The 118069-nt window shown below is 41.9% G+C and overlaps 1 protein-coding gene across 8 annotated transcripts; it reads right to left on the reverse strand.

Moving 5' to 3' along the window:
• Positions 1-1344: 1344 nt before the first annotated feature.
• On the reverse strand, positions 1345-117768 carry col23a1a (collagen type XXIII alpha 1 chain a). Of its 8 annotated transcripts, none has more exons than XM_044040303.1 (33): positions 117068-117768; positions 116380-116449; positions 31360-31404; positions 28422-28429; positions 27326-27352; positions 21941-21967; positions 21829-21855; positions 20398-20424; positions 19429-19455; positions 14570-14644; positions 12905-13021; positions 11482-11508; positions 11297-11323; positions 11144-11197; positions 10990-11049; positions 10864-10908; positions 10685-10762; positions 10510-10533; positions 8454-8498; positions 8313-8357; positions 7459-7539; positions 7320-7373; positions 7046-7120; positions 6935-6961; positions 6174-6233; positions 6012-6083; positions 5893-5919; positions 5707-5760; positions 5441-5527; positions 5145-5255; positions 4833-4871; positions 4203-4211; positions 1345-3598 (listed from the first exon to the last, which is right to left on the reverse strand). In XM_044040303.1, exons 1-33 carry the CDS (start codon positions 117344-117346, stop codon positions 3548-3550), a joined length of 1881 nt encoding a protein of 626 aa, XP_043896238.1. In that variant the 5' UTR covers positions 117347-117768; the 3' UTR covers positions 1345-3547. The 8 variants fall into 8 exon arrangements, with proteins under 8 accessions (XP_043896238.1, XP_043896240.1, XP_043896242.1 ...); XM_044040305.1 differs by lacking the exon at positions 14570-14644 and adding an exon at positions 15004-15063 and having other exon boundaries at positions 117068-117767; XM_044040307.1 differs by lacking the exon at positions 27326-27352.
• Between the last annotated feature and the right edge of the window lie 301 nt (positions 117769-118069).

The raw sequence follows: 118069 nt of genomic DNA on the forward strand, positions 1-118069 counted from the left end.
GGTATCAGGCACGTCATTTTCCATTACTATAATACCTCCTCCACATGGGTGGGGTCATCATAGCACAGCTGCACGAAACTGCCGTGACGTCATTTTATACGTGACACAAACACACAGCAAACTAGTGACGAGCAAAGCAGTGGTTTTGGTCTAACTGAATCATTAGAATCAGTTCATTAAATAGATATGGCTGAGCGGGTTGTGATTCGGCACACAATCGCCAGCTTCTTGTGAGGGACGTCGGGCTCATGACTCTTCCAGTTACAACACTCTCTGACCAATCAGTGGCCGGCAGTCTGATTTCACATTTTAGTATCGGTTAAGTTCGTTTGGAACCTCGCCACAGCAGGTACTAAAAAAGCACCAGGTGCTATCCCTAATGGAAAAGCAAAAAACAAACCGAGTCGAGCCGAGTCGTGGTAGAACTGTATAGTGGAAAAGCGCAATTTCTATATGAAGATGAATAAAACAAAATAGGAGAAAGAGTGAGAGATTGAATGAGAGGAGAGAGTTGTAACAGAGTGTTTACATTCCTTCTTTTATGCGAAGGCCACCACAATCCCCTTATGTGCTTGTGAAAATTTGTTGCACTCTGCAGCTTCACTGTTAGACGTCACTAATTCTTACACATGGACCTTTAGAATGTGCTGGCAGAGGTACACACGCTCCAATCACCAGCTCCATTGATTTGTGGTTGTTTCAGAGACATTTGAATGCACACATGCAGTATTGTGCAATGACATGGTATGTTTCAATCTCAAACAAAGAATTCTAGAGGATCTTACAGACTTTACTGAGCCAGTGTCTTCAATCAGTCATGTAGAAATGTTTTCATTAGACGTTTTATAAACAGGCACATATGTGACAAATAATTTAAAAATCTACCCCACATAGATGGAAATTATTTTGTTTTTTGTCAAAGGTTTTAGTTTCTTGTTTGTGAAAGGTCCTCTGTTCCTGTAACACAATAAGACATGTGATAGCATCTTAGCTGCATCCATAGACACACAGAGAGAGAGAGATGGTTAATAATGTAAAATCAACACATTTTTATTTGTCCAGTGCTTTGTTTTTTTTTTATAAAAAGCAGTCTGCAATAGACAGGAGTTAGTTCTACTGTAGTGTTTAGGCCTTATGATGTAGTTTATGCTGCTTTGTTCATATATGAGTCTTTATTGTTGTTATTTTAACTCAACAACGTTAATTTCCCTTGATTTTTAAAAAAAATTTTTTTTTTAAGTTATTCCATCCATTCTATTATGTCAATGCAATTTTTGAATATGCAGTATAGTAAAGGAAGGAAATGCATGTCTTGTGTGAACTGATAAATCAATGACACAAATATAATTGTACACGATTACATATGATTTAATGGACAAGAAACCATGAAACCAGAGTTTATTTCGAGCTACATGTTTAGTTAACCAGATTTCAAGTTATACATATTTTGACATTAATTACAAAAATAGCTTAATTCTTTTACAACCAAAAACACAACTGAAAAACATTCTCACAAAGTCAAGCTAATACTGTTATCTATGTTATTCCAAAACGCCAAGCTGGATTCAGATACTTTGCCATTTATTGACTTTGTTACACTTTAAAACCACTTCTGATAGGACCTGTGAAAAGAAGAAAGGTGACAGAGAACCATCAGCTTCCTGTAAAATAATGCCAAGCCTTGTGCGATTCGCGGTTAAACCATTCTTCTTTCAAGAACAATACAAAACCCCAACAATAAACAAACTAACATCGCACTCGCCATGGTTCACAAATAAAGTTTGTCAGCTATTCTGTCATAGCTCAATGATATGCAACTCATTTATTCTTTTTTGTTTCATAGAAAACTCTTCGAGAATCCAGCTTTATAAACATAGTATTGTAGAGGTTCAATGGGATTAACTGCATATAATGAAGTGATCTTTCTTACGAAACCATACTCAAGTTAAACAAAAAAAAGGAGCAGGTTCTTACACCAAAGTTTATCCAACTGGGACTTGTTTTGTCAAATGACAACTACATAGCATTAGTAAAGTTATCATGTATCATTTTAGACTTGAAAATGAACAGGAGCTGAGCCAGTTTACATTCAAATGACAAAATTAGCCAATGTATCATGTTTCCTATAGATTTTACTTTTACATGACCCTTTGAACAAATGCACCAAATTGCAATAGGTAAATTATTCCAGTTTTACTTTGTTTTCCTTCTGACAAATCATCAGTCCTTCATGCTAACGTGACCAAAAAGTGCAACCAATATCAATGTAGGATCATATAGATGATCATTAAGAAAATAAAGATTCCCGCTGAAGTAAATTTAATTTCTTCACTTGTCAACAGAGTGAAATAATGATTCTACATACATTAACATGAAATTATTCATGGGTCTGATTCTGCTGAACTGTTTGCATAATGTGTGAACAGTAGAGTTTATTTTGTTAAAGGTTTTTTTAAGCATTTAAGCCCCAAGAAATTATTCAACCTGAAAAAAGGGATTTAGAAAGAATAAATCTGTATAAGAATAAAAATGTTTTATAAACGGAGGTGTACTGCAGAATTAAAAGGAATAATTACCACAGAAAAAAAACAAATAGTTGTTGTTTCAAATGTCATACTTCTTTCTGTTAGTCCTTCAGTCCAAATGACTAATATTGGTTCAAACAAAAACACGCATTTAAGTCAGCAGCAAGAACTTACAATGTGAAAACAGACGAGAGTAATTAAACATGTCTTCATCTGTGATTAAAAGTTAACGTTCAGTCACGCTGGAAAATATTAAGAAAATTATACGATAAACAATAATTGTTCTAAAGCCGTCTAAAACAGAAACAATCTAAAGTTGGAGCTGATTGGCTCCCTGGTTGAAACACTGATTTAACACAAATACTGTGAATGGTTCCTTCAAATCCAGCCTTGAAGTTTTCACTATCTACAGTATATATTCTGCAAGCATGCCAATTCACAGGAATGCAAAAAATGTAGGTTGACAAAATCAGATAAGAATATAACAGTGTGGAACAAAATAACACACAAGTCACCACTGCCGTAAGTGTGAGCCACAAAAAAGGTCCTCTGAGTGGCTTGTTCAAATGGAAAGACTGATAAGGACTGCTGACTGCAAATGAGAAAGAAGCTGCTGTCACTTCATCTTTCTTTTTCGGGGACTCACGACATACACGTTTTCAAGATGCTAAACAGCGCTTTGCCTTGTTAGGATTATGCATGTAAATAGTGAAAACCTTCACAAAAGAGCCACATGAGAGATCAACCATATCTGTGCAGTAAATCCTTCCTTATGTGCCCGTGACATCATTGACCAAGCTAATGCACAACATTATCATTCAATGTGTGTGTCTTCTCTCCCCAAGTGAATGTGGAATCACAGTGTTCTCTGTTGCCCCCTCCTGGAGAGTTTCCGTAACAGGATGTGAGTGTTCAGTATAACACAGAAGAATGACTTGGCTCTTCTGCTTCATTTAGGCCAATTTGCCCCTCCCACTCTCTGCCTGTCAATGTGTCCTTTCCCCAACAGGCCCCACACCCCTTCAGGGTTGAGAGAGACGCTTGCGTTTGAGCTTCTGCTTCGCCATGTCCTCCTTTCAGAAAAATACAGAGGGGAGAAGAAAAAGTACTGTCCCACACTTCTGCCAGAGATCTGTCCATCCATCCACAAGACAGAGTGAGTGTGCACACCATCATTCCAAACAGCCTTCATGATTACCCTCAGGCAGCGAGTCAAACTTTGTTAGTAAGGCACTCTTCATGCCAATGCTGTCACCTGGACTGTCCTTCAAAATAAGAGTCCCACTGCCAGTTCAGTTTGTTGTCTTCAAAAGCGGGGGGCGCATCCACAACAATTCTGAGTCTCTATTTTTTTTTTTTTTTTGAGTTTTCATAATACTGTAGAATCAAAAATGTCCTTGTTAAAAAAATTCTCAATATATTATATAAAAGTTTTTATAAAAAGGGGGGCAAAGGGAGTGGGGCTGCTGTTTGTTGTAGTATTCAGTTGCAATATATATCAGATCAATATGTACAGATTCGATGCCACTGGTTAGTCATCACTGCAAAAGAAGAATAGCAGGGAGTGTTTATTAGTGCAAAATTCAAACATAAACCATCTTTGACACATTCAGCATGGATTAGACAAGCTTTGGTGTGCCTCACAATTACGGAGCTCACACATGGAAATATACTTACAAAATGTCCCTGTGTCAAATCAGAGCCAAGCAATGAGTTAAATCCATGTGAAATAATCTCTGTGTATCATCCGATACAAGTTCACTTCTGTCTCTTAAAGTGTTAGTTCAGGTTTTTCAAAATCGGAGTTACTCATGCATAGTCATTGCACATAGACAGTGTTCAGTGCACTGCCCAACATTATTTATGCATTGTTTTGTTTTGAACAAATGAACAGCTGTAGAAAACTGTACATTACAGTACAGTAACAATATGGTAATAATGTGCTAATCTGAGTTTGTCTTCTGAGTTTGTGGTAATACATTAAGGACGCTGCTATCATGCACCTTCCAGAAAATCCTTCATTCCCTCTATCAATCAATTTATTGAGTGATTGATTTTAATAGCTTGAGTACCTTTTTACTATACGTCAAAATTAGACAGCCCTCAATATTGTAAACCACTGTTTTGTTTTCAGTTGGGCCGTCTTAAACACTTTTCTCTCTTTTCCCTGTTCGCATCTCCTACAATAAAACTGACTTTGTTTAGGTACCTTATACATCCCCACTTAAAATATCCCACACTATCCCTTTAATAATAATAATTGCAACATTTGTTCACAATTTGCTTGTTAAAAATGTAAACACTCACCTTATGCCAGCAACCTGGTATTGGCAGACCATCTTGTCCCTGCAAAAAGGAAAATAATGTGAAAAACATGTAGATCTGCAGGCTTAAATATCAGTGAGACCTGAAGTAATACCTTAACTGTGCATCCCCTTATTAGAAGACTGCTAATATTTTACAAAATTATGCAAAATGGGTCAGACAAACCTCTCAAAACTACATTGTTTATCACCTTATTGTGTTTGAGAGACAGAAATGCAGGAAGAAAAGCAAAAAGAGCAGTAGTAGATGCACAAACAATGATCAGAAAGGAGAAAGGAGGTAGAGATACTATACCACTGGACAGGGGGCCTCAGGGCCAGAAGGAGGAAGAGGAGGAGGAGGAGGAGGAGCCGGAAGGGAAGAAAGCTCTGCCTCCACAGACAGACCTTTAGTTTTGTCACAACCCTGTCAGCAATAGCCAGTCACACATTCACATCATTGAGGAAGAGCGTCAGAAGACAGCATTGAAACATGATAAGAAAAGTGCAGAGAGGGAAAAAAGCAAGGAAATATTAAAGAGACAGACAAAGTGCTAATGAGTAAATGAGTTGCAGTTGTCCAGCAGGTGAAGATGTGTGTGTGTGACGTACCACAGGGCAAGGCTGGTCCAAACCTGGAGGACCCTGCTCTCCCTTCTGGCCCTTAAGACCTCTCTTTCCCACTGCTCCCCTGTCACCCTGGGAATTGGGTAGAAGACAGTTAGTTAGTTATTTACAACTATTTTTAGTTACTCATTTTACTTACTTATTTTTCGTTTTTGTCTTGTTTAGCCTTATTTATCACTCTTTTATTTGCTATGCTGTCAGTGTCCCTTTACAGATTTTACATATTGAGGACATGGTAGATGTGTGCCAACCTTCTCTCCTCTCTCTCCTCGGTCGCCTTTCTCTCCCATCAGACCTGGGAAACCCTGGATGTATAATCACAAATGAGTGAGAAGGTGGTTTATAATTAATATGGGATGCAGGGTCATAAAGTTCATGTAAAAAATGACAAATAAAATGAATTAAATGAGAATGATCTTGTCGTTGAGAAAACTCACATCTAGTCCAGGCTCCCCTGGTCTGCCCTGCAAACACAAGTTAACACATGTCATTTTTACAAGACAACAATGACAAAAAGATGTGGTTAACACATTTATGGAGATGATCGTGTTCTTACTTTTTCTCCCTTGGCTCCTGGAAGTCCCACTAAACCTGGAGATCCAGTTAGACCCTGCTGGCCATCTAGTCCCTGTTGTTAGGTACATTTATCATCACTGTATCATGTCTGGATATCTCGTGTTTTATTACAGAATGGTAATAAAGGACCAGTGTCACTTACCCTGAGTCCATGTGTACCAGCTTCCCCCTTCTCTCCCTTTATCCCAAATCCAGGCTCACCCTGCATCAGAACACAAAGACAATGAATACCAGACAACACGTCATAGACGTCACCGCACAGACTGCACCACATGTAAGGACCTGTAGTTAATTACAATAATTGTAATAATAACAACAATGATTTTCATTCATATCTTTACTCATATTTAATCCCTGACAGAAGATGCAATATGCATCTTCCTTTTCTTGTGTTTGGAGATAGTTTGGTCAAAAACTCATCGTTTTGGTTCATACTGTCTCTGTGATTGTATACATTGTAGTTATAGTTATTTGAATAAATCTTTATTTAATTTTTTTTTTTTTTACATGCTTTATGCTCAGTTTCTTCGAGTGTTTGTGTGTCTTCGTTTCTTTTGGTGTGTTTCTATAGCAGTTATAGTGCCACATACAGGCCTGGCATATGTTCTACAGCATTTAGAGTCATTTTTGAGGGAGACTTGAGTCTACATACTGTAGACACTCAAGAGTTTTTTCATTTAGGGCTGCTACAGTCTGAATTAGACAAGACAAAAGCATGTATAATGGTTTTCAGCATATTCGTACAGTATCTCAAAGCTTCTTGTGTGATGTGCTTTGACAGCTAACCAGAAGAAGGCAGTAATTGGTCAATAATACTCTGGTTTCCAATCACATGAATTTCTCTTTTGCTAGGAGCAGAAAAAACAATACAGTGCATCACTTCAAGAAGCAACTTAGGCTTACCTTAGGACCAGGCATCCCATGAAGCCCCTGCAACGCATTTTATGCTGTGAGTACATGATGATGACATCAAACAACTCGTAAACTTAAGATTCAGATACTGTTGGCACTCACCATGGATCCAGGTGACCCAGGAACTCCTGGTGGTCCTGGTGGACCAGGTGGTCCTGGTTGTGAAATCATCTGAACCTGAGAACCATTGGAATTATAGGAGTCAAACAGAAGTGTCATGAGCAGAGATTATTTAACTAGTTAAAGGACATACAGTATGACTGTCCACCACTTTAACCACAATATTTTAAAGCTGTGTATTCACTCATCAGCGACATTGTCATTTAAGTTGATGACTGTGTGTGTGTGTGTGTGTGTGTTCATGTCTTTCACTGACCAGGTTGTCATCCAGTCTGCAGTCGCCTTTTTCTCCTTTCTGTCCATCAATACCCTGACCCCAAAAAAGCAAGATGATCTTACAGTTGTAACTTTTCTGTTTGTATATGGAAAAAAACTTGTTTGCTAGCAAAACTTACAGAAGGCCCAGAAAGCCCCATCTCTCCCTTCTCCCCTCTCTCACCAGGTGATCCTGTCTCACCAAGATCACCTTTAGGACCCTGGAGGTGAAGAATGAAAGGGGCTACATGTTAGACATGAATAATATTAAGAAATTACATGACCATAATGTGTCACCAGAGATTAAGGAAACATATTCAACTGAAATTCTGATTTCACTGATAAAAGGTGCAGCCAGCACATTCACAAAATACAATTGCCTTTGTGGGCAAACACGGTTTATGGTTTGGTTTTGAGTTTTGGTTTATTTCGCCACCTACCGCCAACCACCCAATTATGTAGCTTGGAGAATTTTAAGGAGAACATTAAAAGCCTCAGTACCCCTCTCAAAAACGGCAACGAGAGGAAGTTGAAGACCAGTATCAGGATGGATCATTTTCTCCAGGTCGGAGGAGCAAAATGTGAACTTTAGCTCATGTTAGTTAACGCTCTCTCTCTTATGCACTTACTGGTGAATATTTAACCAATAAAACTCTTATTCTAATTGTTTTCACAGCTTGTTATTGTTGCCTAGTCATCTCCTCTCATCGTGTGATATTTATCTGCTGCTGTGACTCTGTTGCTGCTTTATAGCGGACACAGATTTCATTTTCAATTGCTGCTTGCTGCTGACGCAATCAATGTTTTGAATCATAATTGCAGAAAACACTAAAGGTCACTGTAGTTTACATACATCACCTATAAGAGTGAATCTCATGTTTAGAATAGAGAGGATAAGTAAAAGGTGGTACATAGTTCTCAAATCAAATCAACATAAAATGCTGAAATATGGCATTTAATCAGACTGTGGTGTCATTTCTGCTCGCAGTCATACCTTATCCCCATCAACTCCTGCTGGACCAGGTAAACCGAGCTCACCCTGGAAGAAGACAGACTTGGTGATACAGTCTTACTGTATAAAACAATACTATGAGCTAATGAAAGTAGAACTGGTAGGAGGTTCAGAGTTCCTTACCTTTTCCCCTGGAGGGCCTGGGACTCCAGGTGGTCCAGGTGGGCCCTGGAGAAAGGCAGACAGAGGAGCGGAATGAACAACTTTGCAATATGTCTCTTCTTACATGGAATTAAAATCTACAGCAACTATCCTAATACCTGCAATGGTATATTTTGGCCAGTAGGATGCAATAGAAACACAGCATTGCCATGTCATCACCTTTAATTGATGCTGCTATGTTCACCAGCATCCCTCTAAATGTGTGTCATGTGGTGCTGGCCAGGTAGCTTTTTGTTTTGAAAAATGTTGACTCTTTTGTCAGCTGATGAAAGCTATAAGACTGAGATCAAATGGTAAATATGTGGGTTGGAAAACAAAAACCTGACCTGAATCTGAAGTACTGATTCATTGTTACTGCAAAGTACAGATTAAAGCCACTTTAACTCTGTCTGTCATTTTCAGGACCCTCACATTGTATATACAGCATGTGACTGTTTACAGAGACTCACAGGCTTTCACCATAAGGCCTGAACTGGTGCCAACACAACACAATACAAGATTGATGGATTTCACAGTGCAGGTCTGACAGTAAACAAAGCTCATGACGTCTTTTGTTTTGTTTGTCGGTTTTCTGATGGCAACCAACTTGAAGCAATTTTATCTTAGTGAGATTGTAAATAGTGCTAGATGTTGTCCGTGCTACACAATTGCATGGCATCATTTTCCATTCTGTTGATGCAGGATGTGTTAGAGAACATGACTCTGGTTGAAAAATAACAAAGTGTCTCCCATGCTCTTAAATCACATTTCTTTATCCCCACACATCCATAATGCTACACTCTTCCCTGTGAACGTCTGAAAGCCATCTTGAACTAATAAATAGGGAAACTATGTTGTCTACCCGGGGTGTGCATGATGATTCTCTCTCTCTCTCTCTCTCTCTTCTTGGTTCTCCATTAAAGCCGCAGAAATCAAAACATATTTACAAGAAACGACTTGATCCAGGATATTCCATCATTGGAAAGTCAAGACTACTCAAGTAAATAATTATACTAAAGCTGTCAAATGAATAAAAGTAACAAACAACCAGTTTCAGCGTGGTTTTAAATCATCAATATCACCACAGATTAAACAAATCCAGCTTTTCACACAAACAAAGGCTCATGATAGAAGCTGGGTGGCCATTAGACTTTCACCGAGCTACACATATAGTGCATATAGTGTGTGCATATCATTTGACGTCAAATGATTCACAGTGGCAAACGGCTTCTGATAAAATATCAGGTTTTGTGTTTTCACTGACTCTTTTGTAACTATCTCACACTGCTGTGTACAGTGTTGCATGCAGGAGCCCGTTTTTCAATCAGGTCCAAGGAGACCTGGCCCAAAGTGGTTTTTAATCAAATACACACTCCACTGCAGAGATAGCCATCTGTTAGCATGTAGCACTGTACATGGTGGAATCAAAGGGTCTTGTGTATGAAGAGACGCGTGTGAACTGTGGCAACTGTGAGGGGGGTTCCTGTCCATCCAGTGCTTTCCAAAGCGTTTCCCTTGTGCAACATCTGAGTGATGTGGAGCTGCACAAATATATGGACAAACTACACCATGCTGTCCTACAGTGACTCACAGCCATGTATTTTCCATGAGGCTCACTGGACCCATAGCATGAAAACACACTCCAGAACAATGCAATACAGCCTGTTGACTTTTCTGCATGATTAAGCATGCGTCTTTGGGCTACACGTTATCTGATAGAATAGAACAGCTGTACCGTATTTGCTAGGGCTGTACATTTTGTCCCAATTGAATACACGAGAGAGTATGGTGGACGAGGAAACGAAGCACATTCAGTTATGCTCTTCAGATGTGGCCTTGAGAATGATATCCAATACATGTGAAGTCTACAAAATAACGCATAGATCCACAGGTTGAAGCAGGTGGGATGAGGAGCAGATACACATGTTGTGCGCATAAGCAACTCAGTGAGGGTCTAAGGATTATTATCATCATTATTATTATCATATGCATTAGTTACTGATCACACCACCAAAAGCGTGCAGAAACAACAGATTACCGAAACGCTGATGGTGTTGATGGCCTGTCAGGAAGAAATGATATCATGTTGAGTTATGAAGTTCGTTGAAAGGGAAAACGAACAAGCAAATCAGATCCCTAACATGAGATACAGTAATGAACTCCTGAGGCATACACTATTAATCTGGTCCCGCTGACACTTTGATATTACTCACCTGGAAAGCATCTAGCAGTTTCCCATTGAAGTCAATGATGTCTGAGGAACCCGCTGTGCCTTTTTCACCAGGATAACCCTGGAGAAGGAGAGAGAAAAAAATGATTTAACTGTGTTTGAACATTTCTAATACATGTGGTCAATAGACAATGAAGAGAGGTAAGTGGGTAATACACGTACCATGTGTCCCTGTGGTCCTTGCTCTCCTACCTCCCCTTTGTCACCCTGTGTGATGCAAAAATGCAGTTTTATATTCTATATTTATTACTTTCAAGAAATATAATTAAAAAGTAGTGAATATCTAACCTTTAATCCTGGGAGTCCATCCATACCTCTGGCTCCCTTTTCTGCTGTACCTGGCTCACCCTTTATCAACACACAATAAATATTCAAGGTCAGAGACAATATTTAAAAATCTGAGTTTGAGACATAATGGCAAATGAGTCAAGACCCTCTGTACCTTTGTACCGGGGGGACCCTGTGGCCCTGGGTAACCTGGCTCACCATCTTCTCCCTGTCAGTTCATAAATATCAAAAAGTCAAACTCAGACACCTTTTTTGTTTTAGTTTGACAAGAAGGTTGATGAGAAAATGTTATCACAAATCATCTTACCGGCTTCCCAGGCAATCCTTGTGCTCCCTGAGAGACAACAATATATTTGGTTATCGTGATTATCCAGCTGAATACATATCACCATCAAAGACTTAGAATAATATTCAGAGAGTAAAAAAAAAAATAAATAAACAGCTTGGGATCGATTTTAAATGTAAATGACTTGATGTTTTAACTACACTCACCTCAATACCATCACGTCCTGGAAAACCCTGAGGAGGACAGAGCAGAAACATGGTTTTAGTCGCATCTTACTTTCCACCAAAAGGTAAACACCACTGTGGCCACTAGATGTCAGTGTAAGATGAAGAATGTCCACTCCACAGACGAGCCTTATATCAATTCAGAGCATAATTATGCAAACGTGTGATTATTGATGGGAAAAAAAATCTTAAATTGAGAAAGTGTTCACTGAAGGAACTGACGAGTATCAACATCATGTGAATCATATTTCTTCACTCAGATTTCAGCCGAGTAGAGCAACTATAATTGATGTTTGACAGCACTATTAACATCCCAAATGAGGAATCATCTCCAATGAGTACTGTTCTTATCCCACATTCTTTTTTCAGATGCACATTTCCACTTACAACAGTTTCACATAGCTACACATCCGAGTGAAACTGTAGCTGCTGTTGCTTTACTTCTTTCCACTTCACAGACATAAATGACAAGGGTTCATGGACACCCATGCTGGCAGGCTTGCTCACTTTCTCCCACTCAGCCTTTCAAACATTCAGACATCTGTCCACAACATGGAGCAGCTCTTAGCACCGCACTCACTTGTTTGGCTGTCTTTGGGTTTTGCAATGCTTTTAATCGACTTTGAGAGTACATATGAAATTGTCTTGGTTACATGACAAGCCACTCTTTTTGACCCGTCTGTTTTTAGTGATTTTCACTGCTGTGCTGACTTTCTCACTCTCAGATCGACCACAGTGAAACCAACATTTTTCACTCGAATGTCTTTGCCGTTTTGTGCCAGTTGAGGGCAACTGAGCTTTCATTCCTTCACTTGGATAAACACAAAATACCTTCACAGTCTACTTCCTTCTCGTCCATCTTATGACCACAGATTTATGCTGCCATTGCATATGAACTAACCTCTGGGAAGCAAATTAAATTTTTGAGAAACACAAACTGCCTCAGGCAAGAAGCACAACTATTGTTTGGTGAGGTTGGCATGCTGCCGACGAACTCACCACAGCGCCATATCTGTTTCAGGGGTGCACTGCGACACAGTGGTGGTAGGAGGGTGGGAGAATGAGGGGCGTGTTGGAGAACTTTGTGGCCACTGTCTTACACAAAACAGATGAGGCCAGGAGCAGAGTTGCTATTCTGGGAGTTTTTAGGTAAGCCACAGCTCACTGGCAAACCCGGAAGAATGAGAAAATGGGTTCAATGCAATTTACTGCATAGATTATTTTCCCATTTGATATGTGTGTATAAACATGAATGCTCTGAGAAACATAATATGAGATAAAATCACACCCTGTGGTTGAATCTTACCAGGTCAACACATTTGGAGTGACACAGCCACTGATGACTGAGGTGTTTTCAGTGACACTGAGGGGGTGTATTGTTTGATGCCTGAGGAAAAGCTCTTACCGGCTCCCCAGAAGGGCCACGGGGTCCGTCCTTGCCTGTGTTCCCAGGGGGGCCTCGGGGGCCAGGAGGGCCCGGAGGACCGGGAGGACCTGCAGGTCCAGCTTGGCCCTGGTCACCCTTATGGAAAAAAAAAAAGCCAAAGAATGAGAAATAGAAATATAACATGTGTATAAACAAACAAACAAATGATTATCTGTCACACACACACACACACACACACACAGGTGGATGAATCTCAGGCAGAATCTCTAACCAAAGACAATTATCATGGGTGTCAAAATGTCTCTGTTTCAAACATTTTCACTTTGAGATATAGCAGATATACTAAGCATGTCCTTGTTGTCTGCAGTCATTGGCGTTTGTCCACTTGGGGGCAGCAGAAACCAACTGCAACACTGAAATATTTTCATCTTTTAAGCTGAGGCAGCAAAGTTGACTGTCTATCACTGTCTATTTAGGCTACTTACTGAGCTCATAGGGAGTATCAGCATCGTGTTATTTTCATGTCCTCCCAAAGTCCTTTTTTTTTCCTCTGGTCCCCACAAACTCCTGAGGGAAATGCATGTCCTCTACCAGTTAACTGCTCAGCAGCTGCTATATCTGCCATTTTGTGCTGTAACTGTTGTTATTGTTGCAGCTTCTTTTCTCTGAAAACATTCTGCTGTGGTGTAGTGAGAGTTAACCAAAACAGTAAACTTTGCAGGCTGAAAATCAAAACAATGAGCTGAAAGATGCCAAAAAAGCTCCACAGAAATGAAGGGAACCACATGTGGGCGGTGACTCTTTGTTTGTTTATCACTATAGATCGACCGGTCAGCGCATATGGATTGCAAAAGTGACAGTACAGGGAGACTGTCGGGAGGAGTGTAACAGGCCAATGGCAGCAGTCATCTTCTGCACGGTGAGCCTGAGTGACGTTGAGTCATAAACTGTAGCACAGCCATGCAAACAAACAGACTCTCACTATGAGACATTATTAATTAAAAACAACCTCATCTGTTAAACTGAGAGGTTTCTTTCATCCTCATGCTTCATAGAACAACAAATGACCTGTCACCTCACATTTAAGAACCTTTCATCACTGGATTTACATGTTAATGGGGGACATGTCTCTTCCCGATGACTTCCACCTCCGTGTTTTTGCCAAATAAAAACCATTAGCACACTTGAAGCCCTTTTACCACTAAAGCAGATGGAGGACTGGTGTTTTCTCTGCAGTCATGTGATGATAATTCGTCTATATCCTCTCATCTTTGCTGATATGTGATGCATTATGATTTGTTTTTGGTTGTAGCCAAAAAAATGGTGCAGCAAGTCCTTTCAGAAAAATGACATTACCACGGTCTTATAGCACACTAAACAGGCCAGAACACAACTGTCACCAACAAAGGTCTACTCAGTAATAAGAAGCACTTGTTTCTCCTTTGATTCAGTTTGAGATGCATGTGGTGCATCCTCCCTACATCGTTCTTTGAATGGTCTAAAGCGTTTGACTTTGCCACCGGAGATGTGCATACAATCAAAACATTAAACATAGCATGCACAGACATGAGGAAATTATATAAAAAGAAACCCCATCCGACATGCAGTTTAAGAAAGGTGAAGATGTGGTGCATGGGTAAGAGGAAGTGTTAAAAATTCACACATGCCTTAGTTGTGGTCTACCTTCAGAAAGCGTCTCTGAAAGCTGTTGGACTGCTCTCCAGAGAGAAAGCCATGGTCATACCGGGGATAGACCATCTAAGTTGGAAGAGGTGCAGCAAACACAAAAAGAAAGGCAGGACAGAAGGAATGACCATGTGGAGACGGAGAAAGAGTGACGCACATGGAGAGGGTGAAATAAAAAGAGAGAGAATAAAGATCAATGAGTGAGGAAATCAGAAATCCACTTTTAACTGAGAGCGCCCAGAAGGAAGGGAGACAAATTCTGTGATTAAAAACAGAGACGTGAGTTGAGCAGCCTGTAAGGCAATAGAGGATGCTGAAGAAGAATGGTTTGGCTCCTCTATCCACAGGCAGAGTGACAGATCAGCAGCTTGACAGAGAGCGGGAGCTGCTGGGAGGATAACACAAGAGAAAGATCGCGTGGGGGGACAAACCTTGACGGTGAGAATCTGATTACTGTGCAGACCTGCATATGTGCTGTAGTTAGGGGGACCCTGAAGGGAAGAGTGACATGGTAACAGGTGAGCAAATTTAAAACTGAAGATTTAATGTATAGAACAAAACACATCATCTGCAACCGTGAGACCTTTGCTCTTTAAAAAAAAAACCCACACTCTTTCATTCATACATGGATTTAACTGTGTGTGTTTTCCGCGTTACGTCTTCATCCTACGTTTTGCGGGTGATTTTAACAGAGATGCCTCGGCTCTTTCCAGCTGACAGACAGTAAGTGTAGTGTTTGTCTGTCAAGCTGAAATGAGCAGAGTTCGTTTGCTGCCAGAGAGCTGGGCCGAGCCCTGTGCTGCTTCTCTGGTTGAGTTACCTCCAAAAACACATGGAAGGACAGAGACGAGTGCATGAGGGTGGGTAAGGGACAACGCAGAGGGGAGAGAAAGAAGGAGAGATGCGAGCTTCCTGCTCATGAGGTTTCCGTTAACAGGCTGCGGTGAACGCTGGATAGCTGGGGTTTTTCCGACGCCGCAAATGCCCCTCCTCCTCTCGTTGCCTATACACTCTTCTCTGCCTACTGTCACATTCACTGATTCACACTGTTCTCACCATGGAGACCACATACATATATGCTTCTTAAACGTATCAAAAAACAATAGGCCGTCTCACAATGGGCTTCCGCTCTACCTCATCCTCATCAGACCTCAGGCTGACATTCACCCTCAGAACCTTCACAAACCATGGTCTTTTTGTAGCGGCTCTAGGAGGAGATTTGGCTGGGGATGAAACTCCCATCACGGCTTGTCTTTCAACAAAGCCTCGAGGCAAACCTAAATATGCTCTGTATGGATTTGACAGTATGGAGCCTGGGAAAAATGGCTACCAGCTTTACAGCTTTCAATAAACGTTGAAGATTTTATACTATAAATGGGCTTTTATCACATGTTTTCGGTTGTTGTGTAACATCTGATGGGTGTTTTAATAACCGTGTTATCCTGTGGCACTAAAGATGATGAATTGCCAGGAAGTCACAGGTTGACAGAGATTCATAGCCACTTCCTGTTTTCACATGTATTCTGTTATGCGCTTGTAGAGTTCAAAGGTGAAACAGCGCACAATGTAGAAGATCAAGGCAAAGCGACGGCTGAGCCCTGCGGATGATACATTCAGCCCCCTATGGTCAATCATCTATCTCCTCAGCCTCAGAGGACCTGTAGCAATTTGATTCATGGCTGTCAAAACACATTCAGAGACCAGCAATGTTTCATTTGCTAAAATCTAAATTTGCCAAATCTATGAAAGCTATCCTTGGGCCAAAGTCATTTATGACTTCAGTAGTTTTAGGAGCAGCAAGGTTTTGTTTTGAACCAAACCGACGTCTCTAAGTGATACTCGGAGGTTTTGGGGCTGCAAATCAAGCCAAAGAAATCAACACTGCCAAATCCTGGTCCAAGTGCAATATTTACCATTTGGAAGAACTTTAAAATGCAGAATGCCAAAATAATTTAATTCTTCTAAATCTTGAAGCAAAGGCATAGAAAGCAACTGGATCATGCCTTGATGGGAATCAGGAATTCCTGTAATGTTTCTGAACCGCATCATTAAGTATTGTTCTGCTGAGCAGTCCTGTCAAATTCACACCCCATTTATGTTCTGCTATAAAACAATAGCTACTCGGTTTTAGTCCAAGACAATCCAACACACTCTGTTGTGCCAATCCCAAGCTCAGTCTCTCGGGAAGATTTATGACAACACATCTATTTCTAATTATTATTTTAAATATCTTTTAATACTGAATGCTAGGACAATCAGTGAGTGTGTGTAAACCTGTTTGGAGGAACATCTGTAGTTTTGTACGGTATATTATGTCTGTTGTCAATCATCAATCATCAGCAAATCCAATTCTCTCTTCAATCAATGTGGCTCTATACCAAATTAGATTAAGTTCACAACCAAGCAAGAAAATAATTTGGTAGACAAACTAATTTGCATAATTTGGACCAATTATTACCATGCAGGGAAGTTTGCATGTTCTCTGGTGTTTGTGTTTATGTGTGGTTTTCTTCACAGTCCAGAGGCATGAGTTAGGTTCATTGGAGACTCATTCACACCTACTGACCGCAGATGTGGACATAAGTGTGAATGATTGACCCTGTGATAGACTGGAAACCTGTCTATGGTCTATTTTACATCTCACCCACTGTCAGCCGGTATTGAATCAAATATTGATGGTATTGAGGGAGGAACTAATGTTTATTTTTACTGTATTTCTTTGTTTATTATAGCGAAAAACGAAAAATGCTCACATCCTAAAACGGTGCCACCGGTGTCAGATGTTTGCACAGATCACCTCAGTAGTTCTTCACCAAGAATTTTGATCTTGACGTTATACTTTCGACATAATAAAGCTAGAAAAACATTCAGGATTTATGGGGTACATGACTTCTTTGAAGGATCCAAGCCATCTACCATGCAAAGCACAGGGGGCTTATTTTTTAAACCACAGTGAATGAAGCAGGAGATAATTACATAGATCATGGTGGCTGGATTCATATCACATGAAAAGACAACACTGACAACATGGACCAGATGCAGGGTGAAGTTAGCCTGTGATGTTAAAAAAATAGTTCGGTGGGGAAGAGATGGCAGTTTTGGCACGGCCCCAACGTTTGGGTTTTGATGGTGAGGGTTTAAGTATTTCCATCGTTCTTTAATATCATCATTTCTCATCTCTGGCTTTGGAGATGTGGGCAACTCAAACCTCATCACAAGAGCAGGACTATGTTGTTGGTGCAGTTGCTGGGGAAGTCATTCAGCCGTTCCTTCAGGATAAACACACTGCACATTTGAATGAGTGAAAAACAGGCCTCAAGTGCTAACGGGTAATTTGCACAGACTATAACCTGTGTTTGATCATGTTCGTCCACCCACATCCATCAGTACAGTAATAAGCAAAGGATGAGTCCATTTCAGATTTCACAAAACGTTTCAAAACATTGTAATGTCTGTCTTCCTGGAAAAATGTCTTCATATTTGGTTAGATGCTCTGTTACTTTGCCCTGGCTTGCAATAAATCTCACGATCTGTCGTTTCAATGTGAAACTGGCAAACTGGCTTAATGTGTTGACATGTGTTTCCTCTGCCTGAAGTCAATTATTTCAATTAATGTCATTAATTAATGATTTTATTGTCACGTCTGTGCATTATTCAGCCCTTGCTTTTACCTCCACATCAAAACTGACTATAACAATGCTTCACACGCCTTAATCACTGTCGCTAATAGACTAAAAAAAACAAAAAGGAGAAATCTTTCTGTTCACAGTTGTCCAGTTATTAATCCGCTGATTGCTGCATTCACACTTGCCTACAAGCTTTTACAACAACAGCATCAAACATACAAGAGACAGTGAATAATTCTCTCCAGGCAGGCCTTTAACCAGTGGCCCAGAGGAGCAGTTATTTAATCAAATTATTTAAAAAATCTGTCTAAACGAGATACAGAAAAACTGTTTTTCTGTATGTCTAGACTATTGTTACAGTGTCTTTGTGGGTCTTAGCTGAAAAAGAAAAAAAGGAAAAAAGAAAATCAAAGATACAGCTGCAGCTCATCCTGACTGCTGCTGCCACAGTCCTCACTGACACCAAGAAAAGTGGAGCACATTACATTGGTCTTTAAATCACTGCGCTGGTTTCCTGTGTGTGTCAAAGGACACTCTACTGTCTATAAAAGTCTGTATGTTCATGGGCCTTAATATATCTCTGATGTGCATTTGCTCTGGGAAGCAGCTAAACCTTTCAGGTCATTTGGGAAAGGTTTACTTTGATTCAACAATGGAAACTTCCTAAATGGCCATGGTCTGCAACGTATGTCAGCTCATTTTAAAAACACTTAAAACACAGTTGTGAACAGTGTCAGCAATGTCTTATCAACCCCACTACCCATTTGTGTCTATATATTATCCTCAATTCAATTCAGTTGCCTTGTTAATATTGTCTTTTAAATGCTGGATTCCTAATGTCTTCACCATTGGAGCATTTACCTTGTATTTAAATAGTGCAGTTTAAATAAACATCCTTTATTGATCTTTTGTACACACACATGTTAAATATTTAAATGTTCTGTTTGGATGTTTACCTCCTTTTTTTTAATCTTTTCACGTCCGCGAGAGGCGGCTAAATGATAGATAAGTTATACCGAGAGTTATTCTGTCAACACAGGATGTAAAGACACTGAAAACACTTCTCAACTTGTTTTTTCGTGTTGAGAAATGGTGAAAATGTAAGGAGAGGAGCTTGAGAAAGAGGGGTAGAAGTGGAAGGAAAGTTGGAGTCAAAGCAAAGTGAAACATACTGCATCTTCAAAGCATCTCATTTAACCTTTCCAGACAAAGACAGCATACAGGACTTACCCGTGGCCCAATGTCTCCTTGGTCACCCTGAGAGAAAAAGAAGCAAAAGTAAAAATTGTCAGCACTTATTAGCTCTGTATATTCACACAAGAAGAGTCATGTAACATAAAACTGCTACTGTAGAACCAATGTGTCAGACAGACTTAAAAACTAATACTTGTATATATGGAAAGGAAGCAGCTTAAAGGTCATCTGTCCTCAAACCAGCTCAGGATGTTGACATTTACTGTGTAAATCATCTGATAGGCCACAATTGGAATCATCTGCCGGGATGTGATTGGTTTAGTGAAAGCGGGAGCGCACGTGCTGGGGATTGTTGCTTCTCTGATGAGGATTTGGAGTTCCCGTTCTCATCACAGCCCTGTAACATGATTACATGAAGGGAGCCAATTTTCCAAACCTCAGCATCATTCGTCATTTGTGATCCTTGCTCATCAGCCTCATCAGAGTCCTGCTCTGACAGATGCTGTTTACTGCAGTTGTATTGTTCTTGTGGTCGTGCTTATCTGGACGAAGTTTCGCACGAGTGCATAAACGTCCACATGCGCACACACACACAGACACGTGAAGTTTCTCATCACTGTGAGCACAAATGATCCTATGCACAGATCTGCAGGAGCTTTGCCAGCTCTTGTAGCTCGTTCGGTCGCTTCCATCCTTGGCTGGGTGGAGGTTCAGAGAGCGGGAAAACATCTGGCTATCATTGAGTCCTGCGGAAGGCCTGTAAACCTGTTTAGTGCTTTGACGTGAGAATGTGTGGAGACATATGAGCTCCTACATAACTACATGTAATCTATGGCTCGTTTGATGGGCCTGCAGTGAAAACGTGAATGTGGGAGGGCGATGGAGAGAACACCTGTGTGGTTCTGTGTGTGTGTGCCCTCTATCTAAATCCCTGTGCTTGTGAGACCACATCCATACAGACCGCTGACTTGTCTTGCATAGTTAGTGAAATAAGCATAAGCATACCTTTTCTCCCTTGGGTCCGGCGGGTCCCTGTGGGAGGAGAGGAGAAAATCGGAAGCAGTTGGTCAAGATAAATCACTTATCGCATGAACACAATAGTTCAATAAATCATCATCGGGCACCCAGCAGGGAGTATTTGACCAAACAGAAGGGAAAAGGATGTAATACCACTTAATGCAGCCACGCCATTGAGACTGCTCAATCAAAAGTCACTTTTGTCTGAGTGTATCTCCCAATAAGTGCATATGGCATGAGCCCACAATGGAAATCTCTTTCAATATTTCTCTTTTAGAGATAAAAACTTAAACTGAAAGGGCAAGTTTCCTTTGTGTCTCCACTAATCTCCCTCTCAGATGGACTAAAAACATGGGGCCTCAAAACAGGCCTCTGCACCTATTTAATATTGGATCGCTGGACATTGTCTCATGGACATCACGCCTGCAGGTGAGCTAATTCCTGCCAGTGTGGGTTCAATGTGCCCTCATACATCTCTGCATCTACTTGTTTCACTCTGTCCACTGCTGACAAGTGGCAAATGGACGGCAACTGTGGCCCACTGTGACTGTGACAGAGAGACAGAAGGAGAAAACAGTGTGGAAACCATCTCTGATCTCAGCCACAGAGCCTCTAAAAGTGAAAAGAGTGGGCAGATTTGACCTCTTACAGCCTTCTTGTCAGTCATACAGTTGCTACACTGTGCTCTTCAGTATAATAAAACAATAACAAATAGAAAACCCCTGTTTTTATCTCCCCCCCAACATCCCCTGAGCACTTGGGCGACTGAAAACCTGCAGTGTTTTTTTTACTGCACACTCTTGATAATTGAGAGAATCCTCTTAAAGGACTGACCCAGCGTGACGTCTACTTAAGCAGGAAACAACAGGTCTAATGGTGTTTGGAAAGAAGCTAGTCAAACAGCTCTCATTATGCTGTGAGGAGTTTACATTTCAGCAGATGACTCGTCGCTCTCTCATCAGGAAAAGAAACAGGCTAAAGGAGAGGGTGAGGGTGCTATAATGGCTTTTTAAAGAGCCTCTGTTGACGCTTATAAACTCTATTCTCACTGGTGTGTAACCCATTCGCTCGGCTTGCTGCTTTCCATGCTACACCTGGGTGTGTGTGGGCGGGGTTTCAGGGGAAAGTTGATGGATGGGACTCAGAGGTGAAGTGTAAGGGGATTTCAGCGCTCTGCTCAGTTGAACCATGACTCCGTAATGGCCTTGAGCCCTGGGTTGAGTTAAAGGTAGGGTGGGAGATCATTTTCTGGAGCATTTTTTTACTGTACTACTTAAAGCAGTGTTTTTCAACCACTGCGCCAAGATATAGCAAACTGTCGCCTCTTTTACAAATCAAATAACTGCACAGTTTCCCCTCATAGACAATCCCTGAGTTGTTTGAGTGTGATTAGAAAGACAACAGGCGTGTGAGGGGTACCTGGCTTCCTTTAGGACCCGGTAAACCCTGAGAGCAGAGAAACAGAATTAAAATCAAATTAGAATCAGTAACTTAAAGCATGTTTTACACAAGTGTGGATGGGAATACTTACTGGTTTTCCATCCAAGCCCAGAGGACCCTGTCAGAGAAGAGAAATACATTTTAGGCAGATAAGGAGAAATTATGAAAAGAAAAAAAAAAGAGGAAAAGTTAGGAGCCATGCAAACACAAAATCATGGATAGAATTTTCGGGGAACACTTGCCAAGAAACATGAGGAGTCCAATACATGTCTAATGTCTACATAAGTCTTAGAAAGACATGTACATGAATATATCTGCAAACGTTTCCCTTAATGACTGGCTTCAAAACATCAGGATAAACAACATAATGAAGACATTGTTTCCTTTAATTTAATCCTTCTGAAAAAGATCCCAAACTATCACAAAGCAGCTGTTATTTTTGTGTAATGCATATCTGTCTCTTGTCTCTTTTATCTCTTAGGAGACAATGTAAGTGATCTTAGGTTGGCAAAAAGTGAAGTGGTTAGGAGTTAAGTGGAAAACAAATCTACTCTAAGAGAAAGGCTTACAACAGAGTAGAAGCAGATGCAATTACTGGAAAGTGAAGAAGATAAAAGATAAAAGGTAGAAAATGGAAAACTGTCCTGCCCCATTTAACTGTATCTCTGTGTGTGTGTGTGTGTGTGTGTGTGTACATTTTGTCACGGTTAGACTTAGGTTTAGGTCGGGGATAAGTTAAGGGTTGGACTTCATTTAATTGTGATAGTTAAGGGCATGGGGCTAGGGAATGCATTGTCTCTATGAGTGTTCTCACTAAGTTAGCTGTACAAACATGTGTGTGTGTGTGGCTCAGACTCTGAGATGTTCCCAGCTGGTTGTCGTTTATAATCGTTTTCAGATTCTCAGCTTGGTGTCCGACGCGATAGGCTGTGGGTGGATTTAGTCCAGCTGTATTAATCTGCCACACAACCTTTGTGTTGATGAGACAATCCAACAGGCAGTTACGCAGCTCAGCCGTGCGCTGAAACAGCAGTGGAGCTTTGACACTTTGTTTCCCTCAAGGAAAACCGCCGCCGATCAGTCACTGAACTTCCTCCGAGGAGTGACACTCAGCTCAAAGGCTCAAACCTTCAGATCTTAAACATTAAAGAGCGGCTCCTTCTTGGATCAAACTTTCCAAAAACACTTAAATGTGATGTATGTGGTGAAGGCTAATGGTGACTCCCTTCCTAATGGCCACACTCCGTGTTACGTTAACAGTTTTCACAGAGTCCCTTTGCTCAGCCCTTCCACTCCTGGTGGCTCTGCAGACTGGAAGCCAACATTTACACTCGTCGTCTCTGGCCTTGGATGGCTTACATAACATACTGTAAGCTTTTCTCTTCTCCAGCTCCCTGTTTTTACCAGACCCATGGGTAGAATAACTGTCCTGGGGTCCTGTGGTGGCAACCTACCACAGTGTCATCACTGCCTTCTTTGTTGGACGAACAGTAGGCACATACGGATGAAAGGAAGCGGAGAAAACGAAGACAGGGAGCTGCTTTCATTTAGAGTGCATGTGACCGATTACTTAAGTCCAATAACAGGCCAGCATGACTATAAACTCTCATCACAAACTGCAGCGTTCAGTCTGTATGAAAGAGATTTGTAAAAATAAAGACAAATCCTTTGAGGCCCTTGATGTCTTTTTGATTAAGAGCCTCTTGTGAAACTGGCAGTCGGTGGCTGAGACCAGACGGACAAACGACTGGGACAAATCGGACGGCAATAATTTCACCACCAAAGTCTAAGGCTGAGACAAGTGTTGAGATTAATGCTCTATATTTCTTTCACTGGATGCTAGAACATACTTGACAGGTGGTAGTTTCACCACTCTATTAAATGCAGCACATTGTATCCATCGAGTAATGTATGCACATACGGTACGAGGCTCAGAATAAGCCCCAGTGAAATATCCTCGCCATGTTACTGGACGTATGCGCTGCTATACAGTGGATATGCATCTGGGAACATTTATCAGGGCTCATCAGGATGAGTCGGCAAGGTGAACATAGTGGGGTCAGTGGCTGCTGCCGAGTCTTAAATGGAGCAAAAAAAGAAGAAGAAAAAGACTGATTCATGGCTGCTAACAAGGCGCACAGTGGCCTGTGAACTGTAGGAAACACTACTGAGTGTGTCTGTGTCTGTGTGTGTGCGCATGTGTTTATGTTACCTCTCCCACACTTGTCAGGACCAGTAGCAGAGCTGAACTATTTGGGAGAAATATCTATTTCTGAAGCTATTTGATGCAATTTCCGTTCATTGTGTAGATTAACATTGTGATGGAGCATCACCACACATCAACCTTAAAAACTACTCTGTATTCTATAAAGATATGTTTTTTGTTTTTTTTCTAATAGTGTTTTGATTTGGGAATGATCGATTGTTCAGCCCTGAACTAGAAAACATAATACAAAACTGACTCCATGTTGACAGTACTCACTTGCTGGTATCCAATATGGAATAAAACAGGTCCCAGAAAGACTTTGGTTACCTGGAGCAATAAGTCAATATCAAGGCAGTCCAGGAAGTTCTATTAAGGTTAATAAGTTGCATTAAATGATATGAGCCTTAAATCAGCAACAGCGGAAACTGTCGCTGAAACCAGGGGCAAAATGGGCCAGTGGGGTTGATATGAACAAATATGTATTTAAATAAATGACAGATTTTGATGTGTGGCCGTAACTATATTCTGGTAGTTTCTTTCATTTTGAAACAAAATAAAAATAAATAAAAAAGGAGGTAGAAAACAAAGCCTTTGCTACAATCCCTGCATCTCATACCAGAAACTAATGATGGAAGGAAAGAAATGTGGAGATTAATGTTAAGAAAATGTGAGGAAACAGGGCAGAGATTCCCACCTCAAGTGTGTGTGTGTGTGTGTGTGTGTGTATTTAGTGTATAACACTAAAAAAAGAGGATGTGACTCAGAATTCCCACCAATTAGATGGGGTTTAAACATATTTTTTGGAAAATAACTTGTCCTGCAGGAGGGCATATGTCTCTGTCTGTGTTCATGTATGTGTGAGTATGTGCGTGCTGACACAAGTGTGTGTGTGTGTCTCTTAATCTGGGGTGAGACGCGCCTTCATAGTTTTTATTGTGTTCCCTATGGTGCAAACCGGTAATTAACCTGCAGGCTGTAACTGTTGAGGATGTAAGTCTTGTGTCTGCAAGTTGAGGCAGACGTCTCAGCTCGATGCAGACATTAGGCTGAATATGCACAATTATGGGATGTCAAAATGGAGCAGGCAACGATTGTGGCTGCTCTTTTAGGAAGCCTTGCCTCTTTCATGGATCTACTTTCCGTCCATTTCCTCCCCTTTAGTGATCCATAACACTCTTTTGAATTTGATTCACTACCTATTTACCCGTTGCCACGGGGACATTCGTCTACCCCATGTCAGCACTGCACAAGTAGTGATACATAACTTTTTGGAAAAAAACCCAGTGGCTGCATCGGCAGAACCAGAGAGCAGAATAAAGCATACCAGAGTACAGTGTGATTTGGGACAGAAAATTACTGACATGTTGTTTGGTGACTGTCTGGCTTTAATCTGTGCTCAGCAGCCTGGAAGGCTGAACAATGGTGGGCATGGTCTGTCGCAGACTGGCACTCTCGTATAAACACGCGAGTGGCTGGGCACGCTGGAGATGCATATGAATGAGAACCAACTGGTGTGTGTGGGTGTGTGTTTACCCCGGTGCACTTTTCTGTCAGTCCGTCTCACTGTGATTGTTTGACAGTGGGAAGGTTCTTTTCTGAAACCGAAACCCCTTACCGGTGATTTATGAGAGGAAGAGGTTACATGAGGAGAGAAAACATACATCAGTGTGTGCACACACACACACACACACACACACACTAGTGTTGTGCTTCGAATGCTTACAAACCATGTCATTAACACGTGTTCCCATATAAGTGGTGTTTCTGTTGAAGTGGGCTGCTGCATGTATTAGTCTGATGAGACATTTGTGCCACACACAGTCAAAGAGATGGACATGAACCGTTGGAAAGAGTTCATACATACCTGCACACAGACACACAAAAAAGGAGGATTGACCTACGATGCTGCTAAATGAAACAATGTGCTGACTTTGTAAAGTGCGTGTTATTAATCTACTGTCGTTTCACTGTACATGCAGATTCCCATGTCAACATAAAAGTACATATGCATCATAACAGGAAGCTCTGCCTCTCACACTAAACGCTTACACAAAACAGAGCCCTGTTGTCTAATTCCTGAAATTATAGTACTATTGAGATTGATTTATTCATGCTAACTAGACAAAGAGGGATTACCTAGATTATCTAGCTTTAAAGATGAAAAAAGAGGAAGACATCATTGTATTGCACAGATGTTGTGCAGTTTAACAGCCTTTGGCATGTCTATGAATAGAGTGACAAAGTCACAAGCAAACAAATGCAAATATGGACGGACTTCTCTGTGCACTCCACCTGTGTGTAATTAGCAGCAGGCATTTCCCGTTAGGAGGCCTGTGCTGTGCCAGGCAGACTGGGAATCTGACTGGGAGAGAGCCCCATGGGGAATGAACTTCCCAAAAATTCCCGATAAGACAGAAAAACACACATCAACACAGCCATTACGATGCAATGGAACACAACACCGGGACGCTACTGTGGGTTGCAAAGATGCCTGCAGACAGCACTTAACCAGGGATGGAGGACCTCACAGTTACATGTAACACATGCACACACACACACACACACACACAGATGTAGATGCTCAGCTGCTCATTCAGCCTGAACTCTATAGGGGAATACGGACATGTCTGTGTGTGTATAACCTCATGAGTCTCTAACAATGTATACATAACAAATGAGCTTTTTTTAAAAAAAAGCATAAATACACTCAGCCACTAGAGGCCACTGTATCTCTTGATAACACCAGAACAGGCTCTCAGAACAGTAGTTATTCAAAATATTGAACACAATTCAAAAGCTTGTGATTTGTGGATGTATGTTTAACATTACCATGGTGGTTTGCACTCACTGATGATATCTGAACAGGGTTGCACCTGAATGTTTATTGCTTTTCATGTCTCATTTTCTTATGTGCGCCATATGTTCCATTTCACCATTTTCTGCCCCAAGTCAGTAGGTTGTCATATTTCAAACTGCCAAGGGGGAAATAAAAACACCTTGATACTCATGTTCCCACTGTAGACAGTCTCTCCCTGTTTGTCTTTGAATACCGTAATGGGGCAGGTTACATTACTGATGAAGAACAAGTGTAGAGGGTCGCTGAAAGAGGCAAGAAAGCAGGCAGTGATTTGATTAAAGGAAAAAAGAGAGAGAAGAAAAAAGTAGGTCCAATGAATCGATGAGAAAAGTTTGAAAAAAAGAATGAAGGGAGAATAGGATCATGATTTGGTGAATTGTAGAGTGACAGGATAAATAACAAATCAAATTTACCGGGTATCCATCCCGTCCAACCTTGCCCTGGTGAGGTTAGAGATTGAAGCATGAAGCAGTGAGACAGGTTAGAACAGAAACCAACAGATTTACATAAATGCTGCATTTAAATCACGTGGCTGGGTCATCATGTGACCATATACACTTTAATCTACTCTAGGAGATGATAATGATGTTACGGACATTAGACATTTTAAAGAATTAACCTTTGACAGTTAAAAGTTACTTGAGCCTTATCTCCATTTTGTCTTTTTACAAAAAAGACATTGATCTTGGGGAATCTTGACAACTTCCTGCAAAGGTAACTGACTGTACTGACAGATTTAAAATTTGCAGAGCAGCGAGTGACTTGTTTCCGACACATTCTCATTTACTTTATGGGCTGTAGGGTTTTGGACATGTCCAGGAAAGAAGAAATTATGCATTATTTCATGGATTTTTAGTGTAAAACAGCTGCACAGGCAGTTTCGTTCCATAAAACACAATGTCGGCCGGACACACAGTTTGATTCGGATGTTTCCAAAAAGTGTTCCAGCGTGTTTCAGTTCTGCCTCTGTGTAGCTGATCTTTGCCATGTGTGGACAAAAATCTAACGCAAAATCTAAATCACAAAACACGGGAAGCTCATAGCTATTCCAATTACAACAATGTGAATTATGAACCTGAAGGCAACAGCTGTCTCCACATAATTTGTATATGAGTGTGTGTGTGTGTGTGTGTGTGTGTGTGTGTTTTATCTGCTGTGCTTGTGTCAAGATGAGTTATAGTCTTAGAGAGTTGAATAACATGCTACTAACATGTTAGAAATCCCTGACCATCACCATGACACACACACGCACAGATACAGACACAGACGCACACACGCACAGACACGCTCTTCCTTTGGTGGTCCATTTATTGCTTCGTGTTCTGTGGACGCACATGTGCGAATGTGTCTGTGATATCTGTGTTTTAATGCTGTGAGAGTCAACATTGAACATTCGCCGTGTTTTCATACATGTTTGTTGTCAAAGGAAAGGAGCTGCGACTGCTTTGCGTCCACTATTTGATTTTAGTGCATTTGGATACTACCTGGATGAGACGGAACTGTACTTACGGGCGGTCCTGCAACAGAAGAAGAGAAATGAGACGTTAGAAAATAAACTGAGTACATCTCCGCTGACACATGAAACAAAGCATGTGCTAGTTACGGTAACCTCTGGTTTGTACGGCAATCAATTCCTCGGAAAAGTGGTGTGCAACAAAAAACTGCACATGCAATGCGGTTTGTTAGATGATGACTGTAATTAACCACCTAAATATGTTACAGAACAAGCTCATTAGAGCCGCTGCCAATTGAGTTTGTGGTCAACATGTTATGATAAACAGGCCTCTGTATAACGGGCCCATGTTTTGCATTAGGATATACAGTAAAGTCACGTCAAGACTTTTGTTTCTGAAGATATGAGTGTATTAGATGAAGGACAGACAGGGAGTGAAAAGGTCGGGTGTGTTGGCAAACTGTGCCCTTTCAAAAAAAAGCTGTCTCAGAGGTTTCTCTGAGGCAGTCTTTCAGATCTGATTGAAATCCTCTGATGTTGAGCCTCGACAGCAAAAAGTACATTCTGCTTCTCATACTTTGCCTAACCAAAAACAACAGTAATGATCAAAGGACTCTCCTCATTCTTAGTGGTCTTGGTTTTAATGGAATATTCTTATTTTAAAAAAGCTCTCTTGAATATGCAAAGCTAAAGGCAATAACAAACAACTTAAGGTCCCACAAAGTGAAATCGCTATTAATCTTTTATTTTTTTATTTTTATTTTTTTATTAATGATTGGTTTGTATTTTTCTGGTCCAAATTTTAAACTTATCATGATGCTAATTTATGTGATTGTTTGTATCTAAATCTAGCCCTGTAGCACAGACAGTGGAGTGATGCCACCACCGCAGTTCTGGTCCGGCACAACTCATCAGCATGAATGCAGCACTAAACATCTACATAAACTTAACAAGATTGAAAGCAGACTCCCTGGAGGCGAATGTGGGATATTTGTGGAGGTTTGTTTGTTTCTATTCAAAGACACAGAAAATCCTCCACCACTGAAGTCAAAGTAAAAAGCATTTCTTGGACAACGGGGAGTGGGGAGGGGGGGAGAGGGATGAAAAAGGGAAGGTGCTTGGAGTGAGAAGGTGTAAGGGAAAGGAGAGCAGAGGGGTGCTGGGCTTTATGAGGCATGGAGACCAAGTCAATCAACTTTAGCTGTGTCTAGACACTGTGAGAGACCCATGAGCCAGACTTCAGGCAAACAAACTGGCAGAGGGAGCAGTTTTGACCATTGAACTTGAGACAGGTGTGTTTGTGAAGACTAATGACAAAAAAATATGGAATTGGAAGGAACGGCTGAAGTAAACAGAAGAGAAAAGGAGAACATGTAAAAGAGGTAAAAGAACAGCGAGAGTTGACACAGTTTCACGAGTGAAAGCTGATCTTAAGATCCTTAAAAACTGTTTGCTGTTTTGTTGTTATTCAGGGTTCTGTTTTTCATCCCCACTCTCAATAGTTGTTTCTTTTCAAAAAGAACAATGAAAATCTCTTTCTCTTGTCGGACGCTGTCCCAGAGTCATTAACTAGCTGGAGGAGGATGAAACGCTCCTTCTCTCTCTATGTGCCACCTTCCCCCACAATACAACACGAAGATGTAAAACTAAACAACAAGCGGGAGAACCTGAACAGAACCATGTTAGTCAGGATCTCCTGCCAATGATTGCGTGATCTAGACTGTGATGTAAACAGTCAGCTTTCCCTGAATGAGAATTCCCCTTCACTAAACACCAAGAGCAGGAGAAACATTGATTTACTGATGATCACCTGAGTGCAGAGGGACTTCCAGAATTCCATAATTTATGTTATAACAGAGGTAATTCGATAGTAAGGAGGCTACGGGTAAAGTGTGGTGAGATTGTATGTCTTCTTATTGTCAGCAAACACTATGAAAACGCCCAAATTATACACCATGGTTGCAATGGGTCAATCCCACAAACACTGTCATGCTTCTGTAAATACTGACTATAGTGTAGCAGATATGCAGTTGAAAATAGTCCCAAGAGTTTGAGTAACGTTTGCTAAAATTACTTGATTTAATTGCCGATCTCTCTTTTTCAGAATGGAAGCATACATTTTTAAACCTTAAATAAGGTTTTCCATCCTCAGCAGGAACAAATAGACTTTGAGTGCCACAAAACCCTGGGAAAGCTGGAAGGTCATTGTTTTTGTGTTTTTCTTCCCGTATGAGTTGTTGACATTAAGACATACTATATAAAACATCTTTAGCCAAAGAAACAGTGTGAATGCCATACTTCAAATAAAACAAAGTAAATAGTCGTGCTAAAATCTGAGTGGAACAATAAAACGTACTGGTGAGCCGTCACTTAGTCAACATTTTAACAGATTTCCTACAACACTGAATCACAACCAGACAGGAAATGTACCCATCTGACACACATCCTGCAAAACAACTACAGTCCTGCAGGTTTTATGTCTGAGTTAAAAAAAAAAATCAGGATGATTCAAACTTCGTAGAACAATTTGTTCTATTTGTCTTTACAAAACTTTGTGTTACTGATTCATACTTTTGTCCCTGCACAGTTTTATTCTATGATGTGTGTGTTGTAATCTGGGTGGAAAGAAAAGAAAAAGCAGCACAATGATGGCAAGTAGTGATGTTGGCAAGGTTGAATCTTATTAGGCCCGTTCTATAGCAGCTGCTACTGCTCAGTGAGAGCGACTGACATCTGGGCAAAGTTAGTGCAACCACATGGCCAGAGTAAGTGCTGCTGCAAATAGGGAGGGACAGGGAGAAGGGCCAACTGCAGCCCATTATCTGCTGGCTTGACTCATGGGTCACTGCTTTTACCAACCATCCAGCCCATCTAGTCACCCAGAAAAAAAAGGAAGGGTGTGGGAGAGTGAGAGGGGGATGAAGGAGGGTGTTTTCCAGGAAACTCAAGAAAAGGAGAAATCAACAAACAAAGCAGGTGTCGAGTGTCACTTACCAGGTTCCCCTCGTCTTCCCATTCTTCCACGCTTTCCTGGAGGCCCTGTGAAAAAACACAGACAGAGCAATAAATCCCTCAAAGCAGCACTGCAGGGATGAGCAGAGAACGACCGCGCATCACTTGCTGTATCGCTGGTGGTCATGTGTTGCCTGGCTTTACCTCTGTGTGCATTGGAACATTAGGAAAATATCTACGCAATGAATGATGTAAGCGCCCATTCAAATGAGACAACATAACAAAGGTCCCGTCGCGCTGGGATCCAAAAGTACTAAATGATTTTATGTCAGACTGAACATCCAGGACCGTCAGCCATGTTACTAGTCTGGCTGAATATCACATTCATCAGACCCTGTCATCACTGCCTGGGCACCGTCCAACCACCTTCCTCTGACCCTGCAGTGATGCAGCTGGTACCACCACATTTCCCATAAAGAAGCGTTTAGCCCAGGGGTGTCAAACTCATTTTTGTTCAGGGGCCACATACAGCACAATTTGATCTCAAGGGGGCCGGACCAGTAAAAATAGTAAAATAATAGCATAATAACCTATGAACAACAAGAACCCCTTTGTTTTTTCTCCTTTGTTTTACATTTACTGAAGGATAATTTTACAAAACATGAAATTTCTTGAGAAATATAAGTGCAATTCCAACAATATCATGCCTAAATTTACTATTTACACAGCACACTGGATCTATAAAGGCACAAACATTTAGTCACGGGTATCTGGAGCATTTGACATTACATTTAGATTAGTGTGAAATTTTAACAAATTCATTCTGTGGGCCGATTGGACCCTCTGGCGGGCCGGTTCTGGCCCCCGGGACGTATGTTTGACAGCCCTGGTTTAGCCGCAGATGGAGAAAGAGAGATTTGAAAACAACAAAAACTACCTGCACCCAGACAACTGTTTCACCTCAATGTCAGAAGCTGTGGAGTAACAGACCTGGAAATGTAATATATTATAAATGGCATGACTATGTCCTGCTAACAGAAAGGCAGATGACACAGAAAACCTCCTTGACAGACGTTTTCCAGCTACACATCACAACATCTGCATCACTGTATGTTTCATTGACACTAAACAGGAAAAAAGGGTAAAATCAAGACCCATCGTTTCAACAGCTAACCAGAATTTGGCTTACCATCACAATGTAAACTACATTTTCCCATGTGAGGTAACATTCAGTTTGCCCGTGTGTCAGTGTTCGATGACACCTTCCTCCCACACTCAGCCTTGCTCTCATGGGGCAACAGGAACCATGCTAGGGTGCTGTTCCTGATTCTAAGTGGCTGTAGCTGCAAGCATGTTTTCCCGATTGTCATTATTGGAGTTATTGTAGTGAGCTAATCACTTCCTGACTCTGCCAACCTTTCAAAGTGAGCCCAGTTGTGCACCTCCACCTCCGCCTCATGTCTGCCTCTGCCACTTTCATCCTTCCCTGCCCCTCTTTGTGCAACCGCAATAATCCATTACTGCCTCTGAAAATGAGGCATAAAAAAACATTAACATTTATTTGGTCCAGTAGACTTTCTTTAGGCAAATATAATTAACAATTCACACATGTAATAATGCAGAATGAGTCCAGCGGTGCACCTACTGACTCCACTTAACGTTGGTGTTTCAACAGTTTACAACCTTCAAACCTCATACAGTAACACACCCTCTGCCAGCTACAGCATTTAAATCAGTCTCCATATTCTACAGTGGGCTCTGCTGCAGTTGCTTTAGGCCTCACAGCCATAAACAGCACCATGGAGCTGTTCTCTCTGGGGTCAAGGTCTCTGCAATGGCAATGACAGCAGGCCAGAGAATTTCCCCATGAGGGGAGGCAGATGGGGAGGACAAGTAGACGGAGAGAAATATGTAAGAGAGTGGTCGGAATGAAAGGGGAAAAAAAAGAGAGTTGTGTAGAAAAATGAAACATGCAGGGCAGAGAGGGAGATATACTGCAATATTTATTTATTAGTTGACAGGAACAGTGCACTGCTGTAAGCTAATTTACTGTCCATCTGTAGTCCCTGTAGTAAAAATGCCAGGAGGGTCCAAGTGGACAGATGACAGAGGTACACAAACAGATTAATGTCATCATTAAGCATGGATGGAGGCAGGATTTCACAATCCAATAAAAATCCTTGTACAACACAATCGCTGGACATTTTGAAGTGCTTCCTCAAGTGCCTCAGTCGTCTCATGCATGAGCGGGCGTCAGAGAGACTGAAACGTGGACATGCGATTGCTCCTGCGTGGTAAGGGCCGAGGTGGGTAATGACAAGCTGGATTGACAAAAGGAAGTGATGGGGAAAACAGCTGCGCCTGGGAACTCACGTGTGGAGGTTTAGTTTAGATTTCTATTCCAGGAGAGAGCAGTGCTAAGATGCAGACCAACAAACAAATACTCAAACATACGTATGACGCGACTGAGGTGTCAGTCTTGACTTCCTGTGTCGTCGTGACATACCAGGGTCTGAAAATACCACACTGACACGCCAAAATAGAAATGTTAGAGGCGGTCTTATGACACAGAAATGGGACTGTATCAATATCCGACTTGTCCCCCCACCCCCCCTAGATTTTCTCTAGAGTTCAAATATTATCGTCAAGGCCTCACGACTCAAAGACAGAACACGACATTTCTGTAAATAATCGGTTGGTAATACAATGTAAAGCAGATGGGGAGATAGAAAAGGAGCAGACAGAAGGGTTGAAGGAAAGAAGAAAGGTCATATAGCAGATGCAAAAAGTAAAGAAGGGGAGTGGGGGGTGGACAATGCTCATGTCCTTCACTGTTACAGGTGTTGAAAAACCCTGAGGAAAGAAGGATGGACCTGCACACATGTCACACAGGAAAGAAAACTACATCCCGTACATAGATCTCTCTGCAGGACATGGACAACGCTGGACACATGCACTGAACTGCATGTGAACTGTAGATAGTGTGTGTACATATTCTAACTTTACATGGGACAGTAGACAGACCCAAGACTGATGTGAGGTCATGTACCAAGCCAATCCTCCCATTAGGACTCTAAGTGTGTTTGCGCGTGTGTGTGTGGGTGAGGCGTGTCCGCAGAGGTCTGTTATGGAGTGTGTGATGAAAATGTCCACGTCCCTAGTAGTGCACGGCGAACCCTACGCTCATGACTGAATGTGCCGACTGTGTATGCTCCCTGTAGAACAACCCTTTCCAGTCTGCTTGAGCTTACACGAGGAGGTCTTTCGGGACCCACACGGAACTGCAGCCGTGTGCACAAATGCAGAAATGTGTAGCGGCCTTGAGTGGAGATGAAACACGAAAAGTATGACCCAGGCCTGAAAGTCACAACCTGAGCCTGAGAAAAGCAAATGGATCACATTCTTTTGTTGCAAATGGAAAATGACCAAGACCACAGAGCATCATGGTGTTTTTTTGTTTGTTTTTTTGGCAAAAATAGAGCAGTTGAAGATGAAATTTGCATGTACATCTGTGTCTTTTCATTCAAACTGATGCTGATCAGACTCCAAGTTCCCACTGGTGAAAACATGGGATGAAATCTTTGTCAGCTAATACGAACCAGGTTTTGGTCCCCATAAGGACCACCGGTCCTGACAAGGTCAGCGTTTATGCCAAAAAAAAAGACATACAAATACACACACTCACACATACACAGTCACCTTCCACCCATAATCTGTTTCCCATAGCTGTGGCACAGCTTGATTTAGCTACTGTGACATTTCTCGCAAACAAAGCGCTTCCAGAGAACAATAAAACCGAGGATTGGTCAACGCTCCCCCACACCATCTCTCACACACACACACACACCACCCACCAATCACCACCACCACACTGCCCCCCCACCGCCACTGCTTTTAAGGCCCCATTTTGTTTAACCCAACAACTGGGAGCAATAAAGAGCCAAATGAAAATAGCAGAATGTGATACTCCATATGTACCACGACCACAGGTCTTACATCCACCCATCTATCCATCTACCCCACCCTCCTCACCCTCCTCCACTCCCCAACTGCAGCATGCTCCTCATGCAGAAGGGGAAAATTTGATTTAACTAGAGAGGAAGAGAGAAGCGGGGCAGGGGTGTAGAGAGGAAGGGTGTAAGTCGTGAAGGTCAACGTCTTGCTTCCACGTTAGCTGGAGGCAATGTGTCTCTACACCTGGCATCTCCTCTCTCATTTCTTTCTTCCCAGTTTTTAAAAAAATCCCAGTGGCAGATTTTCCTCTAATCTTGATGGTTTCGATAGACGGGTGTCTGCGTAAAGATGAAGAAGAAAGTGGAGTTTTCCTCTTTTCAGAACTTAAATTACAGCCTCTTGTACCCTCTGGAGACTTGACTAACAAAATCCAAACATTTGGGTCAAGAAGTTCACTCCACGCAACTTCATGTTTAAATGACCAAGTAAACTACATTTGAAAAAAAACAACAAAATTCATCTGTTCATAATGAGACTTCCAAGCCAATTGCCATCATTGAGATTGTTTACCGATCGTGAGGGTTCCCGTCTTTCGGTTTGTCTCGTCTTTGCACAGATTGGTGCAGCTGTTAAGCGTCTTTGTCTGAAACAAAAACTCCTTCTTCCTAAGGTCAGCCGGTCTGTCATCGTTTCCCCGTGTTTGTTCAACTTTCGTTTCAGTAAGATACAGGACACATGCTGTGGATGTAAACAGCAACAGAAAGAGAAAAAGGCAGCGGATGTGATTCACATGGTGGTGATTCATTCTCCAGCTGCCATGCATCTCTCTAGCCCTGGGTCAGATGGGGTTTAATGTCTCAGACTGGGTTTATATCTATTCTGCCTCACAGTGGGTAAACGACAAGGAAAATCCAACCTCAAGTGTTCTCGTGTTGGTTTTCATGAAGATCTGCACCATGTGTATGCAAGGTGTTCAAAATATCAAACATCAATTTTCTTTTTACATTTTCTCAGCTTGTGCGACAAACTCCAAAATGTTTTTCCCCCAAATATGGAAACTTTCAGCATATTTCATAATCCACAGCTCTGAGGTCTCAAAATTTTATAGGATAATGACTCTTACTCGCCTCATCAGCATATTGTGGCGGTAAAGTTTCACAATTGCATTTGACCAGGAACATGTCATTTTTTAGAAACAAGAAGCCTGGACTTGATAGAGAGCCTGCTGCCTTTAGGTTTTTAAATGAATTTCTTTCTCTCTTTTTTTTAAATCTGCGAAAATTACAAAACAGAGATAATATGTCCAATAATATTTTCTGTGTCTAAACCCAGCTATTACTACCCGTCTGCCTGGGATATGGACAGTACATTACCTGAAATGTGGACTGTTAAAAGGTGGAAAGACATACAGACATGCAATAATAATAAGACTTAAAAAAGATTCTCACCACATTCAGCCATCAAAATGTCAACTACTATGTTCTAATACAAGGATGAGAACGTAAACGTATATGTAATATGACTGCAACTAATGATTACGTTCAGAATTCATTACTCTGTTGATTGTCTTGATTAATCTATTAGTTGTTTTGCCCATGAATAGATTGTGTGTTTCCTACACCTCAAAATTACAAATGTACTGAGACGTCCACAGACCAAAGAAACTAAAACAACTTTGCATGAAAGAAAATTTGCAGTTTTCGACACGTAAAATGTTTGGCATTGAATTAAACAATCAATAATACATTTTAATGCTCTAACACTTTCAGAATAGAACGATTATACTGAAACCTAGGAATTTGTGATAATGATTTGAAAACAATGAATTGTTCATCCCTACTATACCGTAAATATAACTCCATATATCTACAACGCTGAAGAGCACGCTGAAGGTGTGACTATGGTCTGGATTTCTCTGAGCCGTGTGTGAGAGGGACCCGACCCCTATTTCATGCCCATGCGCATGTGATCGACATATAGTTTTCGTGACAAGGCTGAGAGATGCTGCTGTAAACCTGTGTGTGCAAGTGCTCCTACAGCTGCAGGCTTGTTTAGGTGTTTATGTCTGTTGCATCATTCCTTTGTTCCTTTGGCCCTAATGAGCTCAATCCATGAAAAGCTGATCATGTCTTCATTTATTTGTGCTGCTATGATCGCTGACAGTTCGTTCATTCGTGTTTCTGGAGTGGGGAGCTTTTGCTTGTGGAAAACTCCGAGCATGTGTTTCTGCATAATGGGTGCATAGGATGGGAGTAGCTAACCCTGGCTTTCTGGGGCAGGTTTGGTCTTGTGATGTGCGGCAGGTGGTTTGCGTTGAGCGGTAGTTTGGTGCTGAAAAGCTGCCTCGATATCAGCGTATGTTGCAGCTAACGAGAGGTGAAGGCAGAGACGAGCCCGCCCCACACGGAGAGACAGACACAGTCAAAACAGTGAGAGTGGCCTAGCAAAACACAGCCAGCATCAGCAAAGAACAGCAAATAAGAGCAGATCACAACAAAGTGGACCACAGGACTCAAAGTTTGGCAGCCAGAAGGGCTTTGTCTTAAGGCTACACCTGCATCAGCTTAATGTTAAAACTCAAACCAGCACAGAACGGTTATCCCAGTAGATAAAAACAGACTGCAGTTGTGATCCTCATATACATCACTTTTGCTGATCAATGACCATCAATGGCTAAAAGTGATCTATAACCTCATAAGGAGTGAGAACTATTCAAACCAGCACACTTTGATGTAAATTAAATACTAAACATTAACACCCATGTGGCAGAACTGAAACGCTGCTCATTCACCTTGAATATGGTGATTACACATGTTGCCAAAACCATCAATCCGTTGCTTTGCTTTGCTTGTGCGAGAAACCGAGCCAATCAAAATACATACTTTCTAACAAAGGCACTAGCGAATCTAGTCATGTTTATGCTTTTACGCAATCAGTACTAACACTACCATGTCCAAAAGGAGCTCTTAAGCAAGGCAACGCTCCTTGTTGCTGGGTGTTTTTGTTGGACATTGTGCGCCTAACAACAGTGGACATCACATCACCATCACGACAGCAACATAAACAATTCTTGTTATGAAGTTTGTCACGACATCGAGCATCAGATGCGCCCACCACCAAGCATTAAAGCAACAATGAACGTTTAAGTGCAAACTAAAATGCTCTTCACACAGTCCTAAAATACAATCCCTTTAAAATACAATCCCATCAAGTGTTAAATGATATGAAGCCACAGTTCATGCTCCTTTCCCTGGTGTCACTGCACATCATAAATCTACGACAACGGAGGAGGGAAAGCCTGGAAAATGTTGAGAGCTTTTGAGTTTCTGTTCATCATTGTTTAAGGGTTGAGGGAAGAGGGGTGGCTTGCGTGACAAAGCCTTAAATGATTTGACCTCAGACAAACAAACTCCACTTGGGCTGCAGGTGAATAACACACGCGGGTGCACACATACAACATATTTACACACTGATGTGTGTTTGTTGACGCATGGGCATGCTGGCGTGTATGAGGCTTGGTTCTCAGCGCTATTCTGGGTGGTACTTCCATTAGCAGCCGACTCTATCCACAGATGGTGGAATTTGAGCACTCAAGAGGATGTTAAGTGAACAAACACAGTAACACGCAGATGAGTAATCCCAAAACCTCTATGCACACACTGACCCTATAAGGCTGCAGATTGGAAGTACAAATACCTGCATATTTTCTGCGTTGTTCTCTTAAAACCGGCCATGTGTGACGCAGCAGTGGTTATCGACCAACCTGCTCTGACGAATCACCTCTATCAGATTTGAGAACCATGTGAGTCCCATAGCACAGGGTTTCTCAATCCTGGTCCTCGGGGACCCACTGCCCTGCATGTTTTAGATGTTTCCCTGCTCCAACACACCTGATTCAAATGGTCATCAAACGCTGCAAAAGTCTGATAACGACTCATTCATTTGAATCAGGTGTGTTTTTGCAGGGAAATAGCAAAGAGCATCCAGTGGGCAGGGATTAAAACAATGTACATGGGTCACCTTAAGAAGCATGTGCTTTAACACGACAATTGTGTCTTCAACATCCAAAATGACATATTTCCTTGAAGCGGAGTCAGTCCTGCCCTGCATGTTTTAGATGTTTCCTTGCTGCAACACATGTGATTCTAATGAATGGATCGTTATCAGGCTTTGTGCAGAGCTTGTTTATGAGCTGACCATTTGATTGTGTTGGAGCAGGGAAACATCTAAAACATGCAGGGCAGTGGGTCTCCAAGACTGGGATTGAGACGCCGTCCCTTAATGTGATGAACGTAAGCAGCATCAGTGTGTACAGCGGTAATTTGACAAGGACAGTGTGAAGTGTTGGTTTTGCCCAGTGCCAGTCTGTGTCTAATGGTGGTCTGCTACAGGATAAAATGCTCTTTTATCTTTGTGTCCTTTATTCATTCATAAAATGTGGTTCTAGTTTGACACTCTGGAAAAAGTTAAAACAAAACCAGAGAGCGAGTCGAGGAGGGAGTGGGGGAGGGTCTTCTACTGTAAAGGAATAAAGAGAAGAGTGCGCTAATCACCTTGACTATCAAATCAAAACGTCAGCATTTGTGTAAGGCAATGTGTGGGCCATGGATTAGGAAACGTGGTGTGAAAGTTCAAAAGGTGGGCAAATCACAATTCACCTCCATCTTCAACCATAACCGCTTGTCCGGGGAAAGAAAATCCATTCTCAAGCAGAACTCCAGCTCTGATTTGTCATGCAATGTCTGCCGACGGGAATCCATCTCCAAAATGATATCTAGCTTGCTTCACTTGCCTCGCCTCGTGCCCTAACCTCTTACCTTAAGCAATGTTCATGTTCTGGTTTCTGTCTCCTCTTCTCTCACACCTGAAATAGACAGGCTAATGACAGCCTCTGTAGAAGTCAAGGTGAAATCAAAACAATGTCAAAGCTGCCAGTCAGGCACCAAGTAGTTAGCGGGCTTCATGTGTCGGTGGTTCAGAGGCAGAGAACATAGTCGTGAAGTGCATTAAACACAACTGACTTATTGACTTATTGAATGATCATTTTACTAACTAGACGTGCGTGAACAAATGTGTCGCTCCAACTTCCTACTGATGGATACAGACTCTCGCGCAACTTTCCTGAACCAAGACAGTTTTCCCACACTTTTCTTCTGTTTTCCATAAGTTCACCAGGCCTGGCGATGGCTTAATTGATCCATTATGTGCCAATTCTTTATTAGTTTTCTTCTGCTAATAATCATATTCCCCATGCAAAGCCCACCACTCGGGTAAATGATCTCCACAGCCATCTGATACATGTGGATCAAGAATCGAAGGCTGCGAAGGAACACTCATGTGGAATTATTTTTCCGCAGCCAGTCATAGAAACATGTGACCAAATAAGCAACACCACATGAGATGAGCAAACATTAATCAGTGGAGGCCATGTCATTCAGTCAAACATGTGAATATCCGTTGTATCAGTCAGATGAATAAAGCACATTCTCCGCACTTATGGTTTTCACGCCAACCGGCGAGAAAAAACCAGCCGAAATATCATTTGATCGTAAAATACATGAACAACAATGCATGAGTGAATGCATCTACACAGAGGAGGTCCTGGCTCACTGGCAACAAAACCCATACATACGCATGCAGACAGATACACAGCCATCATGTGTACACACAGAACAAAGTGATGCGGAAAAGATGTCCCAGATGTCAGCAACTCAGTCAGAGGCCACTATATGTATGGTCTATATGTGCGTCATGACAAATTGTGAGGAGCAAATGAGGTGGACACTCACACCCGTAACAGAGAATGAACCTTCACCCTGACTAATCTGATTAAAAGAGGAAGTATTCAGATCTAGAGGTGATTTTGGGGATGCACATATTTTAGCATCTATTCAGTACACTATTAAGGTTAGGATGGGTTAAACTTTATTGTCCACAATGGGGAAAACTGATCAACACATGATTTCTTAATGGTTTCCTGTTACAACAACATGAGTGAACAGAAATGACATTCATTATTATTAGCAAGTCAGAGGGAGGAAGTGAGATACTGTACATCCAGGATGTGCGCATGTTTTTCACTGTATTGCTGTGCACATGACTATCCTTGAATCCTAGTCAATATTGGGATATTGATATGGCAACAGGATGAAAAAAATAAAAAAGCCAAAAGAGCCACCCTTCGTACAATATGGTATCATGTCACCTGAGTGGCGGCTGCACCCTGTTGGGACATAAACTCAGCCTGTGACGTCCGTGTTGTGTGTCAGTGGTGCCGTATTCATGGTCGCTCGTAAACTCTTTGGGATTTGAATATGAGGGGTTATCGACTGCTTCTTTTAAAGATGATCACCTGTTTATTTCGAGGACTTACACATGCAGATAGCGTAAGAAAGGATAGAATTTCATGGTGCCTCATGATGCACGCCCTCGCTGCAAAAGGGTTTCTGGATGACTCTCTGTCAGTGCTGTGATGTTACTGATGGAACATGAACCACGTTCCTTTTTACTACTGTGTGTAACAGTGCAGTGTGTGTCTATGCTTGTGCGTTGTGTTGTTGCCCCTCTTGTGGCAGGTGCAGCCTTGCCCCAGTGTGAACTTTATGGGTGGGGGTGGGGGTGGGGGGGGTCACGCGTCACTTTATCCAATTGGTGACTTCCATATTTGGTCCAATCAGCTGCTCATGTTCTTGGGGAGGGGACATGGCTGGGATGGCTGTGGCAGTGGGTGACAAATATGGATATTTTTTAAACCTGTTAAATTAACTTGTTAACTTGTTTTTTTTAACTTGCAAAACTCGCAGAAGGTGTGTGCGAGTTTTGCATTTCTCCAAGACACCTTCACTGCACGTGTGCGTGTCTAAAATTTGTGCATCTCTGTCAGCGCTGTTAGTTCTGTGTGAGCGACAGCTGCGTCCATGATAGATGGTTGACACAGCTGATATGTCTGATAGCCTTCATGTGCAGTAATGAAAGTTAAACACAGCTGGGAGCACATGACAGAGGTATTTGCCATTCACTGCTGATGACCAATCACACCACTGTGTCAGCATTCATAACGCGGTGACCTTGCATTAGGGTCGAGATTGAGCACGTAGGCAAAAAAAAAAAGGGGACCACAGCTGCAGAGAATGCATAAGCCATCATTTAGCTCATTTCACTCAACACACGCTCATCGGCAACCTCATCCAGAGTTAGTCATGTCAGGCACGTGTTTACTATTCTTTACACCCAGAATGAACGCTATCCAGGATTGAGATTCTGTGATGCGACCTCAGCTGCTCCTGGAAACTCCCTCATTTGTGAAGTCAGCCACATCGAAGCCAAGAGTGGATGAAGGAGGGAAAGACATCTCTGTATGTGTGACATAGTATTCTGTTCAGTGATAGAAGCACTCATCTGGATAAGCCATCCTAAGAAACAATCTTTTAATGACCCCTCTTACTGAACCAAATCCAAGGAATGGTAGACTGACCCCACCCCAGCCACAACCCAAACACTAATCAAGAGTTGGAGTCACCCTGATGTGCCACACCAGATCCACTTCAGGTTTCATCATTCATCTGCCAGGTCAAGTGGAAGAAAACTGCTTGTGGTTGTGACACCCGTCTGACCAACAGACAGGTTCTTGGACTGAGCTGGAGCCCCAGATTATGATTATGTGATGTGGGTAAAATGAAACAAGAAACTCATTCAATCATTTCAATTTGCCATGCATCCTCTTAAAGCGGTGGTGCTTTCAAAATGTTTTACAGTTGTTTTTTTTTAATTCTGGGACAGTGCCATCCTCCTAAACTGTTCATAAAGGTTTATAGAAAAACTATGTGGGTTTTTCTAACAATAACAGCTTTGTCGACAAGCACCTCACTGCAGCAAGGCCAATACTACAACCTTAAATAAATGGCTATGACAGTGTACTTCCCCATTTCAATAAAAGATCTATTGTTGTTAAAAAATCAAGAGCAACAAGGGACTAAGTGTTTGTGAGTCATACCTTCAAATTCACTCTGCTTGTTTTAATAAAGGCAAGAGCAAGAGTCCGATTTTGGCATAGAGCATTTCAAGCATCTAATTACCTGTCTGTCAGAGATTACAGTGGAGAAGGTCACACGTAAAGCACCTGTTTACGACAGAGAATTGCAGACACATACCACACATTTAACCTCATGTGCACACCGCCTCCTCTCTCGCTGGTAAATGTCCTTGTCTGTATACAAGATAACCTGTTGGATTTTCACCAGTTTCATAGGTAGACATGTTTGTTTGTTTAATTTCCCTCTAGAGCTGAAACAATTAATCGATAACTAAATTAATCCACAACTATTTTGAAGCTTTTTTCATGATTTCCGATCGTTACAGCTTCTTAAATGTGAATATGTTCTTAATTTCTTTGCTCTGGAAAACAAGGAAATCATTAAAAGTGAATCATTTTGGTTTGTGGACAAAAACAAGACATTTGAGAACATCAACGTTTCCAGGTTTGACGAACACTGATCAACATTTTTTAAGGTTTTCTGACATTTTATGGACCAAACGATTAATCGAGAAAATAATCGACAGGTTAACTGATTATGAAAATAATCATTAGCTGCAGCTCTATTTCCCTCACTCTCTCGGACTAAAACAGGTGAAACGTCAGCAACGGATCAGATCTTTAGTTTCTTAAAGCAAATCTGTTAATTCCAAGTGTGCAATTAAGTTAAATGTTAAAATGAACAAAGTAAATAGATCAAAAGGGACAGGAGGAGAATAAAGTAGCCAAAACATGTGTTAAGGTTCTCATTGGAATCCTTGAAATGATTTCAACCTTCATTCTGCAGGTTTGGATTTCATAACCCACCCACCCCACAGGAGATAAAAGCGCTCCCATGGAAGTGACGGCAGAAAGGGAGTGAGATAATGAATGAACAGCATAAGGAGGAGAGGGGAAACAGCACGACCCCGAGAAATGTCTCCCTCTCTTTTCGCTTCTAGCTTTTCATCTTCTCATCCATCCATCCATGTCTGGGTATTTTAGGCTCCATCTTAGCCCCTGATAGTTATTGATGATACAGAGCAACATGATCTGACTTTGTTCTTCATGCCCATGGTCCAGAGCTCATTTTGTTACCAATGTCCCACATCCTCCATCTTAATCAGACTTTATCAAATTTTCCCTCTGGGGCCAGATGGGAAACTCAAACATTCACACAGATGTCAGTCATGCCTCCTTCACCATTTTTATCTATTACCAAGAGCGCAGCACACATAAGCTAGCACCAGCAGACAGGTATTCTGTGCGTAACACTGCTCTCTCTCTCTGTGTGTGTATGTGTGAGTGTGTGCATGATGGCTAAGGCGTGTAACAAAGTCAACATGTGACCTCCAGCCTTCAGGTTGGTGGAGCTCATAAATCTGCCACTGTCCTCCAACACGGGTCACCTCTGGCTCTCACACATACCCATTCACATTTTCTTTGCAGATGCCCAGCAGAGACTCAACCAATACAAGATGGACTTTGGTAGTGAAATGATTTGGTGCACATGTTTTGTGTGTTTGCCATGTTTCTCCTGGATTCACTCTCTGGTTGGGTCATTCTGTAGCTCTCTCTTTCCTTCTGGCCCTTTAGGTTACGAGCTGGATCCTCATGTTGCCGACACCTTTTCCTGCCTGGCTCTCTACTTCCATCTTCCTCTCACTTTCACTCATGCACATCCCTGTCTAATCACCCTCCCTCTCTTTTTTTTTTTCACCTTGTCTTATTTTCAAGGTGGCACACACAGTTGTCCTCTTTGGCATTCTACACTTGTAAACACCACTTGTCAGCGTGTCACCTTACACTCATCACCGCCAACCCCATCCTTCCAGCACCCTCCACACCCCTCTACATACAGTACATACCCATCTCAGCCCCTGACACACAAACAGCCTCCCCTTCTTACTCTCAGCTTGATATGGAAACTTACTACAGAAGGTGTCTGTTAAATGTGGTTTATAATTTGTATTTTGATAAAATCTGAATCTTTTTTTTTGATTTCATGCCTTCTTCTGGGTGATGAAGCTGATGGGACAACTTTTGGGTCATAGAAGAAGGAAGTTGACAAAGCTGAATATTATATTATCAATATTCCTCCAAAGCGGGATGTGAGAGTATGGACTCAATTTAATGACAGTGGATCCAGCAGTTGTCAAGACATTTCACTGGAGTCTAAATAAAGTGGTGGATCAATTGACCGACTTTCAGCCACTGACCCAAAAATAGCCAAGTACCACCCCTTGGTTGAAGCCCTTAACTTGAGCTAATCTATTAAAAAGGATGATTAATCTGTCACTAACTCAATGGGCTAAGAGGGTTTTAGTGAGTTTTTAGGCTGTTAAATGTGAATATTTTCTGGGAGTTTTATGTAGTTTTTTGTTTGGCTACTAACTTTAGTTTGTGGATTACATAGGTTTGGGAAATACAGATTAACACTTTCTGTATTTCATTGACCATAGGACTAATTGATTAAGACCTTAATTACACCAAAAAATTCAGTTTTTAAATTGGGTCTTGACTTCTGACCCCAACAGAAAGACATTTTTGTACAGTGTCTTGAAAGGTACCGATAAAAAATGTACTATTACTATTGTTATTATTATTATTATTATTATTGTTGTTATATTCATGGCTAAAAAAGTCAACATTATCCTTCAACACTGCTGAGTTCACTGGACACATGCTGCAGTTAACACAAGGGGTTAAACCACCCCATGGAAATTTGTGACCCCCTGCATGTTTGCTTTGATGAAACAAGCATGCATCCAGACTTTACCAAAACTCACTCCTTGTGTCTTGCCAACCAAGACTAAACAAATCCACCAGGCCTTGGGCCTCGTGCAGACCGTGTCTGTTTGTGTTGGTGCCACAAGACATCACAACAAACACAACCATTGGAAACTGGAGCTTGTGTGTTATGATGGGAAGGGATATCACAAAAGGCAACTTCCTCACTGTGTGACTCTCTTTTAACAGCATACGATGACAGATATAAAAAAATATTATGCTGCACTTATGGGTCTTTAGCGGGGCTTGGATATGGGGTGGCGGGTATTAAAAGAGAAGCCTAAAGGGCTGGTTTTACACACTTGGACTGAGTTTGCTGCAGCGTTGTTAGTCGCTGCAGTTTTTCTGTCTAGTCTCTCCACTTTCAGAGTGGCTCCATGGGTGCTTTGCCATTCATTCAGACATGATTGTAGAAATAAACATTGGGAACATGCTTAGAATAATTCATTTATACATACATATTGAAAGAAAGAGGGAGACACAATTACTTCCAGGTGTCATTACAGATTCCAGCACTACTCAGCTGCTAATCTCCGCGGCCCCCGCGCTTCATGCGATGCTTCAATTATCATGAAGATTTTGCGTCAGCCTCTCGAGCAGGAGTTGAAAGTGACATGAAGGCAGCGGGTTTCACATTTAAACAGTTCTCGGGGCTTCTTCTGAAAATGACAACTGTGTTTTCTTCTCTAACAGCTCCACTGCAGCACGCCCCCTGCACATACGCTGAGCTTTCGGAGATGCGAAACAGGCGCTGCAACAGGGGGTGAACAAGTTGACATCCAAAATTGAAACCTGATGACAATGAATGATTGATGGACGACGATATTTTTGTGGGACCTGACGGGAAAGGGGTGATTAGACAACAGAAGAAGCTTAGTGTGTGCATGTGTGTGTATTTCTCTGTAGTTTGTGTATGTATTGCAGTGAAGTGTAAGAAACTGACATGAGCTGACACAGTTCAGTGCCATGCCATTACTATTCCACCCTGTAATTTGGCACGCGACCTGGACAAAGAGGCCTCACATATGCACACGCGCACACACACACACACACGCACGCACAACACAGTCATGTTCTTAGTGTTTCAGCCCAAAGGCATTTAATTTTTTTTCTCCCTTTCTCTTCATTTTTCAGGCGTTTTTGTAGTTCCCTGCGGTCGGAAATGTCTTGTTTCCTTAATGGCTTCCAGTAAAGTTCCCAGAGTCCCCAGCGAATATCCAGCCGTCCTCCAGGGGAGCCTTGTTCGTGCAGCCAATTAGGCCCTGCATTCAGAGTGGTGCAATCAAGGCATGCAATGCCATGAGCCTCATGCTATCCTAAACTTAGAATTGATCTAGGATGAAACACTTGTGAAATCACAGTGTGAGCAGGTTTGCTGCGGCACAGAGCTCTCTGCATTACTTCATTACATTTACATATGATACTGTTACATATGAAATGATACATAGTACTGGTACGAGTCAAATATGCATCAAATGTGTGTTTAATGCTCAGCTACTTCTCCTCTCAGCAGGCTTTCCCCATGTTGCCCTGTGAGGAGGTAACGAAGCACAGCGAATATTAACATTGAGGCTGTGTGTGGCTGTCTTTAAGTACAGTCTCCAGCTTGCGTGAAAATGTCCTATCGTTCCAGTCTAGAGCTCCAGCAACACGCCCAGCGCTTATTAACCATATGCCCGGCTAAGTGCGCACCATTCTGGGGTTCACCTCTGTGGGACCCTCTGTAATCACCAAGCATCACGACCCAAGGGCTTGAACTAGACCACTGCACACTGCACACTGCACACTGCACAACCACCAATCAGGTCCCACCTCTGGGACCACAGGCATAATACCACTAACTGTTAGCATTGCAATTACAATGGGTATGTAATGGCAGTGAATGCAGAAAAACATTAAGTAATATCAGGATTATTAGGGTGGGTTATTAGCAGCCATCCATGGTGTTTTGGTTCAGTGGGACCAGCCCAGCTGTTCGGAAACACAAACACACACACACACACGATTAGGACCAGGTTTCCATGTCCTCCATGAGGACTACTGGTCCTGACAAGGTCAGTGTTTATGCTCGAAATGGTCCTAAAGCAGCAGCAAATACAAGTACAAGAGAGAGAGGGGGGCATTATATTAGGATGGACTAACTATAGAAGGAATCCATGTGAGGAAAAAAAACCCCGAGACCCCATCATTTTTCAAGGTCATTCTTGTTTCCAAAAAAATGTGCCAGGAAATTTGGGGTGCAAAAGTAAGGAAATGATTTAGTCTTTGTGCCCGAGGTCTTTCTATTCATCATCCTCCCTGCTCATTTGTCAACAAGTCATTTTCTCCATGTTTCAATGATTCCAACCAAAAAAAATGCGTGCCCTGAAGAACTGCTGCAATTGCTCCCTTTACATTTTGTTTGGAAGCACTGTCTGGACTATCTTTTTTCTTTCTTCTTTTAATGGCACAGTTTACTGTTACACCTGCTTCTCCCAGCACCGACTCTTTGCCACCTGTTGATGGATTCCCTCATTACGGCTCTGCAGGCATCGTATCGCTCAGTTGATCCCAAGGCCAGTGTCACACAGTGCAGCTGCACGGTCAACCAGATGGCCACGTTAGCATTCAGGATGTCTGTATCTTAGTGTGCAGTGAACACTGCTGAATGTTAAACGTTAAACCAAATACGTTCTCTGTTTGCTGATGTATATGCTTACATTGTTTGTAAAACACAGCTCTGTGGTTTTTATGTCATATGTTTCTGTGATCATTGGAGTTTGGATTGGAATGATGTGTCTGAAAGTGTGTGTACCTGGTGTAATAGACAAAACCTTTTTCACAGCAGATTATGTTAACATGAAATAGTGGGACAAACCCAAAGTTTTATCAATAACATTAATTAGGGTTCCACTCCATAGTCGCGCTATTGTTCTAATGTAATGGTAGATCACACTAAATACTTGACACTTTAAACGGTAGAGGCAGATTTTTCGGAAAGGTTTATTATTCTAAAACAGCATACACGTTTCCTGTATATATTTTCTGCAAGTGGTTTAATAAAGTGATTGAGAAATAATGATGCTGTGTGGTCATTATAGCATTGCTAAAACAACAAATAATCTTATGGCGGCCTCAGAAGAGTGCACAGCACTATAATGAGCCACAGAAACAGTTTCCTGTTTCCAACTGCATCGGCATGTCCTGGTGGTGCATGTTGGCATGTTATGACATGTGTCTTGACTTTAGAATTACATTTAACATGATGCAAGTTTAGGGGAGTTGTTAAATACATCAAATGCATGCTCTCTTAAGTGTATTGTTGTAATGCACACAATTTCCTGGATAATTTGCTTATGTATTTGTCCAGTTTGTTCCACAAGCTATTGCACCACCCCTCAGCCAGAATAGGTACTATATACTATTACTACACTACTATATCTATCTATATATACTGTATATATAAGAAAAACTGCCTGTTTAAAATGAATCTACTCTGTTAAATAGCCTCACAAAACACACACAATATCGTAAGTGAGCACTCCTTCTTGTTTAGATCCTCTCTGTGTACCAGTCACAACATACACTTGGCTCCTTTAATCTGCTGAGGCCAGATTCTCCCGACTCATCTCACCACAGCAGAAACAAACTCTTGTTTGAAGAGCTTCCAGCGTCCTGCGCATCCTTACACCATGACTCACAACACTGAGACAAATACCTGCTGCGAGTCTGGGGGCTGCGCTGCTTTCACACGGGGCGGACATATTTCACGCGTTAGAGCTGGAGAAAATATAAAATGCAATTTTTTCATAGAGATACTGCTGCAAGATAAATATTCAGTTGATTTAAAATGAATTGGAGCATTACCCCACGAGATACCATCAATAATATGAACTAATCCATATTCTAATGTAAGGTTGAAAAGTTATATAGAATAAATCATCATTACTGAAACCAAGAACAAATATATAAATATGTACCTTATGTAAGATGAGCTGCACAACTTGTAAACTCAATTACAGCCGTTGCGATTTGTTAATTGGAATTGTTACAAATTGTGATTTTGATTTGACTGACATCACACACGCCAGACACTTCACATGCACGTGAACCCTCGTCTGCTATGAGTGAGCGCCACCGTCGCGCCACACTGCACTGATCCTGCTGAGGTGAGTTAGTCCTGTGACGTCTCAGGTGCAGCAGGAAAGAGGACGGTGTGCATGTAAAAGCAAATAGGAGCAGCTCTGCTGTGCGTGTCTCAGGTTAACAGAATTTGAGGTTCGGTCTGCGGCCGTACACACACTGTCAAGTTGTCTAAACTTTCACTTCCTTTGATGTTTGTTTGAACAAAGCTGCAGGTTGGGCCACTGTGCAACAGTATCCGAAGAGAGTTAAGGGACCATATGTGTGTTGTGATGTGTTTTTTATATGCTTTCGTAATCCATCTGACACCAACACACTGCACGGTCACGAGGAAACCGTATTTCTCTCTATTCAATAGTGCTCTTAAGTTACCAGTGCCATAAACACCACTGCTGAACAGAGGCAGCCGTTGATTTGATAACGAGCGTGTTTGCTGTACGTAGACATCTGTGAGGACTTTCATTTTCACGGTAGTGAACAACAGCATTCACGTGACAGGGCACGTCACCTTTTTCCACTTAGGACTGTGTTTGATAGGCTTCTCTGTTACAGCTCCATATGGATGTATGATATGTATGTATGAGCACCGCGTGAGTGTGTAGAATGATAACATAACGTAATAAAGGGAACTACACTATATTGAGGGTGGTATTAAGGAATACACTTCACTTGCAGCCTGACTTTCACTTGTTGCCGCACAAATACACAACTTATTCTTTTCATTAATATATTTGCCTTGCACACAGGCTTACAAAACAAATGTGTATTTAAAATACTTAGTTTAGTTCTATTTCCTTCTTAGTTTTTATCTTCCCTTTCTATCAGATTGAGATTTCTGGGGTAGAAGCCAGACAGTTGTATTTGCAGAAAACGGTCAGCAGCTTCCTTGTGCAGCAGGAAATAGAATTGATTTTGCTGTACAGGGTAAAACAACTAAGACTGTGGGGCCAATGGGGCATTCAGGAAGACTGAGGGTTTGATTACTAGCTCCCTTAGTCTACATGCCGACGTGTCCCTGGGCAAGACACTGAACACCAAGTTGCTCTTGATGGCTGCACCGGCAGCATGTGAATGGGTATGAAATATGTGACTGTACTTTGCTTTCTTCAACTGACTCTAGGAGTTTACATGTTTTTGTGAGAACACGTAAATGTTCTCATGTAGTCATGCGTGTGATGTCTGGTCTTGGGTGGAGGCCAAACCCAGAGTGAAGAAGAGCAGAGTAGATAACGAAGCTGCCAAATGGCCTCTGTCATGGAGCGGGGAGACAGCGGAGCAGTGATGTGAACATCCCTCCCTCCGAGTGCTCCTCTTTCTCTCTCACTGTCTCTCTCTCTCACCCTGGTGGAGGGCGAGCGTGAGAGTGTTGACAGAACAAGATATGACCAGGACCAAAATTCATGAACACAACTTGACACTGAGAAAAGGGTTCAGGGGACAAGAACAGGGTTCACATAAATTATTTCTAGCTCTCTCCTGTTAGCCCTCAGCAGGTCAAGGAGAGCGCCGTGGTAATCACACACCTGTCTAAAAGCAGCTTCTTTACAACTCTCAGTGGGTGATCAGGTGAGATGAAGGTCACCTTGTGTCAAGGTGAGCATGCTGTGAAGTAAAGACTGAAGCTAATTTGAAGAGATTTATTTGTCTGTGGTCTTTGAGCAGCATGGGGGTAAAAGAAAGTGTGTTTATTAATGTTTATGGAAAGATTTAAACCTCCACCTGATGTCCCAAACACACAAAACACTAAGTCGTAAAGCTCCTGTATTTCTGTTATTCAAACCACAGCAGTCGGGGGTGGAGTATAACATTATATTTGTTGACTTGAAGGAAGTTCACTGGAAGTAAACAGTGGAAATTAAGATGTGGGACAGGCAGCAATAACCTCGTTCTGATTATTCATAAATTAACAACACACCTGAGTAAACTGCAATCTCTCTGTGATGTGCTTACATGTGGCAACAATGATCTTCCAATGAAAGTCAATGAATGAAAAATTCCTTTTTTGGAACTGAAGTAAACACTTAAGGCACTGGTATGCAACACACACTGCAACAGCGACGCGCGGCATGTGCGCAGAAGTGTACCAGGGCCTTTAGGGTATTGGTTTTAACCATCCATGTATATTTAATGTCTATAAGGTGGAATAAAATGCAAGGGAAATCAAATGCCTCTACAAAAAATATGATTCATTATGTCATCTGGATGATGGAAACAGCAAATTCTGCAGTGTAAATAAATAAAAAGAAAAAAAAAGCACTTGTACATCACACTTATGACTAGCACTTTATAGTTTGGCTTACTTGAAGCACTTACTTACTTTTAGCTCTTGTTTGTACCCAAATGTTTAAATGCACTTTGTAAGTCGCTTTGGATAAAAGCGTCTGCCAAATGACATGTAATGTAAATCTATCACTCCTAATGAACTTCAAAGTCTTTAGCACAGCTACTATATAGACTTAGAGGTCAGGTTGCTTTATCAACATCATTTTAAGATGCTCTTTCAAGAAAATATATATGCTTATTTTTCAGTGCACCTCTTTGAAAAATGGGCTGCTAATCAGGACTTAAGTGAACCTGTAAGTGCACCTTGTACCCACGTCCCACACTGTATCTCCTCTGCAGCAGTGGCTGTCACCCGCTCTCCTCTGTCTGTCCGACTGACTGGCTGCAGAGTTGAAAGGGGCTGCAGCGCTGGCTCTGATTAGCTTGTTTGCTTTCTATAAGATGTGGAGAAGGAAGCTCCCCTGCTATGGCGGTTCAGTGTCAACAGGCCACCCCACGCTGCCTCAGCCACAAGGTCTTCAACAGTCACACGCACACACAGAGTCACGGGGTATGTACAGTATGTGCATTTATATGAACGTACAGAGCTGAGACCAGGCAGAGGAGAAGGTCTAATGTGCCTGTATTAGACATGTAATAGTTAAATAGAGGTTTGAATGGCACAGATATTGTATTCAGGGTTAGGCAATATGGCAAAAGAAGTTATTATGATAATTATCATGATGATTAAAGACAGATTTTTGCTCTTGAGTGGAGGTTAAATTGTGGCTTTAAACATTTTCATGGGCAGAAAACACCAAACACCTGCTAAACACAGACATATTTGGACATGAATTGTACCTCAAAGTGTGCATTAACATGATATCATTATATCTTGAACATTATGATAGAAGAATACATATTATTATTATTCACGGCCCAGCCCTAAGTGAATGTGTAAGTATACGACAGGAACACAGACAGTAAACAAACACATATTTCCATGTCAGCGCAATGACGCAGAGCGAAATATATGGAGAGAGAAAAGCCAAGAGCAGAAACAAGACAAATGGAGACAAAGCATCAGCCCTTCACTCCCTTTGTATCCTTCACCCGACGAGGTTAAAACCCTGGCTAATGCTGGAATCTGGTAAAACACACCACAGTACAGCCACAAATAGCTCCTAATAGAACGTCCCATTATCTGCACCACTGGAATGTGCAGCTAATGCATGGAGACCAAAGCCAGGCCCAGTTAACATACCTGTGGTAACTGCATGTTTAAAAGCTGTGGGGAGCGTCTGTGTGTGTGTTTTCTGTTGCAATTAGCCGAGGACGGCTATAAGGGATGACAGGATTATGTGGGAAAGACTTTAAGGATACAACAGATCAACGAAAACTGACTTTAATTGTTTAAATACTGTAAACAAACCTCTGTCCAGCTTGTCTACGTCATTACACGGGTTTGTTGGTGCAAATATTCTCATGAGCCCAAGTACAACGATATCAAGCGCTCCATAATTGAATGTTAAGGTTTATTATGTACTTCCAGGCCAATGATGAGATTTTAAACACATTCATATCAACATATTTTGGTCAAATATTGCAGGTATTGCTCCAAAAGGTGCATCAAACTAGATTAAATGTAAATTAGCAGCATTTTAAAACTGTAGAGTCACCAGGCCTAAACAGTCATTATAGAGTGTGTACTATGACTATATTACTGCGTGGAAGAACAGCACTAACAACACGATGAGCAGCAGTTTGACAGATCCATGTTATGTTAAGCTGCCATTATTTCACTGCGAGTGATGTACATTTTCTACCCACTTATATACATGTGCAGCCTCATACTACAATATAACTATAAGTAGATTAACTCTAAATATAAGTAGATGAGAGGAAACTTGTGTTTTCTTTCTGTGTATTGGCAATAAAAAAATTTGTGTGTGATATTGTGTGACAAATATTTTAATATACATGTTGTTTGGTTGGGTTGCTTTATACTCATATTGCCATAAAAGAAGTTTGTATTCTAATTTGCAACATTACTCACAATTGTGCAATTTATCACATAAATCACTGAGTTCTCTCTGTAAGGGGAAATCAGCAGGTTTAGTTTGCGACATACTCCACCATCCACCATCCACCCCCATTTACATGAGAGAACAGAATACCAACTATAACATTACACCACAACCGCGCAAACTGAGCATCGACAGAGAGTTTCTGCAGGATTGTACAGCTGTGTTTGTGGTGCTCTCAGGTCTAGAACTCATGTCGGTGGGTTTTTTTGTCATGAACAGCTTCATGCACACAAAAACATAAAAACCCACTGTCAAAAGCATCACTGCTTGCTGCAGTAGGCGAACAACAATGGTGCAAGTACACAGGCATCCTCAGACTTGCTCTATGAGCATGACAAGTCCGCGAATGTAATATAGTGGCCGATAGGAACCAATCAGGAAGCAGATAACTGTGACCCCATTTCCAAAGCTGCTTGTTTTTGCCTGGGCATAATAAAATGCAGTTTTAAAACAAAAACAGAACCAGCTGGTTTTTTAGTACTCTAAAACACCTGGGCAGTGTGAATGACAGGCACATCCGAATTTATGTCTCTTTGAACAAAAACTGAGTGATTTCACTATGTCCACTTCAAACAATCTTCACTGCAGCTGCAATATAACCATAAAGCGAGTGTGGGACGAGATCATCCACGTCATCATGGCTGTGTGGGGACAGCACTTAATGTAATTCAAGAGAAATATTTTATTTCCCAAACCTTTTCTTTGCTGAAAAGTCTACATACTGTATTTCCCCGGAATGAACCCTCTCTGGCCCTTGGCCAGATTTAATCTCTAGAACCCCTCGATTTCACTATCAAACTGTAGTCAGCCATGGCGTGCCACGCTTGGCTATGTCATGCTGGAGCAGGGACACGAGGGGGGTGTAGCATTTCAGGCTATCTGTCACAGGTCAGCGCTTTGCCTCAGGTTAATTATGACCCGTGGTGCAGTCTGAGCAATGAAGACACAGCCTCTTCTGCAGCAGTGCAGCCTGGACATGGTTAACTACAGTCCCATGCTGGAGATCGTATGAACATCAGGCACTCGACTGAGATAATATTATTTTACCTGAAATGAGAGGCATGAGGATTGTATGTGTGTGCAGCATGTGGTGCGGAGTCAGAGACTTACAGACTCTTACATTGAGTCCGCACAAGTAAAGAATGGACTTTGTTCAGCTTCGAGAGGAAACAGTGATGAAGAAGATGATATGACATCACTGGAGTCCAGTGGCGGTTTCTGGTCTTTGAAACAGGGGACACTCTTCTCAGGCCCAGTTATTTATAGATAATTCTTACATAAATTGTGAAAAGAACAATTAGGACAAGGAAACACGATAATTATGTAAAACTGAAATGCTATAAAAGTGTTTTTATTGACGAAAATGGTTTATATCGCCGAGCAAATAACACACAAAGACCGGCTATTTGTCTACAGACTTCCCTCACAAAATCCACACAGGACAGCTGTGGTGTGTGTTTCTGCAAAGCTGTCAATCAAACACTGTGTCACAGTTGAACTAACAGTTCCTCCAATCATCATGCAGAAGACCAGCGTCCACACCCGCCCACTGCCCCAATGACTCTGAGAGAAGCTGAGCTTCTGTGGAAGTGAAGATTTTGCCACATTTGTCCAATCACCGTCGAGCTCACCACAGTGAAAAATACTATTCAGTGTCGTCCCGTAGAGAAGAGTTGAAGCTGAGCTTCAGGTGGTTTTAATGTGGATGCTGCTATGGGAATACGAAAATAAACAGCTGATTAGGAACAAAATAGTGTTCTAGCGCACATTTAGTATTGAAATGTAAATAGAACACACTACAAATTATTATACGATATTGTAGAGAAAGCTGAGCTTCCTTGACGCACCACTGCTGCCGTCCTCTGAAGCTGCTGCTCTCTTAAACATCAGGCATTTCAAAGGCATGGAACAAATTAGGTCTGAGATTAAATGATTACGATGTTGACTCTCAGACGAGGACTGGCAGACCTACAGCAACAAGGTGAACTCTTGCGCACTCGTGCTGCACCAACACTGAATTTAAACTCAGCAAAACATTAAAAAAAAAAAAAAGGCTAAGCCTCTGTTAGCATATGCTAAACCAACAAGACCAAGAGCCTGGCCTTTCCTCTACCTTTTGTTCCGTGTAAAAGTTCCTTGCCAGCACAATTTTAGTAAATGCTATGTGTAATATAAGCAGTGCCATGCGGTAAGACAAGTGAACCATGTGCTACCTCAATGGTTATCAAAACACAAAAAAATTATCAGGTACAGGCCACCCTTAGCTGAGTTTACGTTGGTATTTTTTTATTATCATTAAATGGTTGCATCCCTCTATCCTCTCTATCTCCTCTCTATCCTTGCTTTTTACGTTGTTGTCCCTCCCACCTTGTCTCTCTGTGTTTGTATGCAGAGTCTGAGATGGCGTGAGTGGAAGCTGACCTGTGACCCGAGTCGAACATGTTTGCCAGGACACTCTGATCTGCAGCGCCCCACGCCCAGTAAGCAGGGAGCTGAAAATGACTTGCTCTGTTTATTTGGAAAGGGTTTTGCTGCACATATTTGGCCTATCACCGTTGACTCACAGCATATAGACACAGACTCTTTCCACCTGCATCAACCTCCAAAATGTGGACCTGATTATTATATTATACAGTGTGGCCAGCGTCGGTCCAAGTCCCAACTCTTTCCTTTTGACCTTCCTTATGTCTCTACAGCCTGCACATGCACCATCAAACCTACAAATACAGGTCCTCCTGCAAAAGAGGTCAGAAACATGGGTTATAGGTCTAAAGGCCCAACATCCATTTCACCATCCACTCTCACTGGCTGCCACGTAAACTGTCAATCTTTCTCACAGACACAAAGAAGTAAAAGAGTATGAGGCTCATATTACATTGAGATAATGTCTTCTAATCACCACTATGACAAGCAGTGACATAGTAAACCAGTAAAGACTTAACCGTCAGTGTCAATGCCAGTGAAACAGATAAAGGAAAACATATTGCATCATCTGAAGGATTCAAAATAAACCTTAAATTACCAGAATAATATGACATTACACGGTTCATTTAATGACTTTTAAACTTTTTTAGAGTTTATCCTGGTATTTGTCCTTTGGGATTGCATGAGTGGCAGAGGCCACAGTAAAACTTTCTGACAGCGCCGAGGAGGTCACATGTGGTTGTATGGAGAAGAACGAGATGATGTCAGGGTTTAAGGAAATCAACAGTTTTGATGGTTCAAAGCAAAGCATCATCAGATGTGTTTGGAGAACAAAAGTCTGGCACATTGGGTAAACTTTGCAACTGCCTCTGGTGGTTTGATGTAAAATTAAAAAAAGACTATCGCAGTTTCCTCTTAAAATTCTAACTATATGAATAAAAACACCACATTCACAAATTAATATCATAGGATGTGAAGGTTTTGTGTTTCCCCTGTAGATATCGCTCATAAATTAGCCACATGCGCCTGACATTTGTACGTTTTTATGACAGATTTTATGACAGTGATAAAAACTGAATTATTTTTCTGTTTGTCATGTCCATATGACGGAATGTTCAGGAGAAAGTAATCCAGAAATAAAATATAAATAGATTTTGGTGAATTATTATTCCAGGTTTTACCCCATGGGAGGAAGTATACTGTTTACTATGATGGAAGTATAATGAGCCCCATGATTTTAGTCTCTTTAGTCTCTTTTTTTAACGCTTTGGCCTGGTACCAACTAAGTCATGCAATGTTAGTTATGACCAGATCCTGTTTACATTGTATCCATAAATATACAGACAACTATCACTGGATCACTCTATTACTATCGAAGACTTTACAATATCCTGGCAAAGTTCTGCAGTAACAAACAAGGACCATATTTTTTCATTATATCTAAGATTGGTTGAAAGGAAAAAGTTACAATCAATTTAAAAAGTTTTGCGTTTGTGTGACTCTTTTACTCACTGATTTGAACCTCCGTGCAACTTTCCCCTCTGTGTCTCATCAACACTCCCCCCCCTGCTTACTTTTGCTCAAATAAAAACAAATCTCAGGGTACAGGTTATGTACCTTGTCATAGTCCTGCAGAAAACCTTGGACTCAGATGAAGAGGTTGTGGCTGTTTATAGCTTGCAGGAAGAAATGCTGTTCCTTTGATGGAGAATATCAATCTTAATTGTCCACGCAAGTCTGAGGCATGCTGCTGGAAAAACTCATGAGGCGATTCTAGATATCTTTCATTTCTTAGAAGGTCTTTAGTGCAGGTCTGCTGCCAGTCACTGGCACTTTATTATTTTTTTACAGGGTGTGGGTCAATCTTTGCGTAAAAGATCAGATATTGACTAATAAAATCCTTAGATTGATCTTTTTAATATATAGACCATTTCCTGTATCATCATCACAAACGTTCATTACTTTGCCAAGTAGAACCAGAAATACCTCCACACACATCCTTTCAGATGTTTTGGTGGTGTGTTTGTCCACTCAGAGGGGACAGTTTAGTTTGTGTCCTCAACTGTCACCACAAAATAACACAACATCACTGTTGTAAGTGGGGCTCACAGCACCCCCTGCTGGACAACTTGGTAATTACTGTGTGGCGTGCTTCTAGGCTGGATATCTTTGAACTTTTAATAATATTTTTAATATTGTTCTTTGATGGACTGGTGATCTGTCCAGGGTGTACCCCGCCTTTCACCCAATGTCAGCTCGGATTGGCACCAGCAGCCCCTGTAAGCGTCATGTGGAGAATAAAGAGGGAGAAGATGGATTGATTTTTAATGATGGACCTATGGTTTGAGAATTCAAGATTTTGTACAATTTGCATTATTGGTTCTGTTAAAATGTCTTTCATAACCAAGCTACACAGTGTAAATACACATTTTAGAAAACCTTCATTATAGAAATGAATATAACCATAATTCATTGTTGATTTCTGGGGCTTCCTGATTTTTGTGTGGCTTGGCTTCATGTGTAGAAGCCAAGGCCTCTTCCCAGGAATATTCTTGTTGTTTTTGGATGACGGGAAGGAAAGGAAGATGCCTTTTTTTCCTTTTTTGTTTTACCCCTCTGGCCTCCATTAAACAAAAGGGTAGATGGTAAACAAACAAAAGGAGAAACAGGACAGACTGATAAAAGAGAGGAGGAACAAGTGCGAACAGAAATGATTAATGGTGCAAATTTCATCACACAACATGTGTTTGATCTGGGACTGATCGAAATCCATCATACAAATGGATGTTATACATGAACCAGAGAGAAAAACTCTGGACGGACGAATGTGAGCAGTGAGGCAGAAAAGCTACCAAAACAGAACTGTTGTCCGCATGAGTCAACCAGAGGCACGAGAGTCCAGGACACTGATCATGCCCTCGGGTGCTGCTTAGCTAATCAACCATACAGACAGATGGTTTACGGACAACATAGCAGACAGAGTGCATCACGTCTCAGCCCTGCTTCTGGCTTTAAGGAAAACCTTGTCTTATTGGAGTTGTCCTTCTGTGTCCCCAAACACCTTGCTGTCATTTGTCATTTGCGGAATAATTTAAAGTTCTGCTATAAAAATGTCATACCTACTGTCTAACGAAAAGAGGAATTTCTGATGAATGAACTAATTCAACAGACAAGAAATGGACAACAATTCCACAATTAGTCAATTACCATACATGTTTTTTTTTTTTTACAATTAGTTTATTTGCCTTATTTATAAAGAAGGATAAACCTCAAGTTAACTTTATTTCTATGCTGACACAAAAATATTAGGAGCAGGAAATCAGTGATGCCCTGATCTCCTATTGTCTAATCAAGAACAAACAGAAGTTTAAGTAAAAGATGCTGTTGTGCTTTTCTGCAAAAATGGCTCCAGCTGCCAGAGCAGTCGTTCGCTGTGCGTCACAATGATGCTGAGAGTGGTCAAAACAGTAAAATAGCCCAAATTGCTAAAAGACTAACGTCAAACAGTGACAAAAAGACAGTTGACACAAGGCAAGCATGGCAAATTGACAATCCCCCTGAATATTTGAGGGCACTGTGCCCCCACAAAGGTCTCCAGATGCAACGGTAGATTAATGGAACATGAGAAATAAACACAACCATTTGCATTTCAGTACAACAACAGTAAAATAATAAAGGGATTCTCACTTTGAAATGGAGTGCTTGGCTTTGATCTGGTCATGTTTAGTGGCTTCATGACTCCCCTGTTGAACAGTGTGGCCGGGTTTATCGTCCTGTGGTGGCAGTGCAGGCTTGTATTGTATGAAAGACCAGCACAAACAAAAGCTGAATGGATCGCATCAGAGTTCATGATGAGAAGGATGGATAGAATTCTCAGAGAGGACTCGCTGTACTTCTAACCCTCGCCCTCTTGCCTGAGAGAGAAAACAACACAGATTTTGTGTGCTCGACTCCGACAAAACAACACCACAGACAATGCTGTGGACCAAAGAGACTGCAGATGTATGGGTCAGCTTTCGCGGTGATGCAAAGACTTGCATAAATATACACAACACAATCACAATAACAAATGTTTTGTGTTGACATATCAGTCAACAGAACGTTTGACTAGAGCTCAGTTCTGGATTTCAGCATCAGGTCAGAGTTTTTTAACTGGATTTCCTGCTTCATGTCACACACCACCTTAATCATCATAATCATCACCCGAGAGCGCAACGTTAACTACAAACATCAAGTAGAAACTGCATTTGATGCTCCTGTCTGTCTGTCCTCTCCCCCCTGCAGTGACGATGTAATTCAGTTACGCATAATGTTGCCAACAGCGAGGTCCGGTGAGCGGAGTGGTGAGGAAGGATGAGTAACAGCAAAAGGATGAGGGTTTTTTTTTCTTCCAACGGGTCAGAGGTGACGGAATGGTCTGGGAATGTCTGTTCAGGGTCAAAGCATTGGCACAGATGGACAGAGCAAACAGCCACCTCTCGGGGCAAACTCTGCATCCTGTGAGCAGCTGAAGGAGATACAGCCAGTGCCAGAGGTTAACACAGCAAGGGTTCACAGGTCAGGAGGCCATGTAACCTCACCTGCCCTTCTCTTAAGTTCCAGCCTGTGGACCAAACCTGTTCCAACGCCTGGGGACAGACAGACGCAAAACATGCCAGGCCGGGCTGGAAGCTCCCCCGTCATGGTGCATCTGTGCACTGGTGCAAGAGAGACAACACTTTTACACGTTGGTTTTGCTTTAGCCTGCGGAAGTGAAATCAGAGAGGTGTCCGTTTGTGTCCACATGTTATTAGTAGATCACTGAAACATTGTGATTTCAGTTTGAAACACAATTAGCAAACTGGAAAAAATGTAAATTGTATTATCCTTTCTGCAAATGAAAGAAAGTAATGCATTATTCATATCTTGTAAAACAATAGATAGTTATTAAAGATCCAGTGGTGTGTAGAATTAAATAAATAAATGTATTATTTCTTGGAAAAATAAAGCTGAGGTTTTGTACTTTCCTTCTTCCATGGAGCACGCCATATTATGACGGGTTTCAGTTGGCTGCGATATGCAACTTCACCTCTAGATGCCACTAAATCCTACACGCAGATCCTTTTGCCATTTGGACAGACATTTAGAGTAGTGAATAGCGCCACCGTAGACTCATTCCCACGACGGAGTTAACGCATTTGAAAGGTAAGTCGTGTTGGGACAGCACAGCACTTGATTGGATGGGAATCAGTGAGGACAGGAGTCATAATCCTCATCAAATATCCAGAAATGAAACACAGTAATATTAAACTGACCTTAAACTAATTGACATCACAAGTCAAATCACAGTTACTGTACCTGCAAAAAATTGCAAATAATATTAGATATTTTTCAGCCATAGTTATTGGCTTGAATTTCTCTATATTGATTATTATTTTAACCAGAGCAGAAGCACAGTACTACTGATTGTGATGTCAGTCGTTTGGTCAACCATCAGAATGAAAAGTCTCATGTTGTGAGAAGAAGGTTGTGAAGCTTTATGTCGTCGGAGGACGAGCTCGTGTTTCTGCTCTGAGACAGAATCTGCGAAATCTGTGCTGCACAACACTGCTCTGAGCAGGTGAAAACATAATGAACCAATTTTCCAGCAATTTAATATTTCTGCATGTAAACATAGTTAGAAGTATTCAGTGTTTGTGCCTGACTGATCAGTCCATGAAGTCCAGATGCATCGAATCGAACGACTCCCACGAGGTGAATCTTTGATGTGAAAGTCACAAATTTCCATATCCATCTCTCCCCTTTCTCAGCGACCCATGCCTGCCGATGCTGTGAGCAGCCGAGCATGCATTGGTTCAGGGCGCCGCAGATAAATAGAAAAATAAACAAGTAGGCCAGCTGTCAACCAGACAATCAGACTACAGCCAGCAGCAGATGCCTTTCATCAGGACTGCCGACGACATGTTCTCTAGGGAGACGGGGACGGAGAGGAAAAGAAAACAGAGACACGACTGGGGAGAACTGAAATTGTATTTCTTATTTCAAGGAAAACAAGAAAAATTAGATGAAAGCACAAGGTTAATACTTAATGAAAGATTATTTACTAAACTGTGGAGACACCTCCCATTTCTGTCCACTGGTGCACGAGAGTTGTCAACAGCTTTCCACCTTTATCTTGTACTCTACACGGTTAAAAGTGACAAGATTATGAAAACTTTTCATTTCTAACTCTCTCTTTATGGTTTACAGAGGCTCTACTGTGGACGTTTATTGTATTTCACTTTGAGGACTCTTATTGAATTGGTGAAAGGAGTCTATGAAGTGACAGGGCCTGAAGAGATCACAGCGCACAGTTGTGATTAAACCCTGGTCAACACACAGAAAAATGTGACTACAAACGCAGGGATTATTGAAATGAGTGCTGTGCAGGCATTCATGATGGACAAGGCACCTACATGTCACAGGGTTAAAACAATAAGAATGTAGAATCATTTGTGATCAGAAATGCATCCAATATTCACAGACACTGGGGTCTTGTGCAAACTGACAGCTAGTTTTAATTTGCCATTCACAATAAAAAAAAAATCTTCGGCTTTTGCCAAGAAAGCTCTTTATGTGGCTCTGACAACAACGAAGGAGAAAGATGAATAATTTACTGTGGAATTCCTCTGTAGGATTGCCAAAAAAGACAGGGGCACCAGCGCTGCAGGAACAGTGAGCAGAGACGAGGTCTTCTGTTGCACTCGTAAAACAAAAAAAAACAAAAAAATGGTACAAAGAAAGAAATTATTTAAGTGAGTTTTGCTAAAACTTGTTTGGAAACATAGAATGGTGATAGATTATCTGCAGAGTAAACTATGCCTTGGCGTCCTGTCCTGTAACAGAGAAGCTCACAGACAATTCATAGACACATCAGTGCCGTCTTAACACTCTAATTGCTATTTAGACTGTATCTCCCTCTGGGAGCCAGCCGAGCTCTAAGATGAGGCTTCATTAAATGAAGTGAAAAACAGCTGCATGAGATTTTGGGTTGTTGTTTTTTTTTCATCACAGACAACAACAGGTTGTGATAATTTATCAGGATCCACATCATAGGTTCCCAGACAGCACACTTATCAGTCAGTCTTAAAGCTGCAGTGCATAACTTTCTGTAAACACACTCTGTCAAGCAAAACTACCTGACTGAGGGCGTGTTCGCGTGGATACAGTGGCAGCACCGTTATCCAATGACTGGGTTGTCGTTATGAAACCACAATGTCGGTGTAGCTTCCATTTGCCTTTACATAAAGTAACGTCACTTCCTGTATGAGGCTTGGGAGTGTCGCCGGGCGACACGAGATCTAACCACCACGACACTGAGAAACATAGAGACTCGTGTGGAGCCGATAGACTTGATCAACATTGTGTGAACATGTTTAAATGTATATAGTTTAAATGTTTATGTATAAAAGTTCTGCACTATAGTTTTAACATACTGTAATCTGGCCTGTGTTTGTCCATCTTTGAACATAAAAAAAACCACATATCTCATTTATTACATTTATTTTTTTTTTTTTACATTGGTGTTTTTCTCTTTCCTCTGAGGTCTGCAGCTAATCACGGCGCAGAGCGGGGCTGAGCTAACCTATGAAAGTCACTGAACCAAAAAATATCTCCCCAGGAAAACCAAGAGATCTGAATCATTCAGGTAAGATCATCATTTACAGTGGAAACGCATGACGAGCAATTATGGTTTCCTTCCCTGGAGGAGGACAACACACACAACTTCACATTTATATGGTTGCAACGGGCATCTGGTGCAAACTACAGCTTCCAACAACCACAACAAAGAACCTAAAGTCTGACAACATTTGCATACTGTATGTTCCACAAGGTTATCGTTTTCCTGAACAACACGGAAAGAGTCCACATTTCCTCAGTGACCCCCTCTGCTGCCCCTATGGTGTGGAGTTAGTTAACCATGCTTGACAGGAGCTCAGATCAGGTGTCCCTCTCTCCCTGCAGGGAGGAGGCAGGGTTGAGGTGACCTGTAGCCTGAACAGGAGTCGCCTGACATGGGGATCAAACTGTGGCGAATGCTCCTACATCACGCACCAGTCCACGGGGAGGACGACACACATCCATCTCTGACACCAGAGGGTTGCATTACAGCACGTAATTTGTCCTGCAAGAGCAAGGTCTCTCCATCAGAGCAATAACAAAACACCTAGTTTGATGAAGTCGGGAAGCAACATGGGATCATGGGATTGTTACATGTTCTTGTTTGGTTTCCCCGTGCATTTTGGGGAGAGCCTTTGGCGGCAGAACATGCAGCAAACAGCAACGAATTGTCAGATAATACAGATTAAAGACTGTTGAAAACATTTTGACTAGTACACTACTCGAGTTTCATAATTCTTTAAAATATTTGAATGCATAAATATTACACATTATATCTTTAAGTGCTGTCCATTTTCCCCAAAAAAGTTTTTGATGCTTTCTGGCAGGCATTTTTTTTCTTCTCTTTTTTCTACCCAAAGTTTACCAAAACATCCAGAACTGATAAGTGATAAAATCTACAAGACACACAGATCACACAAACACAAAACACACACACAAAAAGTCGACCAAAAAATCCAAAACACCAGCTCAGTTTCATGTACACAGCTTCACATGTTACAGTGATATTCAACTTATCAACAAAAGCCCTGCAGCACGATGGCAGAAATGTCAGTATTATTTTTTTTTACAGCATTCCCAGACTTTATAAGGCTGATAAGTTTTTGAATTTAGCACACATGTAAGATACTGAAGTGGAACTAGATCAAACAGTTTTCTTCCTTTTAGAGTTTATCTTTGATCTTCTGCAATAGCATATTTTTCCTCACGTCACAAGTGTTAATACCGTGCAGTTTTCTGGTGCCTGCACAGGAGCCCTGTGAGGAGACATATTTGGTCCATTTTCAGTTCCATACCTCACATTCTTCAGTTTCAGACAACACTTTAAATCAGCATCCTTCCAATTTACCTATAAACGGTGAGTCAAAGTGCCAATTTGTCAGAAATTAAGGAGTGGTGTCCATGATTGAATATACACATTTTATGTACAACTTTAAATTGTTTTCCTGGCACCCATGTTGTGTTGCCGTTTTAGTTTATGATGATAGAAAAAGTATGAAAATCTAATTGTGGGGCCGTGATAACTTGATAACACACAATAAAAAGAGAAAAACAGCTTTACGGTATTATCATTTTATATATAAAATGCCATATGGATTTAATTTCTTTAAAAATCCAGCATGTAATATGCTCAGTGCATTTAGATCCAACCCAACTCTATCCTCTGTCTGGCTGCTTCACTTGCTTCACTGGATCCGAGCTGTATTTGTCAGAATGCACTTGTGTTATTACTGGAGATAATTCATTGATTACTGTGACAGGACTTGGCACAACTCGTGCCGAGTTTGATCCAATTCATCATGTTTTATCCTTTTGTCAAGCTGATGTGAAACTAAATTAAAACGTGGAGAACGATACTGACAGATGCAGAGCAGTGCATACGGCTCGCAGAGCTTTTTCCGAAAGAGACATCTGGATGAAAATAATGTTACCTCATCTCACTCCCTGCCTAGCAGTAATATGAAAAAAAAGTGTCTTAAATGTTTGAAACACATAATTAAGTAATCATCTGAGCATGATAACCTTTGTTAACGGACACCAGGCTGACTGAGAAAAAAGGCTTTCACTGATTTAACATGGGATCTGTTACTTTCTTTTACCTTTGAAATAAAAACTGTATTGCAGAGTATTTACAATATAAATGTATCAGATGCACCAGAATGTTACTATAATACATTAAAGCAGCTTGTGAAACATAATTCTTTCAGAAAACCTCCACATAAAGAGAAGATGGAGAGCAGGGATCAGTCAGTGACATCAGCAGTGAACGGCTCGTTAATGTGAGTCTGGCACACGTTTTTTTTATTCTGCCTCCTCCACTGCTCCGAGACTTCTCATTCTTGCTTTTTCTCCACTACATTTGCCCTCTCTACCTGCTTCCCCACACTTTTGTGTCCTCCGTCCTCATCCTCCCCTGCTTGCTGTCTTTCTCGTTTCCATCGCCACTGCCATATCTGTATTTGATCTCCGGCATCATTTATCCGGCACCTCATATCGCTGGAGTCACGATGAATGACAACATGCGCAGCTGCTCTGCACATTAACGTTACATTTCGCAGTAACAAACAACATGCACGCATACGAAACACTTTAAACTCGATACGCACCAGTAAGAGGAGTTACTTAATCAGATGGCAGCGTACCACATGTCAGGCACATTTTTTTAAGGCTGCAGCCATGCATTACAGAAAGAAAGGGGCCTCTTTTTTTTCATCTTAGAGGCAGCCTCTCTGACACAACGAGCTAAAGGAGATGGAGAGGAGCGTGCAAGCAAGTGCCAATATCAGTGTTTAAGCAACGCATGAGTTACAGCACAAATTACTGAAACAAATTATGCTCTAAGTAGAGGGAGCAGTCGATAATAAGCAGTAATAGTCCATGTGGCCCTGCAAAATAAAGGCGATACATCACCATGTGACACCCTTTCCAACCAAACCGCTGCTCTCTTTGTAGTTCCTAAGCAGTAATATGTCAGCTTTACCACTGGCATTAGTCTCTTAATCAGGTACGAGTGAGCGTTTGCCTGCGAGTTTCACTGTTTTTTGCCGCTCACACCGAAGACACACATGTAGCGTGGCCTGAGCTGCAGCTGTGTTTAATACACACGCAAAGCATCAATTCAGAAAATGTTCTTTTCCCCCTCCTAAATACAAATATTGTTATGCATTTGGCACCCTGTTGTTGAATCCAACGATGGTTTACATTAGATTCCCCACTTACATGTTCGCCATTCACGTCTAAACCTCTGCACTCCGTAACATAAACTCGCACACGCACACAGATGTATAAAAATATTCATACGCTTGTGTGACTGACCAGCTGCATTGATGGTGTTTTATTTTTGAATCCATCTGATATTTTCCGATCGCCCGAGGACAAGTCTGTTACCACATCACCGTGTCATCTGATACCGTGCATACTACTGACACTGGACAAGGAGCATTTATTATATGATGATTTAATGCAGATGAGAGGGGGGGATTTCTGTATCTCTATATCTCTCTATACGAAAGGACAGTGAAGAACCTGATGAGCTCACGTCCAAAAGTTTCTCATTTAGATAGTGAGCTGCGATTGATGGGGCCCTGGTGCATGAAGGGAATTTGAAACTGCGAATCAAGTCCATCACACAGTGGTTGGAGCTCCACCCTTCAGATACACGGTGTTTTACACCACATCCATCAGTTTTTAGGTCAACTTGCCTTTGAGCCAGAGGAATGCAGACATGGACCAAACATCTCCGTTACACCTGACTCTTGTTTCTGTCATTTATTTTTCTCTCAAGCTCATTATACTATTTCCCCTCACAAGCCAGCTTTGCTTTCTAATTTTATACAGTGGAAACATTTCTATCAGTTACTCAAATATTGTGAGAAGTAAATGTCTTTACCAGCAACAGGGCTGTGGGATCATATGAGAGACAGCGAACAATGACTAAAAGGAGTTTGTTTACTCCAGGTGACCTACGTCAACGCTGCTTTCCTGGTATGGATGGTAATGCCTTGTCTGTTTCCACTGCACAGTGTGTCTTCCATTTTCATTCATAAAATTAGAAGCGAAGGGAAACGTTTATTTAAAAAAAAAAAAAGATCTATGTGCAAAAGTCTCAGTTTCGCCGAGTGCTTCCTCTGTCCCTCTTCCCCACGTCTTCCCACAGGTTAAGGATAATGAGCCGAGGGTCAGATCATGTTTAACATTTTCACCTGACGTCTCAACAGGGAGTAGATTATTTCTGACACAGAGTTGCAGAGGGTATTCGGCAGAACAGGCCATCTCATGGACACTCAGGATTCCTCACATGCAAGTTGATAGAAACAACATATGGTTATGAACAGCTGCTGAGCCAATACATCAGTATGAAGTCACTGAGGTTAATTGTCCCATTCCAGTGTTTTTCTTTGTCCGTGTGCTGCACTTTTACACTCGCACTTAAACAGCACAACTGTTATTTTTGTTTTCTCAGTCAGCAAAATCACCTTAACGTCCTCACACTTTACCAGACTCGGAAAATTCAACGGTATGAGCACAGCAACACACGTAAATCCAGTGCCTTCATGCGTCTTCACCTCACAAAGGAGTGTTCTGAACTCGATATAAAGTATACGCAAAGTACAGCAGATTAATGCGAAGGCTGTGTAATGACAACGTTTGAAGAATGCAGAGGGTTCGCCGGCCCTTTTCATTTACAGGCAAAACCTGTAAACCATTTTAATAACAGTATATAAAAACGTCCATTCGAATTTAGCTCGGAGCTCTACGTTTATTGATGATGTAAAAATCCGACATACATGTTTGTGTGGCAGCGTCTCACTGCAGCCCGCAGCTGTGGCCTCATGTTTGTGAGTGTAATGGGTGACTGAAGTGCAAACATATGGATGAAGTGAAGCATCAATCCATATCATATTCATCTAATATCTTCCCTTATTCTTTGAGGATAGTTAGTGTATATATAACTAGTATGAGACAGTGATATATCACGTACAACGGAATGTTCTCTATATTATCTGCTATGTTTAGCGGCCCCACTAAAAATAAAAGAAATACAATCAGGCAGTGAGCCCTTAAAAACACAGATTTCAACGTCTTAATGTTGTTGAAATAAATAAATAAATCAGGTACAGATCATCATAAAGAAAACCGGGAAACATTCTCTAGCTTATGTTGTGTGTGACCTTGAATACCCTTGAGGACATCCAATCTTTATTCCACAAACAAAGTTTCCTGAGTGGTTTATGTTTATCCATGTTTTATGTTGCTGTTTTCCTCATGCTGTGAGCGCTGCTATTTGTTGGTGTTGGAATTTGCCCTCGTCAGATTAAACCACTACCAACTTCATCAGCCTTGTTTATATCGCGGCGTAAACATCTCGGAACTGCGGAAAATTGAGCCACAATGAAAAAAAAAGACGGGGGAATGAAAGTGTGAGTGTTTTTTTCCCGATTATTAAAGAAAAGGAAAGAAAAAAAGAAAGAAATGCCAGTAAAAGACTGGGCATCTCATATTGTTTTGAAATGGTTGTCCGTCAGTTCTTTAAAGCTCGATGGTAACCACATTGGTGGGTTTCCACTTATAATTCTTGCCAACCACCTAAAGGTAAAGGCCACATAAGAGAGGCACAGAGGAACAAACAAGATGAAATGAGGTTTTAATTAGAAAGTTGCCTTTTATTATTAATGTCTGTATTTTCTTTAGAAACATAAACTAACCTGACAATTTAATGAACTCATGACAAGGGGAGTAACAGCCACAGGGCGTAGGTGGAAAAAGAGAAAGCCACCATCCCGTTTCTTCATCCTATATATTTTCCATAAATAAATCAATTTATGACTTAAAGCAACATTGAAAGTTAAATAATATGTCTGGCTTAATCATTAATGTACTTTCTTAAAGTCTGATGATGATCTATATGTAACGGGGAATATTCCTCAGGGCTTTTTACTCTTGGTGGCACAACATTTGCTTAATATATAAAACATTATTCTCAGTTGTTCATTCATTCATTCCTTCATCCATCTTCTACCGCTTTATCCTCCACATGAGGGTCGTGGGGGGGGCGAAAAGGCAAGGTTACCCTGGACAGATTGCCAGTCCATCCCAGGGACACATGTAGACAAACAACCATCCACACTCACACCTATGGTCAATTTACAGTGTCCAATTTACCTAATCTCTAAATCTGCATGTTTTTGGGCTGAGGGAGGAAACCCGAGAACCCGGAGGAAACCCTCGGGGAGAACATGCGACCATGAAGAAAGGCCTATTCTCAGTTATATAAACAGACAGACATATAGAAGGATGGGTGGACAGACAGACAAATAAACTAAATAACTAAGAGAAAAGAAATAGCTGAAGGCAAGTGTCAGTTGTCTAAGCTGATTTCTAGGGGGGGAATTGCTAACAGTTGAGTAAGATTGCTGTCCAACACAAGACTACTGTAAAAAGATAAAGATCCCTGGCAGAGCCAGTGATTTCAAAAAACCTGGAAAAACTCAAGCTAAATCCTTGTTTAGAGCTGCTGCAGGCGTGTTTTCACTGACAACCACAATGTGGGTTTGTGGTCGATACCAGGTCCATATGAAACCTGGACTGTTTGGCATGAAAATCGCACAGATACACACATCACGCCCCTCCCTTTCATACTTTCATACTCACATTTCTACTCCTACAGCTCAGCCCCCTCCACACACACACACACACTGGCCATCAACACATGTGTGCTGGGGTTTGTTTGTGCAGAGCATTCCAGCGTGACGCTTCCTCGGCACATTAAAGAGCCACCCCAGCAGGCCAAGCTGTGCCCCCCAGTATGCATCCGTTAGTCCACGGGAGGGGGTCCTGTTTGCTTTATCACAAATGTTTTGATTCTACAGTCAGTATCCAATCACGGCTGCAAGTGTTGAGCTCCGAGTTTGTTGTTGTACTGTATGCGTGTTCTATTGAAGTGTCGGAAACATCCCCTGAGAAACAGTGTCATCAGACTTTGTGCTACATTTTCATGCCTCCTGAAGTGAGAGTGTCTCTCACCTGGATGCTGGAGCTCTGTAATGGTAATATGCTCACACGCCACTTTAATAGGTACACCTAGTTACGCACTGCAACGATTAATCTGCAATTGTGACTATTGAGCAAGTTCTTTGATTTCAGCTTCTTAATATGCTCTGGTGATTTAACTTTAACTAATGTGATTGCTGGTGCCAGGTGGGCTGGTCTGTGTATTTTCAGAAACGTTCATGAATAACCATCTCCTGGGTTTACAGAGAATACGAAAGGAGTAAAGTAAAAATATCCTGTGTCAGTGTCAGTTCTCTGGGCAAAAATGCCTTGCTGATGCAAGGTACAGCAGCAGAAGACACACCTGGAGCCACTCCTGTCACTTCTTAAGGCGTCCTGTGTCCCGAAAAGTGCCCCGAGAATGTAAAACACTAACACTTGACAAAACAAAAGTGCATTAACATACATATTAATTTTGTTTTTCTAAAAACCACACAGCAAGCACCCCCTTGCTTTCAAATCATCGACATTTAAAGGCAAGCATGTCTGGCAGAAGGTGTGGAGAGCTGGTGGTCAGCACTGCTGTCTGCAAGTCGGACACATACTGTGTGACTCGCAGAAACATTTTCATCTGCTTTTTATACCCAGATGATTAGACTAAATGAAAAGCCAGACGTGCACCATTACACTTTTCACCACCAACGTCAAAAATGAAATTGCAGAGCACAACCGGTAACGACACACTCAACGCAGTATGATTATCCCTGTATGTGTGAGGGTAGATATGGTAACGCTCCGTCATGGATGAGTCACTGCAGGGCAGACAGATGACAGTCGCATAGGGGAGTGGGATGCATCCGTCTCACCACTAACACCCACCCCCTCACTACCACACACCCCGCAGCTGAACTTCACCAGCAGACACCCTGAACTATTGACTGCACCAGCCTCAACCACAGCACAGGACCCACAGAGTCTGAGGAGCATCAAGGTGTCTTCATCCCTTGTGTCTTTGTTGAGCTGTAAACCACAGCTGAGCAACCAGGAGGAAGTGCTTAAGGACGTACATACACACACATGTGCTACACAGAGAGCTGACAGTTGTGCTCACATTGTGTGTGTGTGTGTGTGTGTGTGTGTGTTGCAGTCAGTGTAAGTGCACGGGCAAAAACAAGATAATCCATTTGTGCCACTGCCTCAGAGGAAGGAGGGACTGAAACATGGCCCATGTATTTTTAGACAGAGTGAATAACTGCAGAGTCACTGCGTGAGCCACTCTGTGTAGAACAGAAAATAAAAATAAAAAAAATAAAAAAACGCTGAGGACGTTAAACACATTGCAGGACTCAGACATTAAACAGTGTTTTAGCCACAGAAATCAATTCCATATGGCTGACTCAGTGGAGCCAAAACAAGGCTGTGATTAATGATATTTACTGGCACACTGTCGATGTGAGTACAATATATGCACCATGCACGGCCACAAAGTGTATGCCCCAGTCCATATCACTGCTGGCTGGACACACATGGTGGGCATTCGTTCTCCGTGTGTTGTGGGTCTGGACAGAGTGATGTTTTACCATATCAGTGAGAAACAGAGAGGCTGGATTTTGGAAAATCGTGGGGCATGTGGCAGAAAGGTATGAAACGATAAAAGGAGAGGGGTAAAATTCAGACCACATACCTGACATGAAGGAAGGAGGAAGTTGGACCGGAGGGAGAAGTCATCAGGAAGACGTGAGAGGGGAGAGAAAGACGAGAGAACAGTTAAAGGCAAAGAATAACACAATCATTTATTTGAACAGAGCATGCATACATGTACACCTGTGTGTGTGTGTGTGTGTGTGTGTGTACACCTGTATTTATTAACTCTTTAAGACCTTTTCTGACAGAAACACTGACCTTGTCAGGACTAGTTCTCCTCATGGAGACCAAAACCAGGTCCCAATGAGGCTGAACCTAATTTCTGAGAAAATGGTTAAGTATAGGGCTAAAGTTTGAATTGTGGTTAGGTTAAGGTTAGGGTTAGGCATTAAGTGGTAATGGATAAGGTTAGGGATAATGCTTTGTTTAGGCTGTCAAAATGAATGAAAGTCAGTGCAGTGTGTGTGTGTGTGTGTGTTTTGATTGCAGCGTTTAGACAGCTGGGTACATCGCAAGCTCACACACACACACACACACTTTCCACATTCTTTACACAACCAAACCTGACCTTAACCACCACAGCCTCATGCCTAACCCCAACCCTTAACCTAACCGTGATTGTACCCTTAACCCCGAAAACCAAGTCTTAACCTCCAAACAACTCTTTGAAGACACAAGGCCAAAATGTCTTCACTTTCAAGGACTAAACCCAAATTAGTCCTCATGAGGACACACAGTGTTGATGCTTATGTGCGTATGTTACGCGTTATGTAACGCATTTAACAATATACAAATGTTTCCAGTCGACATACAGTACATGTGTGATGTAACAGAGAAGGGAAGAGCAACGTTTATTTGCAGGATCTGAAGTTGTGCATGGGCAAACACACTCTTTGCTGTATCCAGACCATAGCGAGCAAAACCTTCACAGCGAGTCCCAGCATCCGAAACTGAGAGGCTGAGATTGAAATAATGAAGGTGTCTTGTCTTATTGACCTTAAATCCTCACGCACATGCACATATTGTCCTGTTGTTTGACTTTACAGGTTCTCTTTTAAAGAACAGTGAGCAGAACACACTGCACATGATGTTCTTAAGCGTCTCTGGACACAAGGGGGAGCCTTCTGGCAGCTGAGCAGGTGAGAATCAATCAATCATGACAGTGACAGAATGAAATCATATCTGTAATCGTTTCTGTTCTATTGTTTTGGTGAAACCTCCAACACTTCATAAATAAAGCTCCTCAGCAGATCATCCATTAATCAGGAATGCTGGCACTTTGAATGGCGACTCCAACCCAAACTCCAGCTTCTGACGGATTTACAGGCAGCAGAAGAAGAAAGTTATTCTTTGTTGAAGAGGAACTTTTATCACAGTGACAGAGTTGGCTATGGTTAGAGAAGAATTTACTGACAGACGATTCAGAGGAGGCAACACAGTGATCTCAACATCTCCACCTGCAAATAATAACAACATGACCGTAAACATTACTTTGCGTTTCTAAACCGCCTGAGAAGATTGGCACAGACTTCTCTCATGCTGCTTTGCAAGCGCTCTCCCTCTTCTTCTCCTCCCTGTCCTTCTCCATCCATCCTTGCCTCAGTGCTTTTCCGCCAAATCAACTCTCCCTTTCATCCCTCACTTTCACTTTGGCTCATCACAAGAACTTCTCCTTCCACCTTCATTATTCCATGAAGGATCATTCTCTCTGTCTTTCTTCAACTGCTCCTGTCCATCTTAATGAACAAGAGCAACATTGCCTCTGACAGTTATTGAAGTTCAGATTACCACAGCGGAGTTAATCAAAGTCAGATTATTTCAATGCAGCTCATCAAAGTCGGAATCTTTACAGCTTTTTACAGTTCAGGATCTGGATCAGCGAGGATCTACATGTCCATTTTATCTTCAAAAAGTCACAGAGAGGCCCAAGATCCTCAAGCACTGGCTCTAAAATGCTAGTGAACAGGGAGATAGGGTTAAAAAGCTCCTGAGGGAGCACACATGCAGAGGATGAGGATGTTCCAGGATTTAAAAGAAACTGACAAGAGCAGATGTGTCAAATGGTGCTGCAGACCAAACTGAACCAGGGCAACAGACACTGAACCGCAAGTATGACGCACATAAACTTTTCATGCAGGTGAGGACCGGAGTATAGGGATGAGCCAATACTCATTATTGGTATCAGTCTGATACTGGTCCAAGTCACTGGATCAGATTAAGGGGGGTAAAAAGTTTAATCTAATTTCATCTGTAAACAGACTTAAATGTTTTAGGTGACATAAGAGATACTGACACTGTTATCCAACCAGGATGTTAACTGAGGACAGCTGCGAATAACTATACTGCACATTTGTATACATCCATCCTGAAACTAAAGCAGATAATACATGTTGACAAGTGCAGACAAGATGCAAAACTGTGACTGAAGATCTGGTCAAATCTACTATAAAACAAAAAAAAGAAGCTGCAGCTGTTACTGAAACTGCTTCCACTGCCTGAGAAAAAGCATCTTCCATTTGGCACAGTTGCTCACTTTACTTTCTGGTGTCTCATTCATAAACACAGATGCACTGAGGTCACTAAAATAAAACCACCTGAACCACCTGAACCACCTGAACCCTGAAACAGATCTAGCACATACTGTATAAAAAGATTTACATCTCTGCTGCACCTAATCATGAGCACACAACTCTATAGATTATTCTCCGCTCCTTCTACTTCAGCCTCAGAATTATGGTTTGATGCTTTTACTGTAAAAGTACAAGTGTCCTGTGGCTTCCACAAATTTGAAAGCAAGCAGTGTTTACGGAGCTCTAACGTGGAAGAAGGTTGGAGACAGTGTAGGACAAACTCGTGGAATGGGAAATCTAAAATTGCATAAATAGACATGAATAATATGATAGAATCAGATCGTTACAGAAAGTACAGACACTCCCGAGGCTGCCAGTGATGGATTATGCACGTCTGTCTGTACGGAACGGAACGAAATTCAGCCTGTATTACCCATATAAAACTGTAGAGCGTAACATTTGAATATAAACAAATACTGTATATGTTACATTCAAACAACTGTCAAATGAATTCACACAATGCTCTTTGAGCCTCATCGCCACACAAGCCTCTCTGTTCCTCGGTAGTGTTTAGATCTCGCGTCTCTCAATGAAATCACTGCACTGCACGAAGAAATTAAAGCGAGACGACTGCAGACAGGTTGGAGTGTGAGTGAAAACACGAAGGAGCAATCATGGAAAGTTTCAGAAGTCAGATCTGCTGCTCCAAAAAACTCAGTCCTTCAGCTGTTGTTACTGCGTTGTCGCTGTATACACACAAACACACCCTCAGTCAGGTCTGATAGTATTGCTTGACAGAGTCTGTGTTTATTGTTTCTGTAGAATAATAATAGCTTAAAAAGTTTATCTAAACTCCTTCACTGGTGCCGTGTTGTGCAACATGAGCGGTCACTGTGGTAATGTTTTAATTCTTCAGGAGAAGATGGCGGTTGAATAGAGAAAGATTTACAGAAAATATGGCTTGTGAAAAAAATAAACTTAATTGTTTCAACAGATATCGTGACAACAAGTGCAATTTCCAAAGATAGAAAGCAGAGAAAACAGAGTAAACACTCACGTTTAAGAAGAACCTGGAAAATGTTAGGATGTGTTCTGTTAACAACTAACTGATAACAGTAAGTCAGTACATTATTTAGGCTTCTTTTTTTTTTCTTTGTCTCTTCCCTATCGTCATCATCTGCTCTGCCATTCTGCACAAACCATGCTGTTCTCATTACAGCTACTTTATGGAGAGGCTCTTGAGTGTTTGGCTACACACACACACACACACACACACACAGTCTCTCCATCCATCAGTGTTGAAACTGAAGATGTCTGTTCCTTCGCAGGCTCTCCTGCTTTTTCTCATACACCTTAGTCGAGCGGCGGGGAGGGGGATTGAGCTTGTGTTGTAATGTCATTTATAAATGATTGTTTTTGTGTTGCTGGATAAATCACGTGTTGGACGAAGAAGTTATTTTTAGGGATAGTGGATGACTCTCAGAGTGAAAGAATGCTAAATGGTCTGCATTTATAGCGCGCTTTTCTAGTCTTGTCGACCACTCACTGCTGCTTTACACTACAGATTTGCCATTCACCCATTCACTCATTCATACAGCACGTCAGTGTACAGCGCATTTTCTGTCTTTCATACCCATTCACACCCTGCTGGCACGACTGTCAGGAGCAAAGTGTACGGTGGACCAAAAATGACAAATCTATGAATACAGAAATAAATAAAAGAATATTTTTTATTTATTCATTAATTTATTTAAATTTTTAATGCATTTCTGTGTCACATGCTGGGTCTGGGGCTCGGTCTAAAGCAGGATTGGTTATAGTCGTGACAGACTGGTAACTCCCACGGGCCCAATTTAGCCTCGTTGTTTTCTAACATTTAACCGACTGAAACACAATGTATTCTTCAGAGAACTATATGGCACTTTTTTATTCACCTTTACACAACCAGATCTACAACTTTAGCTGAGCACTGCCTGTTCTCTCTTGAATGGAATCATCACACACCTGTAACCCATCCAGCTTTAGACAGAGACCCTCCTACCTCATTAGCATACAACACAGAACTATGGAATTAAATAAATGTATAAAAAAATAAATTCATTAAACAATTACTGACTAAAACAAATGTTTCTGTATTATTCATTCAGTTATTTACTTCTGTATTTATTTATAGATTTGAAATTTTTCGTGGCGTTACAGAGACATCGGCATGTAGTGGAGCCGGGAATCTAACCCACAACCTTCCAGTTGAAAGACGACTTGTTTTACCACTGAGCCACTGAAATAAAAAGCTAAGATCTGTACAGAAGCTCTGGTGGTGGACGGTTTGCATGAGCTCTACTTCTACTGTGACTCATAATGATGTTCAATCTCATAAAGTAAATGGAAATAATCTCTTGGGCTGTTTCACTGTCATATGTGATATATATTAACAGTAATGCAACTTGGGTGGATCTACTCCGACACTAATTGTGCTTTAAGATCTTGAGTTCCACAACTTTATGTTTTTCTGTTTTCTTCCCTTCATTTTTACACATTCTCTGTTACTCATACAAAAGAAAATCCTCGTCGCTGACCTCAAAACAGACTTTTTATGGAGCGAACTGATGAAGTGATTGATTTCTCCCTCTTTGTGAGCTGAGCACACACACACACAAACACATGCTGGTCGATTGAACAATAGTGTTTGGCCTAAACTCCACACAGATCGTTATCATCTCTCTTCCCTCTCCCCAGAGGGCTAAAACAACACGGATCAACATGTGGCTCGTTTTTACTTCATAGCATTCAGTCTCTATACGGCGGGGGGTCTAATGCCAAACAGATCACAGAGATAGCATGCCATTAGCTCACTGATGGGATCTAAAAGTGGCCAATCCCGGCCTGAAAAAAAAAGCCTCTCAGCCAATGGGCGCAAACATCCGTGTCATGCAGAGTCTGCAGTCTATTAAAATACAAGCTTTGCTAATAAATCGTTATCGCCTTTTCCTGCCTTGAACAAACTGGTGAACTTGTACAGCCTGACTCGGTGTTAGTGAGATAATTAGTCTGAGCGCTGAATTATGGGGGGTTGAATCAGAAAGAGGGACTGCAAGAAGGCGTGTCTGTGAAACACACGGGTTTTATTACACAGCCCGTTAGTGACGGAGAGAGGGATGAAACTCTTGTGCTGATGGAGTGGGTGGTTATGGATGCCTTCAGGACGCCACTCTGCTGGTCCACAGAGTGAAACAGCACTGCACATGTGAACTGCAGATGAGTAACAGAAGCGTATCGCTTTTTCTCTCAAACCCTTTCCCACCATGCTTTCATTTTGCAAATTGTCCATAAGACTTTTTTAAAATCATTTTCTTTGTCTCACATCTCCGCCATTGTCCTCCCATCATTTCAACTTTCTTCCCGAGGCATCGCTGCAGCTTCCCAAGTGCCTCTAGCTGAGAGTCAGCTGTCGCTCTCATATCAGCGTGATGGACCAGGTCACACATCTGGCAACCCCTGGCAGGGAAGTCCCCTACCAAGTCTCCTCCGTAACCCCCACCCTCTTTATATAACTGACTGGATCAAGATCTCTTGTTGGCTTTTGTGCCTCCTGAAAAAACAAAACCAACACAGAACCAAAACAGAGAGAGAAGGTCTGTCTTTCATCTCGGAGCCGAGCAGACGTTGCTCTCTTGCTGAAGGGGTTTTCGTTACTGCAACATAGCATTTAGAAAAATGATCATTTACGTGATAAATATGATGATCTATCTCTAAATCTCTGATTATGCATTGCCAACTAATGGCATTTATTTTTTCAACAGATGACTGAGCAGGATGGCTATGTCATTACAGTTGCCACTTTTCCCACATGCCTCTTGTTGCTCTGCTCTTCCTCTGTTCCCAGCTCAGTTTGTGGGTCACCCAGTTATTGGGGCTGAATGAAAGAGCTGCTTGGAAATCTGCTTGCCTGTCTGTCATGACAATGTTAAGTCCTAAAACTAACGGAGCCCATTGAGCGAGCGGAAGGCGACTAATCTCCCTGTTGATACGCCCTGCAGCCCAGAGCAGACATACTGTGGCTTTAACATAAACCTGCAGTAGACAGCTTTGTGCACAAGCTGTATTGTAAGAGTCAAATACTAAGGGTTTAAATGTGTATTTATTGATTTTGATTTCACTGACGGGACACAGCTGCTGTTAGATTCACATACATTCATAATACATTCACACCACAACACAATTTGTTTATTATATTATACTGCAAAGAAAACAAGTGGTATGTTGTGTGGTCACAATGTGGCATCCTCACATGGCATCGGATTCTCTCAATCGATTCTCCAGAGAAAGAGTACATGTAAGTATGAAATGGGCCAATGTGGCTTTGATTATGGACTGTGTGTGTGTGTGTGTGTGTGTGTGTGTGTGTGCACCACTGGGGACGTCATGCCTGCATTCATTGCAAGTGGACGACTCTCAAAACCTGATCATGCTCTTGATTTGACGATCACAGTCCAAAAAACAAGCTGACTAAAGAAAATCAGAACAATATGAAAACAGCCAAACAATGGCAGCTGACCAGCGGAGATAGAATGGCAGTGGAGATACAGTATGTAACATTTAAGGTGAGCCCCTCATCTATCTGCTGCTGCGAGAAACTCTTGTGGACATGAGGGAGCAGCTGAACTGCAGCTCTCCGTCATGTGGACAGCGTTGCTCGAATTAGAAGGGCTCAGTGTGCACTCTTGTGGCAGTAAAACAAGGCAAAGGATCAGAAAAAAAATATGCAAGAGAGAAACTGCAAACAGAAAGAAATAACACAAAAGCAAACAGATTGAAATAATTCCAATGTTTGGGTTGTGGGAAAGGACTACAGAAAGCGTGTCAGCAGCATTTACTGTCCCAACTGCTGACTTAATTAATGCTAAAGAGGATGTTTGCATCAGAGTCCAGCACATAAATCAATATGCATTTATCATGTCGTGTGAGCCAAGCAGCCATTCAGCAACTCTTTGGACAAAGGATGCAAATTAAACAGTCAAACACCTCATACAGAAAAAAGACATCTATTATTACTAATGTAATATACTAAAGAATGTATAGGACTGGATTTAGGAAAACTATATATAAATAAATCATGGAGGCAGATATCTCTTCAGAATCTACATGTTATTGTTAATGTGTCCCAGGGAAGCGGTCTTCACCCCTACTTCACCTTCCTTTTTCCCCCTCCTTTCACTTCATAGTTATCTTTTTCATCTTTAAAGGATAAGCGAAAAGACGGGGCAGTCCGCTTTGAAGTCATTAGCGACCACAACCCCATCATTGATGTGGAAGATGACGCGACCACAGAGCCGCTCCTCTGCGACCAAAAACAAAAGAAAACATGGCAGTCACTGACACGCTGAATTTCAGCCCTTTCCACATGTAAATTACGGATGTTTCAATTAGGATATGTGCACTGCATCAGCAACTAAATATCTATATTACTAATTCATGACTAATTTGTCTTCTGGAGAAGGTGTTGCCATAATTCTCCACTCTGACACCGAGCAGGCCGACCTCTGCTCTCTGCCATACTGGTTGTTTTTATTCAGATGATTAAACACTTTGTGGCATGTTGCCAACATTTCTATAGCTTCTGGCAACACATGTTCCATAGTGTGGCAAAAACAGCCTCATTTTTCTTTCCCAGAACACACTAAAAGAGGCTGCAGTCGCAAATCACCTTCAGGAAAAGGTTCCTGCTCTTTCTATTGCTAAAGCAAATACATGTGAACAGTGAAACTTTGCTCCAAATTTCCAGTAGCAGTTTTTTTTTTGTTTTTTTTAATGATTTAAACTTTGCACATTCGCCAACTAGGATTTTTTTTTTATTGTACATCTTTCAAATTCTGTACCATGACAAACGCACAAAACATGGACATAGATCTCCCAATCCTTCCAAAACAATCTAAACTCACCTCAACCATGACTCATACATGACTCCATACACTTGGCATGAGCTCAAGCAGTGCACAGAAATGAGAAGAACTCCATATAAAAGCCCAATAAAGCTTTATTCATTCATTTATGAAGGCACAGTGAAGGCTGATGGCCTTCATTCTGATCCCAGTGACTAGTTTAGCCTCACAGCAGACTCTTCCTGCCTTCCAATAACAAAACTCTGGCTATTGTCTATGTGCGCACAATCAAATGTGTGTGTGTTTGTGTGTGTGCCCATGTGCAAAAAAGGTATGCAGGGTGCACTGACCGAGAGCAATCAGCCAAGTCACAGTACTGTGGCTCTCTGCTGCCATGCTGCCCTCACGCCCTCTGGCTCCCTCAGGTTCCCAGGGGCGCAATCAAAACCTAGCATCACCCGCCGACCTTATAACCCCGGCTGTAAGCGCTCTGATTAAGACCTCATCAACACAACTGTGGCGCTCACAGCTGCACGCTTATACACACAAGCCCAGCTTTGTCTACCTTGGACAGACAATTCTCACACAGGCTCATGTGCAAGGGTACAAATACTGCCCCACAGTCACTGGGAGGTAGGAGCATAGAAGCTCTCAAGCCTCATGACCTGCTTCTTAAGCTCCCACCCTCACCTCCAACCCCCAGGCTAGCTGCAAATTGTGTGTGTGTGTGTGTGTGTGTTTAAGGACAGGGCAGTGAGGTGTGACAAGCAGGAAATGAGCACCCAGATAACAATAAGCCTGGATTCATATACATTCAGCAAGACAGCATGACTTAACATTGTGTGTGTGTGTGGACGGCAGCTGACGTCAGATCAACTGGATGTAAATAAGATGGCAGGGGGCAGGAAGACTGTAAGACCTGGTTTCCACACAAATGCACGGTCCTACAAAGTGCAGCTTAACCTCCTGAAAGCCTTCAAACACCCGTCAGGCCCTCAGACTCAATCTGCTTTTGTCATTCCTGTAATGAAGTCATCATCCTAAAGTCCAAAAGAGGGTAATAACCTCCACAAGCCTTGTATTGGAGCCTTTTAGACCAGGAGAGACAGGAAGCCAGTGGCCACAAACTTGAAGCTGCAGTAGGAAGAATTGCTGGAAAAATAGTTTATATGTTGAGTTTCATCCACACTATCCAAGTTTTTTTGTTTTTTTATTAATCCCAAGTTTAAACGTGTTTTTTCACCAGTGTGAATATATTTAATCGGCTTTTACTACCGGGTCAAATGATTCAATCATCTAAATGATCGGTTTTTAGAGGGTTTTTTTTCTCTTACTCCAACTTGTGTTGTTCTCTCACTACTGTTTTATTGGATTTTAACTCTTTTTTTAGACTCATTCTTTGGGAAGTTTTTTTTTAGATTGCTATAACAGCACTGGACCATGTATGTAGACTAGCTGTAGTGGAACAGCCAACAGCAGCACCAGCTCTCTTTTTCTGAACCTCCTGTGATACTACACATTTAGCTGTGAAGCTGTAAACAGGACCCAGAAATGACTGCAGTTAAAAAAAAAAGTAGTTTAACTCAAAATTGTATTTAAATTTGACATTATATTTTTTAAGTTCCATAACATGGACACTTTGTCAAGGAGTTGCTTTGCAGGGTCAGAACTGGATGTAAAATGCAAATATGACTTAGGTCAGTGATCAGAGTTAAAGAGTTATCTTAAAATATAATGGATAGCAATGACCGGGGAAGTAGGACTCGGGAGGGTCATGGGTGAGGGTTTGGGGTGAAGGTCAGTGTGACGCTCCAATTAAAACAAAAAGTCTCTCTGAGCTCAGCTGGCTGCCAGTAACTAAGCACAATTTAATCATACATTTACATCTGATTCCAGCTTGTGACTGAAACACTGAGTCTCACAGGAATGATTTACACACTTGCATGTTGTGCAAGCACACACAGTGGCATGCCTGAAGCAACACACACACACACACACACACACACACACACACAAAATTTAATGAGAGAGTCAGAGAAGCGAAGAGAAAGAAAACAAAGGAAAAGTTGGTCTTTATTCCAGACTTGCTGGGGTTTTATTAACATCCTGACTGAACTCCATCATTTAGGCCACCAAACAGATCTCAGCTCTGCCGTCAGCTGAACACTGACACAGTAGATCTGCTTCGATCAGTGGTTCCCAAACATGTTATACCAAGTATCACCTGACTAAACATTGTGCTATCGAAGTACCAACATTAAAATACAGTGGCTTAAATAGACAGCTACAGACTTTGCACATCATCATATCATCAGCCTCTTCCTCACATATACTTCACACACTGGTATAGTGAAATTAGACTAAGATTGAGGGGGATAAGGGGACTCTAATTATTATTATTTAATGAATTATTAATAGTGTTTCATTTTCTACACACTGTGGTCAAAAGTCCTCAGTTCAACCCCAATCACATACCCTGATATAGAACAGTATGTAGGTACCACCAGGATGCTTGCGTACCACAGTTTGAGAACCAAGGGCTTAGACCATTTCACAGGCATGTGCTCACAGGATTATCACAGGAGTGGCCGATCTAAATTCAGAGTATATCGACTTACATTCTTACAGTGATGCATTGGCCATGGTTCATAAATTCTGTAAATTTCACAAATTAACCCCAACCCAGGGATACACTTACATAGAGTAGCTGAGACGCAAAGAGGAGGGACATAAAGAAAAGAAAAGACGACAGCAAAGGAGAGAACAGATGGAGTTTGAATAAGAAAGAATAACAAAGACTCAATAATTGGGGAAAATGGAAAAATCAAATGCTTCAACCTTGTGCTGCAGCAGAAAAGTCAGAAAATGCTAAACCAAAACCAGATACAATGCAAAAATAAAGGGGGGAAGAAAATAAATACAAAGCAGAGACAAACACTGAGATAAGCCGAGCAACAGTCAGACTCAAATATGTTTAAAAATTCATTTATGAAAGAAAGAAAATACAGAGATTTGCTTCCACCTAGCTTTTAACTTGCATGACATTTCATTACCCACTGACCCGATCTCATCTACTCTCAGGTAACCTGAACACAAATGTATTCTCAAACAGTCATAGAAAAATATACAGGCCACCCCCCTGCAGTATGACATTTACCATACCTGTCAGTCCTTCTGGTGCTTTGGAAAAATAAAGCCAAGAGTACAAGAGCAGAGTGAGATGCCGCTCTGAAACAGGAACCATGTGCCGTTTGTGCTGTTAGGAGCCATTCACCATTACATGACTTTTATGGAAGTGGATATGCAGAGATTGCATGAGCACTATTTCTCGAGCCAATGTTGAAAAGGCAGTGAGGCTCCATATCAATGCCAAAGAAATAATCTGTCTGGTTTTTTTTGCTCTACTACTGGCAATAAATACCATTGATTAGGCCATAATTACTGAATGTGGTGATCGCCTGAAGGGTAGCTGGACACGACAGGAAGATCTGAGGCCAGAAAGTGAACGAGAAATATTCTTCCTAAACATAATAAGCTATGATATGACACTTGCAGCTGCTGCAGAGTACAACAAGCCAATGTACTCAGGCAAACAATTTATTGTGGCTTTGCATGAATCAGACCATCAAAACATTATGTATTTTATACAGGTGCTAGCGATTATATAGAGCGCAGTATCAACTCTTAAACAATTTGTCCACCTTCTGGGCAACTACGACTCGTTTGCTGGATTTTGTCAAACAAGTTTGTGCTTGATGCTGAGGAGTGGTTGCACAAACACGGTGAAGCACAACAGTATTAAAACCATGCATTTACACTCACTCACTCATCTTCTAGCGCTTTATCCTCCATGAGGGGAGCGCTGGTGCCAATCCCAGCTGACATAGAACAAAAAGTGGCATACACCCTGGACAGGTCGCCCGTCCATCACAGGACCACGTAGAGACAAACAACCATCCACTCTCACATTCACACCGACGGTCAGTTTAGACTGTTAGAATTTGCCTAATCCCCAAATTCTCAGGGAGAACATGCAAACTCCATGCGTTCTGAACAGGTCTTCTTGCTGCAAGAGTGCAAGAGTGCTAACCACTACGCCAACCGTGTGGCCCCAGTTTCTGGTTCATTCTGCAAAAAAATATTTACAATAATTGAAACAAAAATGAATGGGGGTGGGGCTGGAAAAACAATAATAAACATGAGCTAAAATCTGTTTAATCAGCCCACACAGAGAGCAAAACGTGCTTCCAGCTCCTCACCTGAACTTATTTCCATAAACTGTGGCAGGTACATACCCATGCACTGACAGGAATAATAGGTGACTCACACACACACACACACAGGAGTGTTTGTATACACGTGAGCACTCTTCCCCGTGTGCGTGTAGACTGTATAATCTGAATTTGCCACTAAAAACAGAGCAGACATAAACATTTATAAAAATCCCATGTGTTTGAATTAGGATGAATGGGGTCTGTACACAGTTTAAAGACCCACCATCATTTCCACAATGGCAGTGTAAGCTAGGAAGAGTACAGAGGAAGGATAAGTACTGCCAGAAGCCTCGGCCAGTTGAGTCCCTTCTGATCCTCGAGTAAGGTGCTTTTGATTCTGCGGTTGGGGAAAGTGTACCGTGATAAAGCTTGGCACGTTTAAGTCTTTGTGATCAATCATGTGTTTGATATGCGGGCTGATGGTATCCCTCGGATAAGATATGTGAAAGTGCTTGTGCTGTACATTCAGCGGAGGAATTCAATTCTAGTTGAATTTATTGCACCCAAATACGTTGATTTTCTGGAGTGAAGTTTTAAGTTGAATTAAACAGTTTGTGGTCAAACTGTTTAAATAATCGATGACAAACTTTTAAACTTAACCTAAGAGTGGACAAATGTATAGGTTTAATGGAATAAAGTTCCATAAATATGCTGGGGTACCTTCAGTACTAAGATTTCCTGCTGTAGAGAGACTTGTGCTCATGTGGCCAGCAGTTGTCAATCTTTCAAAGTGTTAGACAGGTTTGACAAACAGATCTGATGTCGGGAATGAAGAAAAACAGAAAAGAAAAGAAAAGTTCCATCATTTTTCAGCCTCCATTTGTTTAACCACAACATGCATATTCAAGAAACCTGAACTCACCTCAACTCTATGCAAAACCATGCGTTTCTCATGAGTTGAGATGATCTCAACACATTCAGGGTCCTGTGTTTCAAAGGCTGGTTGAAGAAAGCCAGAGTCGGTCTCTGACCTGAAGACTGAGTTAACGCTCAATGTGTTTCCACTTCTGCAGTGCCACTGGATGACAGGACAGCACTCTTTAAAATTGGCCGTAGACATATTGAAGTGCATTTTGGGGGGAAAAATATACACTGAGGAATTCTGGCATCTGGACTTTCACTGATGGAGATAATAAAATACAAAACACTGAAAGAATATATGATAAAAAATGTAATGGGGACACCAGTTTCTAATAAGAGCACAACACTGTTTGAAGCAACACACACGAAGCCCCCCCACAGCTCATTACTGAAACAGAAAGCAGCGTGTTTAAATCCTATCACACACAGACATCTCACCGGCCCCAAAAAACACACATCTCATCTGACACAATAACCACAGCTACACATTATCATATGCAAGCAAAGTGAGTCTTTGAAAGTCAGCCAGTCTTATGAAGGTGAGCTTGTGCTAATGCAGGGGTGTCTGGATTGTGGCTTTGTGGTACAGCAGTGGGTGGCAATGTGGGATGGATGAGGAGCAACAAATGGTTTGGATGAATGTTTCTGCAAAGGGAAAACGATAACAGCTCATCGAGGTCCGGAGACCACTTAACTCAAGTGGAGATATTTATTTCAAAATAGAAAGACATTTTGAGATGTTATTTTCTGGATTTTTTTTTTCTTGATATTTGAAGACTTTTGGAGAGAACTGGGCTCGGTCTATACTCTCAAGCCACTGTATTAGCTACACAGGACACCTAAACATGGTCTTACAAGTGGGTATTAGATTTACTCTTGCCTTTCTATCATCTTGAACCAGTCTAGCCATTCTTCTCTGACCTTAGGCATCAACAAGGCATTTTCTCGCAGAAATCTGAAGCTCACTGGATATTTTCTCCTCTTCCAGGCCATTCTCTGTAAACCCTTGAGAGGGTTGTGCTTGAAAAATCCCAGTAGATCAATAGTATCCAGCCCGTCTGGCACCAACAAGCGTGCCATGTTCAAAGTCACTTAAATCACCTTTCCTCCCTGTTTGAACTCCAGCAGGTCTGAATGTCTACATGCATTGAGTTGCTGCCAAGTGATTGTTAACACAAATACCTGACCAGTCAAATAAGTGAGGTGTAATAACGCGATTGAAAAAGCAAATAGAGTGAATGTATAAGCTCAGCTAAAAAAAATCATTTCAATTCAATTTTTCGTAACCATCAGGTACTTACTTTGTAATCTCCGGTCCCTACATGCAAACATGAGCGAGACAATGTATGATCTTATCAGAAAGCCGACATCAAGGGGCATCGGTAGAGCATGCACCCTTCACAGTTACCTGGGTTTAAGTCTAGCTCAAGTCCCTTTTATGCTGCCTGTCCTAACGAACGCTGAGTAGAACAACATGAACAATGTGGGATAATTACAGGCAGCACTGCTTCAGTGAAAGTTCAGTGGTCATCCTGAAGTCATAAAAACCAAAACATGTAAGCCTGGTTTCACCCATCAGTTCCTGAGTCACAGGTTTCCAGACGATGCATATCGCTCGTGCAGTGTGAACTCAATTACGACGAGACACCCGATCACAAGACAACAAATCCCACAACGTTGAAAGCTCTTTGAAAGGTGAACCTGGTGCAAGCTATCCGTCCTATGAATCTTCTCGGCAAATGTATTTTGTATCATATTCCTCCAATTTAGTTTCAAATCTCAAACATGCCAACAACGTTATCTTTTGTGGTACAGTACAGTACACTGCCTGATAGCATCTTAATAAATCAGCACATTCGTATTGTATAACGATTCTCATGCAAGTCTAAGTGCATGGGAATTCCTGTCCTGGGGGTGCCATCTGTGATAAGAAAACATCAAATACATCAAATGAATCAAAGGACTGGTACGGAGATAGCTTAACCACTGTTAGGATAAGGACTTAACCCTCAAGTAGGAACAAGCTTCCTGCAAATAATTACTTTTGCCATCTTTATGCAAATAGACCTTATCTATGTCCATTTCCTGCCAAACAGGAAATGCTCGTCTGAACAGAGATTTGATTTTTATTACGCTGACGAGGCAAGCAGAACAGGACAGGAGGTAATTAGCCAAACATGCTGAAAGAGAATAAGACACACACACACACAAGTTTGATGATGGGACTAACAGACTGTGAAAGCCTTTATGTTCTCTTATTTTGTGCTGCTTCCTGAGTTTAAGTCAACTTAGATTGTATCTCCTTAAAAATAACACTTTCATAATAGCTTTTAAAAATCTCATTACTCTGCCTGGAAGAGTTAGTGTGTGCTGATACAGAGAGCACCCACTGAGAGAGCAGGCACCCGGGGGCCTGCTGGACCTCAGCTAGGGGTCAACCACAGCTGAGGTCCAGTCACTCCTGTGATCTTCTGCAAATACATGTATACACACACACAAACACGCGGCAAACAATCAATCATTCGTGCAAACACGCGTGCAGACACACACGTCTCTCTCATCCCAGGAGTGCTTCCTCACCATCTCAGGTCTCTTTCTCTTTCCCTCTTCACACAGGTTTTACATGCACATCTTAATTGGTCACACCTGCCAAGCCAAACTGAGACTACATTAAGAGAATCACGGAGCCTAAAAGAAAAGCATATATGACACAAATTATAATCCGAGCTAACGACCCTGCAGTTTCAATTTCATGGTAAATAAACAGCGTGCCCAAATATGTGCACCGATCTGCAACGAAATGAGGATTTTCTGCCTCCAGTTCCATGAAAGATTAATGGGTAGCGTGTCAACAGACATTCAGAAAACAAACCTCTTAATTGCCCCAGGCGGACAGCTCTCCTCTTTGATTATTATGCTTGGAGTGGGGTGTGAGAGCTCACACTGCTTCATTAGAACGGGCAAGTTTAAGGGTGTCACTTTCACTCACACAGACACACAGACACATACACCTTGAAAACATTTTTGCAGTAGTAGTTCCCATGGCTTGGCCTGCACCACGACACCAGCTTGACTCTCTCATTACCCCTCATCACCATCTGTGTTGTGGTACCTCGAGGAGCTCGACCCAGTCTTTCTTCATGTTGCCCACACATGACCTCCGACATGCCCTCTGACCCCTCAGAGCCTCTCCGTCGTTGATCCCCAAAGACCCTGACTACTTAGGCCCTGCTCTGTCACTTATCACCCACCAGGAAGCCCGGTCTGTCCGACACCAAACAGCTTGGCCAGGCACAGCCAGACTTCTCTGGGGAAACAAAAGATGGAGTGAAAGGCTGAAAAAGAAGAGGAAGATATCAAAAGTTCTGCTCTGTGTGAGATTTAGCCTTCAGTGCTGGGGCTGTCGTCTTGCTGTCTGGCAGGGGCAAGGCCGACGAGTGGGATCTGAGTATCTTCAGAGGAAAATACAAAGGAAAACATGAGGCGTTTGCTTTTATTACACTTTTGAGATACATTTTTATTTGTAACAGAATCTGGCCCATTTAGGAAAAGTACTAAAGTACCGGGACAAGACATTAGTGATATGAGTGGTCACTTAGTCAAAGACATGCCCAAAAGGGCTTTCGCCTCAACAGCTGTCAACCAGAGCATAAGTACGTCTTCAGTGTAAACTACCCACACATGACCCTCTCCTCACTAATATGCTTATGTAAGAAAGATTAAAAGCATCTACATTTCACTCTGTCAGTGCAGCCCACCATTTTTGTTTTGCTCCATTGAAGAGTTTCTCGCAAGAGGGACATCTGGACCAATGAGGGGGGATGTCTCACACTGTCAAACAACGCTGAATGATATCTGTAGATTATTTCAACATTGGTTGCAGAGGGGAGAGTGTTGCAACACTCTGCTTCCATTTCTCACTCAAATGATTCAAACCCAAAGCAAACCATGTCCTCTAAGGTTTCAAGAGGCATGGCTGTCAGACAGACAGACACACACAACTACATCCTGTTTGTGTGACCCGGCAGAAGAGAGATGATTCCATTTCTGCTATTGAAAAAAAGTCATTAGAGGGACTAACAGACTGTGAAAGCATTTATGTTCTCCTGTTTTCTGCTGCTTCCTGAGATCACTTCAGACCAATTATGACCCTGCATTATGCAGATGAACTGTATGAGAAGACAGTCAAATATTGTATGACTTTAGAGGGAGATTGGGAGTCATTCTTAAGGTTTACTTGATTAAAAGGGAATAAATAAATGTACACTGTCAGCCACTGACACTCCTTGAATCTAAAATGCAAGGTCCCATGAACAGCACCACAGGAGCCCAACCTCTGCCTTCCGTATGCATACGTGCACCTTGCCCTATGTCCCAAGTTATTGAAAGGATGATGCTGTCCGTCTTCACTGCTGTTTCCTACCCTCAAAAAAATAAACGCTTTGTACGTGTTTTTGACTGTTCATCACAGAGTGGACCTCCAGCCTCGGACACATTCCTCTCCCTCTGTGGGCACAGCAAGGAACAGAGAGGGGTAAAGCTCATGGGAGACCTGTCAGTAATGACAGAGAAAGCACATAGGAAGTTGGAGAAGAGTGGGTGGAAGGGTCGGGGTGAGAGCAGAAAAACGGGTATGAGAGTAAAGTGGGGTAAGGAGTGAGGGTAGAGAGTGGGGCTGTGAAAAATGGGAGAACATTTTGTTTGTCTGTTTGGGAGTTCTGTCAAAGTTATATCAAGTGTATCTTGTTTTTATATCGAGGAATATATATCACGATATATATCGTTATTGTTTTATCGCACAGCCCCAGTTGAGAGAGTAGACGTCCAGGGAGTAGAGGGCGTATAAGGGAGGTTCGGCGCAGGGAGAAACAGATGGAGGAGGGGCGGCGCAGGAAAGGTAACAGCAATGCACTTCAGACAGAATGACAGAGACATAAGGGCAGAGGGCAGCATACTCCTGCTCACACTTCAAACACATTCCAGCACATACAGAGACATTACAATCTCAGTACATGAGGACTTCTGCAAACATGACTGAAAAGACAAGAGGCTTAAAACTGAAAAAACCCTGAGAGAAGTATCATTAGAAACATGATGATGATGCATTTCATATTGAAGACAAGACATACTGATGCAACTGTCAAAAGCCAAAAGCGTGGGAAGATCCTCAAAACCAAATGAGATGTTACACACAGTCTGCATGTATCTATAAATCATCTATTAAAAGCACCCAAGGACACATTTTCCTTTTTGGCCATTTGAAGTCCCATCTGGTGGAGGAGTGTTTACACACAAACATCTGCTTATCCAGGAAAAAAAGTACACAGATCTCACTTGGCAACCCTGCCACCCAGTCCACAGCACTTATGGTCATTAATACAGACAAGTGTAAACTGTTTCCTATAGGAAGCGACACGGAGAGAGTTGGAACGGCATCAAATTAATGGGTTTTAAATCCTCTGTTAGATCCTCGTAAATTATAAACATATGGCCAAGAAAGACAAGCACACACAGACAAAGACACCGTGTGAAACACACACACACACACACACACACACACACACAGGGACAAGAACACACGCAAACAGACAAAATAACAAATAGAGAGAGTGAAAGTGAGAGGGTGTGTGTGTGTGTGTGCAAACACATGTTCCTATACTTTACGTGTACACAGATAAATGTGTTTTTTCAGGCTCTGCTGGAGCTGGCAGAGCTGGAACTAATGACACTTCTAATCAGAGTGATAAGCGTCAGAGAGTGACTGCATGCCAAACACACTTTGCACACACTTCACTGCAACATGCCAGGACACTTGAAGTTAACAATTTGGGATTTCCTTGGGAAAAGGTCTGCAAAGTTCAGCATCATACAAACCATACCTCTGTGGTATCAAGAATACTGTCTACCAGTCCCATAAAGTGGAAACACTCAAATGTGTGAGTCCATGAGTGCCGGCTTTCCTATGCTGCATTCAGGCATTGGAAACAAAAGCGGGGTTTCATTTTTACAAAAGGCGCAGAAATTTCCTTAAACAACTTGAATTTATTCATTGGCAGAGACAAAATTACAACTGGTGTTTTAGGGATAAAATAGGGATTATAGAAGTTTATTTAATCTAACCTTGGATTGTTTATCCTTTATCCAACACAATCACTACATAAAGCTAAATCCAAAAAGCCTTAATGGGGTTTTCAGTCAATTCAGGGGCAATAGGAGATACATTATGGAGGATTCCTGAGGCTTTTGACTGGAATTTGGAGAGGGGGTAAGTGTTGACACAGGATTTTATAACATTTGAGAGTACAAACCACAATGGCTGATAAATCAAGTTTCTTTCCATTGGCTGTGTTTCTAAATAATGACAGTGGAGACAGTCCTGTCAGCATGGCAGTTATTTGCAGAAATGGTTCTTCTGCGTAATAATCATCAATTTAAATGACAAAAATTCATCCCATGCTTTTTGTCAAGTTATATTTTGTTTCTCCACAATTTCTTTCTCTGCAACTGAGAGATGCAGAACATATTGTACACAGGCGGTGAATTGCCCACAGTGAACAGCGTGGCGGGTCAGTGTGCGTGGAGGCACGGTGAAGCACAGCAATGCAAACCTCCCTGAGGGAAGCTAAGCATTTAGAGCCACTTTACAGGCAGGCACTGCTCGGCCACACACACAGACGGAGCCCACATTCCAACAAACCAGAACAATTATTCCCATAATGTGCAAGTTTAGGTTTATTTGTTGTGCAATTAGCAGCAAAGCACCAGAGCCAGAGACAATGACAGTGAAGTTATCCACCCCCAGAATCTGCCCTCCAAATCCTCCACAGGCCCTTTCGGTGTAACATAACCGACTTGGTACTTTTTGTCAGATGAGAAGTTAGACAAGAATAGCTTCTGTATGAGAGCGATGTGCATTTGCACACATACGCATGTATGATCACATTTGAATATGCTTTTGTGTAAGACGGCTATGATAGTAAGCGTAAAATATGACAAGCTTCTTCCGGTGCTTTGTTTTATGGGTCATGGCCAAGCCTCAGACTGGCTGGCTGCCCACAATGTCTGTCTGTTTATCCACTTGTCTGAGTCACATATGCACAAGGTGACAGTGTCCTTCGCCTTTTACACTCTCTGGCATCTGACGTGTGCCAATGTGCACAGGAGGATTAGCATACCTGTCGCTAAACTATAGAAAAGACATTGGTGGGACAATAAAGGCTGGTGGGTTAATGCCATTATTTAGTCCCAGCACTGGGTGGGTTGGTGGAATGTTTTTCAGGGAGGGGACGATGGGAATGCAAGTAACTCGGGCTCACAGTCAACCTGACACCACCATCGCAGGACCAGCGGGACAACAACGGGCCAAAGCATTCCACACTCCTCCAAACATGGCCTTCACTCCTCTGGTGCAAGACTCTCCTGAGCTTTAGTGTTCCCAAAAGTGATCTATGCGTCACAGCAAACATGTATTCCTCTGTGGCCTCCTCTTCGGTTTGGAGAGGAAAATCGTTTTTTTCGGTTGTCTGTTTAACAAATTGGGGGCATCCACTTAGCAGGAGCAGTCGATTGATCAGGAGGCCTTAGCCCCAACGGCTCTGATAAGAGCATGACAGATGCTAAACACAAGGCCCGGATTCTCCCTATCATGGTGACAAATTATCACAGCATAGTTTTTCCTCAAAACTCACAAAAACGATCTGGGAAAACATCCGTCATACCGACTTCCACTTACTGGCTCCTTTGAAGAAGCCGTGTTTTACTGACAGGGTTAGCCAAAACGCTACAATCATTCCAAACATATAAATATTTGACTAAATTATTCCCAAACATCGTTGTCCGTTTGATAGGCCTACCACAACTTCAGCATTTCAGAACTATCTTGAGTGAGAATTTTAATTTAAAAACTGGAAATAGCACCATGTTAAACCCCAGCATAAGAGGCTGCATGCCTTTTCAATGAAACAAGCTTCATACAATGAGAGTCTATTTGCAACAGCAAACATGGAAAACATATTAGTCTGTTTAGCTTGGCTGTTAGTAGGTAAGAAGCATCGCTACAGGGTCACTGTGTTTGTGCAAGAGACCTTATACTCCTCATGGCCACTCACTTACTCCCTTACTTATCTCTCTTACACACACACACACACACACACAAATGACAAACCCAGGTCATTGTGAAAGGGCATCCAGCATTCCCAAGATTCCCAATGGTGCCTGGCATCCTTGCCTCAGTCAGTGATGATTTGCCAGATCCTCCACCTACACCCCCACCCCCCCACCACCAACACCAACACACACAAACACACAGACACTCACTCTTACCAACAACCTCACATGAACGGCCAATAACCAAACTGAAAACATAAGCCAATGCTGACTCAACACTGAAACACACCACTCTGACCTATTTTCTCTTTTTCTTCTTCTTTCGTGTTTATCGTAATGAGCTGGAGGACTCCCTTGTACTTTTTGCTGTGTCACCGCGTGTAAGTATCGCTGCACTGCACATTCTGTGCCCATGGCAAACGTGTGTTGGAGTGAGTTTCAAACAGATTCTATCTCAGCAGGTCCTGAAAAGTGCCAGCGTGAAGTGTCAAAGGTCACTGGTGCACAATCTCAGTCAACTCTGTCTGTGCAGTCAATTCTTGTCCTGTGACTTTGTCGACGTCCGTGCCTATGAAGGGCCTTTGTTTAATTTTACATTCTCAATGGGGTGCAACTAATTAGCTGACACTGTTGACAAAATGAGTTGCTGGCTAATTCAATTGCAAATTATTGTCGATTACACTATTGTGCGTCTTCTTCACACTGTGTAGCCGAACAGCATTGTTTTTATGGAGCGCGATGCCGACTCTGTTAGCTTTGCAACTCACACAGCTGAGATTTGTTTAATGTTTTGCCGTCTGATATAGAAACAGAAATACTTCCAGACTCCACTTTTCAGATGTAATAGTGCTGTGATTGTACGCTGAGAGGACTCAGCTCAGGGTTTCTCAGTCCTGGTCTTGGGGATCCACACTGCCATGCATGTTTGAGAGTTTTTCTTGCTCCATCACACCTGATTCAAATAAATGTGTCGTTATCAGGCTTCTGTAGTGTTTGTGATAACGACCCATTTATTTGAATCAGGTGTGATGGAGCAAGAAAACCTCCAAAATCCTGCTTTAGCTTTTTTGTATCCTCCACAGCTCAATACAGTCATTGGTTGCTGACCTATTTCACAATCCATACAATCGTTTCTCAATCATTTCTTGATTGTTTTAATGTTGCTTTAAATTACAAAAGTAGCAGATTCTCTAAGAGGATATTACTCATTAAAGTAATTTCACATTGTGTTGCTGTTGGCTGACGTATCAAGACCGACTTAATGTTTCTGAATACAAACTCGAGTCTGTGAATTTCTAGTCTAAAAGTCTAAAATTAATCGTGGAAAAAAAAACCAATCCAGCAACCAACACATAACCACACCGTTCTGTAACAGAAGGGCTTGGCTCAAGTCTTGAGACTTAGAAAGTGATTCCCTTGTGCTCAGCTATAAAGTATATTTATCTACTCTTGGTTTGGCAGGAGAAAATCTCATTAACATAACTTAAATATACCATATGCTGTAAATAGACCTGAGCAAACACTGGATAAATTAGATTTGCTGAGTGATGTTGGCCGCATGAGGAAAATCTTTGACAAGAAATTAGGAGGATAAGTTCAAAATTGAATTTGAAAATGGGCTTTTAAAAGCATTTTGCTTAAGTGGGGACTGATATCGGATCATTGTGTAAGCGAGCTTTCACGTCTGACATGTACAGTACATGCTCATAGATACAGCAAGTGGCAGCAGTGCACCGGTGAGGTGTTGATGTGTTTCCTGTCCCTGCAGCCCCCTCTTCCCAACTCCTTTCTGTCTCCATCTGTCCCTCATGAACGCTGCAAAAACAGGCTCCATCCACCACACCTGTCGGAGGTCATGACCCTCTGATTCTGCTCACGATCTGTCGACTCCTTCTCTGCACCAGGTGCTTTCATTTCACACCTCCATCTGTCAATCACGCTGTCCATCCATTCATCTATCAACATATCTATGACCAGCTATCTGTCTCTCAGTCGAGGTGATGATCCTTCTTCTCATCCCCGATCCCTGGCCTTGATCATTGGGGGACTAACTTTACACCCACACAAAAATCCCTTAAGCCCCTGCTGTTGACCACACTTGTGCCTGCTGTCTGACAATAGCTGTCAACCGAGATGCTGAGAGGTTAATAAAAGCCTAAATTCAACACTGCTGCTCTGATCCCAACAGCAAGTGGCTTCATTTAAAAAAACATTCAGAGGAATTTGGAGACGGTTACTTTAGCGTGCTAATAAACTAACGTACGTGTCTTCGGAGACGCATGGGGAGTAAAAAACCACAATCTGGGGATTTGTGGACAACAAATGTTCAGCAGAACAAAAGAAGAACGGGGGGAAGAGCGAAGTGGAAAAAAAGAGACGCTTCCTAAAATATTAAGGTCATCTTGGGTCAGCGGATGGGTAAGTGAGTGGAAAAGAACAAGACTGCAAATAGTAGAACTGGATTAAATTGTCTACAAATCATTCTTAGGGTTTGGTTTTAATTCACTAAGGGGCATTAACGGCATGGTTTTTCACAATATAGTGTTATTTTGGGGTTCCACGCGGAACAAGAATGCTCTGGAGCAATTTATTATCACTTATTGGCATTGGCATATAAGGCTATAATCAAAATATTAACAATAATAATAATCCAAAGAGACAAAGTGAAATTACCTCTGACTACCAGGGTCTGTGAACAGATTGAGAGAGAAGAGACAGACATGGCCACGGAGATGATGAGGGAAAATTGACTGAATGTGGCTATAAAAAACAGGGAAGTGAGCAAAAGAGGTCAGAACAAGTGTGGCAGAGTGAGAACAGATAAAGAAAGAAAGCTCGGCACAGGTCAGCTGATGGTACCGAGGGATTGAAGACCATGTTCTACAGTGGTCTGAGATTTTACTGTCCCCCTTTGAATGACCTTTCGCAAATGGCCTTAACATCTGTAAGAGAACAGAAGAGCAAAGAGAATGGAAATAAAAAAGTGGAAAACATCAGAGAGAACAAATTCATGACCAATAACAGTAAAGAGGCCTAATTCAGCTAACGAGAATCTCAGCCCTTGTGGTCTGCTATGCAGGTGTGTGTGTGTGTGTGTGTGGAGGCAAATAATGTGCTGAGCCTCATTACGGCACTGTACTCTTAAAGTCCTCCATGCTGAAAACATCTTGACTGAATCACAGCCTGATAAGTCCAGCGTGCCCGTCCAACGACAGCTGAGGTGCTGTCAATTGAAAGTGACAGCGGTGGTTTTGGCTGAGCTCTGCTCTGCCTAACCCAGTCAAACAAAGGATTTAAGAAACCGACGAGAGAGTTGAGGCAGAATTCTGGCTCATGAAACGGGACAGACCTTGAGATCTATTAAAGCATCAATATAGAGAAACAAAACTCTGTCAAATCGGGGCATTCTGATTGGATGTGGTTAAGGCAGATTCAAAAGAATGTTAAGGGGCATTAGAGGGAGCGAACAATGAAACTGTTTATTGAAATTATGTCCAGTTACAGACTGAAATGGCTCGGTACCACATTTTTTTGTCCATACAACTATCACAGCCGTACACTTGTGCTGACACCACACAGTATTTTATCTCTTTTATTAGCAACTTAGCTGTTAATAAATGTGCGCATGCTTTTAGCACTTAGCTATAACCATACACTTCAAAAACATACGGCTCTCATTTGCATTCCTTACTCACATCCTGGTCACAGTGGCATCTATTACAGCATGTCGCCTGTGTTCAGTAAGGCATTTACGTCACATTTAGGGGTTTTCTTTTTTTTTTTTCCTTTATCTGATCCAGTGATTTTGCCCAATATACAACTGATACCATTGAGCAGTTATTAAGTAAAACTGTACAGTAGGTGGATGGGGCTGAATGTTAATGGTAGTGCAATGCTAACATGCTCACAAGACAGCTGTGTAACTATTAGTTAGTTATGTTGTTACACAGGCAAGTGTTCATAAACCAAATTATTGGATGAAAAGGGAATATAATGTCAGACTTAACCATTGTCTGACAACCCATCTAATATTTGTTGAGACTTCAGTGAAGGACATGTACGCCTGCAGAGAATTTCATTTATCCTACGTGTCTTTACTGCGATGCTTCTGTCTGAACCTAAGTGGTGGACCAACAGATCAACAAAACAACCAAAATTGCCCTTCTTAGAGTTTTCACCACATCACCACACTAAAACATTGGCTTTCACTTGCATTCACTTCCTCCACAACAGTCAAAGAGAATACATATTAACATATTTATGTACATTTCTGCCTGACATTCGGTGGGAGCTTTCCCAATCTCGCTCACAAAGGAGGAGGCGCTCTTGTCCATTACAATAGCCAGATGCAAGTTGTATTGGTCAAAGTGCATGTTCCCGATGCTTTGCGGAGCCTCCTGCAGTTTGTGAGCTCACGTCCATGGGCCTGCACACATGGGCTGCACTTGCAGAAAACATCTAATAAGAGACAGGAGCGTTAGCCTACCTTAAGTGTGCACACATGTCTATGTACGCCAGTGTGTGAAAAATAAAAGTAAATGAAAAGCAGGATTTAACGGCACTGCACTGATTTTTTTTTCTTTCTTCTTTTTCTTAAATTCTCTTAAAGATGAGCCATGTTTAGCCTGTCCACCCCCTCAGTGTTACCACAATACCACATCACCACATTCTAGCACAAATGTGGTACCACAGTGCACAAAACAAAAAAAAAGCCAATGACCACACATACAATCACAACCAGCAGGAGTGAGGGGCATCGTGTTGGTCTCCACACTGACTTTCCTGCCTCACAGGATGAGAAGACAGTGGGATAACTGATGGATAGAATGAGGCGAGAGAGGACAGACAACAACAAGCCCACTCGCTAGCCCTCGGGGGACAAGAAGAAAGACGGGATGAGAAAAGAAGCTGTTTATTTGCTTCTTGTCGTCCTGCTTCTTTTGACACCTGTACAAGGTTCTGTTGGCGTGTGTGTGTGTGTGTGTGTGTGTGTGGTCCAGGTATTACTGTTGTTTACACATTCACATTGTCTTCTTCCAACATCTTCCAAAAAAGTTATCATCCTAAGAAAGTGAGGACATTTTGGCTGGTCCTCACATTCTGAGCTAAGACCTGGTCTTGGGGCTTGAGTTAGGGTTAGAATTAGGTTTGGGTTGGGGTTAGGCACTTAGTTGTGATGGTTAAGGTTAGGATAAGGGCTCAAGAATGCATTATGTCAATGAATGTCCTCACTATGAATGCTATACAAACGTGTGTGTGTGTGTGTGTGTGTATTTGTTGCCTCTTTAGGTCATTTTCTGGCATAATCAGTGATCTTGTCAGGATTACATTACATTACATGTCATTTAGCAGACGCTTTTATCCAAAGCGACTTACAATGGAATCAAGTACAATTTGCCAGGGGTGGAATCGAACTTGCGACCATGATGTCTTTGGTACACAAGGTAGGGTCTTAACCACTGAGCCACTCCACCCTCGGATTAGTGGTCCTCATGGGGCAGAACCTCATTTCTAAAGAAGTGGTTAGTGTTAGATGTTAGATTTCAATTGTGCTAAGGTTAATGTTAGAATCCAAATCTTTTTTTATTGCCAAGCACATTACACATGCAAGGAATTTGACTGGTGTGTGTGTGTGTGTGTGTGTCTGTGTGTCTGTGTGTCCTCATGTCAAGTTTTTTTTGGGTTGCAACCAAAACATGTGCATTTTTTATCTGCACACATTTGGCTGTGTCGTTCCATGTATTTACGTGTGCTGCACATGTGTTGTCATGCAAGCTTTGCGTACGTGTACATGTACAGTACATGTACCTGTTTATACTGGCCCCCGTGTTGAAACATATTTGTTTGTTCTCTGTAACCAGGTTAGACGTCCTCCTCAGGGTCTTTTTTGTTTCGTGCTTTATGGATCCAAGAACAGTTTGTCTAACTCGATTAGGCTCCAAATTCAATGTCAACCAGAGTCTAGTCCAGTATCCATGCCTGAGGTCAGATATTGGTCTGAGGCAGCGGGACAGTGTGTGTGTGTGTGTGTGTGTGTGTGTGCACGTGACAGACTAACTAAGTGACTGGTGATTGACAGTTTGCAGATCTTTAAACAAAACACCAGACTGAAAGACTGACAAGTAGACAGATGGACAGCTTCAGGATCATTGAAGCCAGGTCATGCCATTCGACCCCCTTAAGAAAGCAGTTTAGGACTAGTGACTAGAGACCAACAGCCCTAATCCTCATTACTTCTGTGATAAGAAGGTTTATTTATCTCATTGGTGCAATTATATATCCTGATCCTTGGATACCTTTTAGCTGATGTTGCATGAGAATTTCTTTGGTACCGCATCAATAATTAAGTCTTATTTGGTCTAATTTTATCTAAAAAGAAATAAAAATAAACAATTGTTTGAATAGAGAATGATATTCTCATGCCTGGTTGCCCCTTTTTTATTTCTTAAAGTTTTCTTTTTCTGCTTATACAGTGAGAACAGTACCAGGGTGCTGATGGAGGTCCAGTTCCCACAGATTGGGTCAGAGGGTGTGTATAGGACGGGTGAAGAGCGAGTGAAGGAAGAGGATGAGTTGTGCTGGCATCCTGTTTTGGACACACTAAAAAAGACTTGTTTAGTGTTTAAAGCTCAGTGCAGGAGACATTATGAGGCTCCGCTCTCGCTAACAGGTCAAGGGGCCATGATGTTATTGGCTGAGGATTATTGCTGAGCACCAGAGCGTGGACAAACAACACCAGAGCTGCTGATGTGGTCTCCAGAAAACATCTAAAACTGAACCGAGAGAGTGAGTTTCCATTTCTACACCATGTGTTGCATTAATATCTGAAGATAACATCACAGTTCTGCAGCGTGTGATCTTTCTCAACAGTCTGTCAGCAGCACAGACTATTTACAGATACGGGTCTGGTTAGAGTAACAGGAGGCACCAACGCAAGGCCAAAATAGACATGAGCTAGAAACAACAGCTGTCTTTTTGTTGTCATCTACACTGAACTAAATATACGTGACAATCATTCAAAGACATCTCAAACTGATAGAGCTTCCTGATGACGATTATGGATTATTTGCCACAGAATTGTTATGTTTACTCTTTCTCTCAGATTTAAACCATACCATAATGGCTTATTTGATTATTTAGAATGGGCCACAGAAATAACAAGCGAAGCTGCCTTGGACTGTTTTTGCTTTGTCTTGATCCTGTTTAACACACAAATGAAAATTCACACGAAAACCTTTCACATGGTGGCGGAGGGGCCTTTCTTTGAAATGTTAGGTCTACTGTCATGTCTGGGACATGGCCCAGGGGAAAACATGAAAGCCGATCGGTCAGTTTAGAGAGGCTAGTATTAATGAATGTGGTCAAAGAGCAAGCAAGAAACAGAGGAAAGACACAGCATTACATGCTATAGGCTGACCCCACTTTACTGAGGTCCTGCTGAGAGGAGGGAGGAGGACAGGGGAGATGTAGAGGAGGCAGTAAAAGTCAAGAGCAGGAGGAAAGACACCACACAGAAGGAGAAAACGACCTAAGGGAACTCCAGACATTAGGAACCTGTTTGAAAAATAAAGACTAATGGATGGAGTGATGGACTCATGGAGCTGGGGAGTAAAAATGATGAGCCATAGCAGGAGAGAGAGGTATTAAAATGTGGAGAAAGAGAGGACGAAGAGAACGAGGTGTGTGGAGGAATGTGAGAGAGGCAGAGAAAGGGGTCAACCCAGGAAGGCTTCCAGCTGTGCTCCCTCCACTCTGATGTTATCTGGCCTGTTTGCTCGGGGTACACACACACACACACACACACACGCACACACACCGCTTCTACACCAGTCCTACCTCCGCCAGTCGCCTGCAGTCCACCTCGTCTGCCCACTGTATAGGCAGCGAAGCCAAGTATGTGTCCTATTTCACCCACTTTGTCTGTAATTGATGCACATGCATAAAAATACACATACAATGACAAAAGCAAAACAGGAAAGATAAGCATCTGGCTATTAGTGCTGCATTTACATTTGTCTGTCTCTGCGATAGAGAAGGAAGCAGTGATGAAGCAAATGTGAGCAGAGAGGTTTTAAAAGTTAAGACTTTGTAAATCAGCCGATTAGTGCTGTTAATTAACTTGTGCATCACATTTGTCTGCCAGAACAGATGTCTCCTCGACATCTGTTCGTCAAGTCCACTTCCTGTTCCCTAGATGTGCCAAATGTGGTCCAACAGTCGGTTCTATTGGAAAACTATACAACAGGAAAGTAAGATGGAGGGGTTTAGCTCCTCAGGGGGGGAGAGATGCTGGTGTAGAAAGACAGGCGGTGATGATAAATATGGAGTGAAAATTCATGTGCATGTCAATCAAAGTGAGTATATTTTTCAGCTGCTGCTTTAAGAGAAAGTAGATAGTGGGGTAAAAAAAAACACTGCACAAATATTGCATTTGGCTGTGTGTTTTCTACCAGCGCAGAAAAACGGATTAGGATACATTTCCAGACACAGCCTTCAGTCAGCAGTGACTGATTTTAGAGCACTAAAAGTATCCCTGCTGTCAATCTGTGAATAAGCTCAGGGCCTTGCATAAGAACGTTCAAAGCATCCAGCAAATCCATATGCTCTTTTGTAAAACACTACAAGAAAACACACTGATCCTGAGCTTTGTTCAAAAAAACATGCCCAAAATTCCACCTCCTATCTCGATGCCTCTGACAAATAAAATCATAATCACCCTCACTAATTCAATCAGTTTGTACCTTGAGCCGATTAAAACTATGCTAAGAGACATACTTAGCACTGGCGGTTTGGCTGCGGCTCTCGACAAAAAGGTTTTATGATAAGCAGCTTGATCAAGGTCATGTCTCCTTTTGAGACTATAGTGTGTTATAAACAGTATTTAAGGGCCAATTTGGGCAGTTATAGCTGTGTATACACACTCTTCTGGTTTAATCCTTCCTTTAAAACAGCCGAGCTCTTTGCTTGGAATTTAAAAGGAATCATATGGACTCGGGGCAGAGGAGACAGCATGCACGCCAATATGGTGTTGCAATAATAGCATATTTGCTTATTGAGACAAGATGCAATGCGAGTTAAAATGTCAGGAAGACAGTAAAACAAAGTGCAATTAGATTTCATATGTGCACGTCACGTATTTTAAATTCTATCCTCACCATTCATCAGAATCACATTGTACATTAAACTCTCTGAAACTCCCCCAACTGTTCTCTTGCTCTCCCTGCTCTGTCTCTACTCATCCCCGTCTTTGTCCTTGGGCCAGTTCACACAATCAGAACCACATTGACATGAGAAAACACACCAAGAAAATAAACAAGACCAAAAAGAAGAAGAAAAAAAAAGAAAGGGACCCAGTCGCTTCCAAACGTGATTTAAGGAGCATTAACAGCAAGTAGAACAGTGACAGCACCGTGACATGTGTGTATGCATCTGGGGGTTTGTGTGTGTATATGTTTGACCGTGTTTGGTGCATGTGCGAAAGCATCTGTTGTTTCCGTTGCCTCGTGAAAACCGCAGCAGCGCTCTTCTTCCTCATCTTCATGTGTGTCATGGCTGCAGTGGCTGAACTGTGACGCTGTGTCAATTAGCTTTTAGCAGACCCAGAGAACACACAAGCGCACACAATTATTAGATCACCTAGATGCATGTCAGATGCTCCAATAGCTTCAAGGTCAAACCCATCAGAATGGAATGGCAAAGCGCTGGCGTTTGTCTCGAAAGTGCAACAGGAATGTTAAGACAAGAAAGTAGAGAAGCCATTAAATTGGGGGAAAGGTTGAACACACTCAGAAAAGAAATTGAGAGAATGAGAGGAAAGAGAGATGGTGGACCTGATAGATTGTCCACATGTTCAACTCCGATATTCCATGTGTAACACGACCTGAATGGACATCTGTGATATACTCTCCTGGCCCAGAAAATGCACTCAGGACTCATTTTATTATGATTCTTGAGTGGAACAGCAACTCTGCAGATAAGAAATCCCTATAGAGACTGGCAATGGAGATGGGCTGATGAATGGTATGCAGAAATGCGTACACACACACACGCACACGCACGCACACACACACACACACACACACGCGCTCAATGCATGAGAAGCACAGCACACACACACAAGGTGAGCCAACATGCCGGCCCACACACATACGAACGCAACAAGAATGCAGATACACACAAATGTTTGCTCAATATGTAAAAAGCAGATGGAAAGAAACAAAAAAAAACTTTCAACATGTGCGGTATGTTTCAGCGTACAAAGCTTCTCCTTTTCCTCCTCCCTCATCACCCCCACCACACACACACACACACACACACACACACACATCTGTGCCTCCATCTGGTTGAGGCAGTTAGAGGCGAGCATCAGCAGCAGTGGCAGCAGCGACAGCGCTCTTCACAGCAACAAAGTGTTTCAATTTAATGGTGGCAAGTCATTGCATGTGTCAACCACTGTGCTGTCATTAACACTCATTATCACACTGTCACAGCACCAGCGGGCTGCAGATGTGCAGGTAAACATGCACTCGCACAGTTGGCGACACATAGGGATGGGACGATACCAAAAACTTGAGCCTCTACCGACGCCGATATTTGTCCGATACAGTCATTTTAGACCATTTATGAACGTATGAAGCTGTTAACAACACATTTGTGCCGAGTCATTTCAAAGACATAATACTCCAACTGTGTCACAGATATTTGCTCTCCCAAAAAGAAGAAATAAAAAGCCCAAACATGAGCCAGCTAAAATGCTTTTCCTGATTTGTATTTACATTTTCACTCCCTGTGAAGAACGCTATATATATGTATGATTTTTGAATTGTATCGGATGCTGTTTTATTTTTCTATCTGACGTACATAGCCGTTGTTGTTTTTAAAAGTGCTTTGTAAATAAAGTTGGATTGGATTGGAACGTCAAAAACATTATAATCCTCCGACTGTGGAACAAATATTGTGCTTCCATATTGGAAGAACTAAAGATTCTTCAACATGACTCAGTTCAAGGTCCAGTGTCTCTAATGGTGAGAGTGATAACTCCCCCACATTTTCCAGAACATATCAGGAAACTACGGTGGCCTTTGCATACCAGAAATGATGTCATTCTTCATTTATGTAGAAAGCTTCCACTTCATAAAATTCAAACGTAGCGTGCAAGCCTTCTCAAAGCAAGGCCCTTACCTTAAGTACAAATAAAAGGCTTAAACTAAGTCAATTTTACACTTGTACAATATGAGCATATTCAATTTGGGCATATCATCCCTTTAAATAATGTTGCTTTATCTATTTATTCACTAAGAAAACCACACATGCCTGCTTTTTTTTTTGTTTAGCTAAAAATAAGTCCAGACAGCTGACAGAAATGTGCAGCCCACACTCGTGCTCTGGTCACATAACGGTGACAGCGGACGTCTCTTTTTACAGTGTTGCCTGTACTTAGTAAAACATTTACATGATATTAAGGGATTAAGGATCATATTGCGTTTGACTTGTTTTCCTTACTCTCATATCCACGCCAGTAATTTTGACCAGTGTGGGACTGACACCGATACTTAGTATCAGATTGGCCTTTTACAAGAAGTGACCACGTACAAGATCTTTAAATCAATGTCAGCGAGAACCTCAGGCAGCGAAGCAAGCCCATGGAGGGAATTGGCTGCTTCACACACAGCCAATCTAATAGTTTAAACGCAGCCACTGTGGTTCAGTGTTAAACACAGCTGTAAACATGACAGAAGAACAGCTGCTTGTGTGTGTGTGTGTGTGTGAGTGTGTGTTATGAGGTTTTCAATGTTGCAAATCTATAATTATCAAGTTATTCTTTTATATTTCTCATCACATATCTTATAAAGAATGTAGTCCACTGACGTGTCTCAGCTGTGTGGGAGGAAGAATATACTGAACTGCCACCAGGGGGCGACACTGCTGGTTGCAAAAAGAACTTTTCAATAGAAGTCTATGGGAAAATGATACTTGATTTATCCTCCTCGGGAGTCAATGGTCTCAGTCGCAAGTTCTGGGTCTTCTTCATTAGAATTTGATGTGAATTTTGTAAATTATTTTCCCATTTCGAGGAAAATTGGTGATAAAGTATTGTAAATATGTAATATATGTACAGTGTGATTGACAGCTGGTATCATCCAATAGGAGTGTGGTTACAAAACCAAAATCTCAATGGTCAAATTGCGAAACTCAAAGCTTCAAAATAAGAAATCAGACTCTTATGGTTGACAGGGTCACAAGTGGTTGCCACCAAATACAGCAGTCGGTAACTGATGGCTACAAAACCAGGACAGTAGCTTGTAGGTAGATGCACCTGGTGGTGCATCAGAAACCCTCTGTGTCTCCTCATCGCCTGTTTACATGGAAAACCACATCACTCCTGGCTGAACTTTGGGTTAATGTATACACACGGCAAACTGACTGACCCGCTGTGGACGCAACAGCAGCCTCAGGGCATCTACATCCCAGAGCCTGCATTAAATATACACTCCTGAAAGCATAAACAGAGACAGAGGCGAAGAGAAGGAGGCGTCCATCACTGGAAACAGAGATGATTTTAAGTTGAGTTTTAAATTGGACAAAAAAAATAAAATCAGGGATGTGTTTAGCAGGGTCAAATGGACAAAGGAAAAACAGGCCTGACACGTAGAAGTCCACCCCGCTGCCAAAGTGGTGGTGTTAACTTGTTGAGAGGTATCCACTCCAACATGCCCTCACCTCCCCCCTGAAGACAGAATAACATGGACCAATGATGCTCAGGGCTTGTTCAAAAGTTTCAGGCCCAGTTTTACGAGCTTGGCTCTCATTAAAGAGGTGCTGGTGGAGTGACAAGCCTGTGGAGGGGCTTTTACGCTAAGCAAGAGCATGTTCCACACAGCCAGGTCCATATTCGAGGTGTCAGTGAAGAACACCCCCAACCCCAACCCCAACCCCCCCACAGCTCACCAGGAGAGATACCTTGATTGCTCATTCCACTCTGTGTCTGGAAGGTATGGAGGGATGAACGATAACCTCTGCTCCGGCTCGCCTCCCCTGCTTGTCTGGGTTGACTTTCAGAGATGCTATCTGTCCAATAAATCCAGGTGTGTTCGTGTGAGTCCCGTGCTGCAGCTCGACTCAGCCTCACTACTACATTCCTGATGGATTAACTGAGCCAAAGACAAGAAGACTGACAGTGGAAACGTACCCATGCAGATCATTTTAACAGATCCTGGAGGTGAATTCGAGACGGTTTGCCTACTTTATACAGGTTTGCTGGTTTGATAAATATTACAATATCACAAAAGGTTCAGTATACATATATTATTTTATCGCTCATTGTGATAAAAAGCACTTACAGCTGCAGCTTTCCTCATGATGTTAATATTATTATTTTTATATTAAAAGAATCGCAATTATTTTGGCCAACGTAATCGTGACGGGAATTTTCTATATCATCCCATGTCTAAGTATACATTACGTCACTGTTTGTCTCGAACACTGAGACCATTGGCATGCACACGTCCAGTTTGATTTCACGCCGACTGTAAACACCGTCTGCACATCCCCTCACAGCCCTGTTGGTGGTGCCCCAAAACGCTATTCACCTTGTCACCTGCCACTTGTGATAATTAAAGACAACATCGTAATTGTTTCCACATTTGGCAAACTCTGCTGCTGCTGCTGCTGCTGCTGCTGCTGAACACACAACATCCCTGTGAGAATCGAAAATATTTTGACAGACTGTGTGAGATACTAGAGAGCGCTATTGTGGCTCGGATGTGCTTTATTTGAAAGCCTTTCAGAGTTGCCAAAAACAAGATTTTTACCAAAGAAGGAAATGAGACTTTAAATAAAAACACTAGTCAATCTTAAGTGTGTGGTGACAGATGTATCCCCTAAAACCTGAAGCCAACAAGCATCAAATTTTCTCTTAAACGATGGCAGCGTCTCACGTTATCATCACATCTAAACTGCTACTTTAGTCGCTAATGAGGTACAAATTTGCTCTAACATTCACTGTCTCCAATACGTTCATTTATCCATCTTCTGCTGCTTTGTCTTCTACATGAGGGTCACAGGAAGTGCCAATCCCAGCTGACATAGGGCGAAAGGCGTGGGGTCCATCACAGGGACACAGACCAACAACCATTCACTATCATATTCAATTTAGTGTCCAACTAACTTCTGCATGCAAACGACATGCAGAAAGAATTAATAGAATGAAAAAAAGTCTTTTATCTTGTAATTTTTTTACAAACAGAATATGTGGCTACACAAACACCATGAATGACTCTGTGGCAATGCTCTTAAATCACTTCAAGACAGAAGACGTAAATTACGTCCCCGCGGTTTAACGCGCTGCGCGGCGCGTTTGAAGCACTCTGCTGAAAACAATTGGCGTGTTGTAACCGTGCGCGCCAGACAGAGCATCGCTGTATGGAACGCCACATCTCAGATGTTGCTGCAGACCCAGAGTTTCACTTTAATGTCAATGTGTTTTTCAACTTTCAGAGTGAACTGTGTTCTCGGTCAAAACATGTTAACGCTAATCAAACCTAACATATTCTAACCTTGTTTAAAATACGATACAATAACAATTTGTCTAAATTAAAAGGAGCAACACTCCATTACGTTTCGGCCTAACGATGGTAATAAGAAACATCATCTAGTTCATGTTTGTTTTGTTGTTGTTTTATTGTGGGCGTGCATGAGAGTGATTGTTGTTTGTGTAACCTGGAATCACTAGACGCAGGTCATGAGAGAATAGAACTTCGCTGATGTAAATATAAACAGACCTTTAGAGAGCCGTTGCTCAAAAACAGACTGGCTTTGGAAAGATTTCCGCTGCTAGCCAAGCAGTGACGATGCTTAAGTGCGAACACATGCATGCAAAATCCTTTAAATAACTTCTAATCTATTGTTTTCCTCCGTCACCTGCTCCGAGTCCTTTCATGCTCTTTCGTGATTAGGCAACTCTCGCAACTAATGTGATACTATGTCAATAATGAGTTCCTGCAGTGGCACCGCACGAGTGCGTGTGTGACTTCTCCTCAGATTTAAACCCCTACATTTGACCACACTTCACTGACAGGCACCTGGCACTTTGCTCCTGTTTATTTCCTCCTCATCCTCCTCATCCTCCTCATAGGCGGCTGATTGGCCAGTCTGTGTCCAGCTGTTTATTTTTTTAAAAGGAGAACTGTTAAACACTGTGGCTTTTGCAAAGCTAACTTTAATCAGAGGGTTGATGAGAGACAAAGAGGCGAGGGTCTGGATGTGGTTTACAGGTGTGTGTGTGTGTATTTTGGCTGGTCCTCACATCTTTAGAGGGCTTTTTCAGGGTTAAGACCTGGTTTTAGGGTTAGGTTTACTATTGGGTTTATGTTAGGGTTAGAGGAAGGGTTAGGATTAGACACTTAGTTGTGATGGTTAATTTAGGGTAAAGGGCTCGGGAATGCACTATGTCTATGAGTGTCCTCACTATAAATGAAGCACAAACTTGTGTGTGTGTGTGTGTGTGTGTGTGTGCTTGCAGCCGCCTTGTAACATTAAGTGTTACAAGGTGGAGATTTACATATTAATAAGTTAAAACACCTGGAAACTACTCGGAAACCAACAAACAAAGGCAATGTTGCCATGCCAACGTCTGACCTATTTAATCTGAGCAGTAAAAGTGTTCAGACACGGAACGCTATTAATATCTTTTCTGTCTTCTTTTTATACCATACATAATCTACCTTGGAATCCTACATTACCCACAATTCAACTCAAATGTTTTTGTTTTTGATCTTGTAGATTTATTTAGTTAACTTATGGGCATTACATGCACCACCTTATCAGGTATGGCTACAATGATTCTTAGATTATAAAGTAAACCAAATAATTATATTTTATTTACATTATATTTGAGGATGACATAATTATGAGCCACTGATCAACACTGTTTTTACCATTTTCATATGAGCATTTGAGCTCTGCAACACCTGGAGATCGATCTTAAATCGGTGTGGAGAAGCACCTCCTGAACCTGAACCTACAACCAAACAACTCAGGCTTCGACAGACACAACCGTCTCCAAACTAAATATCTCCAACTTGCCGAGAGGCAGCATTCCCTTCTCCTTCTTCAAATAAACTCTGCACACTCAGAGTCTCCAAAAACCATTTTCCAAAAAAGAACAAGAGATCAAGAGGAGTCACTTACTTTTATTCCCCCTCTTACCGTCACCAAAGGGAATAACAGATAATTCATGTGAAGGACAAAAGTAACCCGAGGACACGCGGCTCACACAGATGTGCATCAGAGCTGCTGGCCATGTGACGCGGCTGTATTTGTGATACAGCGGAAAGTAAAAGGTGGGAGGTAAGACATGAAAGAAGGAGGGAGGGAGGGAGGGAGGCTTCCTTTCGGACAATATACACCATTACACAGATCACCACTGATGAAAATAATCATTAAATCTTCCTCAAGGACATCATAAAAGCCGTTTGCCCTTAAACATTCAAGTTTAAGTACATCTATACACAAACATAATTAGTTGTGAAAAGTCGGTTCTGCAGATAAAAAAAAGATGGATGAGCTGGAGGAGAGGGAGGACGTATTATCCTCCGCCACTGTGTGTGGAGCAGAGGCAGGCAGTCCATCTCTGAGAAATAGCCCGTGTGCACGGACGACACCGTGACTAAGTGAAGCAGGAGGAAAGAAAGTATTCTGTCATTAAAAGTTTAGTTATTTTCCTTAGTTTGAAGGGATTTTCTGCCACGGGATCCATGGCCATGAACACACACACACACATGCACAAATAGCAGCACATAGTGTAAGGAATATGAAACCCTTGCATGTGCACATGTGTATGTGCTGTTCTCTGGCATAATAAAACTACCAGAAACTGCCTACAGCCCAGTGCATTACAGTGGAACAAATGCAATGGAAGCCCTTATGAAAAACAAACTTCCTGCGTTTATTGTTGTTAAATGGTCATTAATGGATCTTATGGACCCTGCGTTCCCTTCGCGGCGATAGATTGCATAGGTAGCTGCACAACTTCCTGTCTGATGTATGATGCCTTTATAAATACAATGCAGCCCTGAGGGTCGTTGGCTCCACTGTGGGTTTCCATCTCCTGTAAGCTGGCAGTCAATTATAGAAATACACACAAGCACACGTGTATGGCGCATGTGCTTCCATTCAGTGCGTTAATGAGGTCTTATCTGATAGAACGCGATATGACTGCAGAGGCAGGGGTCTGACCTCTCGCCCTCATATTCACTGAAGATGTAGATGCTCTGCACTGACTGAGGGGGCTGAACACTCCCTCTTGTGGTGTTCACACTCTGATAAAAGGTAGAACAATAAATCAGTCTCATATTTATTTATAACGGCTCAATTATTATACATAGATATTTCTGTTCACTTGATCAACGCTCCCAAGTCACTAAATCCTTATTTTTTAACATTTGGAAATGTATTTAACAAAGTTGAAATATTGAAGTACAAAAGCCTTAGTTTATGCATTATATTGATATAAAATAAATAAGCGTACTGTAGTGCAGATTATAGAGAAAGACCATAATTATTCAATAAGGTTAATAATACATTTAATAATATGATGGTGATGAATTGCCAACCCAAATTCATCCATTTGACTTGTTTGGTTAATAAAATGTCAGAAAATGTTGAAAAATGTATATCAGTATTTCCCAAACCTCGACATGATGATGTTCCCCAAAGTCTTGTTTTGTCCACAAACCAAATTGAATCAATTTTAATCATGTCATGTTATATGGAGAAAAGAAAAAAGAAAATATTCAAACCGATGAATCGATAATTAAATCATCAGTGCAGCCCTAAGCGACATGACATCATATGCCTGATAGCTTTCTAAGAGTAATGTTGTTGCCTAGCAGCAGCTTTACTTTAAACATGATTTCATTTTAATACAAATCAAATATATCAACATGTGCTCAGTTAATCGGTCAAAAATGTCTCCTAAAGACCAAAACCAGCGTCTAATTGGTTGTTTTGTGCAACCAACAGTTCTAACTCTACGGAACATCGGTCTACAGTCATAAAAAAACAAAACAAAGAAAGGCAACAGATGAGTGTTAACGGCCTAGTTTTAGCACCCTGCATGGTCCTCAGGTTTGTGGCTGGCATTCATTTTTGGGCTTGTGTCCAAGTGTGGGCAGACTGTGTGTGCCCCGGTCAGCATCAGACCTGTTAAAGAGCTTTTAAATGCAAATTGCAGAGATGACAATACACTTCCCCAACACAGGACAAACACAGCACCCACATGGTTCTGGTTAGCCGAGGCACCATAAAGGTGTTATGTTCATGTGCAAGTAATGGATGTGTGCGCATGTTTGTCTGCGAGCACACGTTGTGTGTCTGCTGAAGGAACAGGCAGGTGATAATTGCAAACACCTGAAGCTTGTAAGCAGACGTGAGCAGGACCCTGTGACACCAAAGCTGCCTAAAGCTTTAACGACTGGGGGCCGCGTCGTGTCTGTGAGCATAGAAGTGTCACACTGCTGCGTCCACTCAGGAGACAAATAGATACATGTGAGAGATAAGATTCAAATACTTTGACTATAGTCCTGCAGTCAGAAGACGTCTCCATGATAAAGAGACAGGTTTCAGGTTGAGGTAGTTCAGATGTGATAAATATGATGTTGAATGTCTCTATCGTTGTCAATTTGCACACTGTTGGTCATATTTGCACAACACTATTCATATCGTCTTTATTGTCTTGTTAGATTTTTAATATTTATTATTGCTTTGCACTATTTTCTTTTCATTATTCATTATTATGTTCAGTTATTGGCTGCTACCGGGACATCAGTCACCAATTTGGTTGCAGACTGGAATAACAATAAAAACAATCTTTAAATCTTTGAATATGTACTTTTTTTTATATTGTGTTTATTGTCACACAGGGTTTGTGTGCACTTAAGTTTCGTTACGATGTCATGGCGGTGTCATAAACAAATGGCATCATGGTGGCAGAGAAAGTGCCACGTTTTTTTTCGTCACAAAATTAATGTCCGCACTTGGTTTCAGGAGGTTGTGTTATGATAAAACAAGTAAACTATAACTACATCTATCTTCGAGAGGCAGAGATGAACAGATCAACAAATGAACAAATCAGTGCAGCTACAACATTCATCACCATTCCCAGTGCTGCTGCACAGGTGCTGCCCCCTGTTGGGGCCCCTGTCCTCGTGCATGCTGAAAGATGAGTGGAGGACGTTGGTTTAATGGCAGAAACCGTGCTCACGCTGTGTGGCACCCTCACACATACAGACAGAAATGCTTTGGCCTGTGATCCTGGTGGCGAGAGATTCAAGTTTCAGGTGGTGAGACCTGCTGCTAAAGGGAGAGACGAGTCTCTGCTTACAGTGTCGTGTTGAGAGAGGCAGCTCTGTCGGCCCCTCAAAGGCTCACGGACTGAACTCAGACACGCGCACCTCTTGTATACACACACACACACACACAAGGCACACAGGCACAGCTCAGATAAACAGACATTTGACATCAATCACATGTACAGTAGTTGTTACACACACGTGCAGAGCCGTGTGAAGGGCTTCGACACAAAGTACCAAGGAAAAGTTTATCGTCTGGGAAACTCTTCAGAAATAACTGCAGTCTGTATTGAGCAATCTAATTGTTGAGACATAAAAAAAAAAAACTACATGTCCACAGGCCTTTGGTTACATCAAAGCCACAACACACAAAATAGCCTTTTGTCTCTGCGAGTGGAAAGAAAAGACCTTAAATTGATTTCAGAATAGTCGTGGAGGAATTGAATTTCAGTTTCACAACAGCTTGATTACACAGTAATTCAGTGAAATTGACAGGAAAATGGGACACAGCATCTGATACAATAATACGATCTACTGAAGTAAATAGTGTTAAAATGCACAAGTGAAGGCAAATCCTAACCTGTTATGTGTTACACGCTGATTACATCTCCACTGGTGGATTGTAAGTGAAACTATTGCAAAGACCCACAACATACTTGCACCGACATCACAAAGCCGTCAGACAGAGCAAGCAAACCGCTTAGTACAACAGACTTCAGAGACTGGAAAACAGAATGTGTTGACAGCCGGCCAGAAATTCCACTCGTGAACATTTTCACCTGTTCTTATTGTTGGAGAGTTACTCACACGCCGAGAGGAAGCAAAGGAGAGAAAACAGAGGAGCCAAGACGATTAAAAATTACTCAAATCTGCAAATAAGCATCTGCCTGCAAACAAACTGTGTACAATTCTGTTGAGAACACAAACTTTTTGAGATTTCAGCATTCTTTCACCCACCTGCCACTTTATTAGGTATAAAGGACATCTCAAGTGCCAAGTGTGGCGTCTGGTGTGGTCTTCTGCTGCTGTAGTTCAAGGTTCAGTGCATTGCGTTTAGAGTTGCCTTTCTATCATTTGGAACCAGTTTGGTCGTTCTACTCTGACCACTGTCACCAACAAGAGCATTTTCACCCAGAGAACTGCTGCTGCTCACTGGATATTTTCTCTTTTTCACAGCATTCTTTGTAAAAAAAAAAACCAACAGATGATGATGTGCAAGATCATCATCGAGATCAGCGGTTTCTGGAATACTCAGACCTAAGGCCAGCCTGTCTGGCACCAACAACCATGCCACTTTCAAAGCCACTTAAATCACCATTCTTCCCCATTACCACAAAAAGCTCAGCTTAAACATCACTGGGTCATCTTGACCACGTCTTGCTGCCATGTCATTGGCCAATTAGAGGTTTGTGTTAAAAAGCAGGTGCACCTAATAGAGTGGCTGGTGCTTGTAAACCACCACTTTCTGTAAAACCAGCTAAAGGTAAAATAGCCTGTGTAAACCACTGACCGTCCATCATGTGCCACCAAAAAAAGAGTGGATGCCTCAGAGCGGCACACTTCAACACCAAACACCCTGCCAGTAACTTTACGCAAACTATAAGAAATCTTTCATGCTCTAGTATAAAAGCAGTGTAACATGATATGGATCACACTCTGTCCTTCACTCCAGGAACTATCACAAGCCCTGACATTAACACCGCAAGCCAAACGCAGCCAGTGTTGGCACACTGCTGTGCCACTCATTAAAGTGAGCATCGCCCACCGACACAGGCCTGCGGGGCTCAGGCTGGATGACCCAACCCCCACTGATCTGTCAGTGTTGAGCCCTGCTGTATGGACCCTTCGCAGGCTTAGATGTCGTAATCTCCCACACACACACACACACACATACTGTACACTCTAGAAGTTCAGTGGAGCTGCCAAAAACATCACAAACTGCAAGTGTTACATGAAGGATGTTCAGCTTACACATGCTGTCCGTCAAGCTCACGCTGGAACTTCTGCCCCGCGAAAAGGTGCCATTTTTGAGGGGACATTGAGTACATGAGTACGTGCTGTGATGAATAAAACAAATGCTGTATATTACACAGCCAGGTACCTGGAGGACAGGAGCATTCTGGGCCAACATCCCTTGCCGTCCGCATTTTTGGCATCAGTACCACCACTTTCTGCAAAAACACAGAGCAAATTCCATTGTGAGACAAAAAAACACACAATCCCTGCTGCCTGTGAATATTCTCAGTGCAAAACACTGGGTTAGTTTTTTTTTTTGGTGTCTGACAGAACTGGTCAAATAAATGTATAACCATTACACAAAGAACCATGAATTGGAATGAGATTACAACAATCTCCTGGTAACAATTATGAGATTACAATATTTCTCCCATTACCTTGGGGGGGTCAGGGCTTCCCTCAATTTCTTTCCCACGTGTTTAAATTACAGGTTGGTATCTATAATCTGTGGTAATGTCACCCAATAAAGAGCTTTAGTTGTAAACTAATTGGCCAGCTGCATGCACGGCTGATCCCTGGGGACATGCATTAAACGGGGACAGACTTAAAGGAGGAATCATTAGAGTACAGTTCTTAACCAGTGCCAAGTCTGTATATTCTCTGTCGTTACGCACATTTTACGCGCAGGCGAGCAGCAGCGCGCCTGTCAGATGTCCATGTCAACCAGAACAATTGCTTTTCTTGTTATTATTGTTATTATTATTATTATTATTATTATTATTATTAATACTACTACTAATAATAAGAAGAAATCCACAATAGAAAAAGTGTACCTCTTCCACGAGTTTCCGTATGGGTGTGCTCAGCTCTGGGATTAAGGACCCATCCTCGTTAAGAAAAGCCCTGTGCGGCGGGTAGACCATCTCCATCTGCAGTCGATTCTCCAGCTGGAAGGTCTTGAAGCTCATCAGGAGACACACGGTGATGGAGCTGAGGGACATCAGCAAGCACAGAGCGATAGGGAAACCTGGCAACCACCGGTGCACCGCAGACTTGGTGGCACACTGACACACCGGCTTACTTTCCCCGAGTGAGTCGCTGGCTGTATCCATGCTGAAATCCTGCTTCAAAAATCTCGCGGTGAAAACAAAACAACTTTTTTTTTCCGCCGCTGCCAGACTTCAATTAGCCTCTGTGGACAAACTAATTTGAACGCGTTCACAACAACCGAGCTCCAGCTCACAAAGTGTTGTAGCAGGACGCAGGAGGCGGTGTGTGTGTGTGTGTGTGCGTGCACCAGGTTTATGCCACGCACAGATAAGACCGATGTGGATCCACAGAAGAAGCTTCCTTACGCGCAGGTCGTTGTTTCCTGTTGGGGGAGCAGCCTACGTACAAATGCAACTACCGATGGGTCCAATTGTGTGCCTCCCTAAAAGTTGCATGTTCAACTGGTTGAGATGCGCCCGCCCTGTGGAACCACGTGGGAGGCTGCAGATTGACAGCTGTGAGGAGACTGAGGGTTGAGCTCAGTCAGCTTCTTCTCACTCGTGTGTGTGTGTGTGTGTGCACCTCAATGTATGTGTTTGACCTGATGACGACTCTTATGTCGAAATGAGTCAGTGTTTGTTTCTTCAAAATGTTGAACATGTCCATTCATTTTAAAGATGTCTCATTCATACAAGACTCCAAAAGACAATGAATAATACATCTAAAAGTCCAGTTGCCACTGATTCAGTGACTTAAGGAGACATTTTAATGTTTAATTAAAAGACACTAGTTTGGGTTTCATCTGAGTTGGGTTCTACATGTGTCTCATTCAAAGCTGTGCACCT

The sequence above is a fragment of the Solea senegalensis genome, linkage group LG12, assembly GCF_019176455.1.
Source record: "Solea senegalensis isolate Sse05_10M linkage group LG12, IFAPA_SoseM_1, whole genome shotgun sequence".
NCBI lineage: Eukaryota > Metazoa > Chordata > Actinopteri > Pleuronectiformes > Soleidae > Solea > Solea senegalensis.

Bases quoted from the DNA above. Each gene is read 5' to 3' on its own strand.
- col23a1a (XM_044040303.1), bottom strand. From the start codon at position 117,346: ATGGATACAGCCAGCGACTCACTCGGGGAAAGTAAGCCGGTGTGTCAG. The intron at 21,968-27,325 runs GTAAATTTGATT...CTTCTCTGACAG, and splicing joins TTGGACGGGATGGATACCCG to GGTCCTCTGGGCTTGGATGG. The intron at 21,856-21,940 runs GTAAGTATTCCC...CTCTGCTCTCAG, and splicing joins TGGGCTTGGATGGAAAACCA to GGTTTACCGGGTCCTAAAGG.